Below are 142956 nucleotides of genomic sequence, written 5' to 3' on the forward strand. Positions count from 1 at the left end.
TCATTAGCTCAATTAGCAGACCACTAATCCGTACATGAAGCCTCATCCAATATATCTTCCTCTCCCCCCAACAGTTGACTTTTGTGGTCTTCATTATTACTTTTGACGTCTATGGTTTGTGTTGTATTTGTCGAACAAAGACTTGAAAGAACAGTAATGATTCTTACGTTTTCAGATCTACAAAATTAAATAGTTAAATGTCAATATGACACTCGATAAAAGATGATTAAAAAGTACAACGATGGATCAGCACGCAGGTTAAAAGACTTGCTCACAGCGGCTCTCCGTGGATCCTCTCATATCTCGGCTGCAAAATTATAGTTCAGATCACACGATCACGAAATACCAGCAGCGGCTAAATCACTGGGTCATTCAGACAAGGAGGAGATGAAGTCTTGCTTTAGTCTGGTATCTGCCATCCACTCTAACATATAAGGAGCGGCTGAGAACATTAAACAAAGCATGTAAAATATCCTCCAGCACAGAGATTCTGCTCCAAGCGGTCAGGACGGCCTGTACCATACGGGTGAAGTGAAAAACACAGCCCTTGTTATTTTCATCACGTTTTTTTCAGAGACGTGATGTTTATGCAAACGTTCAGATCCAACTGCATTCTGCTAATGGATGAAAAATAATAAACCTGTCGCCAGCCAACCCCAGGTCTTTCCCTCCCCCGCTACCAATCTGGTTAATTAGACTACTCAAGAGCTTTGGAATAAAAAACAACAACACATAAATACATAAATGGATAATCAAAACTATTTAACATATTATATACAACAAAAGGCCACTAAGGTATGATCAGGATGCCAATGGACCTTTATATACAATTGATGGCTATGACAATTCAAATGAAAATGATTTAAAATAACTCTGAAAAACATCTGAAAGGAACAGTATACCCCTTTAATCTAAAAAAAACAGAACCCTCCAGCAGATGTGAGCAAAACATTCTGACACAGTCAAAGAAGTCTCAGAGAAGGAACATTTTTCTGAAGTTCTGCATTTTTCAAGGGAAAAATAAGATAAAATCCAGAAGAAAATGTTATTTTTGGCTTTTTGAGGTGCTGGATGTATGCAGATGCCAGATTGTGGAGGTGCAGGGAAGCAATACTGGTGAAAAGGTTTTCTGAAATAGTGTCTGTGATCTGTGAGTACAAACACTGCCGAACATACAACAGCATCTGAAACATACAGGTACTTTGCGCATCATTTAAGGCCAGATAACCTGTACTACTGAATTCAGTTCCTTTCAAAGGAGACAACAGTTTTACAAGATCACAGATGAACCGTGTTATCCGGATGTATAATACTGTATGTAATTGTATAGTTTTCTGTGTTATAGGCTTCCAAAAATTGTGTGTGCAATTAAGACAAATGCAAAAATGTAATAAGGCCATCAAATCAGGTATGGTCTGCGGTAGGCACGTGGCTGAATACTTTCACACTAATACATGCTATGCCACATTTTTTTTTTTACGTTCGCAGGCCAGAAAGATCGGGGACACTGTTCCTTTAATTGTACAAGGAAGTAAACATTGTGCACCTCCCACGTCTTCAACACTTATAAAAAGACGTACTGAAGCTCTCCAATTCACAAATGCATTTTATCTGCCCAGCAAAACAAAGGCAAACAACAAATAAAACAATAATGATAATAAAGGTTATTCTGGAAATAAGGCTAGCTTATTGCATAGTACTTAAACACAGTGTTACAAGCACTTCCATTAAGCATGAGCTGTGCTGGGTTCAAAAGTCACTGCTGGACCTCACTGCTCCAACCACACTCATGTGCCAGAATCAGCACCCCCTCACTCTTCTACACATCACAGTGAGGGTGGGAACTCTGAGCTCTGAAACAATAACCCATCTCCGGAGTTCATGTGAGAAATCTCTCTTTTTTTTTTTAACATGGATGTCAGAATGTTTTAATTGGACCCGGTTTTGTTGGTGCTCTCATGCTGTTTCTGTTGTGAATGACTGAATATGTTCAGTTGTGACTCTCTGCCTGCTCTTTCCCTCAGGTTAGTTAGACAACCAGGGAAATACGGGGATTAACTATGGTTTGAATACAAGGATGGTGAGGCAGATCACTCCGTGGAGGCCAGCAGGGGGCAGCAGAGAGTTGGGCCCGGTCAGTGCTGATGAACGGAGCACAGCTGTAACACTGCGTCGTATGCTTGTGAAGCAGGAGTTATTCCCCCATTCCTGTGGGAACAGAAACGTTAAGCACCAATACTCGCAGTGTGTGGAAGTCAAACTCAGAGTCACCGGGTTTCAGGGGGGCACTGGATCCCCCTCTCTCCCTCTGTCTGGGGGTGGTGATCAGGGTAGAAGGTGAGAGGGTGGGCAGAGGGGGTCGGGTGGGCGTGGTGGGGGGATTGGGGGGTGGCGGTCATCAGCTGATGGAGCCGTCCCCGTCGCCGTCCCGCTCCAGCTCGTCCTGAATTTCGTCAGTGTTCCCTGAGTCGCTGCTGGCCACCGAACTGAAAGACGGAGAGTTTCTGCGTTGGGGATCAGAGATGACAGGGAGAGACGAGTCACACAGGCATGGTGCACACAGCCAAAGGGCCAGTTCCACTCGAGACTTTATTCAAGCCAGGAGGGCTCATGCAGAATTGCTCTTTTTATTTGCTGCATTTGATTGAGAACAACACCAACTGCCTTTACCTGGATGAGCTTTTCTCTGAAAAAATACCCACAGTGCACCTAACAATTATCATTTAACCTAATTGAATCTTGAAATAAATTCAAACCTTGCAGGAAAAGTCTGTACATATCTGAAAATGACCCCAAGGGAAAATGTCTCAAAGGAAATGCCTTGAAGGACACATGCCAAGCACTTTTCCTAGTTCTTATTCTCTCACGTGACCCCAGACACCTTATAAAAGCTCAGACTCATCTTAACTGTGAAAGACACACGCTCCACCTGCTCGCTCAGGCCTGGTGTGAACTCACCTGCCCGTTCCCCCTGACCTCTTTATGAGTCTCCTGCAGGTCTCCATCTGCACATCCAGACCCCTCTTCATCGAGCACATCTCCATGTACTCATGCAGGTGCCTGTTCATGTCACTCTTGGCTGTGGCCAGCTCCATCTGAGAGAAGAAAAAAATAGAAACAGAGGGAGAAAGACAGGGAGAGAAGGAAAGAGGGAGATATTAAAGATTTCTGCATGATACTGTCTTGGAAACACTGTGGCTCACTAGCATTCTTTACACTCACCAGCCACCCCCCGGCGCACACACACACACACACACACACACACACACACACACACACACACACACACACACACACACACACACACACACACACACACACACACACACACACATACACACACTGCTTCCAGGGCTCACCTCGATCTGACCGATTGTTTTCTGGTATTCCTGTTCTCTGGACTTGAAGAGCGACTCTGTCTCATCGATCAGACTTCCTAAGCTTCCATCCTGGGACACCTTGGAGAAGACAATATGGCACCATCTTCACATCAAAGAGTTATTATTTTACAGGCATTTCATAACTCAACCATTATTCATGATTGCAGTCATTTGTTAGAAATCATTCTGAACTGCCTCCGTGCAGGTTTACGCCTGTTGCCATGGCACCCAGTGCGTTAATTGAGACGGTGCAGTTGTGCAGGTGTGCTGGTGTGCAGGTGTGCAGGTGAGCAGGTGTGAGGACTCACAGGCTCCAGCGCCTCCCCCTGGCAGTCGCCGGTGCAGGCGGGCATGGGAATGGCCGCGGGGGTGTTGTAGTTGGTGAAATCCTCCCACAGCAGCAGGGTCTCCTCGTTCTCCTCCCACGTCAGGCTGTCACAGTCGTCATCAAAGTCAAAAGTCTCTCGCCTGGCAACAAAGGAATTATCTAAGCATGTTCTGTGAGTAAAAGAGACAGAGGAGAGGAAGAGAGAGGCAGACAGCGGGCAGAAAGAGAGACAGACGGGGAGGAGAGAAGGACAAGGGGAAGAACAACACAATGGCCACAATATTCAGGAGACACACACAGACAGAGGGGGTGAGAGAAAGAAAGAGTGTGAGAGACAGAAAGAGAGAGAAAACAGAATTGACAGATCAAGTTCAGAAAAACACAGGAAAACATGCACTGCAGGGTGACATACCATCCCTCCACCATTTCACTGGCTCCTTTCCTCTCACATTTACAGAGAGCAAATGAGAAGCATAACTCTGTTATATCACAACACAACTGATGAGTGACACATTGACTATTACAATCAGCTACTTATTACAGAGTCAAGTCAACATGGATTATTACATTCCCATGACTTTAGGATAAACTATTCAAAATGATAAAGCCACAAAGAAAGCATCTTACTCTCAAATAATCCCTAATTTAGATTTATGTTTTGTCACCTTACATAAATTATGTCTATTTTCCACCTTATAATGCCACCAAGTCAGTATAGTTCACCAGACAGCCAGTAGGTGGCACTACAGGATCAATGTATGACGTGAATCACGTTCAGCAATGGAAACGGCTTCCCTGCACAGCAGTGTGTGTCAGCCCGAGGCAGCGGTGCCCGGTGCGGTCAGACAGGTGACAGGTGTAAACTCTGTTCCCGCGCTGTCGGAGGGGCCTCTCGGACAGAGCAAGGAGAGCGCACACACTCACAGCTGGTTGAGCATTCGCTTCATCTCATCGGTGATGTTCAGTGATCCCGGAACCTCCTCCTCCGAGTTGCTGGGGTCCGCGTCCATCTCTGAGCTCTCCTCGTCCGACACGGCCTTGCGCTCCTTCTTCCTGCACGCCACCGCCCCCTGGAGCCCAGAGACAGCCACTGCACTCATCAGCCACTTTGTATGCATGAGCAAACACAATCACAGCATCAACATAGTGAGAAAAATAATCCCATGATACACAGCTTGTTGTGGACTGTTGTGTTTTTCCTTATTCCTCTTAGTATTCAGCACAGCAACTTCAAAAGCTCTGGAACTTGCCTTGGGTAAGGGTGTCTTCCAAACACATAAATGATAATTACACCTGGGAAACAACCTACTCAGTATAATTAATGCTATGCAGATCAAACAACCGCACCCAAAAATGCACAGATCCAGCAGATCATCTGCATACAACACCACTCTGGCTGCAGTCAGTATTTATCCAGGTAGAGCCGAGGTTCTCTATACTTTAAATGAATTAACATTTTGGTTAGAATCAGTGAGCACTGCCACTCCCTCAGCAGGACACAGTGATTCCGCCATTTACTGTGGCCAGCAGTGACCAGTCCTGCCCCAGCAATGTGAACCAGCCATGGTGCAAACATGAGAGCCACCGCACCAGCAGAAATACTGTATGCATGCGTGGGAATCTGTGTGTGTGTGTGTGTGTGTGTGTGTGTGTATGTGTGCATGTGTGTGTGTGTGTGTGTGTGTGTGTGTGTGTGTGTGTGTGTGTGTATGTATGGCAGTGTGTGTGTGCGCGTGTGTGTGTGTGTGTATGTATGGCAGTGTGTGTGTGCGTGTGTGTGTGTGTGTATGTATGGCAGTGTGTGTGTGCGTGTGTGTGTCTGGGTGTGCATGTGTGTGTGTGTGTGTGTGTGTATGTGTGGCAGTGTGTGTGTGCGTGTGTGTGTGCCTGTGTGTGTGTATGTGTGTTTGTGTGTGCGTGTGTGTGTGCTTGTTCATCGGCTGCCCTTCACAGAGCAGAGGGAGGTCAGTGGAGAGCTGGGCGTGGCTGCGGTGGAGATGTGCAGCTGGAGAGCATGTCATTTCGAGGGAGCGAGGGAGTTCGCTCTGCATTACTGTGACATCACTGTGACATTACTGTAACCCCCAGCTACATCTGCATGTGAAAACTGTACATTTCTCACACACTTATCATTCCTTAATCTCTTCAAGGTAGTAAGCATGTGCACACAGTAAGCTTGTGCATGAAAAAAAACAACACCAATGGCACAATCGTCTCCTCTCCCTCCTCACTAATGCAACATCTGTCAGGATGCACCGCATATGCAGCGACACGTCAGCGTGGAGAGCTGATCTGAGTACAGTTAATCTGCCCCTGTGTCTTCTCACGCGTGTCTCCCGGAGGACGCAGCGTGTGCCCGGGTTCGAAGCCGTGTACCGACCCGGTTCTGCTCCGGCGGGGCCCGGGACGGGCTGACGTTGAACATCTTGGACATGTCCTCGGAGTTTCGCTGCTGCGCCACGTCGCACAGCTTGGCCGTGATGTCGATCCGCCGGCAGATGTCCATGTCCACCTTCATGGCCTTCTCCTGGATCTTGCTGTCCAGGTCGGACATTTGCTGTAGGAGCAGGAGCAGTGAGGGAGATGAGCAGCTCGGTTTCCACTACAATCACCGCCAATTTTATGGAGCGTTAAAAACAATCACTTCCCCCATCCAGACAGCTGTTTACATTCAATTTGCTTTGTTGGGAAAAGGTGGCACTGAGTGATTTGAGCAAGCCCCACATTTTCAGGTTAGAAATGACTTGAGCTAATGATTTGTACAAGAGAGTGGTGAATGTTGTAACGCAAAGGATTCACACAAATCCTGGCTAACAGGAACACAGCTAGGAGGAGGCGGACACTGATTAAGTACAGTAACTCTACAGTTACTCTACAACGGGTGGTCCTCACTCACACCCAATCACAAGTCAGCTAATCCAGTCACATGCTTACGACCACAACACGGGCACATCTGTGATTGGACCGTGACAGACCAGGCCCCGTCCTAGTAAATTGTACTAGAGGGAAAGAGCCGAAGGGGAGAAAGAGATTTTGAACATCAATATATCAAATTTTCCGACCTCAGCAGAATCCCTCACTCTGACGCAAGACTGGAGAAACAGTCGGTAAATGGTGGTAGCAGATGCTCAGCACACCGGACACACCATGCGCTGTGTCCGCAGGGCTGTTCAGAAACCCTCCCATCCCTGTTGCTTTTGGCACAGCTGCATTCCATGCACCTAGTGGACCGCAGCTTGCAGAACAGGTCCAAAAGCAACCGCGAGGCACACTCGCGTACGCGTTCCACGGCGGCTGACCCGTGGGAGCGCTGTTTCAAAGCGGTCGCCGCGGTCAGACTCGCCGCGGTCGCTACCAGGGTTCTGAAACAGCGTCACTTCACACGAGGATTCCAGGCCCCGCGGCGGGTACCAGAATGCACAAACAACATAATCATGAACAACGAGTTGGTCTACTGTGGAACAGACACACCCGACACTGAAACCAGCAGGGAGAGGATACTGCACAAGGAAGAAGGCAGGGGAGGGGAGGGGAGGACACCACAGGCTGCACCACAGAGCCTTACCCTCCTACTGGAGCAGGGACACCTTGCTTTTGGGATATTTCGGTTAGTCAATAGTTCTAGAAAGCCTACAGGTGGCCTACAGGTAGCCGAAAGCTGTTCCACACTAGTTTAGGGAGGGGGGGGGTAGCGTTGGGGGGGTGGGGCTCTTACTTTCAGCTCCAAGTTCTTTCTGATGGCCTCTACTGGGCTTAACCGGGGGCCCTTAGCAAGCCACGGTGGTCGACGGACTCCCTTCGAGTGAGCAACGACAGAACAGACCATGTCTGAGGAAATATCCCAACTCTGGGTGTTCACCGTACCACAGCAATTCAACATGGAGCAAGACTGTACTGAAGAAAGGAGCAAGGGACACTGCTGGCCTTCAATTAGACATGGCAGGAGCTGTCTGCAGCACCCAGGAACAGAAAAAAAAAAACGTACGCGAGTGACCTGTACGAACTGGAGAGGGCAAGGAGTACCAAATCACTGCCACGAAAGAGAAGAGCAGGGCAGCTCGTCGGGCCTTCGTCGGGGAACTGGCCCTGCGTTCGCCCTGGACCGCAGGCCAGCTGCGGTTTATTGCCTCAGGCCGTTCAGAGCCGAGTTCAGAGAGCAGGAGAGAACAATAGAGGAGCCGTGCAGAGCGGTTCCTCAGATCTGCCCTTTATCTGCCTGTACTATTCCGCTGATCCCTCTGAGCCCAGAGGCATTCGCAAAATGCCTTTTTTTTCCAAGAGCAGCAAGGTTTGAATGTTTTTTTTGGATGCTGTAGGAAAGAAAAAAAATAACAACCCAAATATGGAGGACGCGGTGCTTAGCCCAGCAGGGAGCCACTCAGTGCCAGGGCTGGTGTTCAGATGGAATGAGCCAGGCACCCATCCAGGCAGACGCTGAACCAGGCCACACGCACATCCAACAGCACAGAAACATCCATCATATTTTTTGTGTGGATGGAGAACGAGGGGTTCTGGGGCCTAAATAGATCAGTTCAATTAAAGTAAAAGGCTTTCTGAATCATTATCTGAAGGTCTGAATGGTCTGCTCGGCCAGTTACCAGGAGGATCTCTTAGGTGTTTCAGGAGTGGGAGGGGTGGATGGTGTGTGTGTGTGTGTGTGTGTGTGTGTGTGTGTGTGTGTGTGTGTGTGTGTGTGTGTGTGTGTTGGGGGGGAGGGGGGGGGTGAAGTAACTCACGTCAGTCATCAGACTCTTGAAAACCACGAGCTCTGCCTTCAGTCGCTCCACCTTGTCATTCAGCTCGTCCTGGATGAGTTCGGACTCCTGAGCATTCTGAGGGGAGGGGCACACCAGACACCGGGTCAGAACCACACCCTAGAGCTCCGCCCACCCTCTCAGGACAGCTTCTGATCACTCTGGTTCTGCCCAGGTAACAGACACCTGGCTCTGCTTTAAGACACTGCGCTGGTAAATACTGCAGTTTCACATCTTACCGAAAGGGCAGCGTATGATTGGGTGTCAATGGATGACATGTGACATCAGCGAGGGAGGGTGGCACTGTGGTGAGCAGCTGGGTTTATAACCTGGAGGTTGCACTTCAAAGGGGACTGTAGTGCCTTTGTGCAAACTGCCTAATCTTAACTTATCCTGTAGATATCCAGCTGTACAAATAGATAATGCTTCTGAACATAACCTCTGTAAAGTCACATAAAGAACACCTGTGCAAAGTACACTGCGCTAGAGCCAAGAAATTCACCAGAGCCCTCTGCACTTGAGTCCCTCTCCTCTCCTTTCCACCGCCCTGCATGCGGTCCCGGATTCTGCCAGAAATATGGGTCAGGGGTTGTGAGGTCAATGAGCCTCAGTCTGCCAGGAGCACAGCCTGAGAGCAGGAGGCGGGTTGTGGCTCTGCAGGCGGTGACATCATGGCAGCCATTTCGCTGACCCGCAGTCTGACTGAGACATGCATGTTGCTGTTTATCGATCTCCTGTAGCCTCAGCACAGGCAGATGCTGCGATACTCACCACAATAATAATTGCTGCCAACGATATTTGCTGCTACCGATCATCTTGTCATTCTTGTCATTATTGTTATGGTTGCAAGTGAGGGTAGTTTGGTACAGTGAGGATTCATGAAATCCATAATGAGTGGATATACTATCAATTACATATATCAATCACATGTCAATCATTATCTGATATAATCCAATCAAACGACTTATGCCGCACAGCAAAAAACTATGATTGGTTCAAATCATAGTGACCAAAACCAATGAGGCTCAACCTATGTAAGCTTTTCTCTCCTGTCACTATAATGATACTCATACTAGATGTAATAACAATATTAATCACTATAGTAACTATTCTTCAAATAATACTAATAAGAATACTACCACTGCTGCGACTACTACTATTACTACTTCTACTAGCAGTAATAATAACAACATAGATGGTAGTCACTCTTATTCAATATGACTTGGAGGGAATTAAAATTAAATGAAGATTATGAAATGGCAAAGAAGAGGTAACAATATGCTCAGCAGACCATCTACATGCTGCACAGAGCCATCTGACTCAAAGACAGACGCAGGGCCCTGATGCTGACAATTATGCTCAGGTTTTGTGGTCAGGGTTGGTCATCCTTCATTATGAGCATGTCCACTTTGACCAGCAGCAACATCATGTTAATGTTTAAAATGTCAGATAGTGAGGAACAGAAGGAGATATGTCCAGAGCGGGCACTATGAAGAGGGAGGGCAGGCGGTCACTTACTTCCTGAAGGGTCTCCACCATGGACTCCATCTGCTGCCGTCTGGAGAGCTCCTCCTCCCATCTGTGACAGGAGACACACACATCTGGTGAGACCCACGCCCCGGTCAGCGCGCAGAGACCCCAACAACAAGCAGCACTTCCACACCTCACAGTCTCTACTAACACAGAACCCTTCATACAATTTGGCATTAAGTTTGCAGCCCAGTGTACAAACCAGAAAACAAGAACAAAACATGGTAAATTCACAAAATATTATTTGCAGTGTTTACTTTACAATATTCACACATTTTTTTTCTCATTTTTACACATCCAAATTAATAACATCTATGAAACCCTGGATATCCCTGGATATCAGGAAGCCCTTCATCAATACTGATACGAAATAACACAAAATTTGTAATTCTAGTACTTTTTGTTGACTAACAACTACTACTTGAATCCTACAAAAGTAATCAGTTAATGATCTGACAGTGTACTAGTAATGTAATATTCTGTCTCTTCCCTAGTTTGTACAGATGCACCAATGGAAGCCAAAGACTTGGGGCAGACCTGATATCTCATGCTCCATATCTCGTTTAAAAAATCTTGGTGAAAGAGATGCAGTAATTTATTCTGGCTGGTGCAGTGGAATCTCCACAGAGGTTTGACGCAAAGCGCACAGCACTGTTATTATATAGGCTGCTGGCATTCAAGGAAACCAAGAAAACCAAGAGAAAAAATTCTTTCCATTCGGTGCAGTGGCTCAGAGGTCTGGAGGATTTAAACCAACCAACCATGGAGCTTTAAGTGGTCATGTCTGGCAAGGGGACAGAGCATTTAAAATGTGGGCAGTTCACACACCACATTCATTTCAGCAGGGAATGAAAAACCATGGCAACCTTTTGTAAAACGCTGAAATAAACATTCCAACAACATTTTTGTTTTATTAAGAAAAAATGGGACAATTACACTATTTGTTCATGAAAATAAAAACATTTTACTACCTTAAAGAACTGCAACTTTAAATTAGCACTCAGGGGAGATGAGGAAATATGATAAATAGGTTTGAAGGTGAACTAACTGCATGCTTTGCCTTTGCTGAGGTCATTACTGTTAATCACAGCCCTTTGTCACTGGGGCATCTCTCTCACTGTCTGGCTTCCACTGAGAATAGATGTAAGTGATATTGTTCTGGAGGGTGGGTGGGGAGGAGGGGGGGGGTCATTTCCTGTCACTATGGCAACACTGAAGTGAGCTCTCCCAGAGCGCTACCAAATATAGACTACCACTGCATGGATCAGACTGCTCTGATGTGGGTTATTTCTCCGTTTCTGTCATGCCAGTGACATGCCTGCCAAACGAATTAGTAAAGAGGACACTGTAGCACTTGTGCCTTGCGGGAGGAATTGTATGAAATAGTGCTTTTGAAAGAAGATAAAACTAGATTTATCTCCACAATCATGTGGAGGCTGAGATTTTGATTGCTTGTGATATTTGAGCATCCAATTCTGCCTCATTGTAATGACCTGAGGCTGAGTGTAGCCGTCCCCAATTCCCCATCCCTCCACCACCCCCTCTCCCTCCCCCCGCCCTGACAGAATAGCCCAGCTGACACAAACACTAGAGCAGGGTGCTCACACCCCCCTCTTCCTCTCAAACGCCATGGCAGCGCAAGCAGACGATAAACCACGCCGATGACATCATAAAACCGGAGGGGGCGGGAGCTGCCTCTGTCCTCTCTGCGGCCTCTGCTGTTCTGACGCTCCTGCACACGCACAGAGCGCAGCATTGGCAACAGATTAGCTTGCTCCTTAATTGCCACTTTTTTGGTAACACTGTGAATTAACATTGGCTCTCCACTGTGTAATCAGTGAAAAGCATCTCTGGCCACAAATCCCCCCCCCCCCAGACACACAGAGCCAGCGTCTGTTTCTTCCCAGCGCCGTTAAGCTAAGGCAGTAAGCACGAGTAGAGGGCTTCACAGCCGCATCACTTCCCCTGCAGGTAAAGCGCATCACTTCCTGTGCACTTCAGAGGAACGTCTGGAGACAGGCAGAGAGAGGGTGTGAAAGGGGGACAGCACTCTGCAGGAACACCTGGGTCCACAGTGACACACTTTACTGCGGTGTTTTCTGTCACAGGTGGGGTCTTGGCACAAGCATAGCGTGACTGATGAGCTCAGCCAATCACAGCCACAGAGCGGGGCTCGGCTTAAAAATACAGACCCACTCTGCGGCATCGGATTTCATTGCATTCTGCTCAACCCTGACGCAGGTGCCTCAGGCAGGGCACAGATCCAGCTCTCCAATACGTCTGACTATTTAAGTGCACCTCTTTTCTTCAGGGTGCATGCACCACCCCTCTCCCGCGTTTACGATTGATCTGGCTGCTACTACCCACGTGAGGCTGCGTGAGCACGGGTTCCGACAGCACAGCCTTGCTGTTTTTATATCCATCTTTGCAGCAGTTGTCAGGGAGTTTGAAGGCCTTCTGGGCCTTTTTTCCTAAAAGCAAAGCACTTTCAGAATAAAACTGTTATACCTCCCGGTATTAAAGCCAACTCTTTACAAGGGCAGAGAGACAGACCTGCTCCTAATTTGCCAGACACGGCTTTGGTTCAGCAGTCTGGGCAGAGTGACGCTATCAAAGCCAGCAGGACTGAAGTCCGCAGCCGCACACAGGGCACCACCGAGCTCCCTCCGGACACCACACTCCATTTCTCGAAATGCACCAGGGAATACAGAGAGGCTCCTCTTTGCAGAGGAGTCTGAATGGCTGAAGGGGCTTCCTCACAGTGCTGTCAGCAGGAAGCAGCAGGATGCAGCCCGGAAAGCAGCTGGGAGTAAGAGCTGACTAACAGTAGTCAACGCTTCTGAATCACGCTCTGGAACAGGCCTGCGAGTGATTACCCCCCAAACGAGAGCAGGCGGAGAGTTTGGGACATACACCAGAGGTAGATACTGTAGATTCACCACAACAAATACCACTGCTTTCAAGGTCAGCCAGCAGGGTCTTGAAAGCTAGATCAATATTGATACAATTCCACACTTCCGTTTCAATTATGTCTACTCAGTTGACCAGCCACCATTAGTACGCTTCTAGTTAAAAGATGACATTCTGAAATGCAGTCTTAACAAGATGTGATGTGAGCCGTGATACCCTGTCATACTGGAGGACGTCCTTGGTGAGTATGCATGACAAGTAGAGGACAGGAAAAAGGACTGAAAACTTCAGAAAATACTGACTTTTATAATACCTTCGTGATCTGAAAACTGAAAAGATTCTGGGGAAAAGTGAGTACAATATCATGCATAACTGTCTGAGTTGGAGACCAGAAACTGAAAGCTAATGAGGCATTTGTAACTTGACCTCTGACCCTGTGACCTGAGAATTGTCAGGGTTCTGGAGAACCACAGAAGGACCATATTGGTGGGGTATTAAATCTAACAGAGCAGCAAACATCTAAGGGCTATTTCACGTAGGCTGTGTCAAAAAGCCAGAAGCGGCCTTTTATGGAGGTCTTTTTTTAGAGAGAAAAACAAAATAGGATTACCTTCTGTTACCCCGCCACTGGGCAGACCTAAAAATCCAGGATAAGTACGCAACCCAGCTTTTTCATCTCAATGAAAAAAATGAAAAAGGCTTAACTTTGAACATTTGACCTGGACGTTTCGCCGGCCAATTAATTTATTCACCTTCGTGAAATAACACTCAGCACACCAATGAGTCCAAAGGATTAGGATACCGGCAACGCTAACTAAGCCCTGCAGAGACAGGGCGATTGTTCAGGAGAAACAATAGAGTGAGAGGTTTCGTGAGCGGTGATTTCAGTTCGGGAGCAGAGAGATTGTTCAGGAGGACAAAGGAGCCCTGCGGCTTGCCCCGCGGCTTGCCCCGCGGCTTGCCCCGCGGCTTGCCCTGCTAAAATCAGACCCAGATGGGCTGGGTCAGGGTGCAGAGAGAGATTTACACTCGGCTGGCAGAGGAATTCACCTCTCCGATCTGCACTGTTCTCTTTAGGGAGTCAGCGAGGGTGAAATACACACACCTCCTCACTGGACCTGCGTAAAGATGGAGGGGGCTACGCTGCAAATTTGCTTTTTTTTCCCCCCACTTAAGTTTTTGAAATGCTATTAATTGAAATCAATGTCTTCTGATGTTTTTGTGCCCATGACTGCTTAGGTCAGCCTCCTAGAGAAGCACTCTTCTAAATTTGAGTCTGCACATTTTTCATGTGGCGTCCAGAGGAAGGTTAATAATTTAAATAATTCCGATGATCAGATACATGAAACAGTTTACAGAATACAGTTTAGACCGCTTGTGTCTAAACTGCTATTTATTACTGTTGTAACATGTATTACAAATGGCTGTGGATGAACTGAAATTCTGTCACGACTGATCCCAGAAACTGATGGAATATTAAAGTCACAGCTGAGGGGCCCTTGATTGATCATCTAGAAGCATGAGAAATGAAGCCATAGGCCCTGCTCAGGTCCTCAGCACTGAGGAGCGAGTTTCACGGCTCTGAGGGCGGCCCTCTCTAGGGGCTGCCGATGACAATGACATTTGGGCTTGCGCGCTGTGTACACAGCATGTCACATCAGTCTGAACCTCGGGTCGACAGGAAAGACAGGGGCCTGTGAGGGCTTATGGGAAAAGTACCTCTCATTTAAAGTGTAAAACAAAGAGCACCTGAATAAGCCTCTCAAAGTGCAGTTTCTGTTCATTAACACTTACACATACCCCTGCGCTCTGCTTGGATGCTGAAACAGAAATGCTAAGAGACCATATGTTATTCATTACTGTGTTTGGATTGCCAAGTATTCCACACCAGGGATGAGGAATTCAGATGATACGATATCTCAAATATTCTATGGCTCCCAAGATCAAACATTCAAACAAAAACCCTGGTTTTTCCCCAAAGCCCTATATGACACTCCAGTTCTTGTAAATAATGACTTACTGTGAAGAGACCCACTCCCTCTTCCAGGTAATTAAATAAATGATATCAGTGAATTATCTTTATGCAGGCTTCTAATGCTTCTTCATTAATGTTGAAGCGAAATAACACAATTCTTGTTACTGATCCAAGTAATCAATTAGGGACCTCACTAGTGAATAATCAAGTAATCAAATTAGGGACCTCACTAGTGCATATTCAAGTAATCAGTTAGGAACCTCACTAGTGAATATTCAAGTAATCAAATACCCATCCCTACTTACTGTTTCTCCTGTTGCTATTAATCTCCCACATTACTCAGGAGTCTCTGTAGCCATCACTGTATACTGCTAGATTTTACACTCAAACCCTGCCGTGACGGGCAGTGAGCAGCCATGAAAAACAGTGAGAGGCAGACTCCAGCCAGCAGAGGGATGAAGGAACAAACAGCACCAAAAGGTCAGGGTCATTCTCCTTTTTTTAGTTTTCTTCCCAGCTTTTGTTTGCCGCTGCTGGTCTCTCCCCCAGGTGTTGAGGAACTCTGCCTTTGCACAAGCATTCTCACGCCAACAAGGCAAGGGGGGGGGGCTGTGCGGAGGGGGTGCTATTCCCAGGCCACCTTTCACAATGGCAGAAGTGTACTGCCCCCTCTCTCCCTCCCCCCATTCACGGTAACACTATACCGAAGCCCCCGCGGCTCAAATCAAAAATTCCATTTAGAGAAAGCCCAGCTTCACATTTACATTAGCACAACCTCAGCAAAGCCTCATTCATAACCCGAGCTCAACTGCAGAAAGCCGGGGAAAGCTCAGTAAAAAAAACACATTCAACTTCACAATAACGCTCTGTCAGCTACAGATAATTCATAACCTTAGTTAAATGGCAGAAAACCGAGAGCACAGGAACAACAACCGCTCAAGAACGTCCCGTTTCTATGCAATTACATAACATGGCCTCTTACGGCTTCATTGTGTGCTCTGACAAACTACCATTTATTACATCAAACACAGGACAGGGGGAATTCAACTGTACACTACAATTTGGTACTGAACTGAACAGGGAACACAAAAACACATATATCACAGTCAGAATGAAGTGGGTGGGTTTATCATCAGAGCAGGGGAAATTTTAGAAGAGGGCTATTGATTTGGTGTCGGGGGGTACGGTGCACCCGTGTGATCTATGATGCCCACAGGGGGCCGTACATGTGTGGGGTGCTGACGATCGACCCGCCCTCGTCAACACGGCAGAACAGCCGATTCTGCCTGGGTGAAGCTGGGGTCTGGACTTGCTGCGCAGACAAGGCATACAACTGCTCAAGGTCAGAGCACCGTTTTCATTTTTCCTTTCTTTCTCTCTCACTCTCTCTTTCTTTCTCTCACTCTCTCTCTTTTCTCTTTTTTCCCCTGGTGCTGCACGTTCCTGGCACGGGAAGTAATAAAATTCCAGCCCCAGTCTGTCATCCGTGCGTCCAGCCTTGCCCTCCTCCATGGCCTCACTCGATTCCTCACTTTCCCATTAAATATACAGTAGCACGCCCAGCTTCCAGACATGACCGGGCCAACGGAGACTCCTGCAAACACTGCCGTTGCTAGGTTACCCAGTGAACTTCTGTGCGTCTGAACATTACTGGCCCCTCAGGAGTAAAGGAATGTTTGGCTGTTTAATCTGTGAGAAACACGGAGTCCCGTAAAAATGAGTCAGGCAGGATGCACATCCAGGTCGAGCCAGGATGATGCTCAGCGCAAACGTCAATCACAGACAACAAGAGAAAAAGGTGAGGAGAGGCGAAAGCAAATGGCTCCTGCGTAGACTCTGGTGTTAAATTCCGAGCCCCGGTGAGAAGACATTTATTTCCCCCTCTGAGAACGGTCTGAGCTGCCCAGTCTGTCCTTTTCCCACACCTTTTTACAAGGCACGATCGCGGTGAGGGAGAGAGAGAAAAGTGCAGAGGGAGGGGTGGAGGAGTGGAGGAGTGGAGGAGTGGAGGAGTACCCCCCCCTTCCCCTCCCCTGCCTGAGACGTCCTGCTGCTGCCTGAGGGGGGAGGCGTTCGATCCCCCCTGCAGAGCGGGCACAGCAGAAGCTGCCTCACTGTTCTCACGCAAGCATCCCGTCTCTTCTGCTTTGTCATGGAGGCAAACCACCGGCAGCCTGCTGATTAAAGCCAACCCAGTGCTCCTGAATTACGGCCAGTGTCAGTTTCCTCCATGGAAATTTCCTGGCCTGACAGAAGCACTAGGACAAAATATGAGCCTGTTACACAGGCATCACTGTGGCCTGTGTGCACGCTGGCACATTACAGACGGTCGGTGAAATGAGAGGAACTGGGTCAGCGGCTGACGTGATGAACTTCCGGGCTCCTCAATCCATACCAGGCTGCGAGTCATCCGAATTTATGGGTAACAGATTTTATTCAGAGAAATCTCCGGGTCACCATCTGCACAATAGCAATTTCAGCAATAATGAGAGCAGAGATGAACTAAGCAAGCAGGAAAAATGAGCAGAGGATGTGGAGAAGCTCAGTTTCACTGTGAAATAGAAATAATGAGAAAAGGCAACAGAGAAACTGAGGGGAGGTGGTATGATATAGCTGAATGGCTGGAAAAGAGGACGTTTATTTTACACTCATTTTTCCTTCAAGCACTGGCTGATTCTGGTTAACTAACTACCTAATCACTGCAGTAACTGAGCCAACTGAAAAGACTCCTCCTGGGGTAGTTATTCATGCACAGGAATTAGAGTTGGAGAAACTGGACCCCTTACAAGCCCAGACAACACACCTGCGTACAAGCTTACTCTACGGTGAGATAACGCATTCGCACAGGCAGACGAATCAAAAGTGGGCAATTCACCCAACCAATACGTGGATATGTGGATATTGACTGGTTGTCAAAATAAGGCATAAGTGGCCAACAAGAAACAGTCCTTCCCATAATTTGGGGTGGCCCACACACTTGCCTCAGTTTAGTACACTGTTATTACCATGATGTGTAGAAGGCCAGATGGAAGAGGCAGGCCTGAGGTTAGGATAAGAAGGACTCTGGCAGAGGCTACATTACTGACATGACCAATTGCCACTGAAGGAAATGTGGGTATGAGTCAGAGACTTCCTGATGAGGCAGACCGTAGCCTGAAATACACCACCACAAAAAGATGGCTTTTGCACGCCTTCAGTCTTATCTCCAAAGGATGACAGCCAACCATGACATTAAAAGGCACCTAAGATGGGTTCTGTGTGTAAATGTAAACCAGGGTAAGTGTTGGGTTGGACATACTAAGAATTTGACTTCTTGCTTTATTTATAATCACTATGTCTTGTAAGGACCATTGACATTGCTTGTCTTTGGTAGGTCTGACTGAAAACACTGAAATCTGAACATCCAAAAAATAAAATATTCCTCGGTCTCTTTCAAGATCCAATACACGTGCAGCAACTACACACAGTAACAACTGTAGGACTAGTTTTTCAGAGAACATTTAAAAGTGTCCTCTCAGAGGACAAGTAGCCAGGAGCATACACAGAACCACTAACCTGAAGCTCAGTACAGACCTCTAATGACCGATTCGGCAGAGCAGAGAGCTGGACGAGTCTAAACACAGACGCATTTAACTACAATCCGTGAAAATCATTACGTCATGCGTCTCCACTGTGTCCAATCCAGGACCGGAACATCTATTATGCAGGATCATTACAATGGAAAGAAGGCCTCCATTGCAGCAGTTATTCATTGTGGTCTCCAGGATGAGCTCCTTGACTGACAAGCAGACTCCTGAAAAAAAGTAGTTATGTATGTGTGAGGAAGATCAAACATAAGTGATGAAATGTTTGATGACACACCAGTCACCCCCAGCAAGCCCATCACCCTTCACTGCCAGTTACTGAGATGAGCGTTAATGAGTCCGGGGGTAAGATGAGTCATGTTTACGGTGGATAAGCACATGTTTGTCAAACACAGTTGATAAATCTCGCACAGGCTCGTGGGAAGACTGCTACCGCTGCATTATGCTAATTTGGATTAGAGGGGTTTAACAGCAAAAGGGCAGGTACTGGAAAATGCACTATGCGTGATTTGATTGATGCGTTTTCATTACGGGAAGAGGGATAAAGTTTGAACATGATGAGGACCGGAGACAAACTTCTCTCATTCCGGCCCAAACGCCTCCCAATTGTGTGCAGTTAAGGGTGTGTTATGAGGTGAATCAGAGCCTCTACACCTGGTGGCAGATAATTGCTCTCTCTGGTACAGCTGCTTTTGCTAAGCCCAACACAATGGGAAGCACCTTCCCCACCTCTCGCTGAATGCAAAGGATGGTCTACACCTGTCAAAGCCCAGAGAGAGAGCTGCAGGCCCAGACTTCCCCAGGACTGGGTGAGAGCAAGGCAGGGAAAAAGTGAAACTCCACTGGGATTGAGGGACGATCCGTCACCCTGCCTGGCCTGCAAGTGCCAACAAGGTCTGACCATCCCAAGAACAGATCTATGTGCATGTGGCCAGAGGGTGTTATCTACTGACTCAGCAGGTCAATAACATGCACCCCTCCCTGTGAAGCAACACGTTTCCTGCTCAAGTCTCTCCCAAGGAAACACCCATAGAGGCCACTTGCTTCAATATATTCCTTATGAGCATGAAGGAAGGAGCTCTGGGGCCAGGTGTGGCAAAGGCGTGACGTTTTGTGACAGGAGAAACAGTGCAGAGCACAAAGACAGAACACATAATTGCCATTTAATAGTTTAATTGTCTGTGATGCAGCCTAAGGTTTTTCGGGGTCGATGCCTGAAGTGTTGGCAACAGTTAAGAATTCTTTAAGGAGGTACTCCATCAGCCATAACCTCACCCCACTCTGCAATGCAAATTTAAATCTCCTGCAGTCCTGCAATTCCACATGTAAAACAACATTACCTCATGTTCATAAATGTGCTTTTTCTTCTTCAAGGGTCAACAGAGCAAAAAATAAGTCCAGGGTCCAGGCCATTTTTGCAGAACTACATCAGTTTACACTCATTTTGCAATGAATGAACGATCCGTCTGAGTCATAGGAACTTCTGCGAAAGAAAAAGAAAGAGTCTCCTTTATTTATATGCTGACCATGAATCCCCCTCAGGTCTCATGTGATGCTTGTATCAGGGCTGAGTGCTTTAACAGGTGACAGGGCGAGCAAAAGAGGCCGGAGAGGCGTAGAATCGGCTCCCGTTGTTGGGCATGGCCTGAATCTCAAGTGGAAAGCACAGCTGAGACTCTCGTTAGGACTGCAAGAGTAACACTGCCCTCTGTTTCGGATGCAGTCAAGTGTGTAATGGCGACCCCTATGGTGGCTGGGTTGCCCTGACCCCCCCCCATCAGACAGGCCACGGCTCCAGCCTCCCACGATGCCTCTCTCCTACCTTTTCAGTACCGCTTTCTAAAAAGTCGCTGTTAGGGTGGAGTGCGCTATCCATGAAAGAGGGGAAAAAAACATCTCGGGCCCTTGCAAATTTCAGGTCTTTTGATCTATAAAAAGCCTTCAGGCACTGCGACAGCATCTGGGCTTGGCTGTGAGAAACAGCTGTACAGTCCTCTCTCCCTTTGCACGCAGTTTTCTCTGGATGCTTTCGCTTCTGAGAGAATTCATTTCGCTCTGTGGCAGGCCACTGTAGAGCCTCCACATCCGCGGGGTGCTGTAGGCTATCGATTCACACAGGCATTCAAAAGGGACGGAAAACTCCATGAACTAGAGAGCGGAAAAGGTAAATAATCATTTAGAAGGGCAGCTAAAATAGCCGCTTTTTACTAATTCTCCACCCAGCCCACAATTTTTTTCCCCCAAATGGGATTTTTGAGTCAACGGTGTCACACCCCTTCTCAGGTGCCTGATCCCACACCTGCAGGTTCAGACATGGCTTTGATTAGGCCTGGTAAAGGGTGCGGTGTGGGTGTGGCACGGAAAAGAGGATATCACAGTTCAATAGAACAGATGCACTGCTATCAAAGCACTCATCCTCTTTTATTGGCCTGTAAGTCAAGACTTACCTCAGGGAGGGCTCTAAGCCAGAGCTCCACATTACTCAGAACATCCCAACCAATCATCGGTGACATTACATCTGGCATAAACCTTTGCAGCACATCACAGCAGAAACAGCACTTAGTAATTAGAAAAATCCTCGCCTTTTTCACCAGCTTCACCCCTAACAACCTTTAACCCAAAATGACCAAATTAGGTGATGTCTCTTTTAAAGTCCCAACACAGGGAGTGTAATCTCATTCAGGGGAGGGGTGAGTTAACAAGGACGTAATCTAGACGCACCCCTAAACCCCCCCCCCCCCCTCCCTGAAAATGAGTCAACCGCAGGCTGCCAGCAGCAGAAGCAGGCAGCGGAGGGAAATGTGGAAAGGCGGTTTTAATCACAGAGCAGGCCATTACTGAGACAGACATGCCGCCGCCGGTGCCAAGGCCCTGCTCCTCGAGCCCGCGGCGCGCTGGCCACACCCGCTCAGACAGAGCCGCGCGAAGCGCTGCCAAGACGTCTGGGAGGCTCTAGCACAGGTCACGTCCAAGTGCCTCGTACGCAGCCATCGCCACGAGGGCCCCGTCACGGTCCCCCGACGGGAAACATTTGGCCAGTGGGACCGCCGCTGGGAGATTAAGGCTTATTCAATCATTTGCTCTCGGCATCCAGCGGCATTAACCAGTAGCACTGGCCCAGTCGCTCAGAGTTAATGAGAAACAGCAACAAAAAAAAGGTTAATGCAATTTCCAGTTTGTAGTATTATCACACGTGCCAGAGTCTCCACAGTCATTGTGGCTAATCTGTCGGCACAACCAGGACTCCTACTCAGAGGGAACTCTTAATTTGTAATTCACTGCTCATCATTACAAAGGGGATATTTGCCCATGTTTAAGTTCATCACCAGTATGGCTCTATAAAAACACATACTGCCCCCCCCCGCCGCCCCCTCCCCTCCACCTCCCAACCCCCTGTGTCAAAGTGAATAAGGCCACCTTCTACCATCTTCAGCCCTCAAGGTTTTCAGTGGCTCATTAGCCAGAGCACCTGACTCAAAGAGGCTCATTTCTGTGGGCAAAATGCAAATTGCTTATTGAAATTCAGTGGTCAGAGTGACAGACCAGTTACTGCAGTGGTACATAACTATCTGCCTTGCTGCAATAGCTACACAAAGGCTTGCACATACTGCAGTGGTGTTTCAGCATAAGTCATATTCTGAGAATATCTGCAGTTTATTTGGCTGTGTCACTGATATGCTGTGCACTCGCTGGCTAGTGTGCTGTATCAGTTCATGATAGTCAAAATAGGTCACCAACTCAGCATGTGACAGCGTTAAGACTCTCTCAGTGCTTCAGGTGCTAATTATTCTGTTCCCTTCAAATGCTCGGCAGCCAACATCTTTTTGTGAGTAATACTTTTGGCTGCTCTTTTGTCTTCCTATTCATAACACAGAGACAACAGAGCTGACTTTAGCAATTAGCACCATCAGTCCTCTCGCAGAACTTTTTCTGGTAATTCAGGACAGATAGCCAGAATCCTTCATATCTCAATCACACAACAAGGCAGACCGCCTGGTGATTTATGGAGACATCGGGGCTGAAAGAAGCAGATCCATCTAATCCATTCTGTTGCACGGAACAGCTGTTTCTCCCCTATCACTCACCAGAACAAACAAACAACCCGGGGGCATACTCCATTAAATCATTAAAACTGTAACAACAGAAACAGGAACACTTGCAACTTCTGAAGTTGACGAACAGGAAATAAGATAAGTAAAAAAAAAACCCAGCATGATCAGTGATCAAAAAAGAGAGTGGGTGATGTGCAGAAATACAGCTGAAGAAGCCCCTCTCACAGGAAGCTGCAGGTCAGTGAGGACACTGAAGAAGCGGTGATGAAACAGGGATGTGAGGCCAGTGTCAGAGTGCTGTTCATATCTCTCTGCTGGAGGAGAAAGACTGGCTCTGCCAGATGCCCATTACATTAGGAGAGAGGCCCACTGCTGTGCCAGCATGCGGTGTGGATGGAAGCAGCAGGTCATCACTGGCAAAGAAATCGTGACCTCTCTTTAACAAAGCAAAGCAAACCCGGACAACACGGGCAGGAGGAGACAGCTGGCTCACAAAACCATTCATAAACAAACAGTTATGTCCAATTATTCATAAACTGCAGCTTACCACCGGTGTTCTCCTACTTAAGGAATTTTACATTTCCTGTGCAACATTTGAAAATTCCGAAATCAGATCCAGCAGGGGAGACCAACCAATCCTCTAAACAGATTGCCATGACAACTGACACTTACTATTCAGGGGGGGTAATGGGACGAAGAAAATATTCATATAGCATGCCATGCAAATAAAGTGGTGTTTCTAGTTTGCATGCTTCCTGCTTCTCTGACCATTCTTCCTGTAACTAGCCATGTGATCAAGACTGTTTCTTTTGAATTCCTGTGGGACCAGCACTCACATAAAGGCAAGCTTATCAATGCACCTGCGTCCAGTTCTAAAAGGAAACAGACATGCCCTCACACCATGTAATTCCAATGCAAATACACGTATGATATCTTACATGAGATAAACTCATATACCCATGAGCAAATAACTTTGAACCCATCAATATGTACTTTCCCATACACTTACTGCAGCATAACTTTCAGCATAACAGTCATTGTAAGTGCAGACATTTTCTCTCTTTTCCCTCTTATTTTGTTTTAAGGGTATTATATTGTGCATGTATTTCCCTCACATAGATAAGCTTTCACAAGAGTGGAATTATTCTAGAGGATGAGAAACCTGGTGTTTGAAAAATGCCATGTACCACTATTCACATAAGAACAGCTATTGCTGAAAAGGTATCATAAAAGAAACATCATGGAGGCAGATAATTATTACAGCCATATTTAGCCTGCTATTTAGATAAGTGATCCTTTATGTTCCTTGAGGGGCACTTTGATAAGCAGCAGTGAGCTGCTCAGCTACAATTAGGAATTTCCTCCAAGAATGGGGCCCATGGATGAAAGCCTCCAAAAGTGTTTCATCAGGATTCTGGTGCATCGATCCCCATTCCGAGGGAGATAAATCCAGCTTCAATTATTCATACAGACGTTCCCACGGGCCCCCGTGCAGCCCACTACAGCTGCGTCTGCGCTCTGAGTCTGCGCTGTGGGTCTGATTCTGCGTGTCTGCTGGTGTGGATCTGCTACTACTGTTCTGATCCTGCAGGTCTGGACTGTGGGTCTGATTCTGCAGGTCTGGACTGTGGGTCTGATTCTGCAGGTCGGGACTGTGGGTCTGATTCTGCGGGTCTGATTCTGCAGGTCTGGACCGTGGGTCTGATTCTGCAGGTCGGGACTGTGGGTCTGATTCTGCGGGTCTGATTCTGCAGGTCTGGACCGTGGGTCTGATTCTGCAGGTCGGGACTGTGGGTCTGATTCTGCGGGTCTGATTCTGCAGGTCTGGACCGTGGGTCTGATTCTGCAGGTCTGGACCGTGGGTCTGATTCTGCGGGTCTGATTCTGTAGGTCTGGACCGTGGGTCTGATTCTGCAGGTCGGGACTGTGGGTTTGATTCTGCAGGTCTGGACCGTGGGTCTGATTCTGCAGGTCGGGACTGTGGGTTTGATTCTGCAGGTCTGGCCCGTGGGTCTGCTGCTGAGGCGGGGGGAGAGGCCTGCACTGCACCCCGGGAATCGATATGTAGACGTGCAATCCCACCAACACACACCGAAAAACCCTGCTGCTCCTGCAGAGAGACCCAGATCCCTGGAAGCGGGGGAGGCAGTGAAGCATAGTGGTAAGCAGCAGGGATCGCAACCGAAAGGTTGCAGGTTCAGTGCCCCGCTGGTGCGCTGCTGTTGTACCCTTGAAGGTATTTAACCCACAATTGCCTCAGTAAAATATCCAGCTGTATAAATGGATAACATGAAAGAATTGTAACCTTGTATGTCGCTCTGGATAAGACTGGCTGCTAAAATGACAAAGATGATGATATAACCCACCTGTCAGTCATCTGACAGCTGGAGAACTCAGAAACAAGTGATGGCAGGGGATGAAATTTATCACATGGTTGGGATAACCAGAGGGCACTGTCATCTTAAACCAGTGTACTCACAGTCCCCGCACCCCTGAACCGGGCAATCATGCCAGTCCCTACGAACCTCCTCTCTGCTCATATACAATGCCCAGCGTTAAGTCATCAAGCAATTAGCACACACTGCCTGCTCCGCCCCTCCTCCGCACTCATTAACAGGCTTTTACTTTGGGGTTTTCTACATGGCACCCTTTCACCACGAAAGCAGGCTTCGGAGGGCCTGTCATGGACTCTGTTTTGTTTTATCTGTGTGGATCTGCGCTCCGTCTCGGCTTAGTCAATAGGTCCTTTTAGACGCAGAAGAATGCCGCCTTGTGCTCAGGGCCTGTGTTTTCGGAGAGGCGCTGAGCTTGTGAGCAGTGTAGGGTGAGCGAGCTCCTCCAGCGTCCGTCGCGGTGAGTCACAGCAAGCTCCGCCCCCCAGGCTGCTCCGCATGTCTTTAGCGGGACGCTCGTTAGCAGCCGTTTAATCTCCGTCTTCGCCTTTGAAGTGGGGCCTCTCCTAGTCACCCATATCGTCTCCCATTCTTCAGCACACATTAAATGAGCCGGGTCCCCACTTCGCTCGAGGTTCTGCATGACTGACACACACCCTCGGTGATTAGAACTCGCTGTTTACAACTAATTGGTATTGGTAATCAGTGGTAAGGAACGGAACGCAACATTACATAACACCATTGCATGACTTTTACCAATGACCCTCAAAGTTTTCTGTTCACACCATAACAAGTGACGCCTGTGATGTAACAGCTGAATCAATGACCTTTAGCTACAAAGGCCTTCAGAAAAATACACCATCAGCACTTTTCTGCATAAGATTCCCTACTGGTTGTGTTAGGTTGTGCTTCACTCTGAGCTGGAATTAAACTTTGGGATCAAAAAAGATTACATTTTGTAATGTGTTACACAACAAGGCACACAGTCATTTAGAAGAGTCTTGTTTAACTGACTTCCTCTGTTGGTCATCTCAAATGGATTAATTGCGTAATTCCAAATTTGAGATTATTTTCGAAAAATCAGTCACACTGCAAAACATATATCTCCAAGTACAGGACATATTTAAGGAAAACCTGTTCAGTATATATATTTTAGATTTTATCTTAAATCAGCAGAGAAGAGTTTTCTTTAATGTCCTGTTTAACCCACAGGTATTCCCATGAAATCGCTGATGGGATGAAAAGCTTGTTGCTAAAGGCATGCACTAATCATAACTTGTTTTTTTTACCCATTTCCATAATTAAATATATGTCCTCCCCCTTTTAAAACAACAAATAGTCACAACTTCTGTAAGAAGTGAAGTATCTGAACAGTGCCGCTGTCATTCGAAAACCGAAATAAAACTTTTGGGTCTGATGCCTCACCATAGAATGTAAAAACTGGTTTCACAAGATGTGAAGGAGAAAAAAAAAACACACTGGTTGCTCCATAGTTGCTGAAAGAATTTAACAAGCACTTGAAGTGGTTTCAGATTTCCAGTGTGTCCATAAACGCAGACACACCTGTGATAGATATCCTCGACTCTTGACCCCCAAAGAGCTCTGTTTGTATGGGGAAATGATGAGAAACTGACTGGGGATTATGCTTTAAAGTCCAGAGATCCATTGAGATCCAAAGGTCAGTTCGCCTCCATGTGGGTGCAAGGGCAGTAGGGTGTGTTTTGGTGTATGGTCATGGTTCGCTTCCTACACAGGAAAGTAGCACATCGGGAATACTTTTCCCAGAGGAGATGACCTCATATACACATATATACCACAGACCTCTGCCCCTCTGAACAGGGACAGATTACTCATGGTGACTATCAGCACAGATGTTTTATTTACTGAACAGATATTCATCTTGGCATGTCTGTCACTGAAAATTGTCTGTCTGCCATTGTTGGAAATACAAGCATTTTGATTTGCTGTCTTGTTATGAATATTTCGAGGGATGGGGGGTGAGGTGAACAGGATATCCAAAGCTAGCAAAGCTCTGTAGACAGGCCCAGAAGCTCCCAATACCAACTGAATTCTCCAACACACAAAGTATAGAGGAAGACCTGAGGTACTGAGTAAGCACTTGAACATCTGTTCAGTAAATAGAAGGTCTCTCCTATAAAGGAGTTAACGGGAGAGAAATGCTGTGCACTGACCCGCCTGTTCCAGAAACCTTCCTGCTAGAAAACAAATAACAAAACCAGACATGCTGGATTTGAGAAAACTCCAAGCAATACTCCATCAGAGCTCCCCAAGGGCAACAGATCATTCCGTGTTGATTGTAACTCATTTAAGTGCTACTCACTCTGAATTAAAGCGTCAAGCCAAAGAAATGAGTGATGGTGCCCTGTAATAAACAAACAAATAGCAGTTTCTGAATACATATCACGTGCTCATACGGGGTATCCACTCGCCACAAACAGTACATCGTGGATCCAAGGCTTACGCTCAACACACCTCAGTCTTCACAAATCAAATGGTTAGCAGTGCTGCAGCAACATAATCCAAGTTCATGAAAAATGGCTGCTGTGCTAATATTTTGCTCCCCAGAGAGTTAGGATAGGTGTGAGGGGAACACAGACGCAAAAGTCTTAGGGCGAGTTCGAAAAGAATGCCAGCCCTCATTGTCCGACCTCTAATGCAGGGATTAACTCTGAGAAGGCTGGCCATTCATCAGGCGGGGGCTACGTGTCTGCGCCCCTGACGCCTTCATAAATCAGGGAGTCTAACCCTGCCTCTGGAATCCCTCGCCCGGACTCAATAGCCCTGACAAAGCATTCCACAGGAGGGAGGGAGCACGGGAGGGTGTGCTCGCCCCCCGGCGGAGGGACAGATGGGCCCATTGCGGGCGTGGCCTTTGGGCCATGCCCAGAATGCACTGCCATGGGCAACTGGGCCACTTTGCCCTCTTAGCAACATTCGTGTCTGTATACAAGCGCACGGCTTACTGAATGCCAAGTCTGATCAATTTCAGTCAAGGTCAAAGACCGTGGCCGTGGAACAGGTACAACGTTTCACCTCTGTAAAACACAGCGTAGCCAGCCGAGTCCGTCCACAGAGGCAGGGCCCTGCATTACCGAGCGTTTTACAGGTCTTCACCGCAGGGTTTTCAGGGCTAGCTTCGCTACTCACACACTGAACGTACACGGTGCAGTTTATTACATATATAATGTTGGCTGAGCAAATAATTGCAAAAGAAGCAATACAGCCATATAATTCTGTATACAGACACATGGCTTTGCAGTACAGAGTGTTTGCACAGCATTTATGCCGGGCTTTCAGGACAGACGTCATTACACAGACAATTTAATGAATGTAGTCCATTATATCTGTAATAGTGCCCCTTACTAACCACACTGTTTTAAAGTTGTATGTAGAGGGCGTACAAAATAACCATTTGGCTGGCGCTATTTCTGGGAGGGAGAGTCATTTTGCTTACTGAATGATGTTGGGGGCGCACAATGCTTTAAAATGCTACATAATTTAGTCCTCAGTCTAATCAAAGTTATTGTTATTTTCCCAGAAAACAATCTCGCTTGCAGCGTGCTGTAGTTTTGAATTGCAGCTCTCAGTTCTGTGAGGTTTAAGGGCGCATTCCAGAGAAAGCTAAGCAATCCCAGAGAAAGCAGCCACGGACAGGAAGTCCTGACCTCACATTCTGGACTCTCCCCTCTGGCATTGTTAGACTCTGAGTCTGAATCTCATCTCTAACCCCTTGGCTCCCCATGTGAATCCCCTGTCTCGTTGTTCCCACAATGCATCACCTACTAATAAAAAAACTCCCACTGATTCATCTTGGGCCATTTGGATGCTGCTGTGATCACATTAATAGTAAAAGTATAGGTGGAGTGGGTAGAAAATTGGATGTGCGTGCATGTGCCTGTGTGTGTGTCTGTGTGCGCGTGTTGGTGTGTTTATGGTTAAATCGATATCCTTTAACGCTTATTGTCAATTGATCTTCAGCAGGAATACATGAGAACTGAGCATGTGTGTGGTTAAATCGACATACGTAATGGGAATGCTTCCTGTTGACTCAAGTTCATTATCACTTCTGTAAGAAACACACCGCACTTTGGTGCGGGTGGCATCACCCTGACTAATTCCTTAAACTGCACTTTTGAAAAATCGCTGCACGGCTTAAGTGCTGCATGGCCTACATCTGAGATTAATGAGGGTCCACAATGAAAGCGCAAGAGGAGGTGGGGGGAGGGGTAGTGACTGCATCCTGTGGCATGCTGCCACCGGGAGCAGTGCCCGGTGAGAAACAGCTGAGGGTACCTCCTCGGGCAAACAGCTGTGGCAGACGACCGGCTCCAAACTCAGACTGCAGACTCCTACTAAAGATGGCCCCGAATGTCACCCTGCACCTCTTGGCCCACATTAGGGGACTGCCACTCGTCACCCCCACCCCTAGCAGCTGAAACGGCCAAACCATGGTGATGTCACACAGGACCCGCATCACCGCATTTGTACTCGGGGGGAAACGGTGTTACATGTGCACTCAATGTTCCAAGGGCTGCCCCACAGTGAATACTCAAGATTTAGAGGATATGACTTGTCCGACTGGCTGTGGGAAGCCGGGCCTGCAGGAAGCGAGGTGGGTGCAGGGCACGGGGGAGACTATTCCAGGAAACGAGGGTCTAATGGGCCAGGAATTTTGCAGCTCCCCGTCTTTGTTTCTGGAGATTACGGCTGCATTGGTCACAGTCAGTATGTGTGAGCGCACACAGACACAGACTTAAGAATGATCTACCGCAGGAAACTACTGTCCTGTGCTCACATCCACACACACACTCACACTCACACTCACACTCACACTCACACTCACACTCACACTCACACTCACACTCACACACACACACACACACTCACACTCACACTCACACTCACACACACACACTCACACTCACACTCACACTCACACTCACACACTCACACTCACACTCACACTCACACTCACACTCACACACACACACACACACACACACACACACACACACACACACACACACACACACTCACACACTCACACACTCACACTCACACTCACACTCACACACTCACACACTCACACACACATACACACACAATCATGCACCATCACACACACACACACACACACACACACACACACACACACACACACACACACCCACACATACACACAATCTCTCCGAAACACTAGGACCAAACATTAACTGACACACAATTCTGACACACTATGTATGAGCTCACAAAGGCACAGACTTAGAGCTGATTGACTGCAGGGAACTACTGTCTTGCTCCCAACATACACACACACTCTCACTCTCTCTCTCTCTGAAACACTTAGACAAACACACACTCACATAAACACACGCACACATACACACATCCTAAAAATACAACAAATAACACCCCTCCAAGGCTTTTGGGCAGACATGCCTTTCTGACACAAAAGAACTTTCCGATCCATCAATACTACTGCTCATGCCAGCAGAGAACAGCCATTTTTTAATGTCACTGGCACTCTCCAAGAGACAGGCTGTCTTAAGTAGTAGGCATATGATTTACCAATCTGGCTGGTGCCATTTTTAAGAGAGCTATTTATTTTGAACAAAGTGAGCGCTCAGCCCTGCAGTGACAGTCAGAGTCAGGACTTCACACAGCCACAGCACACGACACGACACAGCTCTCAGGTAAACGCTCACCTCCTGAGGAGCCTTTGCCTTGCGTTACAGCGCGTGAAACTCTCTGTCCCTGACGCACCTGCTCCCCAGGCACCATGATGTATGTGGCCTGTTTACGGCTGCTCTTGGCTGCAGGGTGATAAAGCTAGCTCACAGAATGGCGTGTGGCTCTTTCCCAGGGTGGAACCGGTTTCGACGCAGAAGATAAATATCAGGCACGGAAACCCATGTTTTATTCATAACCCACTTTCTTTCTCCACACAGCAAGAATTTAATAACAACCGCGTGTACAATAGTGGCACAGTTCTTCAAAGGATGGGTTTATTTCTTTCACGTCCTGGGAACAGCGGGTTGCTCAGACATCTGCATAAGCATTTGAATCCATTGGGTTTGACTAATACATGCCCCCCCTCTGTTGTAAATGCAGCACACAAAATTTGCATTGTGAAAAATGCAAAAAACTGTTTTTTTTATTTTATTATTTTTTTATTTTGAGAGACACAATGAGGACAATCCAAGCTGACAGTCATACAGTGCCTTCCCTTCATCTGAACAACTATAGCTGTCCCTTTCACTCATTTCAAAGGATGTATGACTTCTCGAAATGACCAGGGGCTGTTCTGATCAAGTAACCACGGTGGATGACTTATCTGACCAGGCAGAAATGTTAAAAAACCACAGAAAATTAACAATCAAGAGCTATTCATGAAGGCCTGGGGTTTAGGCTCAAAGGAGTTTTGTTAGGTTTAAGGTCCTCTCTCGTTAAAACTAGAGTAACAGACGAATATCAGAAACTAAAGTAACACATCACTGAAACATTCCTAAGTTACCTTCTCTTCAACTTTTCACGATTCTCTGCGATGCACTGAGTCCCAGAGCAAACATCTGCCCCTGCCGAGAAACTCTAGCTGCGATTTCCTGTGAGCTGTATTTTTAGAAATTTCCACCGATAAATACCCAAAGACGGGGAATTCATCAGCGCAGTGCCTGCGACGGCTGGTTAGCCTCGCGATGTTTTAAATATGTATTTGGAACATGAATTTACATATTCTGCATTTATTTTCCATTTCAAGCAACCCTTTGAGATTGGCTTCGGATAAACAGGGGATTTCAATGAAACCTGATATATCCAAACACGCCAGGGCCACTAAATGGAAACATGAACGGCAAGAGCGCTCATACAAGGGTGGCGATAATATACCGATTAAACAACACTGCCTTGTGTTACTGCCACCGTTAGCTATACGGTCGAACACAGCTCGCCCTCCCCTGAACACTCGAGTGAATTAAATTATACGTGACTGCAGGCGGGTTGAGAACACCAGAGGTGGGGCGTGATTTAACTGCTTGACGCTGGTGCCTGAGCCTTACTGTGGTTCAGTGCGCAAACACAGTCTTTTACTGTATTGATCTCGCAAGCGTCCTTTCATTCCCGTTTCTGTACATGCGCTCTTCCCTTTTCACACCTATAATGACACTTACGTAAAATTACAGGCTTTTACAGGACAAACATCTTCAACATGTTTTTTGAAGAAATATCCGCACATATGATGTTGAATTCTATAAAGTGTATTTGATGCACCTTTGCTTTTCTGTAACGCGCTGGGTAAGAGCGACTGTCACGTGAAAAAAAAGCAACAGATGTGATATTTAAACTTTACTTACCCTTTCAGCATCTGAAATGGCGACACTCAGATTTTTAAATGCCATCTTAACAGATGGTGAAATCATTCATTTTATTACGAACATCATTTGAGAAACACTCTATTATTCTTGGGCTCTGGAGCTTACTGTTGTGAACAATAAAATGAAATCTTCAACAGGAAATGGATAACAGGAAATGGGGTCTACACAGAAAAATTCAGTAGCAAAATGGAATTAAGGCTTAAATATTCGTAAAACATTAAAGCTTATTCCACGTTACCACAGTTGCTTCTTCTTGTTTTCCCACCATGACAGGTTATTTGAACACATGTTTTAATTTAATATGATGATGAATTTAATCAAATTGAAATGAAAGTTCTAGTATCAACATGCCTGCTGCGCGCAATCCATTTGTGGTCAGTCCAGAGTTCGCAGCCAATATCCTTTTAATTAAAGTGCACCTAACATTCATCTTTTATGAATCGTATTTGGAGAATCTAGGATAGGTTGCTGTTGATAAAAATATATCTGTGGGGAAGTGTAACAGCAAAATCAACAGAAAGGTGAGATTACTGACAAAAATATGAGCTGGCCTAGGCCGTCTAAGACACTTGGCATTAGTTCTGGTATTTGTTCTCATGCGTTATGTATGGGCAGAGCCATACTAAACACAAAATGGTGTGCTATTTGTGTGCATAAGTGTGTGAGAGACAGAGAAAGACAGAGGGAGAGAAATACAATGTTGTCTTTGGTGTAGCAACATTTCGATTAACAATTCTTACGCCATATTTATTCGGGCTCGGATTCTTATTCAGCATTTCATGAATAGCCTACACCTCGACCTGCATGACGCAAAATGTAAACCTCCAGGGCTTTTGCTATATGAACTGCACACGGTATTTCTGTATTACTAAATGTGAAAAATGCTACGCACATCACAGCAGTGACTGAAATGTGCTGATATTCTTGCTCAGTCTAACACAATCCGAAATATTTTTTTTTATCTTATGAACGTCAAATTAAGTGAACCATTAAGATTACAGTTCTTTTTACAGTACTTCTGTAAAAGGAAATCTGAAAATCTTTCGTTTTATGCTTACAGCGTTTGTTGAATTGTGAGTTGTGCCTTCCTGGACTGAAATTTTGTTGGTTTGCTTTACTGCAACACTGTTGCACTGCAATGGAATAATCAAACCTTACCGCTTGTCAACAATTTCCGAAATGCTAACGACTACAACAGGGAATAGTATGTTGTCATAGAATATAATTCGCTTGTCAACAACATATTGCCATTAACTTCTTCGGGACCTGCTGTAACTGTCAGCTGACGAACTGTACAATGAAAAGCTTTTGGGTTTAACTGAATGACACAGCTACAATTCTGCTGCGACGCTTAAAGGGCGCACTCATTAGCTGACGCGGAGCAGTGTTTGGGAAATCGCAGTACTTACTTTCTCTTGTATTCGTCTCTTTCTCGTTTGACTTTGGCCAGCACGTTGTAAAGCGCTCGTAATTCTGGTGTGATGGTATCGATTTGGACCCCAACCCCGTCCGGATGTGTCCAAGAAACACCAGGACCCTGCAGAGTCTCGAACCGCTCCCCGTATCTCCTGACATGAGTGAAACTCCAGATGGTACCCGGCAGGCGCGAATGGTAAGGCCCCGGTAACGGTAGTTCCGTGGAGTCAGTCTGCACCGCTTGCTCGCGGGTAAATAGGGCTCGGAAACGGTTCTCCTCCAAGGCTTGTTGCAGCTGATTTTCTAACAATTTGTTTCGTCGCTCCAGTTCGTGGACTTTGGCGAGGAAACAGCGGAATCGCAGATTCAGGGTCTTCAGGACATGGATGTTGGAGCCCAGGTCGTTCCGCAGAGCGCTGGTCACCACCGCGCCCGAACCAGTGGCAGAAGCGCCACTAACTGGTACAGCGGCGACACCAGTAGCTGGTGAAGCTTCAGCAAAAAGTATCGAGTTCATCATTTTATCCCAGACAAAAGCTGAATGGCGAATGTGCCGTAAAAAAAGCAAAAAAAGAGAAGTGTCAGTCGCGCCGCCCTGTTTAACTAGCTAGCAACCTTAAAGCGAGAGGGCAAATCACTAAGCTTCTATATTCTCGGCCCCCAACCAAAAAGGCCAGTGCTCCGCGGACTTTCCTATGATGCGAGTCCTTGAAATGAGGATGGCAATGCGGCAACCATTGTTGTCATAGCCCCCGTCATTCAAAATATCCCGATTTGCAAATTAAAAAAGACGTACAAATCTCAGTATAAAAATATATACAAACGCAGCTATAGCTCATTTTCACACGCTCAGGATGGACTTGCAGTTGCTAGCGGCGGCGCGCCCGTGCTTGTCATCTCCCGTTAAAAACGTATAGATGTGAGATGATACGAAACGCCGCGCGTTTCGATCTCTTCGCTCTGCCAACTGCTGCTGATGCTGTAGCGTCTCTCAATTACATCTTTCCTCTCTCTCCCCGCTCCCTCCCTCTCTGCCGTTCACATCCCCACCACGCGGCTGGCTGGTTGGCTCTCCGCAGCGCTGCTTCATGCTTAAGCTCTGCCTCCCCGCGCTGCTGCGATCCTGTTACAAGTTGCTGCTGTATTTGTGTTCGGAAGCGCAGGCAGGAGCCGCTACCCTCCTACGCTCCTCTCTCTGGCCTCACTCGCATCCGCACCCGCGCACACACGCAGGCTATACATATAATGTGTGTGTGTGTGTGGAAAGAGAGAATCACCCCGATACAGATACAGGCAAATGCATCTCAGAGGTGTCTATGCGTACAAGCAGGTGTCTATGCGTCGTGTTTTACTGGTGGTCTAAATTTGTATCCCCTGTCTGGCACCACAAGTTCGTATTAATTACATTTTCATTTTCAATAATACGTAGTGTGACCTGATGGGTGGGCACATTTGAAACAAACTTAAAACTATGTTAGAATAAGGCCTTATTATACATGCAGCTTACATTGCAGTCACTAGCATTACGGCTGCCTTTGTATCTATACACTGTGAGGAGCTCCAGTCATTTTTGTTTACTTCACTGGGGAAATTTTTTGGAAGAATTTCATTTCCGGAATGCGAGCTGTCAGCGGAAAAGCTGCCAAGTACTGTATAAGGATTCCAAAGGCATATTTTGACTATCCTCTAAAACAGAGGATGTAGTGTTATTCACTGTCCACTTACAGTATGTCTTTTTCATACAGCAGTTAAATGTATTTGGCATTCTACACAGTCGAAGTAGAGAGATGCATTTTTTGTGAATATGATTCAGGTTATATAGCCTACTCTCTGAATGCAGTGTTTGAGACATAATCATGGAAAGAATACTAAAAGCCTTTTCTCTCAGGCAGAGGAGACGTCTGAGATTAATCTTGCCAGTACACTCAATTAATTCAATTGATGTTTTATTAAAACACTCAGGCAAAGTAGATTCAGTGGCCTTGCTTGAAAACAAACGTTTCTTGTCCTTTGATTACTGGAATTGAAGGGAAGTATTATTAGATGCTCCATACTCTACAAAAAAGAAGACATTAGGTTCCATTAAAATGGTGGCCGTTATTACGAGGGGCCTGCATGGAGTAGAGTATTCCAGAAGTAACTTTTCAGAACTATTGCTTTCCATTTAATGATGGCTACTGTGGCTGTCATCTCTCCCTCCATCTCACTCTAATACATACATTAATCTGACAGAGAGGGGATTTAGGGTAATTTGTTATGATATTAATGAATCTGTCTTTGGGATGGTATCTAAGGAGATCTTGAAATGAGTAAATATGCTTTTATCCAGTCTTTCATTTATTTGCTGTTTCTTTAATACAGTTATCCATACCTTGTGTTCTGATAATGACATTGTAATTTCATTTGGCAATATTTGATTCCTAGTTGCACAAATTTGTGGTCAAGAGGAATATTTGTAAAATCATGTTGTTTAAATGTCTTCTAAAAATACTCTATATTGTTCACGAGTCACACTCAGATTCAAGTCATAACCCAAAAAATTAACTTCATATCATACAAATATAATGGAGATGAAATTTGCACTTGAGAAAACATGACATTTACTACTCAATTTAAAATCAGAGTCACCACCTGTAATTATTTCAGCCTGCTCCTGTTAAGCAATCTGGTGTCTATCAATTTGTGGCTCTCCAGAAGCAAAAAATCTGTGCCCATTTTATAAATGTAATTCCCGTCCAAGCTTGTCGTCCATTAGATTCTTAAAACAGTGATGTGAGCAGACACTTGTGTCAGATCACAACTGGCACCTTTAATTTGTACACGTCTGCTTATGGTTTGGATGAAAACATATTCATATTCTGCTGTACATTTGAGTTAAAAACATATTTTGTTATTATACTGCAATCAGGGGGTGCTGGCTACATGTTTAGAGGCTAAGCACCTTAAATATTTACAATCTGATTGAAAGAGCTGTCCCCAGGGCTACACTCAGGAAGGGTCATGTTCAGCCAGTCATGATTTTCACCTCAATCAATCGACACTGGGATCCAGAAAGGTCCCCGACTCTGAGGTACCGATTGATCGTTTGAATGAATTTCCCTCCGAGTGGATTGCAGGACAAGGCACATGCAGCACTTCTGAGGCTGTGTAAAAAATAATTTAGGTTATTACTATCTGCTGGTGAAGCTCATATCTGAACTGGTTTACGTTCCCAAACAGAATAACAGATGGCAAATGTCCAGTGTTAATGCAATAGCTTCATATGGTTTATACCTTTTTTTGTAGAATTCTACCTTTTTGACTATCCAGGTTTTCTGCAACCTTTCTTGTTGTCGTATCCAGTTTATACTGTGCTGTTGTTTCATTCCATCTCTTACTCCCATCTAAGGCGCTGAAACTTCACTGCCCATGATTTAGTGACTATTATATTTCATTTCTTGCAATTGCTTCTCTTGTACTTCAATACGTTTTCTGTGACTATGCCTTTGTGAAGGATGATGTAGTAGATATCTGATTGATGTACAGTAGGAGTTGAAAGGAATGAATGTACATTCTTCTCTTTTGGCTTATTAATCAGTCTGGGGTAAGCCATAATGATGGACTATTTTAGCTGCATAGAAAAGAACTGGATGCCCGTTTTCTGTGCTCCACAACAGAAACCTATCAAAATTTCACAAATCCATGCCACCTTGTGATGACAGAGCTCATATTTTTGTGTCTTAGTTGAGAAGTTATCTAGGATATGCGGTAGTGTAGCATAGTGGTTGAAGAGCAGGGCTCATAACCAAAAGGTTGCCCGTTTGATTCCCCATGGGAGCACTGCTGCTGTACCCTTGGGCAAAGTACTTAACCCACAATTGCCTCAGTAAATATCCAGCTGTATAAATATGTAAGATGTAAGTTGCTCTGGATAAGAGCATCTGCTAAATGCCAATAATGTAAATGTAATGATACGCAGAAACCTTTCAATACCAGAGATGAAGCACTGAGTCAGGTGCAGAATTATTACAGCTTTATTAGTCTTTAGCTAAATTCCAAAAAGCAGACATTCAGCAACAGTTGAACATTGTAGCAACGGGAATAGGCAAATAAACACTAACTGGATTGAAAGAAACTCCACACCATGCGTTCGGCTCTGAATAAAGGACGTCCTGTGCAGGCGTCCATATGTTGTAAAGAATTCTTTATCACTGAGATTGGGACCCAGTGGCACCGTGCTTACCAGAACAAAAATGGCTCTGGGAAATGTCTCATCTGTGGGATATTTTCATGTATGATCTTGTGGAAGACAGAACCTATACAGAAACAAGCCAGTGTAGTGTTCAGGCCAGGAGAGATCAGAGCGGAAAACCAAATTAAACCAAACAAAAAAAAAAAAAGAAGGGAAAAAAAAAAAACACCAAAAAAAGAACCCTTGAATGAGTAAAGGACCAGACCCTTTTAATCCTTCAGCTGGACAGTTGTACAGTTTTGTTGATGTCACTGCAGAGATAAGCCTGTCCCAAATCAGCACTAATTTCACCTACCAGGGGTTGGTAGAACTCTTGCAAATTTATTTGTTATATTTACTCCTTTTCTTTTCGTCATAAACGAGAGACATCTAAACACATGCGCTTCGCTTAAAAACGCGAACCCAGCAGCAGGCTTAGCCATCGTCGTATGGATTCTCACGAATTACGGTTAGGTCCAATGACAGCACTGCACAAAGCCAGTGAAAGAGAGCAGGACGTTACTTTGTGATCTTGTAAAGCTTGCTGCAGTTTCCACTCAATATGGAAGTTCATTTAATCATTTTCTTGACCCAAAAAAAAAAAAAAAATAAACCAAAAAAAATCCAATCAAAATGAAACAAAACACAACTAAAACAAAACGTCACTCTTTTTTTTTTTATCCGTTGTTAGAATTCCAAAAACCCTGGAATTGCTTGAAGATTCCGCGCTTACCAGCCACATCAAACGGATGAAATGGCATGGGTTTCTCTGTGTGTTAAATATTACAGAATCCTTTATAGTAATAAATGCATGGACTCGTCAGGCTACACGTATAATTTCTGATTTAAGAGTTATGTTTGTAGATGACACAGAGGAACAAACCAAAGGCTGCTGAAAGTGAAGGTGGGGGACAGAGGGTGACGGAAGTGGGTGGGCTTTTGTGTGTATGCGTGTGTGTGTGTGTGTGTGTGTGTGTGTGTGTGTGTGTGTGTGTGCGCATGTGTGTGTGGGATGTGTATAGACAGAAGCTGAGAGGCCTTCAGCCTCGTGTGGAAAGGGGTCCTGGGTGGAGCCTGTTGCAGCCCCCTCCCCAGCCGCCCAGAGGACAACCCCCCCTCCGGGAGGGACTCCCATGAGGGGCAGGGGGTCATGAGTCCAGTGTGCCGGTGGTTCCGAATGTCATCAGGGCACGGAGTTCAGCAGATCCTGCAGGAAGCCGTCAGGGTCCGGGATCTCCGACAGAAGTCCTGGGGGAAAGCAGGAGAAGGGAGGGGCAAGATGAGAGTGTTGTCTACACGTGGCTCTGTGCGGGCATGTGGCTCGAAACCTCCCTTCAAACCACTCAGTTACACATCCTTTTTATGTAAAGCCAGACACATTACACCTGACACTGCCTTCATGTGGAGGGGTATTAAATCCAGGATACTGGCTTCTATGGAGTCCCAACAATAAAAGTTACATAATACCCATAGAGGACAACAACAACAGGTATGCTTTTGAATGCGAAATGCACTGCAGAACGAGCAGCAAGCATCACTGACCTACAACATCCAGGAACTCGGAGAAGGATTCGGCTGGCATGAGCTCGTCCTGGAAGGCTCGCAGCACCCTCTCTGAGGCCTCGTAGATGGGCATGTCGTTGTGCCGCACGTACTCCGCCAGCGAGAAGGACCAGCCTCCCTCCGTGTTGCTGGTGGGCACTTTCTGCAGGGGACAGAGGGAGAGACGGGGACATCTGAGCACCAGAACACCAGAAACCCTCACGTACAGCTGTGTCTCACATGCAGAACCATGCGCTAACTGCTCACGGCAAACAGAACTTAAACCACTGCGGGAAACCTCACTGCAGCACGGGGAGTTTAACACGCATTTACACGACAGGCGTCCATGTTTGTTTCGGCGGCTCTGTTACATCTGAGACACAAGAAGCCCTTCAGAAATTATATTTCACTCATTTACAAGAAACCCAATGAAGAAAACATCTTGAAATAGTGTATCTTTGATACGGTTGGTACTTTAAAAGGTAAACGCAAAATACAGACACGGGTTCCCATCTGTGGGTGAACAGCTTGCGTGTGGCAGCGGCCAACAGTGTTGCTGAGGAGAAGTGGTTTGACTCCTGGATTAACCTCGGAAGCGCAGGTCAGCAGTATTGTCACATCTAAGCCCTCCATGTTGGCCATCCAATACCGCAGGCTAAAGCCTTATCTGCATTCAGGAGGCGGCCCTACAGAACATTCGTCACGCCTTGTTCTATTCCAACAGGGTCACTATACGCGTCCCTTTAAACATCTTACTTAATAAATGAAATCCTTTAGCAATTTGAAAAAGCGAATAAGACGTGATTAGAAGAATGCGAGCGTATAAATGATTAATGTTTTGAGTATAACCTAACGGCTTGTAAACCATTTAATCATCTTGGATACTAATTAATATACACATTTATATTTAAACAGTCTTTCAGATGGAATTCAGCTCTTGAAATAGATTAATGCTGCAATCACAGTTGATGATGCTGAATTTATATTAAAAAACATTTGCTTACACCAGTAACACATACATGGAGCCACTCCCCTGGGGGAGGGCAGCCCCTCTGATAGGAGAGGCACAGCATTGTGGGAATGCGGTGTGATTGTGTGGAGGACAGCACGGGGACGTGATTAATGTAGGGGGGCATGCTGACCTTGAACATGTCGTAGATGAGGTCCACCAGCCCCCAGAAGAGCAGAGGAGACCGATATACTGCATATTCCTTCACAGCTTTGTCTGTCAGTCTGAAAGACAGGAGGGGGAGGAGAAAAAAAAACATGAACTCCGTCAATTAACATGAGATGCGCTTAAATAAAACATTAGAACAGCTACTGATGTTGACAGCATCGCACGGCATGCATTCAAGTGGCGCTGCCCTATACTGGGCTTTCAGACCTTCCAGTTACTCTAGGGAAATTAAGTATTTGGATACTACATAATTGGATATTTTACTTGCTGGTATTTCTTGTGCCGTAGGTTAAATCTCTTTGGACGCTGCACAGTGAGTGGTCGTGACCTTCCCATTCTTCCATTAATCTAATTAGTCACCCAAATAATCCCAAAAGTGGGGTTCAGACAACAGCCATTCCCCACTGCATCTGTGGCTCCGTTCTTCATCAAAGAGAAACTGCTGCGACTTCATTAAGCTCATTGTCCATCAGTAATTAAATCCCCCAATCCTGGAGACAGATAAACCTTTTCCGTACCGTTGGTTTCAAACTGAAGTACTGCCACTAGCTTCTAAAGCAATAAGAGAGATACCGTAACAATCATCCTTCTTTCTGAAGACCATCTGCGCGTCGGTCTTCTTCATATAACAGCTCAGCACACTTCTTAAAACAGACTCTCACATTCAGGACATTTTTTAAACCTTTAACATACATTCAGTACAGAAGAACTGACACTGATGTGTATTTGAGTCACAACAGGAACATCATGGCAGCTTGGCAGATGAAAGATTTTATGCAGTTTTTACTTAAAAACTGACAAAGCTTTCTCAGCAGGAATATAAATCACCACATCAGCCTTTTCACTTCTGCTATTCAGTCATAGAAGTCTCGGCGCAGCGTTGGTGCAAAACGTCTCCTGCCTCAGCTAGGGACTCTCTTCATTTCTTCAGTTCCTGTGGGTCTTCTCAGATACGTGGACAGCATGTGAGTGTTCCAAAAATGTTCACGTAAATTGATTACTTTCACACATCTAAAATGTAAATTTAGGTAATGTAGTAAATTTTTATAAAGATGGTTGCAAATTTAAGAATTAAAATAAACCGAAACATATGACATACCTGTTTACGCTCATCTCTAAAAAACACACAGATGAGCGTAAACAGACGGGGCAAACAAAATCCGCCTGCTGCACCATTCTCAGCGCAAACTCCCATTTACAACACAGCGAAGCCAAGCTAATGTGGTTTACTCTCACAGAGTGCGCTCAGCCACATACAATTATGTCATGTAAGCCCATTCGAGGCAATGAAAAAAGGACATAATGTACTCTAACAACATAAACAAGCCCCATCTATCTGTTTATGTGACATTCAATCACCTTCTTTCATGCAAATTCATGTCTCCCGCCTTTCATTCCCGTGGCCAAGGGGCACACTGTGTTTTTGAGATAATCCGATGTACTTCTGCTGTTTTTTCCCCTCAGTACCTGCCTGTGTGTGAGAGACTATGTCTCAACACTAATCACTTCTTCGCAAACTGGTGATGGCTTCATGCGAGATTGAAGATCTTACTGGATCTTTAACATGGTATCATGTGTCAGCTCTGGAGCTGACAACCACCCTCAAAATGTTTCAGTAGAAGTATCTGAGTGGTCTCTCTTATATTGAAAACGAATGCACATTTCATTAGTGCCGTCGATTTGAAAGAGGACCACACTGGGGTCTGCCTACATCAATGGTGTAAATGTTGGTATTCAAACAATAACAGTTACTGCAGCCGCAAAGAGACATTAATGTTTCACAGCAGAACCATCTGTATCTTTGCACTATATGGTAACTGTCTGACAGGAGGCTAAGGCCAGTGACCAGGGCCCATGATGAGAGGCTGTTGAAACAATGTAAGGCAGCATAACTGAGCCTTCGTGATGGTGAGAGTCACATTCTGCCCCCTCGCTAAGCCCTGATGATGTGCAGACAGTCTTCTGTGTCCTGGAGGAGGAGGACGCTGAGTGTTTACAAAGCACATTGTTTCCACAGAGGAGACTCACGCAACGGAAACCTGCAAGCAAACTCAGCGGCAACTGATCATTTCAACACACCCTCCCCTTTGGTAAGAAGTGGGGGAAAGCAGATCTTAAAGAGGACCTCTGAGGGCGTTGTCGTTTTTACAATAAATTTTGCATTCCACAACGACCAAAGTCGGGAAACGACCCCCTCGATCTATTGTAAAGGAGGTCATTTGACACCCACTGGAGAGCAGAGGATCCTAACCTAGGAGCCCCTAATGATTCCACGCAGCTTGGGTTTCTGATTCGGTGGGTGGCCCTTCAGCCATTACTCCTCTGTAATAGCCTGCTGATGGGGAACATGGCGGCCCCTCCCCCTTCCCGCTGACCTACATCAGAGACCCCCCCGGGGGGCTCCTGGGTGAGTTATGGTCAATTTGTGCTGCTGCTGGTGCGGCTGTGACAGACTCGGTGATCTGCAACAGAGCCGCCCAGCGCCGATCGATACCACACCAGCCTCTCGGACAAGTTCTATCCTGTCAACAAGCTACAAACACTTACCACTCACGGCATCCTGCCTGAAAGGTTTACGTTTCTTAACCATCATACCTTTTTTTATTTAATATGAATCTAATAAACTGATAATCCTGAGGTGCCTGAGGACACATGAATTACCAGAGAATACTGGAAGGCCTGATTGTGAAATTCCAAGAGAGAATTTCAAAATAAAAGTCCCTGGGCATTGAGAACAAGCCCATGCACCGTCCTCCTGCTGTGTGTGCCGTAGAGTGGGCAGGGCTCTTACTTGTTGGTGCCCCCGGGGGAGACCTTCCTGGCGTGCACGGCGACCAGCAGGCGGCGCAGGAAGTCGATGCGTGTGGCGCGCCAGCGCTCGGGCGGGAGGATGTGCATGGCCAGCACAGTGTAGTAGTGAGGCCCGTCCACCTCGTACGAGCTCTCCACCCACTTCTCACACGGCTGCTCCAGGAAGCTCTGCAGGTTCTTCTCCTCCCGGGACGTGGCCCTCGTCCTGCAGAGAGCAGAGGGGGAGAGGCGGTGAGGGGACGGGGACGGGGACGGGGACGAACATGGACACGCGCAGGGGAGCGGCGTTCAGGCCACCTACGTGTTGAGCACGTAGAGCACGGTGTGGATGATGTAGGGGATGAGGTGGATGTTGCTCTCGCGGCCGCCGCCGCCCGTGTCCGCGCTGAAGGACTGCTCCATGGCGAAGCGCAGGAACAGCAGTTTGGTGTCGTGGATGTTCAGCTGGTACGTCGGCTCCCTCTGCCCCGTGCATTCCTGCAGGTATGTGTTGTGCCTGCAAAGACCAGGAGAACACGAGACCTCGTCCTCAGCGTCTCCACACCCTCTACAGCTGCACACGAGGACACTGACAGAATGAATACTGTCCTCATGCACTTACCATACACACAACAACCATTAGCAGGTCAACCAAGTAAATAAAAGAAAGCTGAGGATGTTCTTGGTCTTTACTCTGAAGATGCTCCATTCTAACATGTAACAGTCTAGAGGATTTGTTTATGGTATCTGCACAAAATGCAATGCGTTTGTGCTGGGAGCTGCCGGGAGCAGCCTGTGCTGCTCCCGTGGTGCTGTAGTGAGCGGGGTGAGGATGCACCGACCTGGCCAGGCAGGTGGCGAAGGCGGATTCGGGCACGTGCGGCCCCCACACGGGCAGCAGCCCATTGCACTTGGTGTTGGCGTTCTGCAGGGCGGCGCTCTCCCACTCCTCTCTCCCACGAGCCAGCCTGCCAGGGACAGGAATGCTCGTTAATACTCGTTTCACGCAAGCCAATGAGGGAGCAGCAGCGCGGAGGCCCTTCTGGTTGGGTCACACACCTGACAGCAGCAAGGTGACAGTCATAGTGGACTATGTTAAAGTGCGAGACAGTGCTGTAGCCCTGCTGTTTGCGGGGCTTGTTCTCAAACTCCTCCAGGGACACACGCTTCGTGAAGGTGTAGATACCCAGGACCTTCGTGGGCTGTGGGCAGAGACAGGTGGTTATACTGGTAATTGAGGACAACCGTTATTCTGTTAACGTAAATTTAGATCCACTGACAAGATTATACCATATATTCCACATATTCTACATATATCTGCAACTAAACACATAACACACAGGTACAGATATATGTATACTTCAAATAAAAAACAAAATTGAAGGTTCATTTCAAGTTCTTTATTTCCAGTATTCAAGTGTTTGCTTTGCGCGTAATCTTCAAGTAATTTTTAAATTTTTTTTACAAGGCAAATGTATATATATTTAAAACACTTTCCCTAGGTGTTTTTTTGTGTGTACCTGGAACTTGTAGCCCTCTCTGCAAATGCAGCAGGTGAGACCAGGCTCCTCGATCAGCTCCTCCATCTGCTTCAGGAGTGAGGTCTTCGTCACCACCTGCCCTTTCTCATTGGTCTGGAACAGGGACAGATTCCCAGACTCACTTAAAACGATCAAACAATCAGTTTTACAATAGTCCAAATTACAGTACAGAGGCATTAACAATTGGACTGTCACAGAGCTCTTCACAGAAGGCTTCTTCTGGCAATGGGGAAAAATGGGAAAAAGTGAAAAATGATTCCCTGACACAGGAAGACTCTCGGAAATTAGCATGTTATCATACTAAAGAAAAAAAACTGAATGAAAAGAGCAGTCTGTCAGTATAGCAGGGTGAGGTGTATTCAGGATGCGATGCGCCGCATCATGGCTGGGCGCCACGGCTTCAATCCTCTTACACTGCAGGCAGCAGCGCTGTTCCTAAGGGCCGTCTCCTCTCGATTTATCTCAGATTAAGAGCTTATGAAGATCAGAGTGAAATCACATGATCCGGCTCATCCCGGGCATGATTTCAGTGCCCTCATGTGTTCAGCCGGTATGGCTGGCACCCGCAGGGGACGGGCAGGCATGGGCAGGGTGCAGGTGCGGGACGGGCGTGGGACGGGCGCGAGGCGGGCGCGACAGACTCACCGTCATGCCCAGCGTGCCCAGGGCCTTCTGCCTCATGGCCATGGCCATGCGCTTCTTCTCGGCCCGCGTCTCCCGCCGCGCCGCGTCGATCTTCAGGTTGACGTCGGCGTGCTCTCGCAGCGCCTCCAGCAGGTTCTCCGCCAGCGTGCCGATGCCCTCGTCGCTCGACACCTGCTCCAGCTTGTGCAGGTTGGAGATGGAGTCTGTGCCGATCAACATCTGGGGACAGAGAAAGCACATACATTAGAGACAATAACATAAAAAACTTGCTGGAAAAGTCTGCACAGTGTTATTAGTTAAATTCTACAAGTAGTGCCCATGTATATGCGTGCTGGGGGTGCAGGGTGGATGTAGGCAGTTGTTGTATGGGTGGATGTAGGTAGTACCTGTGTGGGTGGATGTAGGTGGAGCGCAGTACCTGTGTGGGTGGATGTAGGAGCGTGATACCTGTGTGGGTGGATGTACGTGGAGTGCAGTACCTGTGTAGGTGGATGTGTGGGTGGATGTGGGTGGAGCGCGGTACCTGTGTGGGTGGATGTAGGTGGAGCGCGGTACCTGTGTGGGTGGATGTAGGAGTGTGGTACCTGTGTGGGTGGATGTAGGTGGAGCGCGGTACCTGTGTGGGTGGATGTAGGAGTGTGGTACCTGTGTGGGTGGATGTAGGAGCGCGGTACCTGTGTGGGTGGATGTAGGTGGAGCGTGGTACCTGTGTGGGTGGATGTAGGTGGAGCGTGGTACCTGTGTGGGTGGATGTAGGAGTGTGGTACCTGTGTGGGTGGATGTAGGTGGAGCGCGGTACCTGTGTGGGTGGATGTAGGAGTGTGGTACCTGTGTGGGTGGATGTAGGTGGAGCGCGGTACCTGTGTGGGTGGATGTAGGTGGAGCGCGGTACCTGTGTGGGTGGATGTAGGAGTGTGGTACCTGTGTGGGTGGATGTAGGTGGAGCGCGGTACCTGTGTGGGTGGATGTAGGTGGAGCGTGGTACCTGTGTGGGTGGATGTAGGTGGAGCGCAGTACCTGTGTGGGTGGATGTAGGAGCGTGATACCTGTGTGGGTGGATGTACGTGGAGTGCAGTACCTGTGTAGGTGGATGTGTGGGTGGATGTGGGTGGAGCGCGGTACCTGTGTGGGTGGATGTAGGTGGAGCGCGGTACCTGTGTGGGTGGATGTAGGAGTGTGGTACCTGTGTGGGTGGATGTAGGTGGAGCGCGGTACCTGTGTGGGTGGATGTAGGAGTGTGGTACCTGTGTGGGTGGATGTAGGAGCGCGGTACCTGTGTGGGTGGATGTAGGTGGAGCGTGGTACCTGTGTGGGTGGATGTAGGTGGAGCGTGGTACCTGTGTGGGTGGATGTAGGAGTGTGGTACCTGTGTGGGTGGATGTAGGTGGAGCGCGGTACCTGTGTGGGTGGATGTAGGAGTGTGGTACCTGTGTGGGTGGATGTAGGTGGAGCGCGGTACCTGTGTGGGTGGATGTAGGTGGAGCGCGGTACCTGTGTGGGTGGATGTAGGAGTGTGGTACCTGTGTGGGTGGATGTAGGTGGAGCGCGGTACCTGTGTGGGTGGATGTAGGTGGAGCGTGGTACCTGTGTGGGTGGATGTAGGTGGAGCGCAGTACCTGTGTGGGTGCATGTACGTGGAGTGCAGTACCTGTGTAGGTGGATGTGGGTGGAGCGTGGTACCTGTGTGGGTGGATGTAGGTGGAGCGCAGTACCTGTGTGGGTGGATGCTGCGTGGCCAATCCGCGGAGCAGTCTGAGAATGAAGGGGAGCGCGGGGCGGGAGAGGAACTTCTTCCAAACGTCAGCGTCCAAACTGGAAAGGAATATACGTGGTTACTCTCTGAAAGGGCAGCGGGTCCCATTCCATTTACCGTAAGGCCCTTTTTCAGTAGTGACCTTTTCAAGCAATTTCATGAAGTGTGAACTGCAGTAGAGCATGCAATACAGTCATTTATCATTCAATTAATAAGCGCAATAAAAATATTCTGACTTTCTGCCAATCGGAAAACAGGTTTGTGGGGGTGAGAACTGACGCACGCACAAAATTATGCAATAATTAAAGTGACTGATGTGCGGACAGACAGCGATTTATCTCCTAGTTCAGACAGGTGTGACTATGTTGTGGGCACAGTTACAAAGAATGACATCATGTGATTTCAGGACAAGGTGTATTTAACTTGCAGCAAGTTGATCTTCAAAGTAATTTACATATGCAAACAATATATGATTGTATTTATCATGTAATTAGCAAAAAACATGGAAAATGACATTTTTACACCAAACAACCATTATTTTGTCTTCTTCAGACACCTTCCCCTCATCTCTCAGAGGATAGTGAAAAGCAAAAAGGCGGAGAGGAGTGAAATATTACAGAGGACTGCTCACTTTTTGGCACTGGGGATGTGTTTCTTCATGTAGTCCAGCGCACTCTGGGTAATGCCCTTCTGCAGAATGAGGTCTTTGAGCTGGTGGCCATTGCTGTTGTTCTTGATGCCTGCAGCGATCTTGCAGAAGCAGTCCAGGAAGACCTTGTCATCCGGGCTGTGCTCCTCGTCGTACCTACAGGGAATATAGCAAGGAGCTCAGGGACAACATGTCCTATGAATGAACTCCAGGCTCCTCTGGCCTGATTCAGAAAACATGGGGAGGTTTTCCCACTGTGGGAATTCACTGGAACCAGGCAGAAATGTGAAGTTCCAGCTTTGCGTGCTATTCCACTCTTATCCAATGGTCAAAATAAGCACCACTGGAAATGGGACTATCACATTAGCTCTGTTATGAAGCTGGTCCGAGTTAACAGGAATTTGCTGTGTCTAGCAGAGGGTGTGAGTCAGGCAGTGGTGAGAGGGGTCAAATTTCTTTAATAAGACAGCACAGAGACTTCTAAAGAAGCAGAGGCCAGTAAATATTTCTGTGGAAACTGCTCTTAAATTGACTAAAGTACTGAGTAATCTGAGTCTGTGGCAGTACAAATGCGTGCTCATTCCCTGCTACAATCTGTCAACACTCACTGAACGTCAGCTTACTGTAAAAAACATACCACTTGGCCTATGTTCTGTCTAGCCACAACAGCAAAAACACTTATCTCCTTGGATGAGCGAGCAAAGACTATCCACACGCTGCTAGTGAGTGCCGGACAGGGCAGCCTAAGGTGCAGAAACGCAGACGCTTCTCGGCAGACGTACTTGTCGAAGCTGCAGCAGGGCTTGAACCGCTCCACCAGGATGTGCATCTTCTCCAGCTCCCCGAAGGACAGGTAGGGTATGATCCTCAGCAGCCCCTGCAGCACGCTCGGGTTCGAGCGCACGAACGGCGTGTTGATCTGATCCAGCAGCATCACCAGCTGGTCCTTGTCCCCAGTCAGCAGCAGGTTACCCTGGGGGGGGGGGTGACAGCAAGGGGTCAAAGGTAGGTAGAAAGACACCACTCAATTTCATTCACATGCTACTGAATTTCATGGAAGTAGTTATATGAACAAAATATATCCCCGTATGTGATGTCACCATAGCTCGGACATCAGTTTTCCTTTACTGAATGCTGATCACGCTACCAAGGTATCTGAAAATATGAATACTGATCCAGTACTTTCAGCAGCAGTTGATATGATGCACTATATGAGTATTGCCTGACACTGTGGAAGACTTTCAGCTGTCAGTGAACAATCAGAATTCAGGGGATGGGACTTCCATCGGACACACCGTAGATGCGGTGATGCTCACCTTGTCCTCGGACACGGTCTCAGCGTTGGCTTCATCCAGGATGATCTCCATGATGCTCAGCACCTGCTCAGCGATGGAGGCCCCTCCGCTGTCCTTACTCTCCTGCTCCGCCACCAGCGCCTAAGGCAAAGAGAGCAAGCCTCAGTCTTCAACAGCGGGAGTCATTTCAAAAGCATTCAACGAGAGGCTTACGAAAGCGCACAAGAAACTGTAAGAATATTCAGGCCATTTAGGCCAGCTCAGTCTGTCATTTCTCCTGTTTTCTACAGCATAGCTAGCGCTGGGCTGGAATAATCCAAGGATTTCTGCCTCCTCTACAAGTCGTGCTCAGCTATTCCATACATCACCATCTCTCAGTGTGAACAAAACATCTTAGCATCAGCAAAAACATGTAAAAGAGCTGCGTATGATTAGAGATTAGCACAGTCCTTGCGTGTATTAGCCCTTAGGAGGTGAATGTATGATGACGGAAGCAATGAGCCCACAATAGGACCTTGATGAACTCCATAGTTTGACCTTGATAATAATAATTCAGTGGGTGCACCACTACGCTGTACAGCGTGATAAAGAGATAAAAACGTTTAAACAGAAATCGTTGGGTATACTGAGCAGCAGTGTCCCGTGGGAGAGTCGGGATAAGAGTAAAGGCACCGAGAGACCCAGCTCTCACCAGATTCAGAGTTCCCAGCATGACGTTCAGCGTGTTCATCTCTGGTTTGACCAGCTGCTGTCTGTTGATCTTCACCTTCACACAGTAACTGAACAGCTTCAGCAAGACCTGGGAAGGGAGGCAGATTTTTTATTTTTTATTAAATTTTTAAGAGAGTGCGTTGATATGAGTGTCTATTAACTGTGAACCAATCAGAAACCTGTGTCCTCTGAAACAACACCCTGATTGATTCAAATTAGTAAGTCAATGACAAAACATAACGTCTCCACCCATTCTGCTATTCAAGATGCCACGCTCTCCTGTTATTACCAAATTCTGGATGGATTTAAGCAAATTTCAGCCCCTGGGCTTGTGTGGAAGGTGACACTGGACCGGGTCAAGGTGTGACCCATATGACAGGCCTCCCACTCACGGTGAGCAGATGGCGGCCCTGCTTGAAGTCCTTGATTCCGGACAGCCTATGGAGCATGCATTCCAGACCCCCACACTGCGCCATCACGCCCGCCATCTTGTACACCTCCTCGTCATCCTCCTCTTCATCTGCACACGGACAAGAGCGCTTATTTACTCACTCCTCCTTGGCAACAGCGCGAACATTTCCCTCACATACTGATCTATGCTCTACCGTAACATTAAATAACAGGAACAGCACACAAAACCCATAAAACATCAAGGGATCATTAAATGAGTGTTATTTAATTCAGTGCAAAAAGTGAACCATAACCAAAATAAACAAAGTAGAAGCAGGAAACAAAATATGATCTAACCCTACATGACAGATCTTGCCTGGACCAACACTGTCAAAACAAGTGGGCGATTAAAGAAAGACTTTTAGCCAGCAGTTTGATAGCAGCAACAATAATTATGGGTGTGGTAAGGGCTCAAGGTAACATCCTGACAGCTTACTCATCATTCCGTGATCTTCTTTACACCTCCCACAACAGACATTCATAACGACTACTGACCGGCTGCCAGGTACTATTATGTACAATTCTTTCAGCTGTCACTGAAATAATGAATGAGTACTTAGCCTTGCAAATCAAGGGATTCGACAAGTAAAAAAGGGATCTGTATGAAATGTCAGGATTTAAAACCCACGCACTGTTTACATGGGGGTATGGGCCACTCTGAGTCACATGCAATACCGTACCTGTCGTGGAGTCCAGAGATTCGATGAACTCCTCTGTAGCATCACCCAGCAGACCCCTCATGCGGTAGATGATTCTCATTGGCTCTCCCTGGGAAACATGCCAATCCATAAACAGTCAAACAACAATTATCACCAAGCAAGCAGCCATCGCCACCAAATAATTTTTAAAAATAATAATTATTTAAAAACCATCAGGAGGCTAAAAATGACTGCCATGCCCTCTTACATCATGGCATAATTCAAGCAGAGAGCAAATTGAAAGTAAAATCTTTAATGCACTTTATCCAGTTTGATCTAAAGCGAAATACCCACATACCCACTCTGTAATCCACACGCATGCATAAGAGGATCAAACACACTCATCACGTTGGCACTCACTTCATTTGTGGGACACCACACCTTCTTGTAGACCTCGGCCACAGAAAGATCCAGGCTTATTATCTTGTTGTTCACGAGCAGCTGCAGCAGGGAGAGGCAATTCAAAGTGACACGCAGGATTAAGAAACAAAATTTTGCAGCCGTTCTCCCATTAAGATCGATTTCAAAGAGTAACCGCAATCACTATAATTGCATCTGGCAGTTGTGTAAGAGCTGAAAAGTACACAATTACTGACATGCTTAAACATGACATGATAACAGAGCTTGCTGCTGGTAAAAACCATTTCTGTTTTCTATCCTCTAAAGGTTGTGTTTTTCACATGAAAAAAGAATAATGTGTGCATGCGGAACATATGCATGCTAGTGTGGCATAGTGTTTAATGAGTAGGACTGAATAGGTAGGATTTAATAAGGACTGCAAAGTTTGCAGGGTTTGCATCCTTGTGATAAGGTAACTGCCTTGTCTTGAACCATTTCAGTAAATATCCTACTGTATAAATGGATACCACGTTACCATGTGTGCAGTGTAATCCATACTAAATAAGGAAGTTGTCTGCTCAGTAAATGTGTAATGTTATATGTAATGACCACAGACACATGAAGCACTGAAGACGTGTCCAGCAATGTGAAGACAGTGGGCTCTCACTGCAGCGATCTTATAGTGCTATTAACGCAGCAGTGGGGCTGCCCGGTAGGCGAGATGCCCGCAGGAAGCGGGCGCCGTACCTCCACGCAGGAAGCGGGCACCGTACCTCCATACAGGAAGCGGGCGCCGTACCCCCATACAGGAAGCGGGCGCCGTACCCCCATACAGGAAGCGGGCGCCGTACCCCCATACAGGAAGCGGGCGCCGTACCCCCATACAGGAAGCGGGCGCCGTACCCCCATACAGGAAGCGGGCGCCGTACCCCCATACAGGAAGCGGGCGCCGTACCTCCATGCAGGAAGCGGGCGCCGTACCTCCACGCAGGATGCGGGCGCCGTACCTCCACGCAGGAAGCGGGCGCCGTACCTCCATGCAGGAAGCGGGCACCGTACCCCCATACAGGAAGCGGGAACCGTACCTCCACGCAGGGAGTGGGAACCGTACCTCCACGCAGGGAGTGGGAACCGTACCTCCATGCCGCTGTCATCCTCCAGCAGGGCCACCAGGTCACAGTCCTGGCAGATCTTGTTCTTGATGTCCCTCATGAGGGGCCCGATGCCCGGCTCGTTGCTGCTGTAGGGGTTGCCCGGCATGCGGCCCTGCAGGAAGTCCTCCTGCTGCGGGTCCTTCTCCAGCGTCACGAAGAACTCTGTCACCTCGTTCTCCTCCTGCGGGCGGAGAGGGGGACCGGGGGTCAGGCAGGGCGCAGTGAGGTCACCACGACCATGTGCGGGAGGATACTGGGGAGGGTTCTCACTTTCCTTCTCCTGGGTCATCCTCGCACAGGTAGGGAATTAAAGGGATTAAATGCAGGGGGGGAGATTGCTTTTGGCCAGACAGAGAAGCAGATTGGGAATTAGGGCAAGAGACGAGGGGGAGTTAACACTGCTCCTCGTTACACTGCTCCTCGACGACTGCAGTGAGTCAGGACTGTGGCTGAACATCTCAGAGAGATGAGAGGGCAAGGCATTACAAGCGTATAAGCGTCAACCTCAGAATGGCAGCAGCATGATAAAGAATCCAGGTTTTTAATAAGATGGTAGTTGGGTTGATTCCCAGGTGAAGTACTGCCTTTGTGCTTTTGAGCACCATACATAACCTGATTTATGTAAAAATACCAAGCTCTTCAAATCCATACTGTCAATTATGAGATATGCATGTCACCCTAGACAAGGGTGTCTGCCAATCACATAAATATTTCAGATAATACTGCAGAGAAAATGAATTATTACGGGCACTCACAGGGTAGATGATACTGCATAGCCTCTCAAAGATGAATACTGGCGTTCTGTAATCGTCCAGGTTGTAGCGTTTGGCTGTCTCGATGCACACCGCCATGAAGGCCTTGGTTTCAGACTCTGTCCCTGGAAGAGCAGGCACACAGTTTCAGGAGGTGTTTTCCAGGCACACGCTACTGATGTGACAGGAGGTGAGAGGGCGTGGCCGGGGACGGGTTACGGCGCCGCACCTGTGGTCATGTCCTCCAGCATCTCGAGCAGCATGTCCTGGGTCTCGTCGATCAGCTTGGTTCTCTGCACCACTAGCTTCCGCAGGCACAGGTAGCCGTTGAGGACTGTCCCCACCAGGCGGCTCTTAAAGTGACGTTTGATGGACTCCACTTCCACAAAGGAGGACAACAGGCCTGCAGGACCACAGATGCACATAAGACATTACATTACATTTCATTATTATCATTTGCAGATGCTCTTATCCAGACAGACTTACATAGGCTACAATTCCACTACATCATCCACTTATACAGCTAGATATTTACTGAGGCACTTGTGAATACCTTCCCCAAGGGTACAGCAGCAGCAGTGCCCCAGCAGGGAATTGAACCAACACCATTTCAGCTACAGGCCCTGCTCCTTGCCACTACGCCACAGTGCTGCCCACAGGGGACACAGGGGCGCCGAGACAGAGACAGACGCAGTGTAGGGTACGGAAACTCTAATGGCACAGCACGGCACAGAAACCATGGCGCACAGCCACTCACAGCGAAGGTGCTGAGCCACCTGGCACAGGCCATGGGGATAAGCATGGCACCCCATCTAAAAATACTCCAGGCTAAACTTCTAACAAGCTGGCGCAGCACTTGAACTTGAAGGCTGCTGGTTCAAATAAACAAACCACACCACTTAACACCGCTCATCAAGTACACATAATTGATATAGCCACAGGTCACAAACTGCTTGAAAATCGCGCTGGAGCTCTGATTCTGAGGACTTACTGGATATTTGCTAAACACAGATATCAGACGGCAGGAGCTGGGAGTCACGGTGAGCTCACCTGTTAGGCTCTTCAGAGCGTAGCCCTGTTGCAGGTCCGTGCTCAGCGTCGCCTCCTCCAGGGCCAGCAGGTGGGCGATCTCCTGGGAGCGAGACACGGGACAGTGAGCACAACGCCAACTGAGACTGCCAGCGAAGTTTACAGTCATTTCGTCCGCTAGCTGTCGGATACGGCTGATCTCCTGCAAGCTTCAGGGCGGTGCGGTGCCAGGCCGATTCACGCCGGCGGTCGTTACCTTGGTGATGAGGTTGCCTATGTACGGCAGGACCCCCCGTGCTGCCAGGTACACCTTCCAGTGGGCCGGCTTGATGAGCTTCTGATACAGTCCGAGGTACTCCGCGGCACACTCCCCAGCAATGCTCAGCTCGTCCAGGTAACTGCAGAACACGGGACCGTGCAAACGGCTCAATATGGAAATCTCAGTGAGGTGGCTGACATGCAAGCATCCGACAGATAAAACGGGCCGTTACTGGAGCCTCTCTGACTGCCTGGCAGATGGGCGTGTAGCACACCTCTTCCTTTTTTTTTTTTACTTTATTATAACATAGAGGGAATATATGTATACAAGTCATAATACATAAACCCCACACTCAGATTCTGCCTGATCCAAGCCTACAAAGAACAGATGTATCGCATGCAAATCAGCTATTTTGCTCTGTCTGATCTTATGTGCTCTGTCTTGGGAGGGGGCAGGGAAGAAAACATCACCTGTAGAGTCACATATAAACATGAACCCCCCAGTTATGTGAAAGTGCCTCTCTTACCACCATTCTGCATTTCACTTTGGTAAAAGTTCGGGTTTTAACCACGCCTGCCCTGGTCTCTAACGGCACCTGTGTGGGTGTGGGGCAGGGCTTACCTGGTGAGCAGATCCAGAACCTGCTGCTTGCGGCTGGGGATGGTGGTCAGGGCCTCCACGATGGTGCAGGCTGCCTGCCGCGCTGCCTGAGTGGCCGGGGTGAACAGCACCTGGACGAGGGGGCCACAGTTATTGCAGGAACAGAACGCAAGGCTGTGTCCCTCTCTCTGAAACACGGCAGCTGAGGATTCCAGCATTCACACGTCCGCAGGGAAACCCTTGCTGCTTGTGCTTCTCAATGCTCAGGCTGTCTGAAACGGGAGCGCCCATGTCCACCCCTCCAAAAATGCAATCTGTGTATCTGTAGGGTGCAGGTTACACTTTGGAGGGAAATCCAAATATCCCCCCAGTTCTGACTGGCTACTTTTCATAGCAAGTTCGAATTTTCATCATTAACATTTCACAATGCGATGCCTGGTGCCTTCTTTTCCCGAGTCCTGTTATCCCATGCAACTCAATGCTCTCTGCACTGCCGTGGAGGAGTGGCTGCGGTTGCTGTGAATGCAAGGTAAAGCGCCACTTTGGAGCCCTTTCTACCAGTGTGAGTCAGTAAAGCCTGCAGCCGGGGTCCGTTACCTGCCGCAGCCAGTTGTTGTGGCCCAGCTTGAGGTCCAGAGGGGAAGTCCTCTTCCCCCGCCTGCTCATGAACTGCTTCCACTTCCACACGTACTTCTCCAGCAGGTACTGCCTCCGCACCTCCGCCTTGCTCATTGGCTTGGAGACGCTCTCCTGACCTGAGGACACCAAATAAAACCATCAAATAAAAATCTGTTAGCATGCTTTCATCAGACACCCACTCCTCAAAAGAACGAATTTATAAAATCTTCCTGATTTGGTGACAGCACAAAGAGAGAATAGCACGTTCATAACAACTGATTTCTCGAGGGTCTGATTATCTGGGTGACCTCTGACCTCTGGCAGGAAGGCACTTTTTCCAGGCTTCGTAAGAGGCCTTCGGATCCTTTTTGAGCCAGAGCTGGGCCTGCGCGTGGATCTCATTGCTGTAGGGCTTCACTGTGGTCAGGGATTCAACGGCAGCATCCTAACAGAGACACAGAGCCGTTAATTCCATTCGCAGTAACAGTGCACTGCTTTACGACCCGGTCGGTCTGCTGTTCTCTGTACCTTGTTCTTCTTGCTGGTGGGCGCCGGGGGCTTGATGAGCTTCTGTAGGATCCTCAGGCACATGAGGGTGATGTTCTCCACCACCACCGGAGTCTTAATGTTCACCGCCATGAGGAACAGGCTGAGGGCTGCACGCAGAGGAGACAGCTTTACTAACACTCACAGAGAACGCACATCATCCTACAGCTACACGGTGCAGCGGCGGGACATTCTTAAGGGGGCTTCACTCCTCTGCACTGATGGACTCACCACAGCGCAGACGAAGCTCCCAGCAGCCCCCCTCCTTGGCGATGGAGTCGGTGAGCAGCAGCATCTCGTACTGCAGGCTGCTTACCTGAAGATACACAAGCCACGCACACTCATTACACAGAAGGCTCCACCCGCTTACTACACCAAAAACTCAGCCCATTACACTATGTCCACATAATCCCACCAACAGGACTGTAGACGGGACCCGCTCATTTCTATTCAGATGCTGATCTAATTACTTTCTGTCTCAAAAACTGCATATTCACGCAACAGCAGGAATGCCAGCAGAGTAAAATTACCAAGTCAGGATTGGCCCAATGTCCTTTCAGTGCCGCAGACACTTTGGCAATGATGAGGTCGTTCATCTGCTGAGTGGCGTCAGGGTGATCCCTGCAAAATGACAAACCACTGCTAAATACTTTGTAAAAAAAAATAAAAATGCAAAAAAAACAACCGCGTAAGAAAGAGTGTGTGTGCGCGTATATGTGTGTGTATTTGTGTAGGTGTGTGCATGTGTGCGTGTGTGCGTGCACGTGTGTGTATGTGCGTTTATGTATGTGCGTGTGTGTATGTGTGTGTATGTGCGTACGCGTGTGTGTAAGTGCGTGTGTGTATGTGCGTGCGTGCGTACGTGTGTGTTTGCGTGTGTGCGCGTGTATGTGCGGGTGCTTGTATGTGCGTGTTTGTGTGTGTGTGTGTGTGTGTGTGTGTGTGCGCACGTGTGTATGTGCGGGTGCGTGTATGTGCGTGTGTGTGTATGTGTGTTTATGTATGTGTGTGTATGTGCGTGCGTGTGCGAATGTGCGTTTATGTATGTGTGTGTGTGTGTGAGCTTGCGTGTGCGAGAGTGTGCGCGAGGGCGCGTGACGGGCGGCAGCCGCACCTGGTCAGCAGGCACACCAGCTGCCGCACCTCCTCCCTCATGGCGCTGGTTCCGCGCCGCAGGTTGTACTCGAACAGCTCGCGGATCAGACCCTGCAGCACCAGGATCTGCCGGATGGCGCTGTTGGTGGCCAGCGCACGCAGCAGCGTGATGCAGTGGCCCGTCACGGCCGACGCGCAGCCGTAGCACTTGGTGGAGGAGGTGTGTCCGCAGCCCAGCACGGACAGGGCGCGGTATTGGCTGGCTGTGAAGGTGGGCTGGGTCGTGGTGCGGGACGACTTGGTGGCCGCCTCCCGCTGCTGCAGGTCATACTCCAGCAGCTCCTTCCGGGAGGCCAGCACCTTCTGCAGAGTTTGGGGAGGGAGAGGAGGGGGCACATCTGTATCAACCCATTCCAAAAACACCAGCAGTCCCTCCTCAAGCAGTCCACTACAGTCCCAAAAGGCTGAGGTCTGAACCACTTGTCATTAATATAATTCATAGACAAGGCATCAACCACAAGTTATTTTGATTGACACAATGTTAAAGCCCCCACAGGGTTGCCAGCAAATATTAATACATGGCCTGTAATCTATAGTTAGAAATTAAAATAGTGAACAGCATAAGGGTGGCATTTAGCAGTTGATTTTATGCCATGTGCACAAGATTGGATTTTTGAGAATGAAAGGTAAGGCTTTACATCAAGGGTGCATGAATTAGCCCTTAAATACAACCATATTATTTCTATATATACTGGAGCATCTCCTAAAAAAGATACTTCTCACTACTTAAACCTGATTCATGAATGAACACAAACCAAGTCATTTATAAGAGGCAAGTAGTGTCTAAGTTGGGATAGGCACTACAACAGATATAAATAATGTAGTAATGTTTTATTAACAGCAATTGACGAATTTTAATGTGATATTAACGGTTCATTCATCTGACGTCAACTCTATGTGGTAGCAGGACATGGTATCTGCCATCCGGTAGCAGATGATAAGCCTGTGTGGCAGCAGAGTAAGGAGTCTCCTAGCCCTGCAGGAACACAGTGCGGCTGTTGGCTCTCGCACCTGTATGATCTTGGAGAGCTCGTCGAAGGAGGTCTTGCAGTCCCCGCAGTACTCCTGGGCCAGCTGCTGGATGTACCTGTTGACGCTGGCCGAGGACGCACCCAGCCCCGCCCCTGCACCTGTGTCATCCTGGGGACACGGTGAAAACAGGGCGTTTGGCGTGGGAGGAGGAAGGGAAAGCACATTCACCTCAAACAAACCTCAAAATCAAACCTCAAGCTATAGTTGTAGAACTGCACAACCCCATACTAATGACTGGTCTGAGTATGAGGGACATTAAAGGTACAGGGAGTTGACCTTTTGTAACAGACTGTGCCTGGAAATCAGCCAGAGAAATTTAGAAACCATCCAGAGAAATTTAGGAATCATCCACCGATGTCTTTTCTGTTATGATGCCACTGCTTGCTTTCCAAGATAAATACAAGTGAACTCCACGGAATCCACCTCCAATCTTTCCTCTGAAGTTAATTAGTGGTTTGTTTCAGCTTTATTGCAGGTGATCAACACTGCATCCAAGCCTGCAGGACTGCACTTTGATTTCTGGAAGTATCTGATGTATGACATCCAAATGAGGTCTCCCTGGGCCATGGTTTCGCAACATTTGAAACACAGTTAAACACATTTCACGAGTGAGTACACTCGGTAATGAAGGGTGTTAACAGCTACAGCGGTGAAAGCCGTGACCCCCGTCTCACCTGTGGCTTCTCTGGGGCTGCCTCGTTCACCTTGGACAGCAGGCTCTCCAGCTGCGGCCTATGGCCCATCAGCTGGTGGTAGACCCGGTCAGCCTTGTCCAGCAGGGTGTTAATGTTGGTGACAGCCTAGGGGGGGGGGAAGCAACCGCAAACATTCACGCTAACCTGTCATAATCAACATCACTTCAGCTGCAGCTGGCAACGCAACAAGCAACACATTTCAAACCGAAAGCGATTTTCTAAGAAAAACACGACACACCCACAAAAATAACCGCGCGAGTGAATGACTGCCTGTTTGTGTTCACTGAGAAATGGCTCGATTAGTGTGTACAAAAGTGGTCTTTTTGTTTTCCGGAGCTCCATTAAGTGTATGTTCTTCCCAGCCTTCTGCGGGACATGTAGTCTCCTCATTTGGTTCTGGGCTACGGAATGTACAATGAATTCATAAGGAAAGAACTTTCGGCATTTGCGTCTGTACCTTTCTGTGTAAACACAGAAAACAGCCGTAAGGGTCGGAGCGCGTGACAGAGAGCAGTCGCTCACCTTCTTCCTGTCCTCCTCGTTCTCGATGGGGTCCACAGCGCAGCAGGGCTTGGCGTACAGCATGAAGTCGAATCGGGCGTACTTGCAGAACCCACAGGCGTTGCACAGGAAGGGGTCCTTCTCATCGTAGTTAATGGACCTGCCAAAGAACAGCGGAAGACTCAGACACCAGCGAATGTAGCGCATTCTCTCCCTAACAGCTGCTCTTCATTGGTCCATACATCCGTTTCAGTGTTTTACAGTGCAACCATCCAGTTTCTATCACCAACAATGTCAGGTCTTTTTTGCCTTTTCTTTTGTGTCGGCAAGTATGTACTATCAGCGTATGATATACAGCTATGCTTTTAAGAACTACTGCTAAAATTTCTCTGTGGGCATAATTGCTCAGCATGGATGAGTGACTGAAGGAGATGAACACTGTGATAGGCATACGCATAAGCCACTGAGAGATTACATTACATTATTGTCACTTAGCAGATGTTCTTATCCAGAGCGGCTTACGCAGGTTACAGTTTTTACACGTTGTGAACGGCTGAGCGCAGTTTGGGGCTGCGCTCATCGTGAAGCGCGCGTCTCCGCCCACCTGCACTTGTGGCACTGGTAGACGTTCTCCCCGCAGTTGCCGCACACGCCCGGGTTGGCCGGCACAGACGCGCTGCACCGCGGACACTGCAGCGTCTCCGTGGACGCCTGGTAGTTCTCGTAGAAGTCGGCGAACTCGATCATCAGGTTGGACGCCACGATGGGCAGAGGGAGGTCGATCTTCACCTCGGTCTGACCTGGGGTCAGCTGCACCTTCTTAGCTTTGTGCCAGCGGGCGGGTCTGAAGGAGAGGGGGAGCAGGGAGTGGAGAGAGAGAGAGACGAACTGATGTAAAAACACACAAAACGCTCACTTCAACAAACAAGGAGGAGTTACGGATCAGAGCTAACATTTAAACACAAAATTACTGCGAGGAGGAAGCACTGACACCAAACTCTAATGGTAACGCTTACTTGTGCATAAAAACGTATATTTCTATGTAAAATAAACGTAAATGCTTTTGTGGCGCATCAGAGCAGTGTGTGGGTTCCACTCCTCTTTCTCCTTTGCATGACACGTGGAAGGCTTCCTGCTCTGTGTGAGGATCGGGGGACTCACTTGTTCTTCAGCTCCACGATAGCCTGCACGGTGCGGTTGTTGTAGTACAGGTTGATGGTGCGCACCATCTTGGTGCGCTTGAGGTCTCCGATCTTGACGGTCACCTTGCTGATGGTGTGGCTGCCGATGAGCTTCAGCACCTGCTGTGTGGTGGTGTAACGTGTGTCCACTTTGATGGAGGACAGCTTGATGTTCTGAGGACCCGAAAGACCAGGATGTCAGAGGATTCCGGCTTCGGCCGCTCACACACACCTTTTCAGTGCAACTCTGTTTACCGCATTCTGATCTTTCCTGGAACGTACGGAGGTTTCACTCACCGAAAATGGCACTTCGGGGTTGTTGCAGACTAGGCAGGGGTCGCTTTCCAGGTAAAAGCCATCAAACTCCACCAGTCCTGACAGAGTGCTATGAGGGAAAAAAGAAAACATTAATTAAGTTGATAACAACTTCAATTTAAGAAAACCACCACGGAATAGAAGCCTAATTTCCAGTCTAAGAGGGGACACAAGGAAAAGAGAAAAAAGATAGGGGAAAAAAAATAGGGGAAAAAAGAGTGCCTTATAAATTTTGGCTAATCTTGAGTCCTACAGGGGACACTCACTTGTAGATGTTGGAGTTTGGATGGTTTGTGAGGATGTGGTTCTGTGTCCGCAGGATCTCCACAGCCTTCTGGGAGTATTCTTTCAGCTGTGAAATGAGACGGGCATTTCATAAGCCTCCAATGAGCTGAAATAAACGCACACAGTGCTGACGAGCATTCACTAAACCGTGCACAGCGACAGACCCCCATCTCCCATTGTTCACCTTCTTCTCTGTCTGTGGGGTCTTCAGGGAGAAGTAGCCCAGGAGGTCCACAAACTGGGCAGCTTTGCGCCCGTACGCCGGGAGCTCTGGCCAAATCGCCCAGGTGAGGTCCAGGAGGAGCTCCTGCTGCGATTTACTGGAATTCCTACGTTTGGAGGAATCGAAGAAAATGCTTAGACTCAACAGCACTCACATTAAGAACTGTCCTACTCACTGAAATAACCCTGTAAGCAGTCATCAAAGTTACAATGCAAACTGCATAAATATGAAACTACACAATCATGGCTGATGACTCTCACAATGATTTTACCAGCAGGCAGACTGAAAATTGGTCAAGCGAAAAAAGGACAATGGTGGATTTTTTTTTGGCGCCTGTCTTTTGGGTAATGCCCACTACAGTCACAGTGGATCACAGGTGAAGTGGAGCAGGTGAGACGGGGCAGGTGAGATGGGGCAGGTGAGACGGGGCAGGTGAGACGGAGCAGGTGAGACGGAGCAGGTGAGGCGGAGCAGGTGAGACGGGGCAGGTAAGGTAGAGCAGGTAAGGTAGAGCAGGTGAGGCGGAGTACCTGTAGATGTGCAGGGCCAGGCAGTGAGCCTGCCAGCGCACGGAGGAGGAGTTTGACTCCAGCAGGAAGCAGCGCAGGAACTGGATCAGAGTCTCTTTGTCTGCAAACTTGTTCAGCTGACTGACCAGGGCTGTACAGAGCTGGTCCTCCTGGCTGCCCAGCCCTTCCCCTGCTCAGAACACACACGCACACACACACGCGCACACACGCGCACACACGCGCACACACGCGCACACACACACACACGCACGCACACACACACACACACGCACACACACACGCACACACACACACGCGCACACGCACACACACACACGCACGCACACGCACACACATACATGCACACACGCACACGCACATACACACAAAGAGGCAGACAGACACAAACACTTCAAACAGGTGTAACACTACAATCTCCTCCATACAGCAGTATTACAGCTAGAAATATTCTTCCATTTCCTCCATTTCATTTCTTCCATTCAACAAATGATCCTGACCAGATTAAGACTAACCAAACTAGTCTTTGGAAAAGGTCTGGTACTGAATCTTTTTTCACAGATTTTATCTTGGCTTTATAATCATTTAGAGGTGACTATCATTTATCCCTGGCTGTGCTCACCGTCCTTTTCCTTCTCCTTGTCCTCCTTCTTGCTCTTCTTGCTGGAGGACTTGCTCTGGGAGGACTGGGAGGTCCCTGATGCCCCGCCCGAACCGCCGGAGGCAGCGGCCGCCAGGACCTTACTGCCACACAGAGCACAGGACAGCAGCTGCAGCAGCACCGGGGACACGCCCTCGTCCACCAGGAAGCTGACCTGAAGCAGGAAGTACAGCACGGCTGCGAACAGAGAGAGAGAGAGAGAGAGAGATCAGCTGGAACAGGACACACTCCCCATCACGACATCTGCCATTTTTACCAAATCACACTGAAACCCTGTTTGGTAGGAAAGCTGAGGGAGATTTCCACCAGCTGTGAGGATCGATTGAAAAACATCGACCCACAGCCACTTATAGCAGACATAACTTAATCAGTGCTGTCAGACGAGCTAATGAGGCGAGGTATGAGTTCCCCCCAGCTGCACTCGGCAGTACAGTATGAGAACGCTTCAACCAATGAGCCGTGAGGCCAGTGAGGCCAGCTTCCTCTGGATTACTCACAGTCATCCTTCATGCAGAACTTCTGCCAGTTGATGGTTCTCTGGGTGGCGATTTCAGCACAAGCCTTCAGGTGCTCCATCTTTCAAAAGGAGAAAGAAAACAGGAACAGAATGGGAGTTAAATGTAAGTTAACCAACATAAGGGAGGAAGAGAGATAAATCATAAGCATATAAGGTGTAAAGGGGGCGTGTTTCACTCACCAGGCTGATGAGGGTGTCGTACTGCAGGGCGGAGCCGGAGGTCGCCGTGACGACGCCCGCCCTCAGGAAGATGCCCTGCTCCTCCAGGAGCTTCTTGATGGCCCGCATGTGGGAGTCGAGCGTGTGGAGGTCGCGCAGCTGCCGGTACTTCTCCTTGGAGCCACAGATGAACAGCAGAAGCTTGCGCACCTGCCGTCTGACGAAGGGCGTCTGCTGGATCATCAGGTACTGAGGAGAGACGCAGCACACCGGCGGGTTTGTCAGGGGGCCGAGGCCTGAGCGAACGGAAACATTTCACCGCAGAGAGGCGCTCCTGCCTGTCCGCTGAGGCAGCGGGACTTACCTCTGACAGGAAGTAGAACCAGGAGTGGTCGAAGATGGGGGGTGGGATGCGCGGGTTGGTGTCGGCGATCTTCTTGATCTGATAGGGCAGGCGCAGCACCATCTCGGTCAGAAGCTGGGAGTACGCCTCGAACACGTCGGAGGCGTGGCCCTGAGCGAGAGAGGACCAATCAGAGAATTAACACCCAAACGGCCACCCAATCCCGGGACGCTGTGTGGTCAGCTGGTGAGGCGGAGAGCGGCGCGTGCAGCACGGGAAGGCTTACCTTGACATACTGGCGGAGGAAGAAGGGGCTCATGTCGGGGGGAGAGGAGGAGGTGTGGGGTTTGAGCAGCTGGCTGGCGGCTGCCGGCTCCTCCTCTCCCTGCTGGGTCTTCCAGAACTCCAGCAGGGACTTGAGCACGTGCAGACAGTAGTCTATGGCGCCCAGGCTGAGCAGAGCCGTGGCCGTGGCGTTGGAGATGAGAGAGGACGACTGCCGGGGACACAGACACGGTGAAATGTTACAACATCCTGTCTGCTTCACTCATTCACCTAGAAGGCACCTGAGAAGACTTCATTAGAAAATAGAAGAGTTTTTGTTGGATGTAACATTGGATTTTTACGTTGGATTTACTTTGTTGAGCTTGGTCCATCCAGCTAAACACTCCCCATGGGCTTAATTTTCTTCTGTTATTTAATGGATTCATTTTTAAAAACACATTGCCTTTTACTGAAAAGACTGATGAAACTTATTTCCATCCTTTGTGAGATATCAATAATTCTTTTAAACTGCTGCTAATTGCTCAGAGAACAGACCAAGGTCCGTTTAAGGTGATGAGTCATGCCTGTAAAGGTCAGTTCAGCGTGGCAGAAAGGGGCCGTACCTCGGAGGACGACTTGGAGCCGGACTTTGTGCGAGACATGAAGACGCTGAGCAGCCTCATGATGACCAGGTGAACCTCGTTCATGGGGCTGCGCTCGTTCTTCTTAGAGACGTCCTGAGAGCGCAGACACGCAGGGCACACTTGATCAGACCATCAGCAATCGGCCCTGGCTTATTTGATGATGGCAGTAAAACAAAGCCTCCAGAGCCCCACCGATCGGTTGGGTTACTAATTATTATCCACATACGCTATTCGTTAGTCCTGGTCATCAGTGATTGGTAAATACTAATCAAGAGGATTCTGCTCTCCCACAGCCAAGTACTATGCTTTGTCTAAGGCAGCGAGTTCTTGACAGCACATAATAGTTCTCACATGTTTTGGGGTTCCCCCTTTCCCTCGCCACCCTCTCACCTTCTTGTGCATGCCGAGCTCGGCGATGAGCTGGGCCAGGAGGTCGTCCAGGGCCCCCTTGTCCTTCTCGTCCTCGCCGTCCAGGTCGGCGGTCAGCATGAGGATCACCTGCATGTAGGGAATGGCCTGGACTCCTCCCACACTGTGCAGCTGGGGGAGGTGCTGCAGGAGACGCTCCAATAGCATGAGCCGGACCATGTGCAGCCTGGAGACGGACAGGAAGTCACTCACAGAGCACACCTTTCTCCTGCACCGCTCATCACAGCTGGCCCTTACACCCACAATTATACTTCCTGCTTATCGTTTTCAGACATGTCTGATGCAACGCACTGTGAGGGAAGGGAGGACGGAGGCAGGGAGGACCGGGGTAGAAGGGTGGGAGGGTGAATGTAAAGGGGGGGTTCCGTGGAGCAGGACTGACGAGGAGGAAGAGAGAATGTAACTGCTCTATGCGTGGTGGAGGTCTGACCGGTTGCTGGTGTGGATGTCCCCCTCGGTCTCGCCCTCTCCCTCGGAGCCGTCCCCTTCCTGCTGGGCGGTGGTGGTGCTGATGGCCCCGGTGCTGGAGCTGACGCTGCCGGGTCCGGCAGGGTGTCCCTCCACCGTGGTGTCCCCATACGCGCTGCTGCGCCCCGACACTGCCAACACAGACACACCCCGTCACCCCCCGGCCTTCACGGACGCTCGGACACACTGAAACACACGCTGCTCTGGCGCCGCCCTGCTGGCCGGGAGGGGGAAGGGCATCTTACCGCTGTGCTCGCCAGCCACCGAGTCGATGGCGCTGCCGCCGCTCTCTGACCCCACGCTGCCCCCGTGCTCGGCCGGAGACGTGCGCAGGGTGGAGCCGTCGGTGGCCGCCGTGCTGCCCTCGTCGTCCGAGGCTGGTGCTGAAAGCATAACCAGAGCTGTTACAGGAAAAACACAGCCGGCTGCTGCATGGGGCTCTCCCACAGGAACAGTTACTACACAGAGACGCACTACAGTTCTGCTCACACACAGCCACCGAGACAGCCAGTCACTGCTGCTCTACTCACACACAACCAACAGCACAGTTCTGCACAGGGCTCTACTACAGAAACACAGTCACTTCGCTCAGCAAAGACTACAGCGCTACTCCTACACCACTGACAGCAGTGTTCTGTATAACCTTCTGCTTTCTCCCACAGGAGCATTCTGTACAGAACTCTCCCACCGCAGTCAGGAAAGACACGCTACAGTAAAACTCATCCGCAACCACCGAGACAGTCAGCCACACTGTCACTGGACTGGACTGTCGCTGACCGCTACAGTCGCTGGCTGCCCGCTGACGTGGGGCTCGTTACCTGACGCGGTGGTGTCGGACAGTGTTCCTGCGTCCAGCGAGGACGAGCTGGGGGCCTGGCCGGAGAGGCCCAGACTCTGCAGCCCGAGAGCACTGCTGCTGCTGCCTGCATATCCACAGAGAGAGAGAGCTGTCACTCATCACTCTTACACATAACACACAATTTAAAGGACTTAAGGGTTTGTGGCTTCATATATCCTGAATCAGACACATGGCCACAACTTGGGCCCAGTTACTGTTAGACTAAACAGTAAGGTAATATGTAGTCCTTAATATTACCGAAAAAAATTACTACAAAACTGCATGGTTCTGAATTGGGTACTAATTCACCATGGTCTACAATGTTAGGAGATGTGTGCCATTTACATCTGAAGTACCTGTGCTTATATAGTACACACAAATATTTACCACTGCCCTGTTACTCTCACTTGTCTGATTGTAATTATAATTACAACTAATCATAAGATCAATTAAGAAAAGATCCCCAGTGAGCGCTCAAGGGCCCACTGGTGGTTTTCCAGAGTCAACCATCCTGGGACACCCTGAAGGGGGCAGTGACCCGGGACACCCTGAAGGGGGGCAGTGACCCGGGACACCCTGAAGGGGGCAGTGACCCAGGACACCCTGAAGGGGACAGTACCCCGGGACACCCTGAAGGGGACAGTGACCCGGGACACCCTGAGCAGTGAGGGGGCGGTGACCCGGGACACCCTGAAGGGGGGCAGTGACCCGGGACACCCTGAAGGGGACAGTGACCCAGGACACCCTGAAGGGGGCGGTGACCCGGGACACCCTGAAGGGGACAGTACCCCGGGACACCCTGAGCAGTGAGGGGGCAGTGACCCGGGACACCCTGAAGGGGACAGTGACCCGGGACACCCTGAAGGGGGCAGTGACCCGGGACACCCTGAAGGGGACAGTGACCCAGGACACCCTGAAGGGGACAGTGACCTTGCTGGTCCTGCTGCAGGCTGAGGGCGATGGCCAGCTCCACCATGGTCTCGTCGTCCGCGTCAGGCGGGATGTCCAGCATGGGGGGGAAGCCCTCCGCTCCGGCCAACAGCGCCTCCAGTGGCGAGGGGTTGCCATTGTTCACGTTCTCTGCCGTCTCCAGGACCATGGACTCCGACTGCAGAGGACACAGAAGAGGGGAATTACATAATAACAGCCTGATCTCAGGTCAGTTAGCCCGCAATCGTATATAACATTTTCTGGCTTGACGCTCTACCACTAATGAGCTCCTTGCTGCTGTGTATCTACAGCAAAAAAGACTCCACTGAGGCGATTAGTTAACTGTACTGGGGCCAAAAATTTCACAAAGTACGATGATGTCCAAATTCCACTGAGCCAAACTCAAACAGATACTCACTGTCGTGTAGAAAAGAAACCGTGCTCGCACTCCCCCTGCTGGCGAGAGCAGGGAACAGCCACTCGGCCAAACTCACCACCATCTCGAAATCCCCGTGATCCACCTCGTTCTGCTCTTGGCTCTCTTGCCGGCCGCCCTCCCCTCCCGTCATTCCCGACGGCTGCATCTTGTCGTCCGCGTCGTCGTCGTCATCGTCGTCTTTGTCTCCTGGGGGGGTTATTCGTGAGGGGAAAGGTTTAACCCAACAGTCAACGCTAAACTCACACCCTGCAGGTTCAACACTAGGTTTTACTAAAGGACAGAGAGAAGGCCCCCTATGATCTTGGGGAAGTCTTAGCTGGAATCCAAGCCTGTCAAAGAATCCAGGCTTGCTAAGGGAAAGGGCTCTTCAGTGGATAGTTGCAGATTCAGCAGCTGTCCCCTGAACAGCAGCATGAGGAGGCAGCCGTACCCATGGGAGTGTTGGAGCGGGGCGGGGAGGGAAGGGTCACGTGTCGCCGCTTGTTCCTGGGCCTCAGCACTCGGATCAGGGCCTGCTTACAGGCGAAGCTCACCGCTGTGTCCTGCCACCCAGAGAGAACCACACACATCAGCGGTCCACCACATCTGGCTATCGGCAAGAGCAGAGAAATAGTCTGGTACTGAAAATAATGAATCTCTGAAGCAACGTTACTGTCCTGCCTGAATGTTTTCTGTCTCTGATAACAAGCAGTCTGAATACATATCAGAAATAGTGCTTGATTATTCTCCTGGCATAAAAACACACACACACGCAAGCGTACACACACACACACACACACACACGGACGCGCGCACACGCACGGACATGCGCACGCTCACACACACACACACACACACACACACACACACACACACACACACACACACACACATACTTCTGTGGTAGGAACAGGACAATTAAGAGCTTGAGGGCACATATTGATTTAATGCTCCCAAAAAGGTAGAATTAATTTGCAACAGTGACAGAAGAATAAATCCTGGATGCCTAAGGATATTAGGCTGTTTGGCAGAACCTACGGGACAGAGCAGCATCTGCATGTAGATTTTGGAGGCCACGTTGATGCAGTCCAGCTCACAGGTACAGTACCCATGAATGATGTCCACCAGCGCGTTCACTGTGGCTTCAACGTGAGTCAGACCTGAGGAGAAAAGCAATGGGACAGTCACTGGCCAGGTCACCAGCTCAAAGCCTTCAAAATCTATTACCATACCACCACCTTCAGCTATCAAGTTACCTAGAGCCACTGATAGAATGGTTAATCTTGAAACTATTATTAGATATGTGTATCTAACCTAACTGGAGAAATTAACTTTAAAAAATTAACTCCAGGTATATGCTGATGTATTGCTGTATGTGAAAACAACATACACAACAATCAATTACCTTTAAAAAGGCTGAATTTCAATTCTTAGCAGGTACAGCACAACAACTTCGTGGAAAAAAAAATCAATATCTACAAATTAACCCAAGAACACTACATTTATTTCTGTCGCTTTAGATTTGCCAAGTAAAGAAGCCCTACCAGGTGACGTTTTCATTATGGTTTTGTTAAGCTGCTGAATAAGAGGCTGTACAGGACTGTAAAACCAGCCCGCTCTCACAGGGGGGAATACCCCTTGCTGGGGAACAGCAGCGCTGCTTACCCGGCAGGCAGGCCGGGGCCAGGAAGGCGTTCTTAGGTTTGAGGGCGTGGAGCTTCCAGAAGTTATTCACCAGCTGCATGATGAAGTTACAGCCCTCGCTCTCCGACGCCTTCTGCCCGTCCTTGCTGTCCTCCGACGCTTCTGCAGAAATCAACACCGTGATGCAGAGATCACAGCCTGTTACCATGGAGTCAAGGTCCCTCCCGTTAAAGCAGAAACACGGCCGTGTCTCACACTGACGCAAGCCTCTAAACATGGCCTAACACTGACAGCAGTAAGAAGAAACAGCACAGGAGTCTGAGAGTCAGCACAGCAGAGACTTGGATCATAAGCTACGCTAAAAGCCCATTAGAATGGCCTCCTCTTCCTCCCTCAGACTGATCCCGGGCCAGCGCTGCGGCGGGCGGGGGCTGGCTCACCTGCGTCCGCATGCGGCAGCTTGGACTCGGTGAAGTGCACCAGGTTGTTGGGCCTCATGATGGCGATGGAGCGGGCGGTGATCACCAGCCTCTGGAAGACGTCGGGATCCAGGTCCTTCCCATCTCTGCTGCAGCTGTTCAGACACTGCACCGCATTGCTCAGCAGGGACTGGTCCTGCGTGGGGAGGAACCGCGATCAGCACGACCGGGTGCAGGGCGGCCGCATGCACACTCTCTGTATGGCTGCCTTTTGGAGGATGTTCATTTAAAACAAAAGATAGTTCTAGGTCCCTGTTGTATCTGTTCACAACGTGCTTTGTCTTTAACACCAAGTGGAGTACTAAGTAATGAGCGTAGTTACTGCAGAAGTTCAGAAAAGAGAAGTGAAACAGGAATAGAGGTAAAATGCATGCTGCAGCGAGGCCCACCTTGTGGTTGTGGTAGGCGGTGCGGCTGGTGTGCAGGCTGGCCAGCAGGCCCTTGGTCTGCTGCTGGACTCCCGCGGGGGTGGGCATGGATAACAGCAGGGTGGCCAGCTCCAGGGCAGCGGCCTTGTTCTTCTCCTGCCCGACCGCACCGAGAGAACACACACACACGTCGTGATAAAAGCACACACACACGCACACGCACGCACGCACACACCCTCATCTCACAGCACACACACCCCCTCATCTCACAGCACATACACCCCCTCATCTCACAGCACATACACACACACACCCTCATCTCACAGCACACACCCATACACCCTCATCTCACAGCACATACACACACACCCACACATACCAGCAATAAATAATAAATATGACACAGAAACAGACACACACACACACAGACACAGCCACAGCCTTCTTACCTTTTCATTTGTGGAGCCTACAGCAAAGCAGCTCTCCAGCGCTTCCAGAGAACTGACGACCAGCCTGGGAGGAAAGAAACACAGTTACAGTGACGCTGCCCATCTTCATGGAAATCAACTGAAAAGCTGAAGGAGGGAAGCAAAAGAAAACTTACTATTCACAAAAAACTTCCTACTGTTCTTACATTTAGGAGTAAAGCAAGCCCATATGGGTAACATCTGGCTCACTATAGTTTAAGTGAACCTCTGCAGAAACCTTTTTTTTTTACCCCATTTTAAAGCATTATCAGTGTTGCTTGTTAAATCTTATGCTGATGCGTTTTGTTGGTACACACACACACGCAAACACCATGCAAACAAGCAGAGAAAGGGTGGCTACTAACCGGTCCAAGGGCGATAAGGACTCAGTTTCACAACTTTTTTTTGTTTGTGTTTTTTGGGAGCAAAGAAAAAGAAAAATGTGTGAGGATCACAGAAAGAAACAAGTAAAAATGACTTAATGTAACAGAGGAAATGTGAGCGTGCAGATACGGTCATCATGAAGGCAGCCATGCACTGGACACACCACACACTCCCAGAATGCACCTCTCTTCCACCAGGCAGGGGCCTACACACCTCTGACATTGGCTGATTCACTGTAATATTAATTTATTTTACTTTATTCAAACCTATTCATTTTGTCTGAGTCTCTGGAGATATGCTGAATTGGCTGCATCTCAAGAGAGATAAAACTGCATTTAAACATAATACAGTAAGAGAATGAAGACAACCAATAGCTTACCTTGCAATAAAAAAAAAACAGTTTAAATTAAAGCAGCTCAGAAAAACAGTAAAACAGTGAGCATCCACTTAACCTACATCAGATTCCACAACTCCTTCCAATGTTGACATTTCTGTCCTATCACAATTTTATTTAACTGCACATTAAAACTGACATTGGGGGGGGGGTCATCCGACCCCAGGCCCTGCCAACCCCCAGACCCTGCATACCTCTCCAGCACAGTTCCGCTAGCAGAGGCGGGGGCAGCGATGTCACTATCCCCCGTGCCATTGCCCTGGTTGAGGTTGGGGCTGCCCACGTTGTTGACGGAGGCAGAGGGGAAGTCCTCGGGGGGCTCGTCTGGCCAGCCGAACTGCTCCTTGGTCTTCCCATAGATCTTAATGGAGTCAAGCATGGTGACACCTGCAGGGTCTACAGACGCTCCGACTGGGGGGGGGGGGGGCAGGAGAGGGGGAGTGGGGGAGAGAGAGGGAGAGAGAGAGAGAGAGAGAGAGGGGGAAGAGAGGGGGCAGAAGAGGGGAAGAGGGAGAGAGAGAAAAAGAGGGCAGGGGGCAGGAGAGGGAGAGAGGAAGGAGGGGAAGAGGCCAAAAGGCAGGGACAGAGAGAGGGAGCAAGGGAGGGAAGGCGAGAGATCAATAAGGAAGAAGGAAGACAGAGATGATCAACTCCTGCTCTCAGCCCTTTGTATAGTGTAGCTTAATGAGTTAAAACGCACCTAGGGTTGCTCTATGAGAAATAAATCCCAGGAAAAGAGCCAGGTCAGGCACACTAAGTACTTAGGTGGTTCTTGTTGTGCACTTGGTTCATCTTGCTCAATTCTTTCCCTTGTGTTATTTCTCAAATACTTCTCGGCTTTTTGAGAAATGCAAAAAATGAAGTTCAAGATTCCATATCCGTGGTAAACTAATTGAATAATAACTTTTCCAGCCTGTAAGAGCCATTCTGCCAGTGTGTACCTCTACCACCTCACAGTTGCTACTCTGCACTACTGTGGGCGACGGAGCCAAGGCGAGCCCTCTTACTGAAGATGGACAGCTTCTTGTCGGCCTGCAGGGCCTCTTCACGGGTGAAGGGGAAGTCGAACCAGCGCGAGCGGGTCAGGTTCATCTGCATGGTGCGGCCGAAGATCTCTATGTAGGAGGGCGCCCTCTCGATGGCCTGGGTGCCCACCTGCACCCGCATGCCCGTCATCACCATGGAGCTGTTGTTGTTGACGGCCTCCACCGTGAAGCCTCCAGGCTGCACAGGGTGGCAACAGTGTAAACAGCACCGCAGACAGGAAACCCAACGCTGCCTCAGTCTCAGAAAAAATAAATCTGTGACGTAAAACTAACACACCCATGAACTGCTAGGTTATGTAAGCTCTACATTTGGATATCTCCTGATCTTTCCAGCAGACACTGTGCTGCTAGCTAGCTTGTGTGAGGAAATTGCCTCTGAGTGGAATGTCGGAGGGCCGTACCTTAGTGTTGGCCACGTACATCCCGGTGGAGTTCAGTCGGTGCTTGATCTGCTGGCCGTTGTAGACCTGCAGCAGGTCGTTGCCCCCGAACTCCACCTCCGTCAGCTGCTGGTTGTGCTCAAAGAAGTCCACGGGGAAAGTCACCTGGCTGGAGGTGCGCGTGGCTGGAACACAGAGCGTTCAGCTTCAGTAACTCGTTAAAAAAAACATGTCAACTGTCAAATTCCTTCAAAATTGGCCCACTTTGAAAGCTTGTACGGGTATGAAAGGAGTACTTGTGTCTGCTTTGTGTGACAGAGCGAGCGTGGGGGGGGACGGGGGGGGATGGCACAGCGCGGCGCGGGCCCACTCACTGGCGGCGGCAGCTTTGCGCTTGCGCACGGGCTTCATGATGCTGATGACGCTGCTGGGCTGCAGTGCTGGCTGCAGCCAGTAGGAGGTGTTCTCCACGTTGGCCATGTAGATGCGCAGGCTGCCGTCCTCACACAGCAGGATCATGGTGGTGCGCTGCTGCTCGTTGCTGGCCGTGTGGCGGATGGCCACCATGTCCTGAATCTGAGACGGGGAACAGAGCCGGGTTTACGCCGTGGCCACAGACACTGTACACTCTAACCAGATATTTAGCTCCTGCTTTCCATTTGTCCACCACAGCCAGCTAAGTCAGAATTCTTACAGCTCTATCAATGGTGGAGACAGGGCTTTGAAAGTGAGACACAAAGAGCTGACCATTCGGCCGATATAAACTACGTTACATCGCATTCATTTAGCACACGCTCCTATCCAGAGCGACTTCCAACACAAAAGAACAGAAGGGTATGCATTCACGTTGAATGACTAACAACACTCCAAAACCAGTGAAATGTGAGCACAACACCATTCAAGCTCTACCACAAGTTAACTTATGCAGCCAAGAGTACTACCATACATCACAGTCACTAGATGACTGGATATATAAAGTCTGTGCCACTGCAGTCTGCCATATTAAAGTATGGCTTGTTGGATGAAATGGGACCAGAATTCCCGGGATGTGTGCAGGGGAGTGAGTGTAACACACCTTGGCTTTAGCGGGCAGGGTTTTGATCTCCTGGATGAGGAAGGTGTCGGGTTTCACCATGATGACCAGCGGGATTCCAGAGGTCTGCTGCACACAGCACACCAGCCCGGGGTGGTTCATCACCTCCGACCACTGACAGAGTGCCGGGGACGTCTTACTGCCCCCGTTCGAGCTGCACACACATGGGAAACCGACTGGTCAAAGCTGAGGAAGCAAGCCTGTGAAAGTATCCAGGCTTGCCAAGGGAAAACCAGGCTCCTCAGTGGAAAGATGCAGATCCAGATCATAAGAGCAGCAAACACCTGTCCCAAGTAACTTCAACATAGAGGTAAACTTAGAAGCTAAGTATCAGGCCCAAATGTCAGGCATTAACAAGCATCTGTCAAGCAAACACCTAATGCCAAGTATTCCGAGGTGTAAAGAGAGAACCGCAGCCCACTCCTGTGGCTGACGGCCGGCTCACCCTTTGACGTTGATGGGGAAGAGCCGCTGCATGTCCATGGTGCTGCGGCTGACAGTGGCGGCGAAGGACTTGCCCTGGCTGTAGCTGAAGAACAGCATCTGCAGCACATGGGAGTAGTAGACGGAGACTCCGCCTCCGGCCACCTGCCCGTTGCTGTCCTGTAAGACAGAGCGCAGCCCGGGGGATCAGACAGAGAGCCCAGCGCTAACAAGCCATAGAGCTGGTGTGCATGTGTGTGTGAACCTTTTTGTGTGTGAGTGATTGAGTATGTGTGTATACATTTGTGTGTGTGTGTGTGTGTCTGTATGTGTGTATGTGTGTGAGAGAATCAGTGAGTGCATGTGTATGTCTGTAAGTGTGTGTGTGCGTGTGTGCGTGCGTGTGCGTGTGCGTGTGCGTGTGCGTGCGTGCGTGCGTGTGTGCACGCGCGCATGTGACCGCAGGCCTTCAGAGAGTCCTGTCCGCAGTACCTTGAGGTCCTCGTGGTTGATCTCCAGCACGTTGGTGACGTAGAAGGGTCCGTGCTGGGCGCTGCTGGACTCCTCCATCACCTGCGTGTAGATGTACCCCGCAGACGACATGATGACGATGATGTTCTTCCCCTCCTCGTTGAACAGGAAGGTGGCGTCGCGGATCTTGGAGCTCGGGAGCAGGAAGTAGTACATGGGACTCAGGGCATCCACAGAAAGGTCGTAGATCTGAGAGGGAGGGCCGGAGTGTCAGTTTCACAAAACGAAAATGCTTTTCAAAGCTGCCTCAATGGAATGTTTGCCTTGCAGAAGTGTCTCTTATAAGAAAATGCACCACTTCCATGATTCAGAATCAACAGTTTTTACAATATCAGCTTGGTAATTTTAGGATCAAACCATCTTCTTCCCTTTTTACTATAATGAGCTCTAAACTCAGACTAGAACTCTAAACTGAAGCTAATTTAGTTCAAAGGTCCAAGAAAAGGTTAATAACATTTAAGAGGAGAAAGCTTTTCCCTGCGCGTCCCAGTAATGTCAGGACATGAATTAACAGATATTGACACACATTACTTCTAGTTTCAGCATAAACTCATGCTTCCACTTGGAGGCTGGACTCAGAAACGATGGAGGACAAGTTACCTTGACAAAGTCAGCTGTGATGATGGCCAGCTCTGTCTGTGACCCCGGCAGCCAGATGGCCTTGATGATGAAGTTGCCAGTGGCGAGCTGGGGATGCAGCACCAGGTGATCCGACACCGAGCCCGTACTGCTGAAGGTCAGAACATGGCAGTCCTGTGGAGAGGCGGACAGGGCACCATCTGAGCTGCCAGCACAGGTTTCCCACATATCGACCCGAGAGCTTCCACAATGCAACAACAACAGAGTTCAGCGTAAAGCTGAAAGCTGCCAGCTCATTATGAACGTGGCAGAATGGAACATCCATAGCTACTGCAGGAACACAGAGAGCTCTGGAAGTTCCAAGATGGAGGGCGGGAAGGAATGCAGGAGATAAACACCTGGAGGCAACATGAAATGCCTGTGGTGCCACCTGTCCATGTATTCTGAACCCTGAACTGTGAACTCTGACCTTGAGGCCACACACGGCCAGGTAGTCCTCATTGCAGGGGTTCCCGGTAAGGCTGAGCACGGTGAAGGGCACAGGGGCGGACGCCAGCCGGGTCAGGGTCAGCTTCCTCTTGCTGGAGTCCGCCTGCTTCAGGAGGGCAGACAGCTGCAGCACAGTGATCTGCAGGAGAGCAGAGGGCGTGAGAGGCTGCGCAGGTCAGACGCGGGGCGGGTGAAGGGGGCGTGTGTGTGGCGGCAGGTAGGACGCGGGGCGGGTGAAGGGGCCGTGTGTGTGGCGGCAGGTCAGACGCGGGGCGGGTGAAGGGGCCGTGTGTGTGGCGGCAGGTAGGACGCGGGGCGGGTGAAGGGGCCGTGTGTGTGGCGGCAGGTCAGACGCGGGGCGGGTGAAGGGGCCGTGTGTGTGGCGGCAGGTCAGACGCGGGGCGGGTGAAGGGGCCGCGTGTGTGGCGGCAGGTCAGACGCGGGGCGGGTGAAGGGGCCGCGTGTGTGGCGGCAGGTCAGACGCGGGGCGGGTGAAGGGGCCCTGTGCTCGGCGGGTGAAGCGGCCCTGCGCGCTGCGGCAGGTGAGACGCGGGGCGGGTGAAGCGGCCCTGCGCTCGGCGGGTGAAGGGGCCCTGCGCTCGGCGGGTGAAGCGGCCCTGCGCTCGGCGGGTGAAGCGGCCCTGCGCTCGGCGGGTGAAGCGGCCCTGCGCTCGGCGGGTGAAGCGGCCCCGCGCTCGGCGGGTGAAGCGGCCCCGCGCTCGGCGGGTGAAGCGGCCCCGCGCTCGGCGGGTGAAGGGGCTGTGTGTGTGGTGGCAGGTCAGACGCAGGGCGGGTGAAGCGGCCCTGCGCTCGGCGGGTGAAGCGGCCCTGCGCTCGGCGGGTGAAGCGGCCCTGCGCTCGGCGGGTGAAGCGGCCCTGCGCTCGGCGGGTGAAGCGGCCCCGCGCTCGGCGGGTGAAGCGGCCCTGCGCTCGGCGGCGGCGGCGTACCTTCCCCTTCTCGTGGCTGACGGCGAGGTGCTGTCGCCGGCCGTGCGGGGAGGACAGGACGCACATGGCCACGCGCCGCAGCACGTGGGCGCTGATCAGCTGCCGGATCGTCTGGCCCTGGTCCCCGCTGTAGTTCATCCGCACGTTCTCGAACGCCCCCTCCTGGGAGCCCAGCGTGGGAACCTGCAGGCACATTTACACAATCATCTCTGCTCTGTCAGCTTCTCTGGATAAAATCTGCTAAATAAAGTGCACTTCACCGGGTCACATCAACAGCAGTACACACAGAAAACATCTGCCTACACAACACACGCGATATGCACATGCCTTTAACACAGGAAAGAAAGTTTAATATTAACAATATTCCCCGTATGTTAACTGTTAACCAAGGGGTGGCACCACATGCACAAATGATCCACCTGACAGTCACATTTCTGAGCGGTGCAGAATCGGTGGGCCGACTGACTTTTATAGCATGTGACTCAACTAAAATACTGGGCATAGAGTTTAGGAAGTGCCTTCCACATGATGGAGATCAATTCTGAGCAGAATCTGAGCAGCGTGGGGCCCAAAGGCATGACCAGAGTTGTCTTTACAGCACACCCTCTGTGCTTTTAGGCCGTCCCGTGTCTGGCTCCCTACCATGAGCTGGTCGGTCATCTCCACGGTCTTGTCCTGGGTGTGCAGCTCGTTGAGGGCGTGCTGGGCCCGGCTGCTGCTGCCCACGGCGGAGGCCTGCTGGAAGTTGGTCTGGATGGCATCCATCAGGAAGATCAGCATCTCCAGCACTATGGCTGCCGTGGAGGAGGCGGACTGAGAGACCACAGGGAACACAGTCTTCTGCATTAAACCACTGCAGTATTGTGGATTAAGCAGGTACACAGGTACTCAGAGCTCTGAGACTACACTTTCTTCCCCAAAGGTTAGAGCTATATCAGAGAAATGGAATCGCATGTTTCATGAAAACATTGAGAGAAAATGCAAATGATAAGCGGCACAAACTTTAAATAGAAGTCAGACAATTTGAATTTGGTTTTTTTGTCAATGGAGCAGGTACTTTTCCACTGTACTGGAAGTGTCTGTGTTACGACATCTGTGGGCCACCTTAAAGAACGTGGAGCACCGGCACTGTTCTTTGTTCTTGCTGAAAGAAACTCTAGTCACTGAAGATCTGCATTGTCCACTTTCATGTGAAGACGAAGCTTAAGTTTCAGCCTTCATTTAAAGACATGGGTGCCGTTTTCTCGGCAACTTGTACATGGTCAGCTTGAAACACATCACCACAAATGCTTAAATCTTTGGCCCCATCTTTATAAGCCACGTGCAGATCTCGCATGAACTTGCAGCTCTCGGCCTACAGGCCTAAATAAAGCGGTGAGATATGATGGTGAGATATGATGTCGGCGAGGCCCCGCCCCTCACCACTTGCTGCAGCAGCTCGTCGCGGCAGCCGTCGATGTTCCTGCACACGCTGCTCTTCTTGGGCCGGTCATCGTCGCCCGCCTTGCCCTCGCAGATGGTCACCTTGCCCTTGTCGGCGGGAGAGGCGCTCTGGTGGCGGATGGCACTCTCCGGCATGCGGGGCTCGCTCTGGAACGCCGACGACTCCTTCATGGTGGAGCTCATACCGCTGCTGGGGCTGCGCTTCACCAGAGCCTGCACACAGAGACACGCACGCACGCACGCACGCACCACACACGCACGCACACACGCACGCACACACGCACGCACGCACCACACACCACACACCACACACCACACACCACACACCACACACCACACACCACACACCACACACCACACACACACACCCAGATGCACCCATGCACACAGGGACACACACGCACACACACACAGCGGGGTCACAACACAGTAGCAACTAGGAGTGCACACAGCACAGACGGTCAGAGAGCAGTTAGAAGGGCATGCTGTATCTGCCTCTGCTTCTAAGAGCTACAGTTATCTGGGTTAATGGGTTAACCTGTTAGGAGTTACAGTGCTATTATTTTCACTAAGCGTCTATCCGATTCATTCATCATTAGACACAGAGTAGCATGCACATGTTATTGAGGCTAAGTTAAAAAAAATGTCAGTTTACAAAGCTTTTTGATCCAAGGCAAGAATAATCACAAAATAATCCCAAATCCATTTTCCCCACCCTTCTGATCAATATGGTGCCACCAAAAAGCTTTCAAAGCTTTGATCATTTCAGAGAATCAGGAGCGAAAAACTTTGAAAATGACCCTGAAGGTTTGCCAGCTATTCAGTACAATGAATGAAACGGCTAACAGTACAAAGGGGGGGGAGGGGGGTACATCGTTTCATTACTGCTCAGACAAACCCTGCGGAAGTTAAATTAAATGGTGATGTGGAGAAATGATTTGCAAGCCAAAGTTACCGCAGTCGTTCTCTTCCCATGGTGACCTGAGGTATTCGGTCTCACCTGGCAGCTGCCATCCTCTTTGGCCCCGCAGTCGCAGAAGAAGGAGCCGTATTTGGCATAGGAGATCTCGTGGTCTTTGTGACACACCTTGGCACACACTGTGCACACACCTACCCCGTCCACCATCTTACACGTGTGACAGTGGTACCTGCGTGGGGAGAAGACCACAACCCAGCCCTGCGCAGTCAGCCAAAACCGCACCACATCCTCCGCCGCTCCACAGTCACACAGCACAAACGGGCGGGAGCTCAGAGGCCTCTCTCTTACCAGTGCTGGTTCATGAACTCCTTCTGTGTGATGGTGAAGGTGCATAGCTTATTGCATAGTGAATCTTCATCCTGGCATATGAACGTAGACAGAGATTGGGTTTGTAACTAATACAATACCCTATTAATTTGTTTAGAAGAAACCCTTGTTCAATGTTTCAAATAACTTACTCTATAAATACTATTCCTTCATTCAGTTTGATATTTACTGTTCTAGAGGGTGCAAAAGCACTCGATATTTAGATCTGCTGGTTACTAATAAAATCCCTCGAGCAGTGCACCACGCAGCTGGGACGGCACAGGTAGTAATTATAAGGTCTCTCCCCCTCACCGAGTCTTCGGCCTGAGAGTCCTCCTCTTCCACGGCCAGCTCCTCCACCCAATCAGAGTCGACCTCGATGGCCTTCTCCTCGCCCTCCACCAGCAGCTGCGTCGAGCCCTGCCCGCTGCTCTGTCTCAGAGCGTTCATCACGTCCGCCAGGTACGAGATGATGTGGCAGGCACACTCCAGCATGCTGGCGTGCTGGAAATGCACCGCGCGCAAAATTACACCCGTAATCCAACTGCCTCCTCAAGAACCCGTAATCCAACCGCCTCCTCAAGAACCCAGGCCTACATCCTGTTATGAGGTCAGTGAGTAATGACAGCTGTCACTACTATTAGCAAACAGTAGCTGGCGCTGTGAGTTTTTGGCATGACCTGTTGATGTGTGTCATTGCAGTTGTTTATTAAAATACTATCAGTGTGTTTGCCTGTGTGTGCTATTCCAGTTCCTCTGTACATAATATATCTGCAAACACACACCTCATCACCAGTGAAAGAAAGACCACTAAACCCAAAAAAACAAAGTCCTACCTTGCCCTGTGACACATTCGCGCTCACTTTCTCCACCACATTCTTCTGAGTCAGGTATTTTTTACTGAAAAACAAACAGTTGGGAATTTACACAGCTGCAGAGACCCAGAGAAATGGAAATAAAAAGTGTGCACTTCACAACAATCAATGTGCCCTTGAAATGGTTAATTGTGCATTTCCGACAAATGAAGTTGACAGCTGTATCAAGGCAAGATCCCTATCACTCACCATCTCATCAGCCAATCAACGGCCGCCCGGTGCAGCTGCAGGTGCCCCGCCCCCTGTCCCGCGCTGGCCAGCGTGGCCATGATGACCATGAGCTCGGGGAAGCCGGCGCCGTCGCCGTTGGCGAGCATCTCGGTCGCCATGGGGATGAGGGTGCTGAGGAGCACGGTGCACACGCCCTCGCCCACCTGGCTGTTGTCCCGCACGATGTAGGTGGTGAGCAGCTGCAGCAGCTGCCGGTTCTCCTGCACCGTGTCCAGCTGGTCCGAGTCCTTGGGCGGCGAGGCCGTCATGCGGGTGAGCCAGGCCTGCAAGCGCACCGGCTCCACACAGGCCAGCTGAGCCAGGGAGCCACACAGGCACAGCAGGCTGGGGTTCGGGCTCTTCTCCGCTGGGGGGGGGGGCAAAGGGGGGTACAGGTCAGCAGGGTGGGAGCCACAGAGACCAACTTCATGCTCACAGTGCATGGAGAAAGTGGCCTTCTACTCACTCAGCTGGAAGAGCTTGGTGAAGAACTTCAGGACTCGGTTGCAGAACTTGGCCGACAGATTCTCATTGGCTGTCGCCATCATGATCTGTACGAGTTCACCGCTGTGGGGGGGGGACAGAGTTTAGGGTGTGTTGTGACTGTGTGGAGGGGTGTCCCATGGTGAGAGCAGGGCAGGTGGAGCGTACCTGAATGAAAAGAACTCCTCCATGGCCTTGCGGACCTGGCTGCTCTCCAGCTGTTTCTCCAGGTACTGCAGACACTCCTCCAGGACCGACTCATCCAGGCCACTGCAGAACGAGCAGCAATGTCAGAGGCACGCAGGCACTTAAAGGGGCTGGCTTCATCGGGGGGGGCAGGTGGGACACCTGACAGACACTCACCTGTTGGGGTCGGAGTGGTTGGCGATGATGTTGTAGCAGCCGGTGACGAGGCGCTCGTAGACGCGGGCGAGGAACTCGTCGGACTCGGCCGGCCCCAGGATGCGCTCCAGCGAGGTGGAGCTGATCTCGGCCACGCTCTCAGTGCTGCTCTCCAGCAGCAGCGGCAGCAGCGTGCGGATCACCTGCGGCGGGTTCAGCTCCTCCGGGCACCAGCTGCGGAGACGCAGGGGAACGCTTACACACGGCAGCACACCGAGCGCGGCCGACACACAGAGTGTGAGTGTGTGTGTGTGTGTGTGTGTGTGTGTGTGTGTGTGTGTGTGTGTGTGAGTGTGAGTGTGAGTGTGAGTGTGAGTGTGTGCATGTGTGTGTACGTGTGTGTGTGTGTGTGTGTGTGTGTGTGTGTGTGTGCGTGTGCGTGTGCGTGTGCGTGTGCGTGTGCGTGTGAGTGTGAGTGTGAGTGTGTGTGTGTGTGTGTGTGTGTGTGTGTGAGTGTGAGTGTGAGTGTGTGTGTGTGCGTGTGTGAGTGTGTGCATGTGTGTGCGTGAGGCGCTTACACAATGAGGTCCCCAGTGAGGCGCACCAGGGACAGCAGGATGTGTTTGAGGGAAGATGCCAGCGGCAGGGACTGGTTGCTCAGGGTGCCCAGGTGGGCGGCCTGGATAGCGCTGATGTAGCTCTCTGACGGGATGGTGTCGTTGGCAAAGGCGTTCCGCTGTGGAGAGACGCACAGAGAGGTCAGCTTCCTGCGTGTGGGAGAAACTAAAGGCCGTGACCGTAAAGCCCTAAGGAGCTGCAGTGAAGGTGCGTACCCAGGACCCGATGTTGGGGAACTCGTTGGTGTGGATGTTGTTCCACGTCTCACACAGCGTCTGCACGGCGGAGGGCAGGTTCTGCATCACTGTCTGACCTGCAGGCCGTGGCACACAGGAAGCAGGGTTTGACCTCAGAGCTGACGGAGCGAACGGGATTCTCACTGCACTGTGATGTCACAGTGGCTGGAACCTTACCGAGCACGTTGGCTTTGCAACGCGTGGAGCCGATGGACAGCACAGCCGCGTAGCCCTGCAGCTTCTCCTTGGATGGCCTGTTCTCCCCTTCCTCTGGAAGACTCATCAGGAGGTAAGACCTGGGACAGCACAGGACACGCACTCAAGGGACATGCTTTATACAGGAAGCCAAGGCTGCTCATTAGAAAATAAAGGGAAGTAAAGGCAGAGAGAGAGAGTGTGTGTGTATGTGTGAGTGTGTGAGTGTGTGAGTGTGTGTGGGGGTGTGCGAGTGTGTACCTGGTGAAGGTGGTGTAGTTGTCGATGAGCTGTAGCGTGGCTGGCAGCAGGTTCTTGGTGATCTCGGACGACTTGTGGGGGTCCGTCTCAGCCGCCACCTTGGAGAAGTGCTCGTCCAGCGAGACCTGCACCTTGGAGATGACGGCGTCCAGCGTGTAGATGGTCTGCAGGTTGGGCACGTGGTAGATGTGCAGGATGGCGTTGGGGTCGACGCAGCAGAAGGAGGAGATCTGCAGGGGGAGAGCGCAGGGCTGAGTGTCAGTCACTGTGTGCTGAAGCCCTGAGGCCCCCGCTGATTGCCGCGAGCGCTCCGTACCTGCCGCGCGATGTACTCCTCCGCCAGCTCCACGTCGTACTTCACAGAGCTGCACTTGGTGGAGGCCACCTCGATCAGAGAGGTCGCGTGGTCCGGCTTCATGCCCTGTTTCACCAGGTGCTCCTGTCAGTGAGGAAAGCAAAAAACAACCCCCATGAAACCGCTCTTCACATGACCAAGATTGTGAGGAGTTATTGCGATTTAGTGACACTGTGATATATGACAGTATATGTACTAAACAAATAGTTTTGTAGGCTGTCTAGTTTCAGATTTGCACCAGTTAACTTGTGGTGATGACTGAATGGTTTTGTGTCTGGGAGTGCTGTTAACCTGGTCTGTCGCTGTCACTCATATAACTGGATAAGATGAATACAATTTTGTTCTCTTATTCTTGAAGTTGCTAAATGCATATAATATAATATAACAAGCGTACAGGAACACCAGAGACTGAACGATCCTCACCCTGTCCTGTGACCAGCATCTTTAAGGCTTAAACATGGCTCAGACTGCTAGAGAAGAGGAATAAAACCTTGATTTACAGATCTAGGCTGTACGTTCCTACAGCTGACTGGCGCGCTGTGTCAGTGGGACACTGGCACTGTGGGAGGCAGTAGTACCTTGATCCAGGTGACGTAGGTGCTGACCCGTAGCCGTGACGACCATCTCAGGGTGTGTAGGATGTCGCTCTCGCTTGGGTCACTGTTGCCCGTTTTGAGCTGCTCGATGTAGGCTTTGGAGGGAGGCAGCACTCCCAGGATCCGCCAGAGAACCAGGAAGTAGTACTGCAGGGAGCAGGCTTCCTGTGCATGGACATGGTAATCGAAGGGTTAACGCCTGCATTTTCATGAAAGGAAGAAGGCTGTAACAGTTCATCGGTATGCATACTGAATGTTCATAAAAGGACCTGACACACCGCCATCATGCAGTGAAAAAACTGTGGAACTAAAGGTTGGCTTGCCCACTGTGAGAGCGGGCTCTTTGTAGTATGTTTTGCCACTAAGCAGTACAACATGGGGCGGCACATTAAAGCTGGGATTTTTGTGAAAGCCATCCCTCGAGTAACTAAAGCAGCTCCAGTCTGATGATGAAACAGACACGCTAAGACGCGCAGAGCGGAAACGGAGCAGAGCGTCGGAGCTACGCACCACGGGTGTCATGTTCTTGTTTTCCAGCCTCCTCGCTGCGTCGAACTGAGACCCGGCCGCCAGCAGAGAGACCAGGCAGCTGTACAGGTGGTCGTACTTCACCACGCCGTTAAACAGCACCTGGAAAACCTGAGGTGACAAACACGCAGCTGCTCAGACCTGTCACACGGATTACTGTCATTCCACGATGGAGACCCTTATCCAGGGCCACCTTCAAGGCCTTTCTGGCATGATACAACAAACAGGAAAAATAACAGTAGAGATGCAGAGAATTTATGTCATTGGAATAGATGAATGTAGTTTATGGGCATATATCTCGAGGACAGCATTGTTAACGTGGCCTTACCTTGCTGTCCAGCCGACTGCGGTCATCCTCTGAGGCTTCGGGGGACAGGACACAGTAGAATTTAGGCTGCAGCGTGGAATCTAAACACAAGACATCGACGAGATATTAACGACTCAAATGATACGCAGATGTAAAAAGCTCTGATGCATGCACTTTCCCGGTAAGATCAAATCTGAGCACCACCTCCGCATCACCCTCAGCTGATGGGGTAGAGAAGGAAAGGGGCTTGACTTACTCCTACCTGCCGAGCAGTGCTTGGTCCAGTTCTCTTCTACCTCCTTGAAGCCGTAGTAGAGGGGGAGAGCGCCGCGCCGACCCCCTTCCTGTGCGGCGCTGCCCCCGCAGGCCGGGGGAGTCAGCAGGTTGTACTGCACCTGAGGTCACAAAGAGGCCTGCGTGAAACTGCACCGCTCACAATCACAGCCACAGCCAGTGTGCCAAATGTGTTATCAAAAACACAGTAACAGTATTCAGTTTGTCACGGAGCCATACCAGCCTTATCACAGTATTGAGTGTATCTAGCATTATATGTCAAGCTGGCCTCTGAAATCACTGCAAATCCTGCATTTCCCACAATTCACTTCTGCACTGCTCTGCGCTGCTCCTACCTGCTCGAACAGGTACATGGGGACCTTGGAGTACTGGTGCAGCAGGTAGTCGAAGACGAGCAGGATGCGGGCGAGGTTGAGGGGCACGGCGTGCAGCTGGGTGTCGACGCGGGCGGCCACCTCGGCGATGGCCTGGGTGCACAGGGCGAGCACGGCGCGCCGGCCCTTCTCCGACAGGTTGTGGAAGATGAGCAGCAGCAGCTGCAGGTGCTCCACGTTCAGGTCCTCCGACTCGGCGGCGGCCGGGCCTTGCAGCGTGCGCAGCTTCAGTGTGCCCACGAACCTGCCGCACGACAGGGGCGGGGTCAACAAAACCCCACTCACATGGGCGGAGTCAACAAAACCCCACCCACATGGGCGGGGTCAGCAAAACCCCACCAACAGGGGCGGAGTCAACAATCCCCACCAACATGGGTGGAGTCAACAAAACCCCACCCACATGGGCGGGGTCAGCAAAACCCCACCATCAGGGGCAGTGAATTATGTAAGGATGTGATTGGCTGCCGGTTCCGGGGCCACGCCTACCTCTCCCAGACTTTCATGCACTCAGCCACGTCGGGGTCCCCCAGCAGGCTGGCCTTGTGCTGCCAGATGAGGAGCAGCCTGGAGAGCACAGACAGGGACTGCGGGTGGATGTACAGGGGCCACGGGCCCTCGGAGAAGGGTGCCACGCCCAGCTGCTGCAGCAAGGTGTTCTGGGTAACGGAGAGCAGCAGAGTCACGCGTCTCAGCAAACCAAATCTGCGTTTCAGTGCAACCCTCAGTACAAACGTCTCAGAGGAAAGACTGCAGCCCGCTGACTGCAGTGCGTGACCTTTCAGCGGGAGTCTCTGCTCCCCCCTCTCACCTGCAGTGCGGGCGAAGGCAGGTCTGATGTCACCAGGGAGTGGTTAAAGTGATACAGAGCTGCAGCAAAGTCTTCATCAGAGGACCCTAGTGGCAAGACGGTGAAAGTGCAGTTTATAAAACATACACAGATGTGAAGAAAGTGTACTCAAATTCAGAATGAATCTGCATTCAGAGCCAGATCCATGCAGATGGCACAGTTCAGACTCCGGTGACCAGCCAGTGAATCTGTGGGCGCTCACTGCGGGCGTGTGTGTTACTGTCATTACAGGGAACGTCACTGACCTTTGACATCTTTGTCCACGTCTTTGATGATGCTGGCCAGCGTGGCCATGTGCTGCTCGGTCAGCGACACGCTCAGGTAGTTGCGGATGAAGTTGTTCCGGGACTTCAGCATGGAGGTGGTGATGAAGTTGAGGATGCTGGAGGCCAGACTCAGGAACTGCAACCGACATCAAATCATGACTCAGCATTGAAGACAGAGCCCTACAGACTGTTTCCAGACAAGCACTACACACATTCAATGATGAGAATATACAGGCCTCTCTGCTTTGAGCTCTTTAATTGCATATTCACTGTTTTCACATCCTGCCCTGCTTTCCTCCCATTCCAACACACTGCGCTGAGGCTGCAGTGTGTAACGCAGAGTGTACACTGCAGCATGAGTAATGCAGCGTGTGTGCTGCAGTGTGTAACGCAGCGTGTACGCTGCAGTGTGAGTAACACAGCGTGTGTGCTGCAGTGTGTAACGCAGCGTGTGTGCTGCAGTGCGTAACGCAGCGTGTGTGCTGCAGTGCGTAACGCAGCGTGTACGCTGCAGTGCGTAACGCAGCGTGTGCGCTGCAGTGCGTAACGCAGCGTGTACGCTGCAGTGCGAGTAACGCAGCGTGTGTGCTGCAGTGTGTAACGCAGCGTGTGTGCTGCAGCGTGAGTAACGCAGCGTGTGTGCTGCAGCATGAGTAACGCAGCGTGTGTGCTGCAGTGTGTAGCGCAGCGTGTACGCTGCAGCGTGAGTAACGCTCACCAGCTCGGGGTCCTTGCGGCTGGCCAGGATGTTGCCGTTCTCGCCAGCGTTCTGCTTGCTGGGGCTTTTCAGCCGGGGAGAGGTCTCCAGGGGCGGGGGTGGGGGTGGCGGCGGGGGGGCCACCTTCTCTTTGCTGGGGGAGATGGTCTCCTCGAACCACAGTCCCAGGATAGGCTCGCTGTCGTCATCTGCAACGCAAAGGACGAGGAGCTTAAAACCCAACAGCCACAAAGAAACAAGAAAAGAAACACAGAAAAATAACTCAATCCCACAAAGAGTGCTGTACTGCTTCTACAAGCTGGGACAACGTATTGCCGCTGGCGGCTTTATCGTGGGAGGGGGACAATACAGAGGGCTCACTGCAACAGCGGGGTGGACAGCACATGTCTTGCCTAAGACAAAAAATCAGCTGACCTGAAACACAAGCTGCTCCTGTCCTCTCCTCTCTTCTCTCTGCCGAGAGAGTAAACACCGTCACCGGCCCCTTCCCCTCCTGATGATTCCCCTAACATTTTCCACACTCATATTCCTGTCCCAATGACACACTAATCTGCCTCTACACTATGCCCGGCTCTCTGCCACCTATTCACATCTGCCAGTACAAAAGATCTGCTTTGCCATTCCCCTCACCCGCCTAGACTCTGACGCCAGCACGGGTGACACAAAGCTGGGCTCACCTTCCACCTCTACGCAACAGCTGACAGCCATACAGACATGTTCATGAGGTTTCACTTCTGAAGTAAGAAAAAGGGGAAATACTGTCATTGAAAAAAATTAGCCTGGAGAGAATGAACCTGTACTCTCAAAACAGGGCCGGGCCAAGCAAGTGACTTCTGAAGACAAACGGAGACTCTCAACAGAAAAAGAAAACTGTGAGCGCGTGGGCTTCGTAGCTTTTTAACGTGTTTCGCTGAGAGCTCATTGTTGAGTGAGAGCTCACGCTGCCTTTACGCTCCACCGAGAGGCGTAAGAGCTGCCCTCTTGTGGCCAGAAAGGGAAGTGATCTCAGGCCTCTGCACCTTGGCTACTGTCCTCCTCCGTGCTGCTGAAGTCGTCCTCGTAGTAAGTGTTGGAGTCTGTGGAGGCGCTGGCGTCGCTGCTGACCGAGCCCTTCCTCTGCCGCTGGAGCACACAGGCCTGAGACACAAAGCGACACGAGGAAGCCATGATAAATGATAAATTATCATGATAAATACATACGGTGCTTTCGATGAGACAGGTCCTGGCTGGGTGCGATTGTTTATGACCCTATGGTGAGTTTCTTAATGTCCTCCACATGCTTTTTATGTTTGGCTAATAACTCCCTCCTCTCCACCACAAGTCATATGCTGTAATGGCTGTTGCATAGCAGGTGGGTGCTACTCGTTGGTGCTGGCTGCAGAATGCTCTCCAAGCTGCCTGAAAACACTGTTAGATGAATTGTGACTCACTGTATCAGGGGACCTCCACCACATGGCTGTGACCGTGAATGGGAAAGCAGCTGCAGCTTTGCATACCTTCTTGTAGGAGGTTGAGAGCAGGGTGAAGAGCAGGTTGGTGAGGGGCACAGAGTCGATGAGTCTCTGCACCCTCTGGATGGAGGTGCTCTGAGCCATGATGTTCAGCTCTGCTGGGGGCCCGTCGCTAGCCCAACCCTGTGTGGAGAAACAGCAGCGTCACTGGGCTGCTCTAATGCTAAACCCTAGTTTAGCTGCCCCCTGTAGCCCTGGAGGACTAAAGGCTGTATTCCACATGTGGCACTCACCCTGTGCAATGCCTCTACTTGAAGGTCTTGGAACAGCGAGGTGAGCAGTTTGATGGCGTGGTTTGCCAAGATGACAGACAGCACTCCGAAGCCCTGGTGTCTGCATGGGACAGAGACAAGACCAAAGAGACACAAATTATAAAAACGTGCAGAAAATACCTCCGTGCCAACAGAGGGCCTTGTCTTTACCCAACAACCGAGGGCAGTACAGCATGAAAATCCATTATCAGCAGTATTCACAGTAATGCCCCAATCTCAGTTTTCCTCATCTGTGAGCAGAGCTGGCCTGCCTATAAACAGCCAAAAAAAAAAGTAGATGCATGTGCAAAGTGCTTAAGATCACAGGGTAGATGTTGGTGCACTTGTTGACATGCAGTTACCCATTTCAGTTTTAGCATTAACAGACTGTTACTTAGGTCTGCATGCTTCAAATAAATGTTTGCCGATTTACAACGGTTGAACAATTTCAACTTTTGCAAATTATTACCAGTTTTAAGAACCACCCCTCTGTTTTTATTTCCATTTTCTTCCTTTTTATCAGTTTAAGTTTATCCATTATAACGTGCCTGACTCATTCAGAGTGGAACAGGAATGAATATGCCGTATGGGGAGACAAACGGAACACGTTAATTATACTCACACACTTTGCATTTCCTTCCTACATCTGACTTCTGCATTCGTTTCGTCTTTTCATACACTGACACAGTCTTGCATTCTGACATCAGTGACTTCCTCTCATGTTCCTCCCCACTAACTCAACTGTTGCTAAATTAAACATGACAGACACATCTGAAAAACGTCTGTCAACATTTCTTTAAGAGATGAATGCATTTACCACAATTTCCTCTTCTCCGTATTCTGTACTACAGCCATATTTTTTTTAACTGGAAAGAAATATGTTTTATGTTTTGAATGCTTTATATTTCATAAGGGCATCATAAACAATAAGGACTGTATTATTAGCCCAATGTTCAGCTAACCAAGTTAAACGACTTTAAACAAGAAAACAAATTTATTGCCACCTACTCTGATAAGCATCGAATGACAATCCCTGTTACACCCAAAGATCAGACTGGACTATATCTGTCTCCATGGCAACAAGATCCCTTCTCAAAATGCTGTGTTACAGCATCCCAAGTATCAGGTAATTGGAGGGGGGTGCAAACCACATTCTCCAGGGTGGTGCCAGTCTCCAGCTATGTAGGAAAACCAGTGAATTTCCACTTTAAAACATTCTGTTTCACTGCTGCAAATACTCCTCTGACAGTTTTCTTTCAAGCATTACAATCAACGACTTAATTCAGGAACGTCACAACACTGTTGTCAGAAAGGTCACCTACCTAAACTGCAAATGCAGCATAATGCAGAACCTTAAAATGGCAGCCTGTGTTCAAGACACAGATGTCAAATGTCTTCGCAATTTACTTGCATTTATCCATTTCATTTAACTTCTGCCATGCAAACATTCTAAGCCTCTATTGATGTCACCCATTTCTGCACACGTTCTGAACTTTCAGAGACAGTATCCCTCTAGTCATTTTCTGACCACAGAACTCCAGTTTCCAATTCTCTCCAATTTCCCCAAGAATCATTTCTGTAGAGAGTTAAAAGGCAGGGGAATAATGCATTTCCCTGTCAAACAGCAGTCGGTTTGATAATGAAAAGTAATATATAACCCAAATATGCACTGCCCTCCGGCCCCACTGCGTATTTGCGATACAAGTCATTACTTTCCCCTCCAATTAAATTCTACCAAGGCATTCATCCAATTCAGAGGGTACTTTATCTCACTCTAACAAGGTACCGTAATCAATGAGGCATGCGTTTCTTTCTGAGTCACCGTGTAATTTTCTGATATCATCTTCACATTAGGTATCGCTTCCATTCCAATCATGCAGCCAGGAACCAAACCACCTCCCTTCTGCCTGGGTGGCTGTTCATTTCGCTTTCCTTTCTGTTTCTTTAGGGTAATATTTAAATGTGAAGCTAAGAAATATGACTAGGATGGACCTCTGGGTGTACTACCAGAACCCAGGGCACCATGGATACAATATCATCTTTACCTCTCACATCCCTGTTCTCTCGCATCTCAGTGTTTGAGCCATGACCGTTTACAGCACAGAATTCCATTTTCATTCCATTCCATTCCATTCCATTCCATTCCACCAGAATTCCATTCCACCAAGTGGTGGTTTCTCCTTAGTGATGATTTATTATGCTCACTTGTTCAGTTAAGCCTGAACACCGGTTCCCTTCTTCGTCCTTATTTTCTGTATCACATCTGCTTTTTTGCTTACTGTATGTGTGTCCTTTTAGCTGTCTATACCCGGCCTTTGTATCATGGTCATCTTTCATTTTCACATAGTTCATCTACAGATTGTGTCTGCTGATGAGGAGAATTCCTCTCATACCTCAGAAAAAAATGGAATTTCACCATCCGGTCACGGTACATGGCAGACTGCACAGGGTATAAAGGACCTAAAGTGCCTGACTATAGTTTCCACATCTGCGGACTGGTCCCTCCTAATGGTTGTGTCAGTGCTGCCCCATGACAAGCCGCACTGCGTAACACCACAGTTTTACCCCGCATTTCAGGCCGTATGTTTACATCAGTTCAGGACTAAGCACCACTTCAAGCACATGGTAGGGGACGATTCGGGGAGGAACCCAGGTCAGACATACCCTTTCCCTGGCCCCAGTTTGGGGGATCCTGCCCCATCTTTGGTGCGGGCAGCGATGTCCCGGACCCGCAGGGCGGCCAGCGGGTCCTTCTCCTTCCCCTTGTCGGCCAGGGCGGTGGGGCTGAGGTTGAGGATCAGGTAGAGGCTGTTGAGCAGACACCAGGCCCCCAGCAGCTGGAAGTTCTGATAGTGCTGTGGGAAGAAGCAGGGGCGAGCGATTAGCACCTGAGGGTCACGCCGGTGATCTCAACGACAAGCCGAGACATCCGCTGCCACCGCTCACAACTCACCTCCCCTCCAGCACGGCGCGAGTTACTGATGGCCTGCCCAATCATGTCGTAGATTTCCAGCTGTTAGGCAGACAGCGAGTGGCCAAGAAAAAAACATCAACACAGGGGAACACAAACAAATGCCTTATGCTTAATGTAATTAATGTAATGTTCACAGCCTGCTGTAATATTCTAAATGCCACAAATACACACATCTGCTGTAGTGACACCTACAAATGTCTTTTAAGGTACTGCTGAAAGGTCAAAATGACACAAAGTGTACATCTCCTGGAGAGATGCCTCTGAATGCGTGTTTCTTTAAGAGAAGGGGGCTGCTTACGCATTTCTGAACGATAGTAGCAGCGTCGTTCTCGTAGTCCTCCTCCTTGGAGCCGGTGGAGGTGGTGCGCAGCTGTAGACCGCTGCCCACGTGCAGAATGGCCATGCAGGTGGCCACGCTGACGCCTGGGGGGGGGGAGGGAGAGGCACACAGCCGTTTGGACCGCCCCCGTGAGCACAGCACACCCTGGCCCTGCCCCTGGCCCCGCCCCTGGCCCCGCGAGCGCTCACTCACCTGCGTACAGGCAGCTCAGCGCCAGCACGGTGACGTCCAGCAGCCTCCCGGGCGTCAGAGGCTCCAGCACAGGCAGCGAGAGAGTGTCCAAGGCCATCGTCACATCAATCACCAGGGAGTGAAACCTGAGCCGGCGGGAGGGGGGGTGAGGTCAACACATAGCACCGCACCCGGAACGGGCTTCTCTGTTCAAAACGCCATTCAAGCTTTTGTACTCACACAAGCACAACTAAAGGGAGTTTTACAGACCACGGGTGTAGTGCTAGGGCTACGATTTACCCAGGAGATCCACCTCCTCTTTCGGGACAGTGGCGTCGGGGAGCACTCACCCGTTACGGACGGCGGTGGCGTCCGCCACGGTGGCCGGCATGATGAAGAAGGAGTTGGCCGACACGGCGTCCTGGAAGCGGTTGATGTAGCGCAGGAAGTAGGGCAGGTTGAGGCACACGCGGAGCAGCTTCTCTGAGCCCCCTGCAGACAGGGCAGATGGAGTATCACTGCGCACCGCTCACCTCTCGCCTGCGCACCTGCACACGTCTCACCTGCACACCTGCTCACCAGCTCACCTGACATACCCGCCCCAGGCTGACAGCACCGGGATTCACTAAGCCACGCAACACCCGTTTTGAGATATGCTGGATCATGACAAAATGTGATCATGATAGGCACTGTTCAGCGTCCAAGAATAATTCGCTGTGTATTTGGCCCTTTAGCGGGAGAACATTGTTACTGCTATGCACTGCCGAGGGAGCTGCTCACTAAGGGAGCGAGTGTTTGTGTGTGAGTGAATGTATGGATGAGAAAGTGAGGGCGAGTGGGAGTAAGTGCGTGTGTGAAACAGCGGTTTCTGCATCTGGTTCTTCCAGTCGGAGTTCTGTGCTCCACACTCACCCAGCTCCTGTAAACTGGACACGTTCTGGGAGATGAAGGCATTCTTCATTTTAGCCTGAGTGGCCTGGTCGGCGGTGGCCTGGTCGTCACACTCACTCTCAGCCTGTGAGAACACATCAGGCAAAAGGACACATTAATCCCTACCATCGTTGTTATGATCAGTATGACGTTATCAGGGTGACCCCCAGAGCTTTAGAACTTTAGAACATATGAATGCAGAGGCTGCACAAACAAAAACAGCAAATATGCAAGTGGGGCAAATATTAAAAGCACCGCTGCCCATACAATTTAGAACACAAATCCCTTAACGGCACAAAGCAAGTAAGAATCAATTAGTAGCTGCTCACTACCTGCGAGATGTACAATATAAGCGGTACTGTTAGTTGGACTGACGTAAACATTACAGTAACTGCGACGATACTCTGCTTCTGTTCAGCCAGACAGTTATTGTTACTGTGACGGTTGTACTATACACCACACAAAGCGGTTCATCTGCGGTCAGAGCTGAGGGTGTTCCTGCAGGGCTGACCTGTGTGTGTGCCGAGGGCGATGCCAGGGCGGTCATGTCAGGGTTGAACACAGAGGTCAGCTGGTTGAAGAAGTTCATCTGAACCTCCTTCTGTCGGAGCTCGGGGTTGACCGGGGACGGCAGCTCCTTCTGGTCCTCCACTGTAAACACAAATGCGCACACACACACACACACACACACAGCATCAAGATGGAGATTCCTGTCCGTGCAAGCATTCATCTGGAAACGCAGGATGACAAATCTCATCTGACAACAGTAGAGAAACAGGGATCTCCATCTGGCAGTCTGACACAAGTAAAAAAAGGTTAATAAACCCTGGGGAGACAAGACACTGTCTAGACTATTCCAAGTGCTCTGACCGTACAACACAAGCACAAAAGTGTCTCACAGCGGCCAGAATTTTCCTCCTGGCGACAACAAGTGAATTGAAACTAAAAAAGTACATGGCCCAAAAGGATCATATCTAAAATTAACAACATTTCCAAACTAGCAACATGTGTACCAATAAATGTCTCCATTATGTCACATTCCATCAGGTCTTGTAGTGGAAGCCAGACTTTCACCAAAAGAAAGACAAAACAAAACTGAGGCATGAAACAAACTGTAGTGCAAACTGCCCATCAAAAACAGGCAAGCGGGTCCATCCCATCTGTCCCCGTGCCACAGGCCAATATTTACCCATCATGCCTCTGTACTACTGAAACAGCGACGGACCAGGGAAGATCAGACTGCATGCACTCCAGTGGGTACACAGGGGAGAAAAAGACCCAAAAACAAGGGAAACGTCCCCTGACAAGAGGCAAGTGGTCCGGTCTCATTGAAACAGTGCTGCGGACAGGGATTCCTGTCTGCTGGAGCGCTGGAACTCTTCCCGTCCTGTGTGCAGGCTCTGCTGTGTCAGCCAGTATGGTGCATGAGGACGAGAGCACAGACAGCAAATGTACTGTGCACTGCACGATCGCCTGAACGTACCGCACACTGCACGACCGCACAAGCTGGGGGGGGGGGGGAGAGCACCCCCCAGCACCTACACACCCATCACACCTCTCTCCCAGCCCTGGTACATGCACTGACACAGGGACCCAACCGGGAGAGCACCCCCACACACACCCCAAACCCCGGCCCTGGAACATGTGCTGTCACAGGGACCCAACCGCCACGGTGCAGTTTCACACAAGGCCACAAAATCAAATTAAGCATTGAGAGTTAACCGCCTCTGTGTCGCTCGCACAACGTTCTTAGAAGGTCTCCGATTTTACACTTTGACTCTGCCTCAACAGCGACAGCCTTAGAAGAGACTAGAAGTTCTTATGCTCCGGAAACGAGACGCAAGGGAAAAACAAACAAACAAACGGATTAACCTTCTAAACGATGCCAGTCACCACGAGGGCACTGTTGGCATAATTAACTTCTCGAAAGAGCGCTCTCTGCCAAAGAGAAATGTTGTACGGCCTTCTACCTTCAAACGCGAGCATGGCCAGAACATTGTTTTGCTGTGATATCCACTGAATCACAGCTTCAACACCAGAAAAAATATGCACATAATATGCACATAAAGCAAACAAACAGGCTTCTTCCATGGTTACACTACATACTCATCTACTCATGTGATTAGCAGATGCCACCATCCAAGGCAACCCACATAACTTAAATTTTACATATTAACCATTTACACAGAACTGCCCACAGTTCACTCCTCAAAACCTCAAAAATGTGGCTACAGTACCTATACCTCTGCCATCCACTACACTTCCACACCAGGGCAACCAAACCTCAAATCAGAGCATAAAGCATTTTCAGAGGAGACACTTTTTCCCGGTGAGGCCTTACCATCGGAGAGTGTCTTGACGGTCTGGGGCAGTTTGGCAGACTTCATCATTGCAGTGAATGTGATGATCTCTGTCCGATCCAGGCGGCTGCAGCCAGTACAGAGACCCTTTATCAACAGGATCAGGTGCTTCTGCAGAGAGAGAGAGAGAGAGAGAGAGAGAGAGAGAGAGAGAGGAATAGGCAGGCGGGTATGACTAAGCGCATACTCTACCATTTACTGCCTGCAGAGACTCGGCTCACTCAAACGTGCAGAACAGGGGCCGAGTAACACCTTATACCAGTGTGACCTTACACCAATGCGACAATGCTGTATTTAATTTCAGAGCTAGTGCATGACGTATCATTACATAGCAACTGCACAGAAACACAGAAACAAATGTGGTAGTTTTTGTGGTTTGTATAATTGCAGTTTACCTAGATAAACTCCCCTCTTTATTCTAACCCAAGCCCCAACCTCAGATCTACCCCTCAAACCCTGAACCTTTCTACAACTGTAAATCTAACCACAGACAAACCCTAACTCTTTCAGTGCTTGCATGTATCAATGTCAAACTACATCTTGCAGCTTGCCATGCCAATGTACCAAGATGATTAACTGCAGTGTAGTGACATAGGTAAAATTCAGCTTATTAGAGACAGGTGCAGGGGACAGGTAGAGACCTCACCTGTGAAACTGCGCATGCCTCGTCCGGGTTCTCCAGTCGCAGCAATGAGAATTCAATCAATACTTTACAGGCTGCAGCTACCGACAGCAGCTGATTTCTGGGAACTGGGGTCGGGAGAGGCAGAGGAGAAGTAGTTTAGACCATCACCTTCCTCACTTATATCACATGCCTTCCACATTATCTAACCATTAAGTCTGCTTCGTTATTCTCAGAAGCTACTGTGGCGTCCATCTCCAGATGACAGAACTTTACTGTATTCTATGCATAAGTGGCGTTTATTCACAACTTAAAAACAGTAATGCGCAACCAGCCATGAGCCATGTCGTATTCCTGTGTCCCCCAGTAATATTTCTGTATGGGACGTCCCCTTTCTTTGAAAACAAAGTCGGCAGAACAGTTGAAAGAAAAAAAAAAAAATCAAACACTGCTGCAGTTTTCTGGTGAGTCTTGAGACATTGTTTATAGATGAGCAATGCATTGTGCAGGGAAGATATATTTACTTGTCAGCTGTCCCACTAGATGCAACTATAGCCACAGCAACTGACCGTCTGTCGTCACCCATGCAAAAACCAGCTTGTTCCTTATGCACAGTCCCATTTTGCATAATCTGATAAAGTGACGAATGCTGAACATCTAAGCTTTACAGGACAATTCCCGCCACGATGTTATACATGTATGTGCTGCTCCTCAGGGAATGCACAGGGAACAGTAATTTAGTGTTTTTACAAAGCAGTAAAAATGAGCACAGGTTGCTCAGAAACTCTTTGGTGGTCCCATAAACATAAATGCTGCCACCATAATGCCAAATAATTACAAATAATACTGTAACCCAAGCAGAATTCTGTTCCAAATACACACAATTTAAAGAGTGCGTGCAGGCAAGCCCTGCAAGCTCAACATTGGTAAGACTTCTCTTCTCGCATGTTTAATGAACCAGGCAGTGCCTCAGATTAAAGAAGGATGATCTTCTGTTGCTTTGAAGTAGGTGATTTAAAAACCTTTTATTAGGATTTGTAACCTGTCGTAAAATGTGAATATTACCCAAGTTCCACTTGCACACTGAGACTGAAAATATCAAACCTCTTCGATTACTTTATGAAAAGTTGCTAAATTTGCAACTGTGGACCATACTCATGCAGGCCAGGCTTACACTCAGTCTAAAACTACTGAATTGAGTTGAGTATCATCAGCTCACCTCTGTTACGCAAACCTGTTTGGTGCTTTGCACACATTTGCAACAGGTAATCATCACAGAGATGTACAATACTGCTGAGAGTTGGCATACAAACTACCCTTCAGTTTCCCCACAGTACCTTACTGAAGTCTGTTTTGCAAGTGTGATGAGGGTGTAAATCAAATACGTACTTTGTCCACAGACTGTGGTGATGTAATGTGCAGACAGAGCCACAAACGACGAGTAGAATGGCTCATACTGTTTGTCATGGTGAAGAATCTCAGAATCACTGCAACAAAACGGAAACACAAAAACATCATTAGCTGGTTTGTAACGTCTGCAAATCGATGCCACATGTTACACCTGGAGTACCTATAACCTACCACCACTAACGACTTTGCTTTGAAGTCAGCGCACATCTAAAAAGCTTTTCCGTATCACACTCTTGATGGCTGAAAACTGTAAGACACTCTGGACTTGAGCTTCAGTAAACTCCTCTCAATCTGTTTTGTCCCTTAGCTACAACTACTACATGTCCGTGCAACGAATTGGAAAGTCTGACGGTTTACATTTCTTTAAAAAATGCTTCACAAGGAGTACGAAATGCTTGCTGTATCAAATTCTATAAACATTACAAAGTGAAAGAAGAGCGACAATGGGTGTGTCATCGAGTGAGAAAATGAAACCTTCGCACATTCTTTCCAAACAGCCCACTGAATCACCACGCAGTAACGCGATCGGTGTCAGCCGCACGAAGAGCCAGCTAGCAATCTGAGCGGAACGATTCGCCTTAGCTAGTTAGTCTAGCTACCTACGAAAATCTTGCACTTGCGATGTACCTACCGGATAGCGGCCGTAAATACGACGGAATGGACTAACAAGTAATCATGACATCTTGCTCAGCATACAAGAGCTAACCACCTAGATGTTATAGTGCAATAGTCAGCGCTAAACAGCCAGCTGGCTAGCAAGCTAGCCTGCTAATGACATATCAAAACCAAGTGATTTCTTCTCAGCGGAGATATAAACTCAGCGTCTAGCTGTAACGTTAACAACACTCAAAGAATGAGAAAATTACAGTCACTGAATTACTTGTGACAACATTTTCCTATAATCAACGAGATAGGCAGCGACGCATTCGCAGTATCCGAGCCCGTGTAGCAGCTACCTAGTTAGCAAGCGCTAGTTCGCTCGTGTGTTGTTTAGCTAGCCAAGCTTACTAGCTACAGTATTGACTGTTGCTAACTAGGCATCAGCCCAATTTACACTGACAACATACTTCTAAGGAGGATTTGGTGATGTTATTATTTAAAAAACAAAACGTGACCATAACGGTATAGTTAGCAGCAATTTTTTTTAATGGTAGCATGTTTTCAACTTTAGATACAGAACCATGAACAGCAAAACCCATCGGCGATGACAGGTCCGCGTACGGGAAGCTCAGACGCTTTCCGTCTTTGCGTCCATCTATCCTTGTACACTTATTTTTACAGTCACGTTGAAATAACGCAATTAAACGTTTAACTCGGAGCATCGAGTGACCTGGGGGAGCCCAAACGACAGCGATTTTTTGCCGAGTAATGGGGATTTGCCTTTAATATATCAGCCCCCACCTCAGTTCGGCCTGATGATAAAGCAGATTCTTGTTTCAGGATCCACCGCCGAGCTCGGATTGAGTCGTTTCCCTGAGAGCTGAGTCCATGCGATCCACGGACAGGGCCGCATCTTACCTGTTTATGATGGATCCGACGAGCTGAGGTAGCTCTTTCGTCTCGAAAGCCGTGTACGAGGCTGATAAAAGCGGTCGCACAGCGGCAGTCCACTCGGGTTCTCCATCTCCTCCACTCGACGCCATCTTGAGATCCCGTATTAGACAACCTCCAGGAAGGAAATGAGGTTAATCACCAGCCACCAACATAACAGGAAGTGGCGTCACGCGAGCGATCACGACAGCACGATTACTGTAGCGGCTTTTTTGATGACGTCACTCTCACACGGTAGCTCGAATACTGTATATTTCAAATATGAAACTGCCTGTTCTCAAAAGTAATCGGTCAAAAATTCTATTTCTATCATGTGTTTGCCTTTATTTGTAAAGAAGGCATAGTGGTCACCCGTGAGAATAAATATGATTTATTCTATATGATTCTGTATTGTGTAACAAAACTGTTTGCCGAAATTTGGTCTCAACACAAAAACAAATTACAACAGAGCACCGTTTATATGTGGACAGATATTTAACAATAAGTCCCCCCCCCAAAAAAAAAAAATTGTCCTGCCATTGCAACTTTGCCACTATGCATACTTTCTTCTTGAATTAAAAAAAAAAGACAGGAGCCGTGAGATTTGGTCTTGCAGTGTGTTTACTTTTTAATCAGAACCATTTTAATTAAAACAAAGGCAGATGGTTGTGGAACATATATTTACCAATTAATGCCTGAAAAGAGGAGCCTGCAAACCTTTGTGGTCATTTCATGTTCTGTGCTTATTTAATACGTTGCTTCAGCTATGTTATAAATAAGAAAACGGGTGAACCTGAAGACCAACTCCACAATGTTCCCAGTTGCTAAATTCATTCTACATTCCCCAGATTGACTTGTTTTCTTTTAAATAACATAATACTGTAGTGTGTCTCTCACACACAATTATTACCATAAGGGGACAACCAGAACATGCATGTAGATTTTAATGAGCAGCATTTCCTTCAACAGAAAAAAAATAAAAATTCACAGGAAGCTGAATGTCAATCATTTTCAATTAGGCGTTTCATAAAAAATATGCCTGAAAGCCTACCTGCTTTTATACTAATTAATTCCTTTTTGCTAGCAATTTCATTAATCAAAACAATTTTACATAATAAATATTCTATACAAAGACCATTAGTAGCCAAACCTAGTTTAAATAAACCAGTAAAACAATTACTGTGTATCCAGTGCTTCAAAGACTTCTGTGACAAATTACATTGTTCATGTAAAAAGAATCTATTAAGACCCAGCCTTTCAAACCAACACCTAAAAAAACACAATTAAACCATTATGTTTAAATCTGAAATTTTGGGAAAATGTACAATTTATAATGTTATTGCACAATTCATAATGATGTGCAACTGAACAGGTCTTCAAGTACCTCTTTGTTTTCTGCCTCTTTTTCCTGAATCTGTGACCCCACCCCCATACACTCCCACCTGCACTCTGACCCAGAACGGAGCAACACAATACTGGCTACCCAAAATATGGAACAAAACAAAACAAAAAAATACAAAAATGGTTTATCAAGATGAAAAGGAAGCTGCTCCTAAAACATTCCATGATACACACAGCACAATAAACCTTTCTCATACCAGTCTGCAAACATCTGCACCGATCTAACGTGATCTGCAAGAAACCCCTCATGTGGAGTATATTAACCTGTGACTTGCGGGAAGTTGCTTCAGCTCACCCATTCACTTCCCATGTTAAACAGGAACATGGACTTCGTGAGCTCGCCCTGAAAGGCACAGTTTAAATGGAAAGACAGAGTAATTTAAGATCAGAACAAAACAAAAACCGGCAATAAAAAAGAACGCCAATTAAACCAGGACCGGAGCTTTAAGTTTCTTTGCCTTTTTGTCCCAACGGCCGATGGCATTTCACAGCCTTTCCTTCCATGTTGGTGGAGTTCAAGGATCCCCTGCATAGCTCTAGTTGCGAATCTAATCAGGACGCATCTCGTGGTCTAGCAAAGTGAGGCCGGGGTCCGTCGCCCCGCCGCCGTCGGGGGGCCGTCCGTGCATAGCGGGTCGAGGCCGGGTCGTCGGGCCGCAGGCGCGGTCCTTACCGCCATGCGCGATTTAGCAGCTTCACCTGCGCCAGTCGTTTGGAGATCATGGTGGCAAAAAACAGGCCAATCAGAACGCTGCTGATCAGCACGTAGTCGTAGTCATCCTTCAGCACGTCAAACTGCTTGGAGGGGTAGACGCGAGTCTGGTAAATGTCAAGACCATAGGCAACAACCTACAGGGAACAAGAGTTATATTATGAGGTCCCTGCACAGTAAACACACTTTTATGCAGAGACTGGTGTTTAACTGCATCTTACAGAGCACATTCTGCACTGTATGCTCTCCATCAGAAAACAACAACAGTGTCAATCCTTATGCTATAACAGGTCTTACCAAACATGTGGACTCCAGGCCAGAGGGGGCAGTGTAGATTCCTCTCACTCTTGATACAGTCTGATTGTAATTGACGAACCATTCTGTGCGTATCGGCAATTCTGGTGCGTAAGGTATGAGATTCTCCTCGCTGGAATACACAAGGAGTGAAATAATCTAATTATCATTAAACCTCTCACTTCCCATTGCACCATTCTTTGCATTAAAAGCCAAACTATAGCTGGATATAACGTCCATGATCTGGAATATCTTACACTTTTTATTGAAATGATATCAGTGCTCCAGCAGTTTATTTAGACTTTTTTCCAGGAACATAAAGGCGTGACGGGCTCCCATTCTGTCAGGGCGTAGCTGATCTACTACACAACAGCTTCTCTCTCGCTTCAGAAATTCACTGTGTCTTGTTTAAATGCATGTGGGCTAATCCTGCAATCATTACTGAGGATTTATACTGCTGAAGGCTGATTGACTAAAACCATCTGCACCTTGCACCTGTACGTTTAGTACTTCAGCACAAATTTGTTTGCGTTATTAGGCATGTTAAAACGTATTGATTTCAAAAATATATACTGGCTTTTTCAGGCTTCTGAGCAACACAAATGAGGTTTCTTTGTTAACTGACGGGTCAGCGAATGAGACCACAGCCGTGAGTGGGGTTTGGCAAAGAACTCACCGGCTCTGCTCTGAGAGAATCTCTGGTCTGCGTGGGTCCAGGAACATCTTAGGCAAGGAAAGAATGGCTCCCGATGGTAGCCCCACTGCAGACAAAACATACAGATAACAACTTCAAATACACAAGTTAATATATTTAAATGTTTAAACTTCAGAGACTCAGACATTTAGTATACTAAACATTTTATTTAAGACATATATAAAAGCCTCTCTTTTCTAATGTGGGTTTTTTTCAGCTACATATTCCTGATTTTATTAACCCCTCCCATGTCATTCTGGAACATCTTGTTTAGCTCTTTCATATTATATTTAATGTTATATTTTAGATTCTGTTTTATTGCTGAGTACTCTGGGTTTGTGAAAATCTGTTTTTTTTTTTTTTTATAAATGAAATGTATTATTTATTCAATATTCCCAAAGCTGTGGGCTGAAATAAAATGATGGAAAGCAACATCCGTCGTAAAGCAGCTACATGAATCAGTCAAATTTGCGCTGGATGTATGCGGACAACTCCTTAGTGCGAGGAGATGTCCAGCAAACCCCCACCCCCCCCCCACCCCCACGAGCCCTGACAGAGAGGCACTGACCCAGGAGGTGCCGGCTGGTGATGCCCTTCTCAGTGAGGGTGGCCTCCATGGTGCTGATGGGGGAGGGGAAGATGTAGGACTGCTGCAGCACCTGAGGGAGGTGCGGTCGGTCCAGAGAGCTGAACACTGTGCTGTTGTACAGCTCCGTCCCCTCAAACAGCTCCAGCACGGAGAACTCATTCCTGCGAGACTTGGTGTTCCAGTACTCGTACTGAGAGGAACGGAGACAGGGCAAAACTCGTGTCAAGTAAGTAACAGCACTATTCTCACACTTACTAAGGAATTCACTCGATTAAATCATTCACCTGACCATGTATAGTCTAAGACACTGTTTTTCAATCCTACTCCTGGAGCCCCCCTGTCCTGCATATCTTCTATCTATCTTTGCTCCAAACACACCTGATTGAAATTACTAACATGCTCTTGATTAAATCAGGTGTGCTCAGCTAATCAAAAGTGCCACTGATGAGTTCAGTAAGGTAGGTGGAGCAGGGAAAGATGGAAAACGTGCAGAGCAGGGCAGCCCCAGGAGCAGGATTGAGAATCAGTGGTCTAAGATATTTGGGGCAGTAAATGTGGTGTCTTTATCTTAACATTTTAAAAAACTACATGAAACGCAGCTAAAACTCAGGGACGTTACTCAAAGCTATAGTTCAACGAATTAAATACAGCTAAAGAAGATCACAATAACAATGAAAATCCTCAAAGCCCTGTACGAACATCACCAGTTCAGGTAATCTGAATCTCATACTCCCTCTTTCATTCAAGGTTTTGGCAGTCAGTAATGTGCACACTCAGTAACAGTTGGTATTAATGGTCATTACGACTGACCAGCAACAGTCACTAATGAGTTTTTTCCCCATGATGCTCACCACCACCCAGTTCTCCGAGTGCACACAGCGGACGGGACCACGGGCCTTCCTCTGCACCGCCTCGTGGATGATGCGGCCGGTCACGCCATCCACCAGGAAGATCCCCACAAAGCTGCGCTCCTGGTGCAAGTCTGTGCTCTCCGTCACCACCGCCAGCAGGTTAGGGTTCAGGTACTGAAATGCGTAAGCGCACACACACAGACATGTGCTTGGACCTTTGTAGCTCAAACATTTTAATATATAAATCGCAATGCATAAAAGTCTTTGATCTAAATTCATCATTAGCATCATTATCCCATACTACCTTAACAAGGAACTGCACTCTTGAAAGTTCTTGCTGCTTTAACTTATTCTAAAAATAAATGCTCTGTGGCTTCAGATACCATACTGTATCTGTGGCAGACATTAGGGCAGCGATGGGTTCATCCTGTTCTATGGCTACCTTGTAAAGCACACTTCGGTCCCCCATGACACGCCCCTGAGAGTGGACGTGCTCATTGGCTCTCTTCCCTTTCACTGCCACGATCCTCTGCACCTCCGTGGGGATGACCACCTCCCAGATCAGCTCAGTGGACAGGTCCTGGGAGAGATTACATTACATTACATTTAGCAAATACTCTTATCCAGAGCGACTTACATAGGTTATGATTTTAAATATACATATTACCCATTTATACAGCTGGATATTTACTGAGGCAATTCTGGGTTAAGTACCTTACCCAAGGGTGCAACAGCAGTGCTGGGTTGGAATTGAACCAGCAACCTTTTGGCTATGAGTCCTGCTCCTTAACCACTGTGCAACACTGCCGCCCCAAGATTAAACTAAGCAAACACAGGCATCACAGGACCTCTGACACAGAGCCACGACAGCTCCAAAGCAGTCAGGCTTGCCTTGCGCAGACGGAAGCCCGACAGTCGTCCCTGACTGGAGTCCACCAGGTAGAAGAATATGGAAGACGCCACCTCCTGCAGCAGCTGCAGCACATGCTTTGTGGAGGGGAAGGCGGTGACCTGCCGGGAGCACAATATTCCCATAGGTGCATGTTTGACAGCACTAGAGATTTAGGAAGGAAGACAGCACCCCCTCATACCCTGAGCGCCTGGTTAGAGGTTCCTCACCTTGTACTGATCATCGATCAGCAGCAGGACCTTGGCGTAGTCCTGATCCATGAGGGGCAGGAGCAGAGACTGGAGCACCGGCCGTGGCAGGACAGGCGGAGTGATGTGGCTCTTCTTCCCGAAGATGGGATTAAAAACGTGCAGGGAGCCCAGTCCTGTCTCCTAGAGATACAAACACACCTTCATGCCATTTTCTGTGTCTCAATCGTTTTCCCCCAAAGGAGCAAGATCCACCAAAATGCCAAGGATTTAACTCTAGAATGTCACATCCTCTACTGTCTCAAAACACTCTGCGACGTCAGGGGCTAAACCAAACAGCGCCAGATTACAGCCTGGCTTTAAGGGTTCTCGGAAAGGTTGGCCGGAGCGCGCTACCTTGTCCTTGATGAGCAGGGTGCATTGTGGGGGATGGGGGAAATGGGCGGTCGTCCTCTGCACCATCAGTTTGAAGGCAGCGTTGGGCTGGACATTTTGCAGGTAGTGCTTCCACAGCACGGTCCCTGACTTGCTGTCGATGCCAAAGAGCTGAACCAGAAAAGAGCACTAGTCACTCTGTGGGCTCAGGGTGCATGAAATTTGCATAGAGGATAAAGTAAAGAAAGCACTCACGATTTAAGCATAGAAGATAAAAGCTTGCTGGCACTTCAAGCTTTTAGAGTGGCATAAGCTCAGTGCAAGACATGCTAGACACTGGCAGTGGTTTTACAACCTACAACGCCACGTACTCCCCTTGTGGCCATGTTTCCCCACAATCGCACTGTATTCCAAGGATCGCACTAATGATTTGTACTTCTGCAGTTAATTGCATAACTTTATTGAATGCACTACTTGTAAGACGTTCTGGATAAGAGCACCTGCCAAATGAATAAGTGTAAAATGTATGTGTTTTGGCCATCTTCAGATTCTGAACATACTATTACCAAGGTCTCCATTCACACTTTGTACTGCTCAGCTAAATCCCGTTTCACTCCACAGCAGTCAGTGGGATTCATGACCAAACACAGCAACACTCACTCCAGGAGTCCACAGGGTACCTGGCTGCCTAAAATGTCTGTGCGTTCCTTGTCCATACTTCTGCCAGAGTATATATTCAGAGTAATAATTAGACTCGAGGAATCCTATGAGATGGCTGCCAAATCATAACACATACCAACTGTTCAACATGGTAGCGGAAAAGACAACATGGGAAGCAGGCTGTTTGGCATGTGCCAGAGGATCATGATGATATTGACCTGTTCTCATCATTTTGTTTACCCCCTGTACCTTCCACATTTCCATTGCCTTTGAACGCCAGTTTGATGTTTATGTCTGCAAAAACATTTAATCCCCATTCCATTTGAATTCTAGCAGTACATGTGAACACACCCCGAGAAAGCAAATACTGTCCTATCCAATTCTGCAAGGACATGGTCTTCATCAAATGGACCTCTGACTAAGTGGCAGAGCTCGTCATTGTACAGATCACCCAAAGCCAGCCAGTTAGCTGTGTACTCCACCACCTCACCTTCCCAGAGGCGGTCACCATCACCATCATCTTCTGCAGGTTGAACTCGTCCCGGGCCAGGGTCTCGATGGTCACCTCGTTCTTCACCTGGCTGCGGGGTTTGCGGGCATCGTAGAAGAGCTTCCACAGGTGTGCGATCCAGGCCTGCAGCAGGATGAGCTGTGACGACAGGCGCTTCAGGACCATGGGGAGCAGCCCGTCTGTAGAGCACAGGGGAAGGGGGGGGTGTCAGGGAAGGGGTGCAGCCTCGCCTCATTACCTGATCCATTCAGGTGTCTTATCAGTATCATACCCCAGATGTCCCTGAAGACGCTCCATCTGACGGCTCAATTACACACGCTGCTTCTAAATGTGCCAGACATTTTTATTGTGAATCACACTTCTCAAGTAATTACTCCAGTGTTATGACTTCTGCATTATTTTTAAATGGCACTGATTGGTTATAAGCATATCATCTGCTAAAATTCTGTAAATAATTGCACTGAAATTGATTGCTAGTGATGAGTATTGTTATTTTCCAGGTTTAATAGCTTCCATTGTGGTGTGAAACTGTTTTATACTAAAAGGTATTGTTCTCCGTGTGGCCAGATCGTTTCACCGACCATCGTCTTGTGGAGGCGCTCAAAGGCTACATCCTCATTTGACACCAAGAAAGAGCAAAAACTAAGATGTTCAGTCAATCGTCACCAGTACGGACACAAACACGGGCTCCAGGGATCGTGTGATCAATGAATCATTATTACAACAAATTATTACTGGCATTTAGCAGAAACTCTTAACCAGAGCGACCCACATACGTTACAGTTTTTTTTACGTTACCCATTTTATACAGCTGATACAGCTGGATATTTACTGAGGCAATTCTGGGTTAAGTACCTTGCCCAAGGGTACAGCAGCAGTGCCCCAGCAGAGAACTGAACAGGCAACCTTTCGGTTACGAGTCCTGCTCCTTAAGACTATGCTAAAATGAATCATTCTGCTGTAGTATTCTACATAAACTAATTCTACATAAACACACATACACAAACAGGACACATTCACTGCAGGCATATAGATAAGGAGAGGAAGAGGGGACGCATTTCACAGAGGCCCGTCACTTTACCTTGAATGGCTGGATCCAAGCGCAGCGTTGAGAAAAAGCAAAGAAAAAAATACATAAGCCAGAGACATAAGTGAGAGACGAGGTGAGGAAGACTACCGTTGGAGGTGAAGATAGACAGATGGAGGGATGGCATGAGGACATGAAGCACATATTTCACAGCAAGCACAAAAAGCACATACTCCAGGAATCAGTATACATAAACGCAAACAATGTCCTACAAGAGCCACTAACCCAACCCTCACCTGTACACAAAACTCAGCCTCAAATCCATAACCTTTGCCAAAATTTCAAACCAAAACAAAATGATGATGGAAATGGATTTAAGTGATGTTACAGGCAAATGTTAGAAAGTCAACAATGCAACTAAAAAACTAGATCTATACAAACTGGGGAAAAAAAAAAAAAAAAAAAATCAGCCCTGGTTCATCTCCTTGTTCCTTGACTCCATATTCCCCCCTCTGTGGTGAACTTTACCAGCTTTCTTGCCAAACTCCCCCTCCAGTTCTGCCTGTGTCCCTGTGAGTGGCAGGTCCACCATCTCCATGGTAACCACCTCGGCCAGAGCCTCTTCCCTGGTCCACAGAACCCGGCCTGCAGAAGGAAATATCCCGTAATCAATCCAAAATCCTAAACAAGCGCCTAGCGTGTTACTCTGAGCAGGGATACATGACAGATAAACTGTGCGACTAAGCTTTTTGATAACCCTGGACAGAGTGTCATTTCCTGGTCAACCTTTTCCTGTGACCATTTGATGACATATAAATGTTGTGTAATAAAGTAAATATAAGTAAAAAAAGTAATATGGGGGATCTGAGGACACCCTGATGTCATCGGCCACACACTGTTACATTGTTATGTTCTTTGCTCATCGCTGGATACATAGCTATGAGCAAAGAACAACAGAAGAGCAGGGCGTTGTCTGGGATTTGAACCCGCAAGGACAGTCGTCTGACCTCTGTGCCACACTCACCGGGCTGCTGCAGGAAGGTGAGGGCGTGGTCCTCGCTTTGCACCAGGACCCTGTAGCCCACAGAGTCGTCCTTCTTCAGAAAAGCGTGGACGTGCAGCTGCAATGCAGACACACCTGTTACACCCACGCCTACTGCGCAGCTCTGACATCACCCTGAGACAACACGGACAGCTGCGTTTCCACGGCACACCACAGATTACAGTTCTACCAGCCATCACCCTTCTCAAATCCACTGACTGCGCCGCAGCTTCTGTGACAGCCAACAACCTCTTGTGCATAATCTAGTACTGTAGGCAAGATTTCAATCAAGTGGCGTAAGGGCATCTCCCCTGCCACACTGACCCTGAGGGGCTTTCCTCCGTTGGGGTCCAGGTGAAAGATCACAGACGTGTCCAGCAGTCTCCGCCCAGAGTCAGCCGAGAACAGAGTGATGCTGCAGGCCTATTGGGAGGGCGTAGGTTTCAACATGTCAGACGTACTACAAACGACATTACTCAACAAAGATGCTGTCAGGATTGTTGTGCTTTTGGATGACAATATAAGGCTCTGCACTACAAGCCAAAATATGACCTGGTACAGATTTAAATAAATGACTCGTCTATTGCCATTCACGTATACTAAAACTATTTGGGAAAGCACAAGTTCAAATCCATCTTAAATATCAACAAGCTGGCAAAACTGACCGTGTCATTTACAGGTGACATGACAGCAGCAACAGTCTTCTCCCCAGTTGTTGCAAAAGAGACCAGGATAGCCTGTAACAGTGGCATAACCTCTGCTTATTCAGTTGCATTGTTTAAAAACACATTGTTAATTTACTGACATGTTTAACAGGTAATAAAAGACTGTATTTACGTATACCAATCATCACTACTTGGCGACAACACTGGAGGTATAATGAAAACTAAATGCAAAGACTCAGTGCAGTGAAGATCACTAGTCAACAATTATCAACAACACCACTTTTTCAGACACTGAACACTCTTCACAGGGACCGCAGGCATGGGAGGGTCCACAATACCGGTTGGAAGTTCCTCAATGGACTAATGATGCCATCTTTCAGCTGCAGCAGGATGTGGTGATCTGGGCCCAATCTGAGGAAGAACTCGGAAAGAGGAGAACGAGCTGGGTGGGGCTGAGTGGACACCAGAACCGGCTGGAACCCGGCCGCTACCTCCAGACCCAGGGACTGCAGAGGACAAAGGAGCCAGGGAGCTACAGTCATGGCATGGTCAAAGAAACAGCAGCACAAATCCGGACAGAAACCTGCAGTCGACGGGCTGTACCTGGAGGAGGATCTGGTTCATCTCTGCTGGCTCCTCAGACTGCAGGGGAAGGGTGTAGAGGGACACAGAGTCCACACACATGAGCACACCGGTCCCCACAACCACACAGCTGGATAGACTGGACAGCCAGGGAGCTTCCACTGAAGTCTGAGGACGACACAATCACAGGCAATCCCACCCACGGGAACTTAGACGCCCAAGTGATAATGTTAACATTGCACATTTGTCTTTTTGTTTTTCCGGAAGTGTTGGGTGGGGCAGGGGGGGGGGGGGGGGGGGGGGTTGAAGTGACACCTGTTTCATGATCTCGCCGTCCTCAATGTTGTACGCAACGATGGCAAGGTGAGAGTGAGGGACGACTCCCAACACGTAGACCTCTCCACTGCCTCCAGAGTACACAGCCTGGTACTGCACGGTGTCACTGTGGGTCACATGATATCATATGGCAGGGTATTCTAACCGTACAATGAGTCCAGACTCCACAGCGAGAACAGGGCCCCTCTAAGTAATAAAAGTTTCTATGAATTTTTCTAATGAAAAAAGTCCCAATAGTTTTATAATACCATTACAGGCTTCACAACCCAGTTAGATAAATTCTTGTAAAGTATCTCATTCGCATTATGAAGTAATGGTCCTGATATCCTCCTTGTTTAAGGATCACTGGATGAAAATCGTGCAGAAGAACTGCAAGTATACTTCCAAGCAGGGCTCCAAAGTTGAGCTGAAATGTTTTGACAAGGTGTCTGGAGTGGCTATAGATTCCTCCACTGGAGGATCCTTTGACTTGAAGGTTAGACCTCAGCAGGTTTTCTCCCTACCTGTCAGGAAGGTTCTCTACCCACTTCTGATGGCCATTGGAGAGATAGTGGAGGGAAATTGCGCTTTTCTTCAACACAGAAACATACTTCACAGAGTCCTGCATCCCAACGAGCCCAGCAGACTGGAAGCTGAGGAACAGAAGGGCCCTTACACATCACACAGCATTTGACATAATTATAGACTTGCTCAGCAGATGCCCTTATCCACTGGGACATACAGAATTCAGTAAAATTCACTTAAGTAACTTTATTAAAGGTGCAACAGCCATGCCCCACTCAAGAGTCATTTCTGCAACTTTCTGGCTACAGGTACCTGTGAAACTAAAGACTGTCACTTTGTCTGCGGAGCCCCTGCCATTTCTAACGAACGCACCTGCCAGTGTCGAGCACCACCTCCCAGTTCAGGCCACCGATGTTGGTCTCCCACGACCGTAGCAACCGCCCGTTCCCCACCACCATCACAGCATCTGAAAGGGACGAACAGCAACACAGTGTCACCAGACACTCACCTCAGCAACAGCAAGCGCTAGCATGTACTGGCAGAGCTCCATTACAGCAGATTTTGTTTTGAATATCCATTCCACATCGTTGTTTGGTTGAACGGGAGGTCTTGGTAGAACCCTGAATGTCTCCAGCTTACCCTGTCCATGGACCAGCAGGATGTCAATGTGTCCTTCCGGGCCGGCTTTGTCCACCTGTCTCCAGACTGAGGAAGAGATCGAAAGAAACATTTATTCTGAAGGGGACTTGCCCTCACCACCCTGGCACTAAGACCTGGGGGAAAAATCCAGTTAAGTCCCTGCTCAGAAGAACACTCTGAAGTCAAATTCCAAAACTTTTCAACTGTCAACTTTCAACTGTTTCTATGCAACTAAACCAAGGCTGTGGATGAGCAAGGCATACGATCATGAACCACACAGTAACCTCTGTGATAGGTTTTAAGAGGTGAGAAGCACGTCATGTCACTACTTACAAAGATCTCCAGTCCTGGAGTTGAGGGAAGCAATGATATTTTTCTCAGTAGCAAGCAGCAGCTTTTTGGATGCCTGTGAAGGGGCATCGAAATATGCAAAGCGAACCTCTCCGACATACTGCTGTCTCCTGAAATATAAAAGTCAAACACGGTAGGAGTTAGAACAACCACAGTGAGAAAATGAAGTCGAATCTCGGTGGCGGCTTTAGATGATTATATCTGATGTGTCAAAATATTTTGCTAAATGGATAACTTGCACGTGTAACCGACATGGCTAACTTCATAGCTACATTTGCATCTCTAAATGATGTCACGGTAGTTAGCTGTATAGCTTTGCTACATGAATAGCCTACACCACATCGTTCAGCTAAACTCCTCATACTTCGGTATGAAAACTACTGTCGATCAGTTGGAGCAGTCGAGGAAATGTAGCTAACTAGTTGGGACCATCATGTTCAAGGAACCTAGGCAGACTCTAACGTTAGCTATCTCTAACTGGTAAGGGACCAAACCAAGTCCTACAGCTAAGTAGCTACATTTCAATGAATAAGTAAAAATGTGTAGATTGTTAGTTAATACCATAGCTCGCTAGCTAAAAATCTGCCAAAAAATAGCGAGCTAGCCACTGATCATGACCAACCTCGACAAAGCGAAGGACACAGTCGGGAAGATCTGCTAAAGGGTGCAGCTAACAGCTAGTTAGCTGACTAGGGACTAGCTAGGGACGCCGGCATTGACAGTCGTGCCTCTTTCTGTCTCTGAAGACTTTACCTTCTGATTATCAAACAGTTAAGCAACTTGCATGTACTTTCCTTGTGGAGACATACTCACCAGTCAAACTTCCCAACCTGGTCTTCAAAAACAGCGGAAGAAAAATAAAATAAATGAAAGAAAAGCGTAACCCAAGCCGAAAAATTAGCCATACTGCGACGGACAAATTCAATCCTCCAATGGCCCATAATGCCCTAGCAACAAGGACCTGGTTTAAAAGAACGTCTCACAAATGCCTGCCTTTACGGTCACTGGGAAAAAATGAAATTGGTTTTCTTTAGCCGTTAATAAAATCTAATATTCAACTGTTACTAGTTTTTGTTTGGTATTCAATATACGTGTCGTTCGCGTCAGGCGGTGTGTGGGCTATCTAATTTCTTGCAGGACCTGGGTTATACTATCAGAGATCATTCACGACTAGCGAGACGATATTTTTCCTCTGGTAGGAAGTTCCGGTAATTGTTCCTGTTATTTATTTAGTAAAACTTTGCCTTTTGTTTATTAACATCCCCCGTTGAGGAGACTTTCGTTTATACCATGCCAGAAACACAATTTTCAGTGCATCTTCAATATAATGTACTTCTGGTAATATTTGCAAGACGCCACTCGGAGAAAAGAGCTTGCTGAAAAAAGATATATTGTCTTTTGCGCTTGGGAGGACATGATTCCAAAGCCAGTCGTTCGAGAGTGAGATAGTTACAACTGTAATGATTAATATATCCCTTATGCACAGAAAAAACTTTTTATCTTTTTCGCATTTCCATAGTCTTTATCCTGGTAAGTTTCACGGCGGCTTGTAAACAGAAGAAACTTGCAGTCCCGCCACCTGCTCTTCAAAAAATACGGACCAACTGTGAACTATAAATGCTACCGGTAACTTCTGCGGGGTGCCGAAATGGTGTAGTAAGAAACGGGAGGCTTTGTTATTCGTGTATTTTGAATCTGCATTTATTCAAGAGCTTGCTAAGATAGATTCTGACGTGAAAATAATTGTTAATGCAACATGAAGCAAAATATCTGTTCTTGAATGGGTTCATTATTACTGTAGTTTAAAAAAAACCCTGAAATGACCCTATGGAAACACGTTAAAGTGGGAATCTGCTGAAGTTGTTCTCATTGTTGAAAAGCTCAGTTGGTTCTGATTACAAACTAGACCATTAATATTTAGACTCAATGCCAATATATGGAAACATATGCATTTGAAAAGTAATGTCAGTAGCATTTTTGTCTTGGTAGGTAAATGAGTGCTATATCATTCATAAGTACGTTAGAAATTACTCGTTCGATTTGGCGCCGTGCCTTGTTTCAGTAAATAAGAAGTGGCAGACGGTTTACATTTCGATTTACTTCACTTACTTCAACACATATAGTGTCTCATTTTGCTGATGAACAATGGAACTTGGTTTATGTGGAGGTCTGGGTGAGGAAAGGTATCTTTCCAAAGATTTCTGAAATATGGCTTTCGGTGCTCAAGGTCTCCAGGTAGTGTCCCGAAGACACTATTTTCTGCTGGCCAGTAGATGTCAGTAGAATACAGTATTATTTAAGCATTTAAACTGTTCTGGGATTTGAATAGATTGTTAGAAAATACGGTTTTGGTGTTGACAGGTATGTTAATGTTTTATGCTGTTTTAATGAATATTTTATTTTTAAATAAAAAAAACTATTTTGTTACATATATTTAGTATTATAGCCCTATAGACCAATAATGCTAATTAACCAAATTAGTAACGACATGATGTGATAATTAAATGTAAGACTTTTGGTCATAAAAGTAATTGAATTGAATTTATGACTCCGCATACAAAATTGAATTAATTTACATGTTTTCATTTTTATATTTTTACATTTTTATATTTACTTTTATACTGGAGCCAGCAAGTGTACTGTAAATTTACTGTCTGGTATCTTTCGGTACAGATCACCAAACGTACCACTTAAAACATGTGGTGCCATCCTTAATTGGAATAGCAGTTGATGGCTACAAGTGAAATGCTTTGGTAAAATATCAGGGTTTCATAAGCTACTCTAACGTTCACTCTAATGAGGTGTGTCACTCTTGTGAGTGATACATCTTCTGTTCTATTATAACTGTGGTCAGTTGAATGTTACGATATGTGAATAATTACAGTTACTATGTCAGCGCCTGCTAGAATACTTGAGTCTACAATAAAGGCTGAGCACTTACCATACACTCTTGAAGTTTACAATGAGCATGCATGGATGCACACTTCCACACATGGAAGCTCCTGTCTGTTAGCTACATATGGAAACAATCAAGGTTTTGTCAATTGCTCACCCATTTGAAGACAGATGTTAATTTTACAATACGGCTTTCAAAGCATTGCATTTTTGACCCTGGGATGGTTAAAAAGTATTCCGAAGAGGCTATATTGACACGAATTATCTGAGACCATTTATACACCACATATGATGTTCTGAAGTGTGAACAGACTCTCTTGTGATGCTGTTTGATGACACCCAAAATACAAGGAGCAATATTACCAAAAAATCTAATAATTTATTAGAATAAATAAAATACAGCCTTGACCACACAGCCAAACTGCTCTAACAAGGGTGTACGCTACAGCTACACACACCTGTGTTTAATAAAGCATCTGATTTGGCAGGTCTAACTTGAAATAAAGTTGGTCAAGTGAGTTCTCTGTTGTTAAGCCAGTAAATTTAAATCCATTTTAAGCCACAAAGTTACACATTTCTCAGATTTTGCGGGACAGGTGAAGGCCCCTCCTTCACGCCTTCCTTACTGATGAGGCTCCCATGCCTGTTCCGTCCTGTCTGTCTCAGCGATTGTGCTGTCTCATAGGGCTGTCTATAACAGGGTGCTGCTGAGTGGTATTTCAGTAAGGCCATCTGCTGCTGCAAACAGTGACGTCAGCCTCTGATAGTGGTTGTGATGGTGGCAGATAAAGGAGGTATATCTGTGGGGAAGCAGTGCTTCAGCTACAGCCGGATGAGTTCCCAATTAGCTCTATTTCTGCTGAGGAAAGATGCTGTTCTGTGCATGTGGTGCTGATGGTGATGTTGTCGGATGGTCTTGACAGCATCCAGACTCCTCCTTATATTATTTTGTTATTATGGGATTACATGACCAGTGTGCAGACATCTCTGTTCCCTGTTCCAGAGCTTTGATGCCAGCATTTCATCTGAGAGTAACAGACTTTGCCTTTTCTGAGGAGTGTAGACATATGCAGATTTTAATTTGCTTTAGCTGAACTTCATTTGCATCTTAGAACTTACTAGCTTAGGACAAACAGGTGACAATATGGTAAAAATTTAGTAACTCTAATATTAATTGCCAATTATTATTATTATTTTAATAATTAATCTACCAGACCGTCCCCCAGAGCATGTATATTGTTATACAGAAATTAAGTGGAAAGTAGCAACTGCACTGACATGAAGTGGTATCAGGACTGTAAAGTACTGCCAGACCTGTTACCCAGTGTTTCTGTACTTTTATATACGCAGAAAGAAGGATATACCATGTAATGATGCCTTCAGTTATTAAAACTGGCCACAAAATTGATGTCATATGTTTCTCATTTGGTGGCAAATGAGTTTAATCCAAGGGATTTGCCTGTTAAGAAAAATCTATTTTGATTTATAAGTAGGACATGTCTTTGTAAAGATAGCAGCAATTATCCCTGCTGAGAGGAAGTTATGGATAGATCTGATTATTATTTCAGCCCATCCCCGTAAACTCTACACTGCAGTAGGATAAAGGTCTTTGGTAGTGCACAGATGAACTCCTGATCCATTTTAAATTCTGTCAGAGTTCATCAAGTGCTTCAGTTGCGCTTGCTCCGGCTCCAGTCTGCAGACAGGCACCCACTGTGTATGCTACTGTCTCACAGTGGCAGCATGCCACACGCCTCGGGCTCTTATTTATAAAGCCATGACAGTGATACTGAATCTGCATGGCCCTTTGACCCGAGAGTCGAGGTGAATGAGCAGGTCCAGGCCGGGCCTGGAGGCCTGTGTTTAGACAGCAGCCGTGGAAGGACTCAGCCTTTGGACTCCTGACCTGGACCCAGCATCAATCTGAGCCCCACTCCGACTCGTGTCTCCTCCCGTCTGCCGCTAGATCTGCTGAGGGACCAACCACCCACCGGCATACCTCTAACCCCCACAGGCCAGGCCTTGAACCACAAAGTCAGTCCTGCTAAATGCAGCATGTTCCTGTTCTCTCTCTTCCCCCTCTGCGGTAATCTCATAGCCCACTTGGTCCTGCCACGCAGAGCTTGGGGCCATTCATGTCTCTGTGTTACTCATTGGTTCATACATGTTTTGGACCCCTGTTAACTGGAATTCAAGTGAGCAATGCTCTGTCAGCCATCCTGTGAAAAAGTGCTGTCAGGACAGGTCTGACTTTTTTATGGTCAGCCTGTTTTGTGTTAGTTTAAAACCAGTGAAGCCTATCAATCTAACTTTAAGATCAATCTTGTCTCCTTCTTGGGGTTACCCTGGGTGTCTCTTTCCTAAAAACAGCAGTGGATCTCTCCTTCTCTCCAGTGAGATCTAACAGAAAGGGAACAATTGTGGTGGCCAGGTTAAAAAGAATGTTTCCCGTCACAATGTTTCCGAGAATTAATACATTAGTCTGACATCATGGCCAAAACAAAGCACTCTACATGCAAAAGCTTGTTTTAGTTTAAAGCTGCAATACATAATTAACGTTTCATGTTGTGGGGGTCAAAGAGCAGTTTACCATTTATGGGAATGCTTGCTTACACGCAGCAGCGAAAGCCAGCCATTATAATAGAAGCTAAGCGAAGTTGACTAACTTAAGGAGCATAGGGAACGCCTAATGTGCCAAGGCATTGGCAGCAGCGTTTTGGACCGGAGATTCCCAATGAATCAAAATCTGAATAGAAGGGGAAGCTGAGAACAGAATTATAGAGATGAGTTTTTGGTTAAAAGTAGAAGCAATACTTCAAGAGTTATGCTCTTAAAGTCATAAACATGGTGTCATTTTTTTTTTTTTTTTTTTTGCGTTTGCGTATTTTTATTAATGGTAAAATTACTTAGATGTGAATCCAGCATCGAACAATACTTCATTTTGAAATTGCGCGTCAAAGCATTCTTTGTTTAAGATATTGAGCCAATGGAATTTCTTAAACGGTTCTCTGCTCTCGTTTGTCCCCTGTTTACGTTGGGTTTATTTGTGTTTTATTTTTCCTGACAGTAATAGAATACAGAACATGGCTTAGGGGATTGGAATACAATGAAAGACTGTGCGAAAGATTATAAAATGTTTGTATATTTCCATTTGTTTCTTTTATAAACACTAGCTATGCAGACAAAGTGGATTTATGACAGCGAAATGCATTTTCTTGGACTCCTTCTGAAGGTCATCTGCACGCGCTGGATGATATTACTTGAATGTATATGTTTTACTGTGATCTCTCGTTCGCTGGCTTTGGTCAATTGTTGGAATTTGGAAATCACAGGAGAACCGAGTTGTCTATTTCGCAGTAAACGGCATCTCATCTCAGACTGAAATGGTTTTTGCAGGTGTTGGATTGGGCAGTGGTAAGAAAACAGACCGACTTCCTGCTGAGGGAAACTCAATATAAACACAAAAGGAGATATGTCATCTCATTCTGACGCACAATGACTTGAAAGCACAGACCCAACAATGTGGAGATTTGCATACACCCCGTAACAACGTGCTGACAGGTTTGAATTAGCCCATTTTGCGTCGGTTGAAAACTAGCGAAAGGTTTCGACGTAAACCTAACTTTACATCGACCGGATTTTGCCCAGTTTTAAGGATAGTAATGTCACTTCAATTACAGTCGGTGAAAAATAAACGCAAGTAACAGCAAGTTGGAGAGAAGTCTTAGCGACCTCGGCGGTCCAAGACATTGCTGAGTAATCTTTTGAAATGATATTTTTGACCTGAGGGGGTGTGCTCAGCGTGCGCGTTCTCCTCCCAAAAACCAATCAAGGAGTGGTTTACCTTGCAGATGCTCTCTTTGACAAATGCAGCGCGATTCTACTACACTGAGCACATTGGTTACACGACAAACATTCATTTGCATGAATATAAGAATTATTTCTTCTAACGGGAAGAACGCCAGAAAAGACTTTCTTTGAGGGGGCAATTCTCACAGCATGGTACGACACAACACGTATTAGAGGAATTGCGTGACTGATAACCTCACTGATCGTTTTCTCTGCGCTTTCTAGAGTTTCTGAAACTTTTTTTCTCCCCTGGACGGATGAGATATGTCAAAATATACCGTGACGTGTTTTGGCAAAAACCGCTTTGGGGATTTCTGAGTTCTTAAATGCTTGACACAGTTGTCAATGTTGTAAGGTATCTGTAGAGTTTCTTTTCACCCAGTCACTGAAAATAATGGAACTGAGTTTTGCTACAGTGTTTATGTTTTTTGTTTACGGGATTCATGCATCATCAGGTTATGGAAGGAGTCTGCAACCCTACATGTAAGTAACTTTATATTTTCAGCTCCCGGCAACTAAATCATTGCGAACTTTCTGAGCATATTCTCTGTACATCGCGCCTTTTGATCGTAGTAGTTATTCGTGATATCATACGCCATAACAGCTGCATCACTGTTTACTATCATATATTTAACGTTTGAAAGTAAATGAAATGGAATAAGGGATGGTCGCTTCCCTGATATTTGATACGTTTTTGATCAACAATGCAATTCATACTGCATACAGCGATCTGGTTGTGATCTTTGTACTTTCAAACTCAAGGGAACATAGACATAAGTGAATAGTAGACAAAAATGTGTCCGTCTCCCTAATACTTTTGGGATCACATGTGTATAGCCATTAAGATTTGCTCATCCCAGCATAGATACCTTTCTACCATTAAAATACCATTCATCACCTAGTCACAGGTTCGAAGTTTCTTTTTTCGGAGACCTTACAAGTGTAAAGCCTTACCCATCCAAGAGAAACCATGGGTTTGAGTCAAACACAAATATAGCACTTCAGGCGCACATATTTAATGAGCGCAGCATTCTGCCAAGGGAACTGACTCCTTGTGAAAGTTAAACAAGATAAACAGATACACAGCTCAGCTGAACTTGGCTCAGACCCAGAGGCGATCTTTTTCACTCGATTGACAAGAGGGCGTTTTGGGGAAAGTGTTCTACTTCTATTAACGGTGTCACTACTCTTCTTGAACTATGCAGTATGCCCTACCTGTGATTCCGAAAATTAGTGGAATGTACAGGATTTCACCTTGGTGTTATCACCGAGGTCAAATTTACTCGTGGCACAAAACATTGGTAAGAAAAATAACGTATGCCATGTGGCTAATATTTTGATCATAGTGCACAGAGAGCATGACTGAAATTAAGGAAATTTTTTGAGGTACTGTCCCAAACGATCGGCCTAGATTGTTCCCTCTGGTCATGTATTTAACCCTTGACCTTCTTAGTACAACACGTTATTTTTGTTGTATTACACATATAATATAATATAATATAATATAATAATTATCTGTAGACAGTTTATTGCTTGCAGTAAGCTACCTTTTGGACCAATACGTGGATAATAGCTCGTCTTCTTTCAACTAACAGAAAGCAAACTTCCAGTAAGCGGAGGCTTATCTGGAAAGATGAGAGAGGCAGCCGCTGGTGAACTGGGACTTCTGCGACAAGGTTGAGCGACTTTTGTGCACAGCGTGACGATTCCAGTTCCCATAAATCGTTCTCAGTTCTGCAGACTTACCGTCCACATTCAGACCATCCGTAAGACAACCGGACGCATCTGTGCGCTCCCCAATCAATACCTCATTAATCACCTTGGGTTGTAAGGAGTAATTGTTCTGTAACGCTTACCGTGGACGCAACAGCAGCTGTTCTGTAAAAGCTGTAGTTCGCTAACACAAACTGGACACCCTTTTGGTAGTTTCAAAATATCCTGCAGTGTCAGCATTAAAGTATTTTTGACATTTTCATGACGTCAACCGTACAACGAAGAATATGCTTTGAACTCCTGCCACAAAAGGAGAAAGATGTATGGGTATCCCATCTCTTTATTGGGAGCACAGAATATCAGGTCTAATTACACATATTAAAGTGAATTCATATGATTTCAAATTCATAATTCACTATTGTTCAAATGAGCATCAAGATGCCTTAACCCTCAATTAAAAAGACAAAGTTATTATCATACCACTAATATGTGAAATTCACAGGCTGAGTGTCAGTCTGTGTAATTCTGTATTCTTCGGTAGATTTCATTTTTCAGCTGGAGAAAATTTCCTGTTGTTCTCCTGATGTCACTTTGCATTACATATTTTTTTAAAATGAATATGTGTTGATTAAGGACAATGAGAATATTTTTCTTTAGTTCATGTGCCTGGTTCTGATCTAACAAATCCTGTGTACAGCGTATAATAAAGCAACATGCTGTCCTTAAAAAACAGAGCTCTTATCCCGGCACTCATGTTTGTAGGTAAGCCAAGTATGTCACGAATCATCACCACCTCTCTAATGATAGCCCTATCGTTTTGTCTCTTGCGGATTTGGAACTTTTCCCAGATCACATGTAACACAGAATCCCTAAATGTTCACATTCTTTGCATTGTAATCCGCAGACAGGAGGATCTGAAATGTCTGTTCCGCATCACATAAACACCAGTGGCGTGCATACTGTTTCTGTTGCTTACGTTTCTGTCTTAAAGGCACAGGTCACATTGTCTTCTCAATGTATACATTTGTAATGAAAAGAAAGTTTTTGTTCATTAATGAGATTAACTCATGCAGGCCAAAAACATAACTTTCCCTGTGCTGCCTAGAGTGTTAAAGGAGAAATTTCCTGGAATGGAGTTGCAAATCAATGAGAAGGAAATTAAATGCGTGCAAACAACCTTGAGAAACATTGACTCTACAGCTGAGTAATTCACTTCAAAAAAGAAATTATTGTAAAACTTGAGAAAATCTGTGATTTTTTTGTCTGAAAATATGGCAAATGTTTTATAATAGGAATTGGAGTAACTCTGGACTTGTGTTAGTCAAACATCAATCAATCACAAAACAAGGAAAAAGCCAGCATTTGAAGTCTCCTCAGTCAAGTATGTTCTAACTTTATCCTGTCATCCTTTACTTATATGTCAAGTGTGGCTGAGTGCAGGTGGGATCCTGAAGCCTGTCTCATTTTGAGATCACATATCTAACTAAAAACATCTAATTTTAAGATCATCTCTTAAAAAATAGGGAATTCCCCAGAGATTTTCATAAAGGTCAGGAATAGCAAACCGCATGAGCAACCTGTTTTTTTTTACACAAGCAGATACATTTTATCCACTTGATGGATGTCGGGCTAAACAGTGCCCGAGTGCCTTGGCTATAAATACATTTGTTTATGATATCATGTTTCCAATATTCCTTTTCAAATTTGATCACCATTGTTATTTTTAAGCAAAATCATATTTACCAAGCAGTCATGTATTTTCATTTGATCTTTGTTTTTGTGGATTAATTTAATCTTTTAAGTGCTTTTTGTCTGAAAGCATAAATCTCACATAATCTATACTACTTTTCAGCTCAAGTGTAATTATATTTCACCACAATTATTTGAACATCACTTTAGAGTTGGAGCAGTTAGTCGATGTTGTATACAAATAGCTGTTAAAAATAGTATGGAGAACATGGTTGTCATAAAGACGTGCTTATGAGAAGTACATTGCTTTAAGGGAAGCCCATACAACAGAACATAATGGTAATGGCACATCTCTGTCGCCCCCTGCAGGCCCAATGTGTGTGCGGAGCAGGAGCGGATGCTGGTGGCACAGAGACAGCCCTGTGTCCAGGCCTTCACACGCATGGTCAAAGTGTGGAGGCAGGGCTGCTCAGGCCAGCTGTGGTGCATTGGCTACGAGAGGAGGTGAGTTTCACCCATTGTAAGCTCACCCGGTCACTCACTTATTCACTCACTCACTCACCCACTCACTCTCTCACTCTCTCACTCACTCGCTCACTCATTCACTAACTCTCTCACTCACTCACTCTCTCACTCACTCACTCGCTCGCTCACTCATTCACTAACTCTCTCACTCACTCACTCTCTCACTCACTCACTCGCTCGCTCACTCATTCACTCACTCACTCATTCACTAACTCTCTCACCCGCACACTCACTCACTCTCTCACGCACTCACTCACCCACTCACTCACTCACTCACTGACTCTATTAGTCATTAACCTCTCACCCAGTTATCCACTGAGCCATTCCAATCACTTGCTCACCCACTCATGCTCGCTCACTCACTTGTTCATCCACTCAACCCTCCATCACTCAAACAGACTCTTATCTAATGACTCACACAGTTTTTAAGTCACTGAAACACTGAAGGTGTGGCGAGTTACAACAGCTCTGCTCCTCAAAGTAACATTCAATTAAACGAAAACGCTGCCCCTCCATCCCACGTGGGCTGTATAGTGGCCCAGATGAAGTTTTATTGCTTGTGAAATGATTAGCAGTATAATGTTAATGGTCTGTTGTGTCTCAGGAGTGAAAATATTGTGGTTGAAATCACAGACTGTGTCACTCTGTCTCATTCTGCTCTCTCTCCCACATTTCGACTGGCTCTGGAATAGCCTGGAGCTGTCTGCCTGCCCTGTCCTGAGACAGACTGACTCGATTGGGTCAGGGTCAGGGTCAAATTCTTTTCAGTTCTTGGAGCGAAATGAAAAGCCGTATTAGGAGTCAGATGTCAAAAAATGCCACTCCCTGTTTAACGGATTCCATGGCACGGCACACGATAGCAATGCAAATATTTTGGAAAGTCGCGGGGTCAGCGCTGAATAGGTTGCTGTCAAGGACCATTTTGTCGGGGCAGCAGTGGCGTGGATGCATGGGCGGGGTCGTGTCAGGGAAACCCAATCCTGAGTCCCACGTGAGACGGCAGAGAGAGAGAGAGAGGAGGTATCAGGGACAGGGGGTAGGAAAAGATCCTGCCGTTGAGAGACAGTCATTAAAGTCCTCAGTCGCTTCCAGAATCAAAGGGGAGGTTCAGTCTCCCAGAATGATCACGATACGTGGATCATGACGGGCGATTAGAGCGGACACTTTAATGAGTCACGTGAAAACAGCGTGAGGGATGGAGTTAACACACACTCATCTGCTTGCACACAGACTGCACCCACCCTACGTGTGTGTTCCTGTGCGTCTAAACTATTTTTCTTTCCAAGTGAAAATCCGCTGTTGTCTTCGGATTCTGAAGTTAATGCCATGGTGTGAATTCCCACCCTGTTCCTGAATACAGGAGAAAACAAACAGCTGTTCCCACAGATGCTGTCTGATCAGACCAAAAATCTCTTTATTTTTGGCTTGTGATGCTATTTCCTAACATCAATTTTCTAATAGTGGACACATGTGGTTAAACTGAGGAATCCATGCAGTTTAAAGTTTAGTTGCACATCCAAACCAACATCAGTGAACAAGAAGTATAAATGTTAACATATGGCACTGGTCATCAAGGTGGGAGAGTAATTAACACCCTACCTCTCCTTTATTGTAGCCTTAGAAGTTTTGCCGTATCCCAGCAAGGTCTTCTTTTTTCAAGCCAATCAGGAAGCTTCTTTCAGCCGTCTTTTTTTGTGTTTCTGCTCTGTAATAATGAGAAATGCCCAGGCTCTTCTTGCGGCCTTAAGTGTACAGTGGGGTATTCTCAGTCCTCCAGCAGACACACTGCAGCTGAAAAACCATTAGCAGCATACCTGTGTGGGCGGGGCCACCAGAGAAGCCGCATGAGTGTGTCTGTGATTCCTGGTGCTCTTTGTCTCTGGGGCCTGCTTTCAAAGGCACAGCCTAAGCCTGGCATTCCCCATCGTGTTTAGCACGGCACAAAGCTGGGACTTGCTTTGATGACAGGATAGGCATCAATTAGAGGCTGTAAAAGTGAGCGGTTATCGTGGCATGTAATGACGGTGGAACTGTGCTGGGAAGACTCAAACTACAGGGGAAGCTGAGAGCAGCACTGAGCGCAGGTCTCAGAGAAGTATGCTCCCCTCGTCAGATACAGAGTCCATTAACTCCCAGACATGCGGTAATTCAGGCACCAGCCTGAAAAACGAGCCCCCTGCCTTTAATTTCCAAAGTGCAGCTTCAAAGAGAGGAGGAAATGCAAAGTGCGTTCTCAGTGCGTCTTATGTGTGTGCTGAGCCTCTCCGCAAACAAACTGCATGCCACAGAACGTAGCAGTCTTTCACCTGTCTGCGGCCGAAGGCTTTGTCCAGTGTAGTGTAGTGTGTAAGGAGCAGAGGCTTTGGGGCTTTGAGCAAAGTACTTTACATGAATTGCTTCAGTAAGCTAAAAATGTAAGCCAGAGGGGCCCCTGAGTGGTGCAGTCTGTGAGCCGTTTGTCTCAAGTGCAGGCTAATACAGCCCGGGTTCGTAAGTGGCTATGTTAGTTTACAACAATGAATGAGAGCCCACATCAGCAGAACAAATTGGCTTTGCTTCACCTGGGATAGGGGTGGGTAGGTCAGCCGGGGTGCCCTCATCTCCCTTAGGTTCTGTGCTTCATTATGGGACTTGAATTATGTACAATGCATGCATGCAAGTGTATTAGAGGCATTTGTCCTACTTCAGCACTCCTGCACAAGTGCAGAGGTTGTTGCAGTCAGATGCAAGAAGGTGTAACTGTTGATTCCAAAAGTGCTTGTGTAAAAGAAAGAGGAATCAAAGAATGCAACTATGAAACTGAAAAAATGTACATGAATGCAATGTAATGTATAAAATGTATAAAACGTGAGCTATTAAACTAACCCTAGACAAGGGCATCTACTAAATATATAATACGTCATGTAACAATCATGTATCATTATATTTGTGATAGAGATGATCATTCTTAACACTCAACAAATGTCTCCTTTCTTGTTGCAGGACTGCTTACTACACGGCATATAGGCAGGTCTACAGACAGGAGTACCAAACTGTCTACAGGTGCTGCCCTGGATGGTCACAGCTCAATGGAGAAGCGGGCTGCCTTTATCGTAAGTGTAACAAATCTACGCTACTAACCTTTAAGGGAAAAATGGTCCTAACTGCATCCCAAGGCTATGCTCATAATTGCAGAGGTGGGGCTTGGAGAGCAAATATTGAGTAGAATGTGCCCTGTGGTAGGATGGGGCACGGCGAGAGGTTAAAGTTCAAGAGGTTCTGACTTGTCTGTCCTCATCAATTAGCGTCCAGCTCATGATCATTTTTTTGCTCCCGCATCAGGCCAGGAAAAAAACCTCCAATCTAAAGGAGCAGGCAATCAGATCTGTGTCATTGTGTTTAGAGAGGGGAAGAAGGAGAAGAAAGACACACGGTGGGGAGTCGTGGAGGGCCCCCTTTTCCCTGCTGTTTATTTGGAGAGACGAGAGGGTGCAGTGGAGCTGGGCTGCAGCACACAGCTCCTCTCTCAGTACGGCACGGGCTTCTTCCTGTTACATACTGGCCAATCACAGGCAGCTGGATGTGAACAACCAGGCCCTGGTGTGTGTGTGTGCATGCGTGCGTGTGTGTGTGTGTGTGTGTGTGTGTGTGTGTGTGTGTGTGCGCGCGTGCGTGTGTGTGTGTGTGTGTGGTGGGGGGTGGAGGGGGTGATGGTTGATGGTTGATGGAGCTTAGGCAAAGAGAAGACTCAGGAGACTTCAAGGGAGCTGTGTTTAACTGGAGGTGTTGAGAGTTATTTGTCATTAAATATTCGTTTAGTTGATTGCTGGAGAGTTTCAGTCCTGATCTTTGTGGTGGGAACGTTTGAATGTGGATGACCATGTTCTGTGTTTTGAGCTTTAAATTGATACAAGGAAAGGTTGGAACACTTGCAGCCTTGTAAGAAAAACTTGCTGATGGTGTGAATTTTGAGATTTTACATCTCATCATACTGCAGTGACAGGAAATTTTTTTATCTTGTTTCAGATTATGAGGGCACTGTCTCTGTTACAGGAATACATTGGATGCTGTCACTAACCAGAAAGATTTACACCCTTCAGCAGGCTTTGCATTTGAACCTTTAACTAAACTCCAATATTTCAGAATGCAAGAGAGAGAAACAAAGCTTGAGTTGGTATCAGTAAATATCTGCCTGTCCAAATGGATAACAAGTGAAATAGCAACGTAGACAGAGGAAAATATAGTTCTTTCTCTGTGTTCAGTATCTGGTGGTAAGGCTAGCGGTAAAGCTGACAGTGTTTAACAGATTAACAAACGTTTTGACTCCAGGCGGTGGCTTTGTTCAGTAGGTTGTGGCACGGGTTCCCAGTGTTAGTGTGTAACAGGTTCAGTGCTAAGAGTTCAGGCCTGGGCAGTCAATGGTGTTACAGTTATCCCCTGACCGAGTTTACAGCATTAACACTTTCTGGTGGCTTTAGCTGTGTTTTGTGCATTCTAATAGAGGTATTGCTAAGGTTGTGGGGTCAACATTGCGACCGCATTCTTCAGCTCTTTCAGGTCTGTGGTTATACAGTAAGTCATCCCCTAATAGCGTTTGACCAGTTAATGCTACAGCTGATGACTTCGGTATGTAGCAATACCGGGCTCAGTGACAGTGTTTGATGAGTTAATACTTTGACTGCAGGCTTTGGCCGCATTCAGTGTGCATGGCACAGTTATTCCTGCGGCAGCTTTGAAGTGGTTAACAATCTGAGTGAAGGCTTTGGTTTGTTCTGAATGCTGCGGTCCCCTGACAGAGTTCACGGGGTTAAGACATTGACTGCAGGCTTAAGCTCTGTTGAGGCTGTAGCACTACTGTAATAGTTATCCTTTGAGTCTGTTTGATGGGCTAATGCTACAACCGCACGCTCCGGCCCTGCTTGGTATGAGGGGGTAAAGGTCACCAGCAGCCGCATTTAATCGCTTCACAATTTGACTGCGGGTTTTGGCTGTGTGCATTACACTGTGTTTCTGTACAGGTCTCTAATGACAGTGTTTAATGCGTTAACATTTTGAGTGCAGGTTTTAGCTGTGTGCATTACTCTGTGGTTATGGACTGGTCTTTAATGACAGTGTTTGATAGGTTAACACTGCAGGCTTTTGAAATGTGCAATAGCTGGTGGTGCTGTTTGCTGTGGTAGAGGGCGACTGGAATGTCACTGCATCCAATCACCTGTGGAGCTGTCTGGTGTAAGAGGGCTGATGTACCCTGCAGAGATGAGAGAGACCTTTCTTCTACCCATGAAGCCAGTCACTAGGGTAGGGTTCCACCTTAGTGCTGTAATTCACTTTCTACTGATGTGCTGTTTGTAGGAGCAGGGCTGCTGTCACAGCCAGCAGTGCAGAGTGATCTTCCACTTCATGTGACTGTACGGTCCCAGCACAATTCCTGCTCACTGCCTCCTAAACACCAAATGTATTATTAAAATCATTCGATGCAATGCCTCCGAACACGGCCCTTTATGTTCCTAATCTCTCCTTTGTGACAGTGAAATTCATAGGTTAGTGGAGAGATGTTTGTGTCACATTTGTTTAATGTCTTCTTCTGAGAGATAATCTCATCTCCTGCCCGGATCATAACGCGCTCTGTCCTCCTTTGATGAAGACAGCAAGCTCTGCTGTTGCTGGTATCATGGTGATGGAGCTGTGGGGCTGTGGTGCCCAGAGTTCGTCCAGTCTCTCTCAAAGGGGCTTAGCCCTGCGCCAGTGAAACTGGGCTGGAAGCCTTTGATAGGATTTTACGCCAGCGCAGCCGAGTCACATAGCCCGCATACCTCAGGCAGCACCCCTGACAAAGATCAGCCCCTTCACGCTGCATAAACAACCCTTACACCCCTGTCCCAAACTCCCCACTGCCCTGTTCTCACAGGAAAATGGCTGTGACACTCCCCTTCCACAACCCCCACCCCCAAGCTCTCAGCCCCCCCCCCAGGCTTCTGAGTGTACCACCGGAGCGCAGGTAAGATGCTGGTGCAGAGGCCAGAGACGGTCCCCTGTTTTGGCCTTTCAACAGAGTCTCATTACAGCGGGCCCGGGCGATCCTCAATGCGCTCATTGTCCGGGCGAGAAGATTACGGTATTAAATTATCCGCCGGGGCGAATTATGCGATCCCTCCAAAGCGCCCCTCTCATCTGAGGCATTCGCGCTCCTTTTCTCCAGGTTCCACACTGTAATTTGTTGTGCTTTTTTCCTCCCCCCACCTTCTAGTGTGACAGAGTCCGCTCTCCCGAACAGAAAAGAAAAAAAAAAAAAACACACCCCTTCATCTCTGTAACATAAGATCTGGCAGAGGCTCCGAAGGCGCTAGGCCAATCAGTCCTTTCTCCGAGTCATTGGGCGCAGATAAAGGGAAGCTCAGCGCGCCGCTCACCTCCACCGCGTGCTTCCCTCCGCGGCGCGCTGTCCCGGAGAGCGCCTCATTCAGCGCCGCGCAATCTGCAACCCCCCCCCCGCGGAGCGGCGTGGGGTCTCATCGCAGGCTTCAGAGGGCAGGACGCTGGGGAGGGCAGAAACAGCTCAGGTGAGCCAAGTACTTGTGTGGGCACAGCAAGTCCCCCCTTATGGAAACGTCTTTTCAGAACATGCTCCACGCACTGGAAGAGAGGTGAATGCTGTGAACTGTTTCAGTAAGCCACTAAGGCAAAGTTTAGGGTTAGTTTTAAGTTTTAAGTAACATTGTTAGCCTCAGAGGTATTTACAGACACACAGGGTCTGGTCTCTGTTCTGGGACAGGTTCTGGGGACTCCCTCAGATTGGCCCTCCGAGAAATGGGTTCAGAAGGGTGCGGGAGAGAGGTCCTGGGGTTGAAACGGGAGACTTTGCTGAGACTTTTCCCTGTCTGCAATAAAAGCTGATTGTAAGCTAATTAGGCCCATGACCGGGGCGCTAAGCCTTGCTGATGGGAAAGGCCCTCCTGGTGTACTGGAAGTTTTCTGCGTGCTCGCCTCCCAATCTGGAGACACAGCTGTTAACTCGAAACTGGCACTTCCCCCAGTGTCTGGATCCCTGGCTCCATGGCAGTGATTCAGTGGCCTTTGGTAAACGCTCATAATGTTTCCGGTCCTTCTTATTTTTTTGAGAAAAATAACCTCCCAAGAATTCATGAAAAATTGTCTTCCGCCCTTCTGCTTGTTTCTGTTGCTCAATTCACTTTCTGGTCCCTCTCCAGCCTCCATTTCTCCTCCCCGTCTTTGACTCCTCATTTTTGCGCTCCCCTCTCTGTCCCTTTAGCTGCCATGGTGTGATAAACTGAGAAATTTGCTTTTCTAATTAAACATCCCACTTGACACAGCATAGCTGGGATTCCTTGGCCGGTGCTGGTGTTGTTGCACTGGGAAAAGGCCCCTCTCTCGCATGGTGCTTGATGGCCGCTACAGGCACTTGAGATCGAAGCTGAAAGAGCACAGCCGGAGGGCTGCATGCCAAATGTGTTTTAAAGATGTGGGGGGCTCGTATCACATGCGCTGCCCTTTCTCTTAAAACCCTTCCACTGCACAAGGCTCAATTGAATTTGTAGGAGCAGCAGCCAGCCAGCCAAAGAGTACCGCTGTGCATTCTGTCAGCGTTACACAGCCAAACGCTCACCGCGACCATGCAGCACAATGTGTGTCTTAACCTGTTACTCAGGTGTTACCCGCGATATGAACCCTGGCGTGAGGGTGTGATTTGGAGGCCATGCTTTGGATGTTGTGCTGTGTTTACCGTTTTCCGCAGCAGAAGAGAAAGCTGTTCCAGAGAAATCCCAGAGCAGTAAATTCGGGGGTGATTTAGGGGAGATGGGGTGTCAGTGGCGTGTGTATTGCCAGTCCCCTGATGTCCTGCTGCAGGGAGATTAAAGCCGCTGAGGAGACCCCCCTGTTGGGTAGTGGGGTGACCACCTACCAACCTGGCCCAGGTCCATTCTCAAACCTGTGAAAGCTGGCCAGAGATCTAGAAGCACTGTTGGATGGGTCTGGTCTATTTCAGCCAGATAAACCTACATAAAAGCTGTTACTTTTATATATTGTGAGTGAAAAATGGAGAATTACTTTTTAAAATGTAGTTGGAACTGAGCGAAACTGAACTGAGGAGCATCTTAAGCTTACAACCTTCTGTAAACTATGGCTCTTTTCTCATTTTAGACGTAATGTGTGAAAAACAAAAAGCGTGTGTTTTTTTTTCTCTCCGTTGATGTGTGTCCTGACTGGAACAGGCCCCATCTGTTCTTGCAGTGTACTGTACAGTATATGAAGCCCACAGAACAGGCCCTGTGAGTGAATTTAAGTGCTCCATTCGGGCTAAGGACTCTGTAACCATGCTGAGTGGGACGGCACTTGGCAGAGCGATAGAGCTCAAGGAGACTAACAGCTAGACAGGGTACTTTACATTGAAGGCCTGTGGTCTATTCAAGAGCCCCCTGCATTTGGCAGCCAGACAATGAGCCCCCTACACTGGGACAGGACCCAGGGGTTGGGAACAGCCGGTATTGATCGAAAACAGCAAAGAGGCCTTAACAGCCACTATAGCTAGAGACAATGGTGTCCACCAGCCCGCCGCCCTCGTTAGCCGCTGAATGGTGATTGGGTCATTGTTGGGCCGGGAGGAAATCTCCACTAATGACCCAGAAATGGGAATGGAGGCTTAATGTCAGTTCTTGGGTGGCCCGTGGCTTTGGAGCGCTTCATTGTAGCGCAACAATGGTGCTGTTAACAATGACTGAGGGGACGGAGGCAGGACTGGGATGCGGTGATTTGTCTCGAGGCATCTGCGGTATTTGAAACATTCTGCGTTTGAAGGGTACCTGTCAGATGTGTGAGGGATTAGTCATGCGTGGAAAAACTGAAGGAGGTGCTTGAAAGGTTCTGCCATGAACTGTTCCTGGGAAGCGCTGGAGTAAGGTAGTGGAGGTAAGGAAGGAAATCACTAGCAGGAGGAGGACAGTGGAACATGTGTACGTGTGTGTGTGTGTACGTGTGTGTGTGTGTGTGTGTGTGTGTGTGTGTGTGTGTGTACGTGTGTGTATGTGTACGTGTGTGTATGTGTACGTGTGTGTGTATGTACGTGTGTGTGTGTGCATGCGTGCGTGTGTGTGCATGTGTGTGTGCATGTGTGTGTGTGTGTGTGTGTGTGTGTGTGGGTGTGTATATGCATGTGTGTGTATGTGTGTGTGTGTGTGTGTGTGTGTATATGCATGTGTGTGTGTATGTGTGTGTGCGTGTGTGTGTTTTGTGTGTGTGTGTGTATATGCATGTGTGTGTATATGTGTGTGTGTGCATGCATGTGTGCATGTGTGTGTGTGTGTTTTGTGTGTGTGTGTGTGTGTGTGTATATGCATGTGTGTATGCATGTGTGTGTGTGTGTGTGTGTGTGTGTGTGTGTGTGTGTGTGTGTGTATGTATGCGTGCATATACGTGTCTGTGTTTGAGCTAAAGCCTCTGTCTCTCTGTTTGGAGTTCTGATTATGCAGCATCAATACTAGCTTGCCTTCAGCTCGTTAACACTCTCCCCTTGAGTCTGACTGGCTACCGTTTGCTTGACAGTTCTTTCTCTGACATAAACATTACAACCAGGTGCCGTTTCCCTGCAGGAAGCGTTTGTTTGCCTTCTCCAGGGACTTTTTATGGTCTGCACTTCCTCTATGTCATACATTTTGGGGTGTCATTTATCTTTCTACAAACCATTAATATCACACGGCTACACTTTCGCAGATACTTTTATGTGGTTTAAGTACAATATAATTATAAATTAATACAACGGTTTGGGTTTTTATGATGTCTCCCTTAGCCCACTTGTGTATGTATTGTTAAAACAATCATGAGACAGGAACCATCTGATCTCATGGTCGGTGGATTGTCTCAGATTTCTTCCATGGGAACCCGTTTGATTTCACACATTCCCTTACAAAGTAAAACACGATTGGCTTCATTTAAATGCTGTTCCTGCTACCACTCATTTACCCCCCCCCAGCCCCACACTCACAAAAAAAAAGAAAAGAGTTGAATTCTGTGCTCAAGTGGTGTGAATTACCACAAATCCTCTCCTTCTGTCCTCCCTGCAGAATGAAGGTGATCATTAAGGCTAGCACGAACACAGGCCCTAAACACTGTTTCCTAAACATATGTTTTCATGTTTGAAGCCCAGAGAGGCTGAACTTGTGTCACCTGCTGAGCCAACGCCGGGTCGGGGAGAAAGGCCGGGGGGTGACTTGCTGACCTTCTCCCTCAGTGTGAGCGTGCTAATCCCCTCTGACAAGCTTTCCTTTGTGGCAGAGCTGGACAATCAGAGAGACAGCTGGGAGTAAGACTTACTCCATTTGGTCTGGGGGCCACGGTTAGTTAGGGAACCGTCTCGGGGGAGATTACCGGGTGTCAGGGATTGGCCGCGTCCTGGATCTCAATTTCTCCTGCCGCTGATGAGGCTGTCGGCGAAGCCTTTGCACTCTCTGCTGCCCTGTGGCTTTACTGGAGAAATCCTGAGCGATAAGATGAATGTTACTCCTGGTTTATTGAGATGCACTTTTTTGTTTTAACAAGGAACACTGACACTAGGGTCAGAGCTCTCTAGCGGGCGTGGGACAGTGGTTCCCCAGCGACAGAACCATTTAAATTCAGGCCTTGAATCCAGGAAGCTGCAAAACCGGCTCCATAAAGACAGAGCCAGTCTTACGCCTCCATGTTTATTTCATTTCACATCTGCACAATGCGTAGGGTCCAGATGAAATCTGTCTGGGTCTTCAGCCAGTCTTTAAAAACCATTAATCTAGGGAACTCCATTCAAATGGTGCACCACACTTCCTTTACTCATATTGACATTATTAGTAGCACATTAGAATGAGGTGGGGGGTTTGGAAGGTTTTTTTTCCCCCTTGGTGCACTACCAACACATTCAGCTAACCTTTCAACACAGACTTAATGCAACATAATCCGTTATAATAACATCGCGTGAAAATAATACACAGCCATTTCCCATTGTGTTGAACTCCGAGCAACCTTTGCACATCCCTTCCATAACCCTGCAGCAGGACTTTCAGCGAGAAACAGTGGAAGTAACTGTACAGTAGTAATCAGTGGGAAGCTGTTATCAACAGGTCATTTCCTGGAGAGATAAACCCATTAGCTGACATGGTGTTGCATGGAAGTGGTCACAGGCGGATGGTGTGGGGGTGGGGGGTGGGGTGGTGTGTGTGTGTGTGTGTGGGGGGGGGGGGGGGGCTGTTTGTCCAGAGAGGTCCGTGCAATCGGCATGGATGTGCCAAGCACTGGCCAGGTGTCAGGGGAGAGGGCCAGCCAGTTGTCGGGGGTGTTTAGACTGCCTGTCTTAGTTAATGCCTGACACTGTAGGGAACTCACAGCCTGTTGAAAGACAAGGCTGTAATGATCCCATTGTCCATGCCCCCCCGACCCCCACAGTCAGACCGTTCATGTCCGTTTGCTGTTTCTGGCTGACCCCCCCCTTGTAAACGATCTTTTGTGACTTAGACCAAAGGCACCGCGCCAAATAAATGAAACAAAACAACACCCCCACCCGCCCCCGACCTCCGCGCCAAAATATTCGTTTGGAGAATTAAGCGGTTTTATCATTGATTCTACAGCTGCCAAGAGTCCCTCCTTGCCTCTCCCATCATGGGTATTATCAGACTGAATTGGTATTTGACCAAATTTGGACGTGTTGATTCTAAGCTACTTACAGAGATCGCAGTCGGAAAAAAATGCTCAGTATTTAATGCGAGGTGGAGCTCTTCAGATGTGACGGCCGGCTTGTCTGCTGTGGAATGCCACGATGACAGACCTGAATTTTAAGTGCGGCGGCAACACCCAGGGATCTCTGTCTTACCCAGGCAGTCGTGTGTTTGAAAGAGCCATCGAAACCCTCCTCTCCCACACCCTGTTGCCGATACTCGCCTTTGCTTATGGGTGTAGAGGAGTCGAGATGATGGTTTAAAAACGGTGGATTACTGAGTGATCGTCAAGGCCACAGCTCCTCCATTTGGCTCTCCCGCCTGCAGGAATCCTCTGTGAGACTTTGCTCGCTTTACTGTGGGGCTAGAGAGGACAGCAATGTGCGCACCAGTATATTCTTCCCCTGCAAATCAGGACATTTTGTTTGCATTGTATTGGCAGGTGCATTCACTTTTTCTTTCCCCTGTCATTCCTTTACCTCATACAGCACCCATTCGTCTTCCTTTGTGTAACTCCCATTCCAATGGCATGTACAAGACACGGTCAACGGCATGGTGTGCATTGGAACAAGGGCTTGATTTATGAGTTGATTATATCCTTCCTCCCACCTTTTCCAGCTCCTATTTAAGCTACATTCTCGATCACTCTTTCGCCGAACGAGCCCACGCAGTTCTGAGAACGGGAAAGGGAGAGAGGGAGCCGAGAGGCAAAGAAAGGAGCGAGATAAGAACGCAGGACTGAATTTTTTCTCCGTTAATTTTGTTGGCACGGTCCGCTGAGAGGCTTTCGAGTGTCACTGTGCAGTGAAAAGGCAGTCCCTGCACTCCTCCGTGGAGTAAATACCTTCAGGGACGGTGTGTGTGTGCTGCTCCGAAAGGGACGGTGTGTGTGTGTGCTGCTCCGAAACTCTGTGACACTCAGAGACGCGTTTGCGGCCTTCGCTGTCAGTCTCTCACACTTTTTCTCCGTGCGCTCTTCAGAGCTGGCTGTGCTTAATGGCGTGCGGGAGATTTTGGCCCGTTTCCTTGTGTCTTCTCCCCTTTTCTGGCATGGCAGAGACACTGTAATAACAGAGGAGTGTGGTGTGATGCTATGAGAGTCTATGGAGTGTGCTCTGTGTGAGTACCTCTGTGGGGTTTCCTCTGTTTAGAATACCAAGACTTACATGTGTTTATTTTACAGAGTTCTACCCTCTCGCACTGTAAAAAATATCCTTACATGCCTTGGTGAATGTTAACAAGATAAGTCACTCTGTTTAGCTTTTATCTGGTTATAAATCCCAATCTTGTCTCCTTACCTGCATCATGTTATTTTTAAAGGAAATTGTAAGTGAGAGGATTAAAATATATGCTTTAGTAAAGAATTTCCAACCCATATTTTGTGCTTCTGTTTGGATTTTCAGCTGAATTCAGTGTATTTTTTCTGGTTTCATGACCATTGTAATATGCCCTTAGCCATAAATGGTCAATGTGCATGCATCCAACTTCACAGTGAATGATGAACTTTGACTCTTCAGCTGACATTTTCACTACTAACTTAGACTTCCAAAATGATGGCTTTACAGACTTCAAAATATGTGTGCATGAAAACCACAGGTATTTTGTGATCCTCATCTGGAGCAGACATTATAGAGCTGACATTATCGTATGCCGAAACGCTTTTAACCTGGGTGCTGAACAGGAAAAAACAGCGAGTAAATCAGTGTGTTAACAGAGAACCGGGTGGATTCCTTTGTCTTGAAAGGAGACGTGGTGGAAAAACAGTGCAACAAATCACAGCTGATTTACTTCTCCTGTGCATGGTGAGAAGCAAGAATGGAGCGCTGCATCACGTGTGTGTGTGTGTGTATGCCTGTGTGTGTGTGTTTGTGTGTGTGTGTGTGTGTGTGTGTGTGTGTGTGTGGTGTGTGTGTGTGTGTGTGTGTGTGTGTGTGTGCATGTGCGTGGTGTGTGTGTGTTTGTGAGTGTGTGTTTGTGAGCGTTTGTGTATGCACATGTGTGAGTGTGTGTGTGTGTGTGTGTGTGTGGTGTGTGTTTGTGCCTGTGTGTGTGTGTGTGTATGTTTGTGTGTGTGTGTATGCATGTGCCTATGTGTGGGTGTTTGTGTGTGTGTGTGTGTGTGTGTGTGTGTGTGTGTGTGTGTGTGTGTTTGTGCCTGTGTGTGTGTGTGTGTGTGTGTGTATATGCGTGTGTGTGTGTGTGTGTTTGTGCCTGTGTGTGTGTGTGTGTGTATATGCGTGTGTGTGTGCGTGGTGTGTATGTGTACGTGTGTGTATGTGTACGTGTGTGTGTGTGTGTGTACGTGTGTGTATGTGTATATGTGTGTATGTGTACGTGTGTGTGTGTGTGTACGTGTGTGTGTGTGTGCGTGGTGTGTGTGTGTGTGTTTGTGTGTGTGTGCGTGCGTGTGCGTGGTGTGTGTGTGTGTGTGTGTGTGTGTGTGTGTGTGTGTGTGTGTGTGTGTGTCCGTGTGTGTGGTGTGTGTGTGTGTGTGTGTGTGTACATGTGTGTATGTGTACGTGTGTGTATGTGTACGTGTGTGTGGTGTGTGTGTGTGTGTGTGTACATGTGTGTGTATGTGTACGTGTGTGTATGTACATGTGTGTGTATGTGTACATGTGTGTGTATGTGTACGTGTGTGTGGTGTGGTGTGTGTGTGTGTGTGTGTGTACATGTGTGTGTATGTGTACGTGTGTGTATGTACATGTGTGTGTATGTGTACATGTGTGTGTATGTGTACGTGTGTGTGTACGTGTGTGTATCTGCATGTGTGTCAGTGTAGGGTGCAGTCTCTCTGTGTGTTATCCACACTGCATCCTCTCCACAGCCAGCAGTGTGTTTGTTTTAGGAGATCAGGGGACTGCTAGGACTGTAAAAAATAGAGATTAGATTATCCCACTGTCAGCAACTTGTCTCCTGAGCGGTATAAATTAACATGGTGTGTCCCGTTAAAGAATGTCGAATTAGGCAGTCTCGAATGACCTTTCCTGTTTGATTTCTTTTCAGCCTTTTCATTTTGAGGGGAATTTGTGTCTGTAATTGCAGTGTTTAGGTTTATAAATCAATTTACAAGCTGCAGCTTTCATTCCTGACCCGTGTTTTCAGTCTTTGCTTTTGATTGATTGCGCTTCCATTTAATTTTAAAATAAGAAGCTCAGGCAGCTGCAGATGAACTTGTGCAGTTTTTTCTCTCTCTTGGCAAAGTGCCTGGAAAGAACACTAAAGATTTAATCTGAATGGAGCATACCTGTTTGCCCTTTAAGAATGTAGTCTTTTCATTTTTTTCTGTGTCCCCTTTCTGCTTATTGCAAAATGTGTAATTTGTTTTTCCTTGAACAAAGAACAAGAACAATATTAAAGATTGAAATATGTTTGCAGCTGCTGACGTGTGGCTAGCTTGCCGTGTGTGGAGGCCTGACTCTCCCTCTTCTTCTCTCTTTCTCTCTCTGCCTTGATCTCTCTTTTTATTGCTCAATAGTCACTTTTATGTTTTGATCTGGGTTTTTATTTTAAAAAGGAACAAGAAGAGGGAAGGGGAAAGCAATATGGCCGTGTATTTTTTTTTCCTCATTTGATTTACTGATGTAATAGAGACGATCTAAAGGGTAACACACTTCTCTCTCTCTGTCCCTCTCTTTCGCTCCCTCTCTCTCGTTTCTCTTTCTCCCCCCACCTCTTTACCTCTCTCTGTCTGCCCCACTTTCTGCCCCCCCCCCCCCCCCCCCCCCACTTCCTGCAAACCCCCTCCCCCCGGTCTCTGCTTCCCAGCTGTCTGCAGCACTGGCGTGTGCTTCAACGGTGGCCAGTGTCAGGAGGGATCCTCCCAGCTCTGCGACTGTCCTGCCGGCTTTAACGGGCCCCGGTGCCAGTATGGTGAGTATGGAAATCCACACACGCATCCGATCACACCCAGGGCTCCTTCTCCTTGGGGATCACTGACATGCCGTTGAAACGCCTTCCTGTGCACAGGTCACCTCCCCCCCCCCCCCCCGCCGCTTGGGGTCAGGCTCTCATTTCACCGTGTGTTTGGACCCATAGCTCCTCAGAACTCTGTGTGTCTGCCATTGTCGTTGGTCCTGTCTGCGTTGTTTACTGTGGTGATAGCGTACCCCCTCCAGTGAGGTTTGTGCTTCCTTCCCCGTGGTTACTGCCGGTGTCTGGTGTGGATCAGCAGTGTCAGCACACTGACCCCCTTTCTCCAGGGATGAGAGTATTCGCAGAAATCGTTTTGCCCCTGATGGAGGGCAGGTGTGTGCACTGCGATGCAGCTTGGCGGCGCTGGCGTGATTATGCGGCTGAATTTTGTAATTGTTTGAAAGGGCTGGCGGGCCTCCGGGCGCAGCACAGCGATGAGAGCAGCATCCGTGGGTCCTGCTGAGCCAGGCACAGGAGGGGCTGACGGCGGTAACTGGTCGGCTGTTGTTTCAGAGGATTACCTCTCCCCTCTGGGTTCCTGCACCGGGACTGGAATGTTTTTTCTGATAACATCAACTCTTTCTCTCTGCTGACAACCTGACACTTCCAGACCCTGACATCACGCCAGTCCCCTCCTCTCCCCTCCTTTTCCTCAGAGTCCCACAGATGCCGTGTTAACTCTGATTACAGGCGGCTGGTGGTGACAGAAACAGACCACCTTTCCTATCTGGCATGCTGTGGTGATGTGGGTAGTCTGTTGCATCAAAGTGAAAATTAAATCATTTTGTACAATGTCCAAGTTTGCTTAGGTTTGTGCACATCTGACTGAATCTTTACAGATGATTTAAAACTATAATTTTACTGCCCTTTTGTCAATCTGTCTGCAGTGTGTCTTATGAAAAAAAATCCTTCATTCCATAGTAATTGTGGGTTCTCTTTCACCTGTAAATTGATCCTGACCAGTAGAGAGCTAGTGATGCTATCTCTTGAAAAGTCAAGTGAGTTCGAACGGCCTGTTCCTTTTTGGGGTGGAGACCTGGGTGTCCAAATGGCAGAATATCACTGTGGACACATGGGCTCCTCCAAGTTCAAAGGTGATTCATTGAACTTAAGAACAATGGGGCCCTGTCTCCAGCTGTCTGAGTTGTCCCAGGATGGGTCTTTAGGTCTTGTCAACAGCGAGCAGCTCACAACCCCTCCTGCCATCAGAGCTGCATGCTCTCACAGATTTTGAAACATCATTATTCTGCCCTGATCTCATGGTTCATTACTGGTATAACAATAGCAATTATTAATGAGGACTGTGCTCACACAATGATCTTTGTATCTATGGCTATAGCTGTTAGATGTCAGTCCTGCTAAAACTGGACTCCCTCTGTAGACAAATTCCTCATGTGCTGGAATCAAAAGTGAAACTGGCTCAGACAATCCACAGGCTGTACTCACAGATGCTCATCCACACAGACACAGAGACACACACGCGCACACACACACACAAACGCACACACACACAAACAGACTTGCACATGAACATACACACGAGTACATGCACACACGCACGCACGCACACACACACACACTGTCACCGGTGGTTGTAGAGGTCCCTGGGCATGGTGGAATGCTGGGTAGTGGGCTTGGGAAGACCACTTCCTGTGGTGGTCTGCCCAAAGTGTCACAGCAGGGCTGTTCTAGTGCAGAGACGGGGTGGGGGGTGGGGGGGGGGCATAACACACCAGTGTTCCCCTTGGATCAGGGCCTCACAAGCAGCTCACACTCTTACCACTGACTGCAAGGTGAGATGGAACAATTGCCCCTTACGATACTGCTGACCAGAAGGAGGATCCGGTCTGGATTGGAGCGGTCACCAACCATGTCCCTGCAGAAAACTGCGAATTGCGTTTGATTAGATAGAGTGCCTCTGATAAATGGTACCCCCGGTGAGACGTGCGTGCGTGCCCACTTTGGGCCGCTCATTACAGGGAGACAGAGCCCTTGACTCTGACGCCACTGAGGAGTTTGAGCGGTGAGAACGCATACCTCAGTGACAGAGCGATCTATTAGGAAGACGGAGGGCCAGGGCTGAGAGAGCGCCACGCCCCGGGCCCCAGCCTCCATCTGCAGGGTAATTGACCTGACACAGGCAGGCCCCTGGAACACTCCACGTGAAAATAATAGCAGCGTTTAAAAAAATCAACGGCCATCAGTCAATCCCGCGGCTCCTGTGTTTTTCCACAAACCAGGTCTGACAGGGACCGCTTGTTTTCTGCCGGGCCGATCTCACGGCCGCTGGGCTTCCTCTCACTGGTGGCGTATTCCCACACTCTGTGGGAGAGTTTCCACCACGAAGATACTGATGGATGCGGCAGGATGTCTGCGGCACTCGACACCTCAGCGGGGAAGAGGATGAGGAATGGCACTGTGGAAGCACAGGGTGGCGGTTGGGGGGGGCGGTTCAGACTGGGGGCACCGTGGAAGAATGCGAGGCTCCATGCACTGACGGTGTAAAAGAATGGGAAAGCAGTGCAGAGCAGAGGATTGTGGGACTGTGGAGGACTTCCTCTCGCCAGTGCACCTGAGTACTGGGAATAGGTAGGGGATGAAGTGACAGAGTTGGAGGCAGTAAGGGGGGGAAGGGAATACCCACCAGCTCTGATTCTTGGATGGTAGCACAAGTGTGAAATAATGGACAAGATGCACAAAGTGTGACAGATTCAATCATGAAGTAACACAGACCCTCTGTCATTCTGTGGTGCGCGTATGGATACATACCTCTCTCATTAAGTAAGAAAATAAACGGAGCTGTTGGATAGGGGAAAATATGGCTTTATGTGATATACAAAGGAAATGAATTACCAAGGCCTTTCGACTCTGTGTCAGTCTGTTTGGGTTAAGGCCTCTCCACGTGTTAAAGCAAACCAGCAGTATTTGGGCATTTCCCTCACAGCAATTCCAGTGTCCCACCCCCATCCCCCAACCCCCTGTCTAGATTGCTCATCTCAGTGCCCTGTCTCTATTAGACTCCAACCTTTCCCTTATTCTCCTTGGGAATTGGGAGTTCAGTGCAGTCACAGGTAGAATAGCTAGATGTGATTTGCTCCTGTGTGGCTAAGTTGCTTGTGTTGAGAGCAAGCTGTGCTGTACAGCATGGTTTTGAACCCAGTTGTGTTATCAGCCAATGAAGACCAGGATCCCACAGTTGCAGAAAACGTTGGCTTTGTTCTGTCAGTGAAAGGGTGTCACCACTCTCAGGTGTTTCGTGAAGCGTTTATGACTTTCTTGGATGGTCAGCGGGGCAGCACCTATCCTCCACTGAGCGGCGCTTGTGGTGTGAAAAGCAAGTGTATCTGAAGCTTCCATTCACCTTACTTTGGTAGTGCTGTACAAGTGCAGAGGTTATCGTGGTGAGGCGAGCCTAGTTTACAATTGGCGCTTTCAAAATAGGGTTGCATAAAGGGGAAAAAGCATGAAAAGGTTAACTGAGCATGTATACAGTGGCAGGTAGATGATCTTATGATAGCCACCGGATGCCCTGATGAATGTGGGACATTCATTGTGATTCGTTGACTCCATGAAGGGGTTAATTCTGCACAAGGATTGTCCTTAGGACTTAGTTTGGTAGTCCTCTGTGCTGTGGCACCTTTCAGGGGCGGTCAGGGTGGAAGGAAAGGGCAGGGGGACTAACAGATTACTGCAAAAACCTTTTGGAAAGGAATTCACCAGCAAATCAAATGCATTTCCCTGTTTTATTGCTTACCATATGTCTTTATTAACTTACTTAGCTCATGCTTCTGTACAGCTGGATACAGAAATCAGGCCAAGTGCCCTGTTTGAGAGTTCAGTGACAGTACCTCACTTCGGAATCAAACCCGCAACCACGCTGTTTCCAAGACCAGTTCCTCATCTGCTACACCACATCACTGCCCCGATAAAATACGAAAGCCCGCTTTTTCTCTCTTTGCTTGCTTTTAAGAGCCATTTTACAGTGAAGTGGAAAGAAAGATGTATTGCTCATGCAGATCAGCTACAATTTATGGAAAACAACTGCCACAGTGATGTGGGGTTTCTTCCTGTGCTCAGCACCGCTCCTGACCTCAGCGCTTGTGTGGTCACCATGCCACGATGGCTGCAACGTTCACTGACATTTACGGGGGCAATGATCTCGTCACACTGCATTCAGGGCCACAGGATATTCTGGAACTTTGCTGATCACTATGGATACAGGGGGCATGTGCCAGGATGTGAGACCCTTCCAGGCTGAGCTTTGAGATGATTGAGATTCCCTGTGGAGTAGTGGAAGGCGACTCCTATCGTCCCCGCAGGTCTCATTCACCGCCATGGGCAGGTCTGGGTGCCGGAGGGTGTGAGGTCCGTGTCGTTAGCCAATGTTAGCAAACGACTACCTCTCCTTTGTTTGTCTTGCGTTCTAATTTTACCCCGGGATACGCCCGATGCCTTGCACTGTAATTTCTCCCCGGAGCTGCCCAGGATCCTTCTGGCAGAGGCTGAATGAGAGAGTCTGTTCTCAGGGCTTCTGAGGGGCCTGCGTCTCCGATTCGTGTCGCTCTAAACTGGCTCCAGCTGGACGGACTCAGCTGGGTGCTTTGATGGGGATTTTGTGTGCTGCCGCTGGTAAGGTGGTGTGCGGCAGGTAGAAACCCTCTCTTGTGTGAAGATGATGGTGAATAGGATGAAGACGAAGGCTCTCCACCACTTCGGCCGGTCCTCAGCAAAATTCTGTCCCCTTACTATTC

At 48.1% G+C, this 142956-nt stretch overlaps 4 protein-coding genes across 14 annotated transcripts in view; 1 reads left to right on the plus strand and 3 right to left on the minus strand.

Moving 5' to 3' along the window:
- Positions 1–1927: 1927 nt before the first annotated feature.
- Positions 1928–34916, minus strand: iffo2a (intermediate filament family orphan 2a). 3 transcript variants are annotated; one of them, XM_036533447.1, is made up of 9 exons: positions 33707–34916; positions 9981–10041; positions 8445–8540; positions 6089–6265; positions 4633–4778; positions 3689–3848; positions 3360–3458; positions 2959–3095; positions 1928–2504 (listed from the first exon to the last, which is right to left on the minus strand). In XM_036533447.1, the coding sequence occupies exons 1-9, from the start codon at positions 34231–34233 to the stop codon at positions 2399–2401; spliced, it is 1509 nt and encodes a 502-aa protein (XP_036389340.1). In that variant the 5' UTR covers positions 34234–34916; the 3' UTR covers positions 1928–2398. The 3 variants fall into 3 exon arrangements, with proteins under 3 accessions (XP_036389340.1, XP_036389339.1, XP_036389338.1); XM_036533446.1 differs by having other exon boundaries at positions 1928–2486; positions 3689–3878; XM_036533445.1 differs by having other exon boundaries at positions 3689–3878.
- Positions 34917–37768: 2852 nt separating this feature from the next.
- On the minus strand, positions 37769–99726 carry ubr4 (ubiquitin protein ligase E3 component n-recognin 4). Of its 8 annotated transcripts, none has more exons than XM_036533517.1 (105): positions 99602–99726; positions 98063–98160; positions 96698–96801; positions 96033–96162; positions 94203–94342; positions 93674–93776; positions 93112–93253; positions 92783–92907; positions 92549–92673; positions 92230–92289; positions 91941–92131; positions 89259–89358; positions 89011–89148; positions 88534–88651; positions 87515–87702; positions 86776–86932; positions 86492–86577; positions 86170–86339; positions 85645–85927; positions 85278–85410; positions 85037–85116; positions 84691–84819; positions 84163–84345; positions 83546–83668; positions 83230–83459; positions 82951–83069; positions 82753–82850; positions 82498–82655; positions 81941–82153; positions 81746–81847; positions 81561–81661; positions 81074–81461; positions 80846–80909; positions 80322–80513; positions 79992–80062; positions 79725–79872; positions 78704–78937; positions 77924–78094; positions 77282–77464; positions 76314–76472; positions 75866–76018; positions 75227–75454; positions 74757–74914; positions 74294–74465; positions 73593–73794; positions 73240–73403; positions 72800–73016; positions 71987–72203; positions 71380–71412; positions 70997–71060; positions 70569–70703; positions 70141–70315; positions 69722–69862; positions 69095–69216; positions 68508–68619; positions 68133–68263; positions 67639–67816; positions 66689–66793; positions 66116–66253; positions 65833–66001; positions 65364–65568; positions 64953–65066; positions 64352–64561; positions 64087–64236; positions 63744–63971; positions 63544–63622; positions 63008–63223; positions 62389–62557; positions 61820–61964; positions 61617–61702; positions 61333–61420; positions 61016–61209; positions 60459–60698; positions 59876–60014; positions 59333–59458; positions 58638–58766; positions 57586–57929; positions 57002–57092; positions 56703–56787; positions 56454–56581; positions 56241–56370; positions 55905–56062; positions 55329–55438; positions 54705–54846; positions 54470–54551; positions 53649–53822; positions 53423–53544; positions 52651–52848; positions 51535–51615; positions 51157–51244; positions 50419–50546; positions 50007–50114; positions 49337–49456; positions 48803–48993; positions 48003–48176; positions 47331–47430; positions 45619–45837; positions 44953–45066; positions 44492–44634; positions 44275–44400; positions 43755–43949; positions 43434–43658; positions 40608–40698; positions 39466–39628; positions 37769–39171 (listed from the first exon to the last, which is right to left on the minus strand). In XM_036533517.1, the coding sequence occupies exons 1-105, from the start codon at positions 99724–99726 to the stop codon at positions 39107–39109; spliced, it is 15489 nt and encodes a 5162-aa protein (XP_036389410.1). In that variant the 3' UTR covers positions 37769–39106. The 8 variants fall into 8 exon arrangements, with proteins under 8 accessions (XP_036389410.1, XP_036389406.1, XP_036389409.1 ...); XM_036533513.1 differs by having other exon boundaries at positions 79680–79872; XM_036533516.1 differs by having other exon boundaries at positions 85272–85410.
- Positions 99727–100799: 1073 nt separating this feature from the next.
- On the minus strand, positions 100800–112855 carry emc1 (ER membrane protein complex subunit 1). Of its 2 annotated transcripts, XM_036533019.1 has the most exons (23): positions 112758–112855; positions 111927–112054; positions 111594–111659; positions 111327–111420; positions 110954–111082; positions 110430–110556; positions 110136–110282; positions 109871–110038; positions 109533–109604; positions 109192–109290; positions 108850–108946; positions 108354–108470; positions 107880–107888; positions 106778–106977; positions 105649–105798; positions 105274–105435; positions 105046–105165; positions 104597–104734; positions 104155–104328; positions 103283–103493; positions 102697–102781; positions 102024–102153; positions 100800–101863 (listed from the first exon to the last, which is right to left on the minus strand). In XM_036533019.1, exons 1-23 carry the CDS (start codon positions 112847–112849, stop codon positions 101684–101686), a joined length of 2895 nt encoding a protein of 964 aa, XP_036388912.1. In that variant the 5' UTR covers positions 112850–112855; the 3' UTR covers positions 100800–101683. The 2 variants fall into 2 exon arrangements, with proteins under 2 accessions (XP_036388912.1, XP_036388913.1); XM_036533020.1 differs by lacking the exon at positions 107880–107888.
- A 6255-nt stretch (positions 112856–119110) lies between these two features.
- Positions 119111–142956, plus strand: part of megf6a (multiple EGF-like-domains 6a) — a 114789-nt gene continuing 90943 nt past the window's right edge. The window contains exons 1-3 of the mRNA XM_036533253.1: positions 119111–119171; positions 122460–122594; positions 125598–125707. Of these exons, the coding sequence (XP_036389146.1) occupies positions 119170–119171; positions 122460–122594; positions 125598–125707 (247 nt within the window). The 5' untranslated portion in view covers positions 119111–119169. The remainder of the gene's footprint in view (positions 119172–122459; positions 122595–125597; positions 125708–142956) is intronic.

Source organism: Megalops cyprinoides, chromosome 7 (assembly GCF_013368585.1).
Source record: "Megalops cyprinoides isolate fMegCyp1 chromosome 7, fMegCyp1.pri, whole genome shotgun sequence".
In the NCBI taxonomy this organism is placed as follows: domain Eukaryota; kingdom Metazoa; phylum Chordata; class Actinopteri; order Elopiformes; family Megalopidae; genus Megalops; species Megalops cyprinoides.

Bases quoted from the DNA above. Each gene is read 5' to 3' on its own strand.
- emc1 (XM_036533019.1), bottom strand. From the start codon at position 112,849: ATGGCTAATTTTTCGGCTTGGGTTACGCTTTTCTTTCATTTATTTTAT. The intron at 105,799-106,777 runs GTGAGGTGGTGG...TTTCTGGTTCAG, and splicing joins TGGTGACCGCCTCTGGGAAG to CTCTTTGGCATCGACAGCAA. The intron at 104,329-104,596 runs GTAGCCATAGAA...TACGCATTTCAG, and splicing joins ACCGAAGTGTGCTTTACAAG to TACCTGAACCCTAACCTGCT.
- ubr4 (XM_036533511.1), bottom strand. From the start codon at position 99,726: ATGGCGTCGAGTGGAGGAGATGGAGAACCCGAGTGGACTGCCGCTGTG. The intron at 53,545-53,648 runs GTGCGGCGCCGT...CTGCTCTTCCAG, and splicing joins GCTGGAGGACATGACCACAG to GGACAGAGTCTGAAACCAAG. The intron at 47,431-48,002 runs GTGAGCAGTCCT...ATTCCTTTCCAG, and splicing joins CACATCCCCAGTGCCAAAAA to TTTGGACGCTGACGTTTGGA.
- iffo2a (XM_036533445.1), bottom strand. From the start codon at position 34,233: ATGATGAACTCGATACTTTTTGCTGAAGCTTCACCAGCTACTGGTGTC. The intron at 10,042-33,706 runs GTAAGTACTGCG...CTCCTGTCACAG, and splicing joins AGAGACGAATACAAGAGAAA to ATGGGAGGAGGAGCTCTCCA. The intron at 3,096-3,359 runs GTGAGCCCTGGA...TTCTTCTCTCAG, and splicing joins AAACAATCGGTCAGATCGAG to ATGGAGCTGGCCACAGCCAA.